Source organism: Anarhichas minor, unplaced genomic scaffold (assembly GCF_050575085.1).
Source record: "Anarhichas minor isolate MPS153535 unplaced genomic scaffold, ASM5057508v1 ptg000025l, whole genome shotgun sequence".
Taxonomy (NCBI): domain Eukaryota; kingdom Metazoa; phylum Chordata; class Actinopteri; order Perciformes; family Anarhichadidae; genus Anarhichas; species Anarhichas minor.
In genome coordinates, this window is record NW_027466471.1 from 2,672,972 (window position 1) to 2,804,032 (window position 131,061).

At 41.0% G+C, this 131,061-nt stretch overlaps 4 protein-coding genes, 1 long non-coding RNA gene and 1 pseudogene across 10 annotated transcripts; 2 read left to right on the plus strand and 4 right to left on the minus strand.

The window, feature by feature from the left end:
- Window positions 1–7,141: 7,141 nt before the first annotated feature.
- Window positions 7,142–13,703, plus strand: LOC142957666 (uncharacterized; annotated as a pseudogene).
- Window positions 13,704–15,570: 1,867 nt separating this feature from the next.
- On the plus strand, window positions 15,571–20,383 carry LOC142957325 (uncharacterized). The gene is made up of 3 exons (XR_012956101.1): window positions 15,571–18,789; window positions 18,972–19,132; window positions 20,243–20,383. It is a non-coding gene; the product is annotated as an uncharacterized LOC142957325 (long non-coding RNA).
- Window positions 20,384–21,025: 642 nt separating this feature from the next.
- Window positions 21,026–22,694, minus strand: LOC142957323 (uncharacterized). Its single transcript, XM_076099060.1, has one exon. It carries the CDS (start codon window positions 22,676–22,678, stop codon window positions 21,026–21,028), a length of 1,653 nt encoding a protein of 550 aa, XP_075955175.1. The 5' UTR covers window positions 22,679–22,694.
- A 25,471-nt stretch (window positions 22,695–48,165) lies between these two features.
- On the minus strand, window positions 48,166–91,632 carry loxl2b (lysyl oxidase-like 2b). Of its 4 annotated transcripts, none has more exons than XM_076099399.1 (14): window positions 87,475–91,632; window positions 81,173–81,532; window positions 80,089–80,264; window positions 69,935–70,146; window positions 66,667–66,883; window positions 62,934–63,117; window positions 60,269–60,420; window positions 59,360–59,527; window positions 56,363–56,528; window positions 55,418–55,658; window positions 53,414–53,529; window positions 52,031–52,167; window positions 51,814–51,925; window positions 48,166–50,445 (listed from the first exon to the last, which is right to left on the minus strand). In XM_076099399.1, the coding sequence occupies exons 2-14, from the start codon at window positions 81,519–81,521 to the stop codon at window positions 50,375–50,377; spliced, it is 2,301 nt and encodes a 766-aa protein (XP_075955514.1). In that variant the 5' UTR covers window positions 81,522–81,532; window positions 87,475–91,632; the 3' UTR covers window positions 48,166–50,374. The 4 variants fall into 4 exon arrangements, 2 of the variants coding, with proteins under 2 accessions (XP_075955514.1, XP_075955515.1); XM_076099400.1 differs by lacking the exon at window positions 87,475–91,632 and adding an exon at window positions 84,065–84,187; XR_012956142.1 differs by lacking the exons at window positions 48,166–50,445; window positions 51,814–51,925; window positions 52,031–52,167; ... (8 more) ...; window positions 80,089–80,264; window positions 81,173–81,532 and adding exons at window positions 84,901–86,740; window positions 87,317–87,361.
- Window positions 91,633–95,019: 3,387 nt separating this feature from the next.
- Window positions 95,020–98,985, minus strand: cyb561a3a (cytochrome b561 family, member A3a). Of its 3 annotated transcripts, none has more exons than XM_076099300.1 (7): window positions 98,916–98,985; window positions 98,126–98,264; window positions 96,979–97,183; window positions 95,892–96,100; window positions 95,625–95,779; window positions 95,368–95,530; window positions 95,020–95,273 (listed from the first exon to the last, which is right to left on the minus strand). In XM_076099300.1, the coding sequence occupies exons 2-7, from the start codon at window positions 98,255–98,257 to the stop codon at window positions 95,247–95,249; spliced, it is 891 nt and encodes a 296-aa protein (XP_075955415.1). In that variant the 5' UTR covers window positions 98,258–98,264; window positions 98,916–98,985; the 3' UTR covers window positions 95,020–95,246. The 3 variants fall into 3 exon arrangements, with proteins under 3 accessions (XP_075955415.1, XP_075955416.1, XP_075955417.1); XM_076099301.1 differs by having other exon boundaries at window positions 98,839–98,947; XM_076099302.1 differs by lacking the exon at window positions 98,916–98,985 and having other exon boundaries at window positions 98,032–98,168.
- A 2,590-nt stretch (window positions 98,986–101,575) lies between these two features.
- LOC142957668 (ATP-binding cassette sub-family C member 12-like) lies at window positions 101,576–119,701 on the minus strand. Its single transcript, XM_076099618.1, has 30 exons — window positions 119,633–119,701; window positions 119,245–119,393; window positions 118,966–119,112; window positions 118,574–118,721; window positions 117,928–118,164; window positions 115,393–115,566; window positions 114,940–115,087; window positions 114,336–114,484; window positions 114,089–114,196; window positions 113,410–113,604; window positions 113,250–113,321; window positions 112,893–113,017; window positions 112,698–112,770; window positions 111,843–112,046; window positions 111,353–111,487; window positions 110,968–111,064; window positions 110,378–110,428; window positions 110,016–110,108; window positions 109,695–109,901; window positions 109,025–109,224; window positions 108,465–108,691; window positions 108,158–108,295; window positions 107,302–107,491; window positions 107,108–107,197; window positions 104,927–105,116; window positions 104,319–104,478; window positions 104,118–104,196; window positions 103,422–103,535; window positions 101,859–102,023; window positions 101,576–101,777 (listed from the first exon to the last, which is right to left on the minus strand). The coding sequence occupies exons 1-30, from the start codon at window positions 119,699–119,701 to the stop codon at window positions 101,685–101,687; spliced, it is 4,227 nt and encodes a 1,408-aa protein (XP_075955733.1). The 3' UTR covers window positions 101,576–101,684.
- Between the last annotated feature and the right edge of the window lie 11,360 nt (window positions 119,702–131,061).

A 131,061-nucleotide genomic window follows, 5' to 3' on the forward strand; every position in this document is an offset into this window, starting at 1 on the left:
AGAGAGGGAGCCTTATTTTTTGTTGACTGCTATTTCACGCTATTTCATGTTATTTTTTACACGTTATTCACATTAATACTGACAAATTATTTGAGTTATGATTGTATGCTATCTAGAATCAACGTTTATTTGTTGCCCACAAATAAACACTCGAAACTCATCCACTGGATTCCGGAAGTCATTTACGTTACAGCCAGCGCGTCCGCAAGTTTAAATCTCCCTTACTTAGCCTCTCGGTGACTAATGGAAAGTTGCCGATAGTCACTTACATTGTCAACAAAAAATTATACAAGTACAACAAAGCCTACGGAGCCACTCCACTTTCGGTGTTGATGAAACAGACGCGGAGGATTGCGATCGCCGTGTTGAGCCTTCACGTTGCTCCCGACAGCGGCCGGCTACCAGACAAGATCGCGAGCCGAACGGTGGTATGTAACCTGCATTTCCTACTGTGTGTGGCTTGTTTGGAACACAGTTTGAATCGGTTACTGCCGGATGTCTAAGTGGTGTGTTGTTGCCCTTTCGGCGTGGGTTTGCCGCTGCGTGGATTAACGTACATTGTGTTGGAGCCTTGAAACAGACTGTTGTGTGCTGTGGACTCGGCGCGTTGGACATTAATACGGCGCCTTCATTCCAGTGCTACATCTGTTGAGGTTGCTGGCTTCAAATTTAATTTCTACTGTGACGGTCATTTCCTTGTTTGTTGAAATGAGTGCCTCAAGGACTAGTTCGATGGTTGGCACATCGGAAATGGAGAAACTGACGAGATCTCTTATTGAAATGGCTCTGGCAAGCAACATTGAGACAATACAGAAGAAACATGAAAAGGAAATTAACAGAATAAAAAGGCCAGATACAGGCTCTCAAGGAGCTCATGAGAGATGATGAAAATGCTTCACAAGTTAAATCACAACTTGATGTTTTGATGCAATCATTCGAAAATGTCACAGCATTGCACACATCTCTGATGCCTTTAATTCCATCCGATGAACAAGAAAAACTAAATGCATGGTTCACAAGCATCAACAAATACAACCAAGGATTTATTGAGGATGTTAAAGCGTGGTTTACAAATCCCAGCGAACATCCAAGCAATCCTCTATCAGAGCTACCTCATGACATGGAATGGCTGCAGGAAACTCTGCCAGGGAAAGAAAATGGAGCTCACAATAAGTCTCTATCTGGTCAACATGATGCTCAGGATGAAATATTGCCATGTGACAGTATTTCAAACCACAGCAGCAGGAGACGCACTTTAAATTCAAACATTTCCACAACATCATCTGCACGTCTCAGAGCAGAGGCTGAAATGGCTGCTTTGCTTGCCCGTCAAAGGTTACTTAATGAAAAGCATGCTCTCGAGGAACAGGAAGAGCAAATAAGAAAACGCAAAGAACATCTACAGTTTGAAGCAGACATTGCTGCATCTGTGGCGAAAGTCAATGTTTTAAGAGCCTCTGGATCTGGTGTGTGGAGCGCTGCTTCCCAGAGATCAAACGGCATGGAATCATATTTCGAAAAACAGGTGAAAACTGTCGAAGTGCTTAATATTGACGCAGAGACTTTCATACCACATACTACTGAAAGGACTGGAAAAGGAGAACCAGCAATTGGAAATGCTGAGTCACATTTTGAAGCGACAAGACCAAGACAAAGGGAAGCAGTTAACGCCATACATCTCCACCAGGAGGCACCAGAGCTCATAAGACAGAGCACACTTCCAATCACCACAGCTCATCCAGTATCGTATCATAGAGATGTCAATACACCCTCTTTCATGAACAGCAGTAATAATCCGAATCAATTATTGTCTATAATGGAAAAACAAAATGAAATAACTGCAATGCTGGTGCACCAACAACGTCTGTCATCGCTGCCTAAGAGGGATATCCAAACGTTTGATGGAGATCCTCTGCAGTACCATGATTTCATGCGAACATTCGAGCAAATAATTGAGGGAAGGACTGACGCACTTCCTCGAACAGTACACCAGAGGGCAACCAAAGGAGCTTGTCTGAAGCTGTCAACAGATGACTGATGGCACCGGATATGGAAAGGCCAAAGCTTTACTGCACGAACACTTTGGAAATGAGTTTATGGTAGCGTCTGCCTATTTAGACAAGGTCTCTTCATGGCAAACAATTATGTCAGAGGACGGAAAGGCTTTACAGGCATATGGTCCGTTTTTGCGTGGATGTTGCAATGCCATGGAGGAGGTTCACAGTCTGTGTGAATTAAACACACCTGCTAATATGCTCACTGTGATAAGGAGATTGCCCTACAAGCTAAGGGACAAATGGCGAACAGTGGCATGTGACATCCAGGAAAGCAATAGCCGAAGAGCTATGTTCATTGATATTGTGGGTTTTATTGAGCGTCAAGTAAAAATTTTAACAGATCCTGTATTTGGAAACATACAAGATGTTCCAAAGTTACTGGTGCACAAAGAAGACAACAGAGCAAAACCTTCACCACTCTCGAGGGCTAAAGGAAGTAGCTTTGCCACTACAGTTAAAGGAAAGACAATACTGGAAAACACTGTTATAGATGGACACTCATCTGAAAGGACTTGCCTATATTGCAAAGGTGGACACATGCTGGAGTTGTGCGCCCTATTGGAGAAGAGGGCACACAGTGAGAAGATCGATTTCCTGAAAACGAATGGAGTTTGTTTTGGCTGCTTGTGTACTGGGCACATCAGCAAGGACTGCAGGAAACGTCTGTCTTGCGAAACATGTGGTTTAAGACACCCTAGTATGCTTCACATCCATCCTGAGGAAAGAGGAGCTTGTTTGGATAAAGGCAAGAGCAACCTTGAGTGTACAGTGGACAATTCTTTGGTTGCAGTCCAAACCAGTGGTCTCACTGGGGCCGGTGAACAGAACTGTAAGGTCAAATCTACGAAAGGTCAAAGGACAGTGGAAACCTATGCCTTCTTGGACCAAGGAAGTTCAGCATCCTTCTGCACAACGGGTCTGATGGATAAACTGAATCTCTCTGGGAGAAAAACAAAGATTCTTTTGCACACCATGGGCCAAGAGAAAATTGTGGACAGTTAGATTGTATCAGATTTGGAAGTGGCTGGATTGGATAGTGGGTCGTACTGCGAAATGCCAGACATCTTTACTCAACATAGAATGCCCGTGAACAGGAGTAACATCCCGCAACACCTGCACAAATGGCCTCATTTGAAACAAATCTACCTGCCCGAAATAGATGCAGATGTGCAGCTCTTGATGGGCATGGATGTGCCCAGAGCTTTGGAACCACTCAAAGTCATCCGGAGTGTGAACAAAGGGCCATACGCCATCAAGACGATGCTTGGTTGGACAGTGAATGGATCACTTGGTGGAGAATGCTGTGATGGAGCTGTGAGTCATCCTGCAGTGACTATCAACAGGATTTCTGCTGTAACTCTCAATGAACTCTGGAAACAGCAATTCAAAAGAGACTTCCCTGAATGCAGTCAAGATGTACAGACAGGGCCGTCGAGGGAGGACTGTAAGTTCTTGGAGATGGCCAACAAGACTGTGAAACTTTTGGACTGCCACTACAGCATTGCTTTACCTCTAAAGAACAGAGAGATGAGCATGCCTAACAACTGAGACTGCAGAACAGCCTGCCCTTAACCTGAAGAGGAGGCTAATTAGGGATGTGTCATTCCACAAAGAATACAGCGCCTTGATGAACGACCTCATACCCGGTGGATATGCGGAGAGCGTCCCAGCCTCAGACCTGGAACGCAGTGACGGAAAAGCTCGGTATATTCCACACCACGGGGTATACCATCCCAAGAAAGGAAAGATCCAAGTCGTCTTTGATTGTGGAGCATCATTTCAAGGGTTGAGTACGAGTACGACAACTCCAGAACAAGACCTCGACCAGCTGTGTATGCAGGCCCATAACCACGATCTGCCTTCATCAGGAGTCGGTTGAATCCCGATTACTCTACCTTGACGATACGACTTTGATTTGACTTGACTTGACTTGACTCAAGAGTGATGGTAAAGATCACTCTCAACGCTAAGTGCTAGAAACCTCTGGCCTCGAGAAGAAAGAAGACTTTTCTGTTGTTTGCTTTTTACCATGGACTATCCTACATTGAAATGTGTATTCTCTTGCACATGTAATGCATTTGTAATTATTACTACATAGAAGGTAATAATTAGGGGCCGGAATGTAGGAGCCAGGTGTGGCCTGTGTCGTTTTGTATGCCCTTTTTTGGCACTTCCGGTGATTGAGTCAAGTGGTGCTGGGAATAGCTACAATGGGGGTTTATTAGCTGTCAGTAGAGTTAGACTAGGGGAAGGATTGGAAGGAGAGGGGGTGAGAGAGGGAGCCTTATTTTTTGTTGACTGCTATTTCATGTTATTTTTACACGTTATTCACATTAATACTGACAAATTATTTGAGTTATGATTGTATGCTATCTAGAATCAACGTTTATTTGTTGCCCACAAATAAACACTCGAACCTCATCCACTGGATTCCGGAAGTCATTTACGTTACAGCCAGCGCGTCCGCAAGTATAAATCTGCTCTACTTAGCCTCTCGGTGACTAAAGGAAAATTGCCGATAGTCATCTACAATTAGTAAACCACAGAGAAAGCTAGGAAGTGCTCCTATGTTAAGAGTTTATATTGGTTTTCTAAACGAATATTCAAGGGGAAGAATGAACTTTCACACTTTGTGTTACAGAGAATGCGACATCTATCACTAAAATGTTACGGGCAGCATCTTAATGGTGATTATGTTCCTCATGATCTTTGCACCACTTTCATGAGGTTTTTCTTCTTATGCATTTGTTTGTGTGTGTCTTTTACTGCCTATGCGTTTTATTTGACTTACAAACCCTTAAAACCCCAAATTCTGATCAGCTGACAGTGAAGTTTCAGATGAGTTTCTCCCTCCCTCTGTGGTTATTGTGTAAATAGAACCAAACCGGAGAATTAAAAAAAGTGCCATTTATATTTCTGTCCCCAATCCGTGCTTTTCAGATATGCCACGAAGAAAATGTGACAGTTTCATAAATCATCCTTGATATGATTCATTTATCAAATGTATTAATACACCAATGCACTGTATTCCACATGACCATGAGGTGAATCATCCCAGCAAATGCACACAAAGCATTACCTGATTTAAAAAAAAAAAAAAGGCGACTGTGCTTTTTTCCATTTAGTTTCACATTACAGGTGCGGTTAGGAAAATGTGTTGTCTGGATAGGAACCAAGTGATTGGAGTCGTTGTCACCGTTCTCACGTCCTATTTGATGTGTAATTGTATAAATATATAAATGAAAAATGAAAGAATGGCCTGGGTTGCAATAGAGAGATTGGAGGCTTGCTCACTGTTGCCTGCTGGTTGCTGTGTAATTCTTAAATATATGAATGAAAGATGAATCATTTTCCTTAACATGCATTTCATTTTGGATTCTCAACAATAAATTAGATTCCAGCAGCCCGCGGATAGCCTTTTGCTGCATGCATGCTTAGGCCTTCATACATATAAGGTTGCTTTTGCACACAACCCATGTAGTTTCTTTCTATCCAAGACACATGAACACGTTGTGATAGGAATCACAAGAGATCCTTCCCTCCTGCGTAAAATGCTGCAGTTACCGTTTGTCTGGTCCCGACGGAGGGCTTCACATCTCTGTGGGAAGCAGCAGCAGCGATGGAGTTAGTCCCCTCTCAGGTCCTCCTACTGTGTGGGTCAGCTCAGCTTACCCTCTGCATCACAACAGATTGCCCAAACACAGAAGTGTCTGGCCTCACTCAAACAGCAACAGCTAGTGTTCCTCCACAGAGAAAGCAGCCGTGATTTATAGGGACCGAATAAAGATGTGGGGCAGCTCACTGCCTCAGTTCTAAATAACGGTACTTATGACAGCTGTAGTTCATGTAATAAACATCCCTCCCTTCTGCCAGTGGGCTTTGAAATGAGATCTGTTTGTGGCAGATGGGGAAACAGGATTGTTCGGTATCAAGATGTTCTATCTTCCATTGTTTTTTGGATCATAGCTGGATCTTCTCTGTGTGGGTTTGGTGGATGACAATACTGCCAACACCATCTGTGTCAAACTCAAACATAAACACTGAAAAGAGGTTAAACAGTCCAACCAGAGGTTATGTACACAGTATTGTGACCCTGCAAGACAAGATGGATACATCTGCATTCATAAGTAGGTGAGGGAGAAATAAATAGCCAAAAGAGTTGGGATTGAAGATATACCTGTCAATATTATTGCCGGAGCCTGCTGGATTCTTCAGGGCATGCAACTTCTTGCTGAAAAAAAACATGAAATGAATGAAACTATTCCAGGAGTAAAATGAAAATAAATGTAAAGAGGAAGAAAAAAAAAGTAAACCAGCTTACCTCCATGTAGTTTTCCTCAAAGGTAACTTCTCTGGGAGACCAGGGGAGAGAGGGAGAACACGTCTTGTTCAGAGCATTGCTGTCCTTTCCTTCATGTGTTGCAATAAGGTTGAAGTTAAATGAGAAGACCTGAAAAAGACCAACACAAGCTTTAGTGAACCACTTGCTCGGTGTATATTCTGGCCAAACTGGCATCAAGCGGCTGCCTTCTCCTGCACCAACCAATCAGAGGCCTTCAGTCTTTACAGCCACATGTGTATCTCGTTAGCAATCAAGCACACTTTCAATCAGTTGCAGGTGATGAGGATGGGGTTGCCTTTCAGCCTTAATGGGTGAGGACACTTATAAAAGCTGTTGCAGTAGACAGCAGAAACATAGTGCCACCCCGGCCAAGATATACACAAAGCAAGTGGTTCACCTTAGCGCGTGTTGGTTGGCAGGTGTAGTTTTCTAACAGCTAGCTATAAACTCTGCCAACACATCCATTGCGATGGCTTTTGGGTTCTGCCTTGGGTAAGTATTTTTTTGTGGCAACATAGTCTATTAAGCTTTATTTTTGCATGCAGGAGACACGTGCTTTTGTCTTGCAGTGTTTCCTTACTCCTGTCTGTGTGGTCCACTGCAAAATGTTCTGGCATCCCCGAAGGTAACTGAAATATTTAGCTTGTTGATCCACAATAACTAATGGAACCTCCATATTTTGGCCATCACTTTGTTTGTGCACACAGGAGCTCTTCATATGGAGTGTCGTGATCGTTACTTCATGATAGCCGTTGATCTCTCCTTCACTGGGGACGAACCTCTCTTTGAGGCCGTTGGTAAGTCCTGCACAGCTTCATCATGCTGGGCCATCACTGTCTGAAACGGGATAACATGTGCTGTGAGGAGTTGTATCCAAACTTACTCCACATGCATCTATGAAATCAGTTTAGTCTCTTAGAAATCCATCCTTTCTATACTTCAATAAGAACATGTCTGGACATATTAAGCCGCCTTGCTCATGTAATATTTGTCTTCCAGATGGGACGGGTGTGTACGCCATCACTAGGTGGTATGCAGCTCAGTGTGGCTACAGCGTCAGACTTCTCCCTCTACTGGGCCACGTGGAGCTCCGAGCCCCTTACTTCAGCTGTCACACTGACAACAAGGTGCGTACAACTTGCATATGAAACTGTTTGTTTTTACTATTACTGTACAGACGAGATGTTTTCTACTCTTTCAGGATGATGAGGTCTTCTTGTTTAACTTCAACCTGACTGTGACGCGTGAAGGACGGGAGGACAGCTATGCCTTGACCAAGACCTGTTCTCCCTCTCTCCCCTGGTCTCCCAGAGAGATTACCTGTGAGGAAAACTACATGGAGGTAAGCTGATTTACTTTTTCTATTTTCCTCATTTAATGGTTTCAGATGTTTACTAATTATGACTTCTTCCCAGGTGTCTGTGAGGAGTCCTTTACTGTCCCGCTCGGACAGTAAAGGATGACTGGAGTGCTCTTAAACCTGTATGTTTAAAAATGTCTCATTCTGTGCAGTAAAGTGTCACCTTGTTTGTTTTTAAGACTTTAAATCCCTTCCCAGGCACATAGCTCCACCACCTCAGACTGGCAGGTGACGTTTCAGAGAAATGAGGAGCAGTTGCCGCCCATGGCCCTCTCTGATGCTCGCAAGAAGGGCTACGTGTTTGGCTTGACCGATGGCAGGCTGGTATTTCGTACTCCGTACGGGCAACCTGAATCATTCAGCACTGAGGTAAACCACTGATGCATGAATCTGTCTTGTGAAGTTGAGTTCAAGCTGGTTTTTAATGAGTCTCTCTCTCTACAGGTGAATGGCGTTCCAGTAGAGGAGGTCCATGCAATGCTGTTCTCCAGACAAAGCTGGGTTGTCCTCATGGTCAACCTGGTGACTGCTTGCTCTGTCAGTATTACAATATTTTCTGCTGTGGCTTATTCTCCCCTTGATAGATGAGCAAAGCTCTAATAAAAGTGTAACGTCCACAGATGAAGGATCTTATGATGACAGCGGCTACATGGTGTGGCAAACTCCCGAGGTACCGGAGTCTTCACGGAACACAACTCAACATTGGTCTCAATGGTGAACTTGTGGTGCAGCCAGTTGCAGAGGACAGACACTTTGTTGTGGGGAACATTAATGCCACAGTCCAGATAAGCATCCCCTTAACTGCTGAAGGAGGATACAGGCAGGTCAGAAGACACTTGGGAGTAGCTGTTGTAATGGTCAGATGTCGTCATAGTGGACAAAGGCATAATATAGAACATTAAACTCTATATAAAAATCTAACTTAAAACCAGAAGCATCAGAATTTGTGGGCATGTTTTACCTGTTCTCTAAGTATTCTCCCTGCGTCTGTTTCAGAGCTTCGTGCTTGGAGATCTCGTTGAGATTTATGTGTTTCATCTCTACTTGGAGCAAATCCTGGCGGATGAGGATCGCGTAGAAACCAGAGTACGATTCCAAAGGACTCTGTCCACTCCCCTGCTGCCACACCCCGTTTTCACTGAAAACCAAACGGTTGTTGACGAACTCTCATTCACGGTCTACCTCGGAGACGTCCCCGAAGACATGGAGTTGGTTGCCGTTCATTTGAATGGAGACGAATTTACGGTTCAATTTATGAACACGAGAAGCCACAATATCACTAAAGTTGTTCACCCCAACAACACTCTTGGTTACATTCTGAAGGTGCCTTTTGATGACTCTGTTGTCCTGCTGCAGGTAAAGGTTCTTTTGAAAGAAGAGTGACTTTAAAGTCTTGCAACTGTCATGTGAGCGCAAGACATCATTTAATTTTTTTTTTCTCCTAGTTCTCTGACGATGCAGTTCTTCACTATGAGCTGAACATCAACTACACTCTGACAATCCTGCCTGAAAACGAGCCTTTTTACCACCTGACGACAGTCGTGGCATTCATTGATGTCTGTAAGTCTCTAACCTTTATTTTTAGACTTTACCAATCCGACTTGTGCATGAAGAAAAGTAATCATTGTTTTGTGTTTGACAGCTCCTCCAGCCTTTGATGCCGTCTGTTCTAAGTCTGGCATCAGCTTCAGTCGGGACCACCGGCCTTATGACTCCCTCTGGGAGATCAGTATCGGCTCAGACCTGCTGACACCAGAGCTGGCGGCCAAACACGGCTACATCATGAGCAACGATAGCCAGAGTCTGCGGCTAATGGTGCCGCTCTTCTCTCATGGCTACAAGTACAGCGTGAGTTGACTCATTAAACATATCTTCTTGTGTCCTTTAGTTGACTTGAAAATGGTGACGAATGACTAAGTGTGGTTTTCTTTTTTCTTTTCTTTTTTTTATTAAAGGGAGTTACTTTGAAGGGCTTCTCTGGCACCTTCAAGATCCTCATGCGGGATCATGAGACATCAGAGGTCAAGAGCTCAACTTTCAAGAGTTGTCCGTTCTCTACTAATGAACTCATTTGTAAGGACATCCTGTTACTTACTTTGAGAGCAGGTGGGGGTCTCTGTATAGCTGATAAAATTCTCGAACACCTCTTTCTCTAGTGTGTTCGACTCTAGGGAGGTTGACTGCGGTGTCCGACATGTCTCTGGCCATCCCAAGCGGAGGACTTCCTGCAAGATTCAACCTGGGCGACAAATTCTGTGGAGCCAGAGAGAAGAACGGCACCAGGGCTATGTTCTTTCCCAATCAACACCTGTGGAACCACCATCGAGGTACTGCTGCTATAGATTTAAAACAAATGTTGCTATTGGACCAAACGGATGACAAATCTAAATGTCATGATGTGTCACTATTTGCATCTTTTTCTTTTCAGCTCAGCATGGGAAATGTGATTTATCAAAATGAGATTTTCTATAACGGGAGCAGTGAGGTACACTCTGACGCTGTTGAGAGGTATGTGTCGCAATACAATGTTAAATTGTAAAGAAATGCTGTACAGCACAAGAAGAGGGGTATTTTTGTTCTCTCTTACAGGGTGATGGTACAGTGCACATATCCTCTGGCTAGTCTTCATCGCCTCTTCACAACATTTAGGTTTGAGTCTGACACAGCTGGTATCAGCAGCATCATCCACACTGCACGGCCCATATCAGGTACAGTAGTTTGTTCACTTGTCGGGAAATGACAGTTATCACTCATTTTGGATTTGGCTCATTTCTCATCTTTCTGTGCTGTAGATATGCAGAGTTTCACCATCAAGCCCACTGCAGCGCTTCAAACCACACCTGCTAGTCCAGCTGTCTCACGCATGCATGCTGACCACCCCTCTCCTCGCTACATCGAAGTTCCTAGTTCTCACAAACTTGCCAGTGTGTTGAAGAGAAAGTGAGTTTAAAACCTCTATTACCGAGCTATGGTGTCACTATGTTAAAAATGTTTAATGTCTTGCCCTCTCTTCACAGGCGCACAAGGATCCAAGCAAAGTAAATCCTGCCCTAATTTGAAGGAAGTGTAATTTTTAAATGGAATTTTTTTTTTAATTTAATAAAGCTGTTTTCTTAAATTATTTGTCTGTTAAATACTTGTCCAACTTCTACAGACATGCATTTAGACACAGGAAGTTGTCAAACACCAATATGTAAATTGACAAGCTGCAAGGATTATTAGATTTGGGTGAAAGATTAAAGCTGGCTAGTGAGGTAGACCTGTTACTGCACACATATTTTTTTTTTTTTTTAAAGAAACAAAATGTTATGCTTTACCACTCTGTCATAGGGGAAATGAAGCACTACTTAACCAAATTATCACATCGCTAAAGTAACCAAAAGCCCTACAGAAATTATTACTCTGGAGTAGTTCAACATGGCGTCACCTTAAGGGTCAGCAACAACAAACTAATAACTTCACGGAAGCATTTTCAATGCAGGAAATGTCCCTTAGTGGAGTATTTCTACTGGTACTTTTCACCATCTGAATATTACTTCCTCTGTACGTGTAAGCCTAATGTATATTTGGACAATGCACTTGACTCACCAGGGACATGAGGAACAACTCGACTCTTTAGCTTCACATTTAGGAACACTTAAGCAGACAACTTAATCGTCTTCCAGATGGGTCAAGTGTGTACGCTGTCACTAAGCAGTATGCAGCTCGGTGTGGCTACAGCGTCCCTCTACCGGAGCATGTGGAGCTCCAAACCTCTTACTTCAGCTGTCCTACTGACAAGGGGCATACAAATTACTTTTTATTTTTTCTGTACAATTTGTTGCATCTGATATTTTCTACTTGGGTCTTTTTTTTAATTTTTTTTTTTTTTTTTATTCTGCTGTACATGGATGTAAAAAATAAGTCACTTGTACAGGGTTAATGTCAACCCACATTTTCCACAAACAATTATAGTTTTAATATACACTAACTTGTTGCACCAACTAAAGAATTTTGCATTGAAGATATCCAGAGTTCATGCATTACATCAAAATACACTTGAGAACATTCTCTCTGAAATTCTACTACTGATTCAGGTAAAAGGAGACGATTGGACAAGAACTTTTTTTTTTTTTTTTATTCCACAGATTCATCAAAACCTGGAGTCTAGATAACTTAATGCAACTCTACCTCAGACAGCACTGAGAGTCAGCGGTCTTGTAAATGATTTCAGATTTTGGCACAGCTTCCCCTGCAGCCACAAAAGGCTTTACAACTTTCCCATATGCATAAGTCACAACCAATAACTTGGTTTGATTACATTTCAGTCTCAAACCTTCAACCTAGCAGCTCGAGGACCCTGCAGCTGTATTCTTACAGCTTCCCAATACAGACAGTTGCTCCTTTTGCCAAAATGTTTAGAATTACAAAACTACCAGAAAAAAATTCCCATTACAGTTAAGACAAGATCCTGGATCCAACTGGATAAATGAAAGGGTTTTCTCACGCCAACCAACAGCACTACTTAAAGACCTGCACAAAGCAGAGACATTTTCCCCCATTAATAGCAAATATATCAACTTAAATTATTTTACATTTAAAATGCCTATGGCTTACATTTTAATTAGAGATGTTCCTTGCATACATGGTAGATATAATTACACCATGTCTGAATAAACTAGTTTATTCTATGCCCATTATCACAGTGTAATTTATTATTGCATAAACCAACCACCTCTTTAAAAGAAGAGTCCATACTGAGAAACAGGTTCAACCACACCTCACTAAAGGTAAGTTATTTAGTTTAGAGTTGCTCTGGGAAGTTTTCTGCCACTGTAGCAGGGTGACACCTTCTTAAAGTTAAAACAGGTTTTTGTGCACCATAGTACAGATGTGAATCTGCAATGAGCTTTGGGTTGTTTGAGCTACTCCACCTAGTTACATGCCTTTGTCCTAACATGTTAAAGTCTCAATGACAAATGCAGAGTATTTAAGGTAACCAGGTCTTCTGGTGCGTCTGGTAGTGGACTCTAGGGTGGGAGACTGTACACCTAGAGAACAAACAAACATTGTCGGCACGTATATATTGAGGTTGTGGTTCATTCAGGTCAACAGGGGAATCCCCTATAACTCTAGACTAAGAATGGGTCACAGCTAATAGTTCACTTTAACGTACTTCTTCAGAGAAAAACAAATGCGATGTTTGATTTGAGCCACAAGTGGTCAGTGCTGCCCCATTTTATGCTTCTGATGGAAGGTGCTGTAAATGGACATGGGTTGTTATTGTTTTTTCAGGGTATTTAGGGACTGTTAGTGCAGTTTACATTTTATAATAAAAAATTACACAACTAAGCACAATAGGTTTGTAAAATAAGGATTTTAATTATTATTTAACTATTCAGAGATGCGCACACGCATAAATACAACCATTTGTAGCAAACAGTAGCTGTGATTAATAGTTCTTATAATAAAAAACTATATGGGACAGAGTGATGCTGAAAAATGAATACGTGCACAAAAGAATAATGACAATGAAGAAAAAAAAGAAATACAAACAAAACTGATTAGCAAAGATTTGGTTGCTCCATAACTCCTTTATTATAGTTTAACACACAAAGCAAATAGTTTCTTGCGCTCTGTTCAAGTATGCTGTCAGTTTACACAATGTGGCTGTTCAACATGTAGCCTACTGCACCCTCAGAAAACAGAGGACCAGTTTGATAGCACCATTATGAAAGGCACAATAAAATAGGATTCACACACACACATTATTGTACGCAATGTTATTCTTTAAAACAAGGAATAAAACTAAAAAAAGACAAAAAACAACAGTAAGTAGCTAATATCTGCAACTCTGTCTGAATGGGGAGAAATGCTATTCCATGAGCTTCCTCTGAAAAGATATCTGAGCTCTTCTCTTCTTGCCACTGGGTGTGGAAGACTTAAAACATACTTTAGTTACATATAAGCTGAAATATCTTAAAGAACCATTCACTTTTTCAATGTATCGATAATATTTTTATAATTCAAAAAAGAGGAAGAAAAAAAAGCTCTTTGGAGTAAGATCAGAAATGCCTGTGAGCGGGTGTTTGATTGACAGCCGAGCTGACAGGCGTATGGACAAGATCGTCAGACAGCAGTTTGTTAGCAGTGGTACAATGTGCGACAGCTGACTAGCTAATTAGCTATCTACCCTGCAAACTGCCCATGGATGTTTACAGAGAAGTGGTACAGCAGTGGAGGCGGGGCAAGTTGCTCAGTGGGGCATCAAGCAAAAAAAAGTGTGACCTCAGAGTACACAATTCAGATAAATTGCATCCCGGATCTTGGAGCGATCTTCCACATCAATAGGCCCAAAGAGCAAGCGCACTGGCATTTCCTTTAACCCCGCCTCCCAGCCATCAGTCCAGCCTCGCTCTCGGGCTCATTCACATGAACTGAGGAAGTAGAATAAGTCTGGATTTGGCTGTTAGTACATTTTACACCTTTTAGGACCTACTGTTTTAAATAAAGGCTATTCAAGTGTTCATACTGGGAAGTGGATTTACTTCCACTGATTTACAGGCGTCTCTTTTTAAATGTAAGTCTATGGGGAAATGTCTTTTTGGGCCCAATGGCGTCACATGACAGGCCCTGAGGTTGTAATTCCAACGGTTGGCCAATAGGTAAAGTTGCTTCAAAGCCCGCCACTTTTCCTGGGGGCATGAAACTGCTCTCTAGTATATACTGTATATACTGTATATATACAGTATATATATTTAGAGAGAAAATAAATTATAAAACATTTTTATATTTGATTTCAAAACACATTGCGACATTGATGCCCACAAGGGATTGTAGTGCAATTGTGCTTTGAAATGTGACCTAATTTAGACTGTGACTAATTCAGACCACAGTCTTGTCCAAGAAGTTTTCAGAGCAATTTCAGAGAATATATGCTCCAGTTATTTAAAGAGGGCTTTGGGGCTCTTCAGCATTTGATATTTCAGCCTTGGAGGATTCATTTTTACGACTGAATTGGGCAATTAGCACTTGTGATTTTTGATGAGTGGGCTGTTTGCTTTTTGAGGAGTCGCTTGCTTGTGCCACAGCTTGATTTGCATAAACTCCTCAATGAAGATACGACACTTCAGCATAAATAACTGACATACAGAATAAATGCTCAGTCCGCCTGTGGAACATGAATCAGTGTATGTGGAGTGTGTAAAACACACTTTATGAAACACTTGAAAAGTGGAAGAACACTGCATTTTTTTTCCAAAGACAGACCACAGCTGTTGTTACCGAAAATATTATTTCGTTTGGGAGGTAAAGGAGACTGGAGGGTCGAAGAAAGCAGCTGCCTCTTGGATGACCGAGAACATAAAAAAGATAGTTTGTCCGGGGCAGGGCCTGCTGGGGGAATCCACTATGGATGGAGATGTGTAGTGTAGTGTCTGTCTCTCTGACTTTTTGTCTGACTCTCTGTCCATCTCTCTGACTTCTGTCTGAATTAGTAACCCTTCTCTCCACATCATATCATATGCTTTCTCTATGTCAAAGAAGACAGCCACAACACTTTCCTTGTTTATCTGTGCTTTCCTAATTTCATGTTCTAAACTTAAAGCTGGATCTAATGGACTTCTCCCTTTCCTGAAACCACTCTGGATATATATCCTTTACTTTCTACATCATATATTAATCTTTCATTTATCATTTTCTCCATTATTTTGCAGATATTTGATGTTAAAGCTATTGATCTATAGTTCCTGGGTTCGTACAATCTTTACCGGGTTTGCGTATCAGGACTACAATGGCCTCCTTCCAGCTTTGAGGCAATTTTCCACCCTCCCAAACTTTATTATATAATTTGCGTAATATATCCTTAGAAGATTCACTTAGATTGCTTAACATTATATAACAAATCTGATCTTTGCCTGGTGCCGCCGTTTTGGTTTTCTTGAGACATCGGCTAAGTTCTGTTTTTGTAAAAGGCTTGTTTAGCAGATCATTAGTATCTTCCTCTTGCTGTAATAAGTATTCATTCTCCACTATTGTAGTTTCCCTTCCCCTTTTACCTTCTTCACTAATATTATCTGAACTATGTATTTGAACAAAGGTTTTTGCCAACATCTTTTCTTTCTCTGCATCTCTCACTGCTGCTGTTTCACCATCATTTAGGACTGGATACCCAAACTCTTTTAATCCCATTCATTCTTTTTATCATTTTCCATACCGTATCCATTTTTGTCTCTCTTCCTATTGAGTTACAAAATTTCCTCCAAAATTCCTTCTTTGTATTTTTTATGATCCTCCTTACATTTGCTTGCAACTTTTTATATTCAATAAGGTTCTGAAAACTATGATTAATTTGTAATACTTTGAAAGCTTTATTTTGAGATTTAATAGCTTCATCACATTCCTTAGTCCATCAAGGTACCATCTTCTGCTTATGCTTACCTCCCTTCTTCTGCATGGACTGCTTTGCGGTCTCTAGAATAGCTTGACAAATAGAATCATTTACATTTTCTACATCTTCACTAATACACACTTTCTCCATTTCTTGATCACTAACCCTTCTAAATGTATCCCAGTCAGCACTGCTGAAAGACCATTTCTGTAGTCCTTCTGTCTCATATTCTTCTAAACTCTGCCCTATTTCAATCATTATTGGATAATGGTCACTTCCTACTGTTGTTCCTCTTATTAGCTCCCAGGAGCTAACACCTGCCAATGAATCAGATAGTAAAGTAAGGTCTATTGCCGACTCTGTCCCTGTTCTGATGTTAAATCTTGTTCCAGTTCCATTATTTAAGCAAACTAGGTTTTTTATCTCCATTAATTCTTCTATCACTATTCCATTGTCATCGTTACTATTACCCCATAATGTGCTATGAGCATTCAAATCTCCACAACATATCACTTTTCCTTCTAAATGTACAACTAATTCATCAATAATTTGATTTAAAGTTTCTTACATGGGTTGTAATAGTTTGCAATTGTAATCGTTCCTTCTTTGTCCAAATTTCAATCATCACATATTCCAGCTCTGTTCCTACCTCCAGAACTTTAAACTGTATTCCTTGTTTTACAAATATTATACACCCTCCTCCATTTCCCCCACTCTATCTCTGTGAATACTATCATATCCTTTAATGACAAAGTCTAATGCTGGTTTAAGCCAGGTTTCCTGAACACATATGATTTCTGGTTTCTTTTTAAGGTTTTTAATGAATCCTTTAAACTCTTGTCCACTTCTTGCGTTCCACTGTAGTATAATCATACTGTCCTATACCCTGGGCCTCCTGGCTTCCCATCTTCTCCGAGTCTTTTATTAATATGCTCCCAAGACATTTCTTTTATCCCAAAAAATCTCTCAGCTCCCCTCACTATTATTTAGATTCTCTCTCTTTTTTGTTTGACTTGGTCAGTACAATTTATTACATATGCAATAAACAGGATCAACACTGTCAGTGCTGTATTGGTTTCCTCGGACAGACTTGCCTCTACTCTCAAAACTTGTTTATCCTGTACATTATCCTTACATTCTTCCACTCTGTGATCCGCTCCACACTTGGGACATCTCTGTTTCCTTTTGCAAACTGCTGCTATATGTCTAAACCTCTGGCATTTGTAGCAGCGAAGCGGGGGAGGGACATACGGCCTCACTGGGAAGGAAGTACGGAGTCCTGAAACTCAATAAGAACAGATAGGCTATCAACCCTTTCTCCATTAACTGTTCTTAGCAACCTCTTCATTCTGCTCACTTCTCCCCCACAAACACTCTGTTTGAGTTTTTCGAGGTCCTCGTCTACAGGAATACCTGTTATCACTCCTCGTGTCAGTCGATTCTCACTCACAGATCTTTTTTCACTTATCATTTCCTTACAGACACTTTCTATAGTTTTGTTTTTTTGTTCTTCCGCTTTACATATTATCAATAAGCTTCCGTCCCTCAAGACTTTAGCCATTTCCACTTCTCCGATCTTCTTTCTCAATTCCCTAGACAGAGCTATGGGGCTCAGACCGATATGCTCATCTTCCTTTCTGAATTTAAGGATAATTTTAAATTCCTCCCTCACAATCTTGCTTCGAACTACTCTGTTTCCTTCATCAGAACTGTTTCCCTCCAAGCTTCTCTTATTATTATGACTCCCATTCAAACTTCCTTCAGCCCGCCTGTTCTCTCCCTTCTTTCGTCCTCCTCTCCCACCAGAGACTGTGTTCCAGCCATCACAAGCCACATCATCATCCTCATCCATTTCCTGATTTGCCACCCTAATCCAGTCACAAACCAGTTTATGCCAACCGCCAAATCAAAAAGCCGCTTTCAAGTCAAATTATCAAACTTTTCCCCTCCCAGCTTCAACCCGCCTAACTCGGCGTCTACAAGGTGGTTGTTCTGAGTGAGGAAGAGGAGGAGGAGGAAGAGGAGGAGTCAGGGGAGGAGTCACGGCAGTTACGTGAGTTACTTTATAAAGTATTAGTGAAAGTATGAAAATATAAATAATATATAATGTTCCTTCACCAGTGATGGAGGAAGTATTCAGGTCCTTTACTTCAGTAAATGTACAAATACCACATTATAAGTACTAGTACCACACTGTACAAATACTCTGTCACAGTACTAAAACCAATCTTTAAAAGTACTCTGTTGCAGTAAAAGTACTAAAACCACACTTTTAAAGTAGTCTGTCACAGTAAAGTACTCTGTTGCAGTAAAAGTACTAAAACCACACTTTTAAAGTACTCTGTCACAGTAAAAGTACTCTATCACAGTAAAAGTACTTTGTCACTTAAAATGTACAGTAGAAGCGTTTTGAAACAGTGAAAGGAGTTGAAGAGTCTGTGATGAACTGAACTGGGAGTTGTGGTCTGAACTGGTCCAGCTGTGGTGGACACTGGGAGTCTGGGTCCAGCTGTGGTGGACACTGGGAGTCTGGGTCCAGCTGTGGTGGACACTGGGAGTCTGGGCCTCCTGTGGTTCGATGATGAAGACGACGAAGAGCAGCTGCGACGAGCTCCACACGGAGACGAAAAGACCTGAAGGACCTGGACAACCAAACCACACAGTATGTAGCATGCTAGTTAGCTTTGCATAATTTTGTCACGCTAGTTAGCTTGGCGTGCTAGTTAGCTTAGTATGCTAGTGAGCTTAGCACCATATTAGCATGCCAGTAAGCTTAGCATGCTAGTTTTAATGTGTATTTATATAAGTTACAATAAGTTCACTTTCTTTTGCTTTGTTGTTCAGCGGAAGCTTAATTTCCCCAAGAGGCCAGTCTGAAGGCCCGGCAGACCTCGGAGCACTGACACACAGAGCCAGCTGGTCCTGAGGGTCTGGGTCCTGGAGGACTCTGCAGAAGCATCCGGCTCTCCGTACGAGGAAACTCTGCCCGCTACATCTGCTTGAAGGTGAGTCACGAGTCAGCTGGTTTACTAAAACATATGAAGATTTAGCTCTAATTAAATCGCAATAAGCAGATAAAAAATATGCAGAAATAACGACGTAATGATGTTGATTTGTTAAAAGTCTGAATTCATGTTTTATATTTTCTCTCTGGAAGATGACAAGCAAACAACTTTTAAGCTTTTTTTTCTGAATGGAGTTTGGTTTGATTAGTGCTATGCTAAGCTAACATTGTAGCAGCTAATCTCTACATAAATACAGCAGCGTTGTTGTTTATACTACATTCTACAATTAGTACACATACATATATATATATATTTACACATAGTTTCCTCTGGTCTGTGTACTAATATGAGGTAGAAAATTTGCTTTTTAGCTAACGGTGGCACATTAACATTGAGGTGGAAACTAAAATGTTGATTAATGTGCACTTTTTAATTTAATTTAATTTAAATTAATGGACATTACATTTAAATTTAATTTCATGGCCTAAATTAAATCAATTTAATGAAAATTTTATTAAGTTTTATGGAAATTTAATTACATTTAATGGACATTAAAATTTAATAAATTAAAGTTAAATAAATTAAAATTAAGACCCCGCCCCGGCAAGGAGCCGACCCACCACGTCCTCAGAGTCTGCATGCTGGAGGATTCCCAGTCCCAATTTTCTCTTTTCCCAGTCTGATTTGACCTGTCAAGTCGTGCTGAGGCATTGTGACCCCCAACAATTCTGTTCTGCAGTCTAACATGACTTCAACCTATCATTGTCTGCAGTCTAACTTAAGTCCAACCTATCCTTTCCTGCGGTCTATCGAGATCCCCTCTATCATTTCTGGGATCGGTTGAAATCTCTCTATTCTTTACTGTGATCTATCTAGACCCGCACTATCCTGTTCTGCGGTCCATCGAGACCCTACTCTATCCTTTGCTTTGGTTAACTTGACTTCTCTTAACTCTGGTTTAACGTCAACTCAAAATATCACGCTAACAAGTTCTACCCTTCAACTTTCTCTCATGACTAATTTTCTATTTTGCTTAGGAATTCTCTGCATTAGTAGGTAAGGTATTTATTTTATTTATTCATATAAAATAAATCTCTTTTGGGGGATTAGGCTTTATCTGACTTCAGCATCACTACCCCTCAGTTATCCTACTTCAGGATGGAGTCCAATCGCCAAAGACTTTGCACTATTCCTATTTCATGCATGTTTAGTAAATTATTGTTAAATTCTAATAAACTCTCTCCTGATTGAAATAAACATTTGTCTGAAATTTGTTTTATGGTTGGTTTTATCAGATCATGAAAACAAACTCTATCATCACATGTTTGATCTTTCTCTTTATTTATTTCAGGAAAAAAATGTTGAACTGTTCGCTGACCTGTAGACAAAAGTAAAAAAAGACACTTTCCCAATGATAACTATCATTTAGTAAATTATTATTAGTAACATTTCATCAGATTTCTAGGAAATACAAAAAGCTATGGGTCTGTAAAAATACAGTTTCAGTAACACACCAATAAAGAAAAAACAAACACTTTGATGTAGTTTTTTTTCATACAGAAGGTCTCCAATTCCCCCCATTACACTTTTAAAATACAATCAGTTTGAATATGTATTGATTAGACATTAAACTAAATGTTGCTTTTTAAATACACATATTTCCTCTGATGAACAGAGTCTTTGGTTCCTTTTTTTGTTTTCACCATCACAGATCTACTGTTTGTTGTCATTGCTATGAATGTCAATTAATTAATTATATAATGTTTGGAAAAAATTTCCCCTTTCTTTTCATTTACAAACAAAGAAGAAAATATAAGACGATGAAAACTGCAGTGGTTCCTACCAACATATTTAGGTAATTCATCCTTCATAAAAAAGTGAAAAGATGCATTTTTATCCTGTGTGAACTCTCATGTGTGTCTTCAGATTTCCCTGCTGTGTAAATGTTTTCGCACAAACATCACATCCAAATGCTTTCTCTCCTGTGTGAACTCTCATGTGTCTCTTCAGACTTCCCTGTACTGTAAATCTTTTTCCACAAACATCACATCCAAATGGTTTCTCTCCTGTGTGAACTCTCATGTGTTTCTTCAGACATCCCTGCTGTGTAAATCTTTTCGCACAAACATCACATCCAAATGGTTTCTCTCCTGTGTGAACTCTCAAGTGTTTCTTCAGACTTCCCTGCTCTGTAAATCTTTTCCCACAAACATCACATCCAAATGGTTTCTCTCTTGTGTGAACTCTCATGTGTTCCTTCAGATTTCCCTGCTTTGTAAATCTGTTCCCACAAACATCACATCCAAATGGTTTCTCTCGTGTGTGACCTCTCATGTGTTCCTTCAGATGTCCCTGCTCAGTAAATCTGTTCCCACAAACATCACATCCAAATGTTTTCTCTCCAGTGTGAACTCTCATGTGTGTCTTCAGAATTCCCTGCTTTGTAAACCTTTTCCCACAAACATCACATCCAAATAGTTTCTCTCCTGTGTGAACTCTCATGTGTGTCTTCAGACATCCCTTCTGTGTAAATCTTTTCCCACAAACATTACATCCAAATGGTTTCTCTCCTGTGTGAACTCTCATGTGTCTCTTCAGACTTCCCTGCTCTGTAAAATTGTTCCCACAAACATCACATACAAATGGTTTCTCCCCTGTGTGAACTCTCATGTGTTTCTTCAGACTTCCCTGCTCTGTAAAATTGTTCCCACAAACATCATATACAAATGGTTTCTCTCCTGTGTGAACTCTCATGTGTTTCTTCAGATTTCCCTTCAGTGTAAATCTTTTCCCACAAATATCACATCCAAATCGTTTCCCTCCCGTTTGGACTCTTTTCTGTGAATGAAAACCCTTGTAGAAAAATCTATTACTACACTTGAAGAAGCTTACAATGGTTTCCTTAACTTTCAGAGCATGTGTAGCAGAATCTGGTGCCCTGGTCTCCTTCCAATCACTGTCACTGTCCTCAGTTTCTGATCCAGAATCTAACAAAGGCTTTTGCCAATCATCAAAACTGACTTCCATCTCAGAGGAGTCAGAAACCATTTCATCATTAGCATTTGGTTGTGCAAGACGATCTGGATCTAGGTTCCCGGGTGGTCCTGATCCTCCACAGTCCTTTCCATCAGCAGCTGAGCTGCTGGCTGGAGGCTCTGCCTCTCTGTTATCCTCCTTTTGGCTATGATGAAGCTGTGAAGACGGAGGTATCTCATCGACATCTTCAATCTTCAAAAGTACAGTATTGACTAGGAACCTGGTGACATCTGCCTCCTCCAGCCCTTTGAGGTGCTCTGCCTCCAGACTGGTCCAGAGTTCCTCTGGTTCCTCTTTTATGCAGAGGGGCTCTTGGTGCTCCTGCTCCTCTTTTATACGGAGGGGCTCTTGGTGCTCCTGCTCCTCTTTTATGCGGAGGGGCTCTTGGTCCTCCTGCTCCTCTTTTATGCGGAGGGGCTCTTGGTCCTCCTGCTCCTCTTTTATGCAGAGGGGCTCTTGGTCCTCCTGGTCCAGGCTGGGGCTCCACTCAGGGGAGATAACTTCTTTCATCACCAACAGCAGCTGAACATCTGCAGGGAGAACATTATGGACAACTGTGAGGTGACACTGATGTCTCTGGTATCATTACATTATGTTACTGAGATCTAGTGTCACACATCATACCGATACTAAAGAAGTGTTGCAATACCCTGCCATTAAAAAACAGTTCAATACCCCATTTCATTAGTACGGTTATTTTAAGAATGGCAGTACTTTATTAAGAGCCGTATTTTGGAGTTGAGTTGATGTGCGACAGCAGATATCTGCTTACACTCGCTACAGACGTAGTGGGAGTGTTTTTCTCTCATATGTAAATACAAGTGTCCTTATCTACTGTCCACAGCTCATCTACAAATACGACAAACAGTGAAATATGGCTCTAAAGTTCAATTTGTGTCTATACTTATGAATGTAATACAATAATATCAGAGAGGCTTCGTCGGCTGAACGTAGATGTAAATTAAAGGGTGATACAGACGTCCCTCTCCCCAACAATGCTTTCCAGCTCTTCCTGGGGAACCCCAAGATGTTCCCAGGCCAGTCCAGATCAATAATCTCTCCAGCGTGTTCTTGGTACTCCGGGGCCTCTTACCAGTTGGATGTGCCCAGAAAACATCTAAAGGGAGGCGTCCAGTAAGATCCTGATCAGTTCTCCAAACCACCTCAGCTGGACCCTTGTCCACGTCAATGGCGGACCGTCAGTGCCTGCAAGTCCTTCTCTGCTGGCCTAAACAGAATCACAAAGTTATAGCTATTTTATAATTTAATAATTTTTCATAAATACACGACATGTATTATAATTTAAAAAATATTTTCCCCATTATCTTGTTTTCTTATTGCACAGCTACTGTCAGTTGCTCTGCTTCCAGCGCAGCTTGTTTAAAGTAGAGCTTTTATCCAATCAGATTTCACCTCTGTGTCTCTAGGTAAGAAGAGAGGCCCGAGGCCTACAGACTCACAAGTGCATCCATGTGCAGTTTAAGTGAATGGGGACGATATTGTTGATTGTCATAGTGTTCAACCAATCTACGGTCCGACCCTCACCTCTGGTCATGAGCTTCTGGGCGTGATCGAAAGTATGAAATCGTGGATACAAGCTGCTGCAATGAGCTTCCTTCGTAGGGTGGCTGGGATCAGCCTTAAAGATAGAATGAGGAGCTTAGACCTCTGGAGGAAGCTTGGAGTAGAGCTGCCGCTCCTTCACGTGGACCAGTGGCGGGCCGTGCATTTTATACCTGGGCCTTCACTGCTGTCCTGCAGCTGAAATACCACCTTATAACCACATGATGGCGCCACAGCTATTATTCGTTTTTAAGGCTGTAACTATGTACGTCTTCGTATTAAACCATTCGGTACGAGGCTTACAATACGTTTGAATAATGCTCGAGCATTTGGAAGATACAGAAGCTTAAATTCAGGAAAACAATGTTTTCTGCGCTCATGTAGGACAGTGGTTCTCAGATGGTCTGGCTGTGGGACCCACCATCATTCCTTAATGACAAGCCACGACCCACAGAGATCGTTTTAGGATTTTACTTTCACAACTCAAACATTGAATGTACTGCTCTGCAATGTCTTTCCTCGTCTCAGTCCCCTGTGTCATGGTGTGTGGTACATCTCACTCAGTCAGAATGCCCATATTTGATTGGCTGAGCTGCATCACGTGATGTGATTCACTACCCGACTAAGCCTCTGCTGTTAAGTTTCGTTTCACGATAGTCACGTGCTCACCCACTGACCAATCACAGCACACTCTGCACCTCGCGGCAGAGCTGCATATGGACACTGAGCTGCACTAATGCTGACGTCATTATAGGCCGGCTAGCAGGCGCTGACACGTCAAAGAATACGCCCAACATGTCAAACAGACTGGTTAAATTGAGAGTTTTGCTTTCTGGCTCAGCTCCCTCTTCACCACAACTGTACGACACAACGCCCGCACTAAACCGCTTGTCCATCTCACACTCCATTTCATCCTCACTGTGAACAAGAACCTGAGATTCCGAGATACTGCCTTCGCTTTGGGCAGCGACTCACTCCCAAAGCTGAGGGTGCAATCCATAGTCTTCCAGGAAAGGAACATGGCCTTGGAGGCTCTGACTCTTGTCCCTGAACTTTACACTCAGCTGCAAACCACCCCAGTGTGTGCTGAAGAACACGTTCTGAAGAAGCCAATAGAACCACATCATCTGCAAAGAGCTGAGACGCAATTCTGAGGTCCCCAAACCAAACAGTCTTCTCCTCCCGGTTGTGCCTTTAAATCCTGTCCGTGAAAATCACAAAGGATTGGTGACAAGGGACAACCCTGTGGCAGAATGAAGAAGAGAGACGCAATTCTTGTTGCAACCAGCCGTTTATTCTTGTGCTCACAATGACAAGTTCACAACAGATCCAAAATGTCAGAGTTTTTACGTCTGACTTTTATACCTTAGTTCTCTTCTTAATAGTACTTTAGGGTAGTATAGATTCAAATCCAGCTTAATCTCATTTGGAACTCCTCTGGAATCCCTTTAGGCTGCCCTATAGCGCCTAACTGGAGATGTTGGTCGGTGTTAAGTGAAATCTGTGCTCAAAACAATGTGCGGAAAAGCATAAAAACACAGATGGGACACATCCCAGTCCCTGAAGGGCCGTTCAAACACTTAGTCATAAACTATGTAGACATGATAGAATCAGCATATGGAAAGCGCTACATGCTAGTGGTAATTGATCAATTCAGTCCCTGGGTGGAAGCAACTCCATCAAAAAACATAGGAGCTGAAACTGTAGTCAAGTTTCTGACAAAGGAAGTCGTTCCACGATTTGGCATACCATCAGAAATAAGCTCAGATAATGGTTCAGCATTTGTGCAGAAAGTAGCCACGGGGATTTTACAACAGTTGAGGGCCGTGTACCACCCACAAGGTCAAGGTTTAGTGGAACAGAATAACGCAACGTTAAAGGCGAAGTTGAAAAAGACCTGTGCTAAGCTAAACTGGGTGGATGCTTTGCCACTCGCGCTAATGAGTTATTGCATGCAAACTCACAGGAGCATGCGCCTAACACCGCATGAAATGCTAACAGGTAGACCTGTGCTCGCACCTCAACTTAGAGGCCCCTACAAGGAACCCCCACTAGAGCAGCTGCAAATAGAGTTAAATGACTATATGAAGCAACTCACTGCCATACATAGATCCATCTACTTGCAGGAGAAGGGAAAAGAGCCAGGCTCCGACCAGAAGCCAGAGAAACCAGTGGTACCAGGCGACCAGGTGTCTGTTAAAGTCTTCCGATGAAAGTGGCACGAGCCAAGGCGGGATGGTCCCTATAGAGTGGTGCGAGCAATGCTACCAGCGGTCCAGGTTGAAAGAAGTACAACGTAGTATCACTTGAGCCATTGCACGAAAGTCCAAGACAAAACCAAGGGCAGTGCGAAGTGAGAAAAAAACAACAAACAAGGTAAGCCTGGAACATGTGTTGAAACTAATGGGCGTTCTGATATGGATGCGGTTAGTGTTGTGGCAAAATTATGAGAAGAGACAACGAACTGAAGTTGCAACCCAGCGGGAAGTGTTTTAATGAGAACAAGCCAACATGGTACAAGTTCAGCACATCCAAACAAATCCGATGTATTACTTTTCACAGCTTGCTTTTACAGTCAAACTTCACCCCCCTTAAGTCACTTTCCACCAATCAAACCAGTCCGTTGAACCAAAAACAAAGCACATCTGGTCTCTTCATTATGTCATGCTCTCATGACTTCGTTTAGGTCAAGATAACCTTTTGGCAGAACACACGATTCATGTACGGGAAATGTTTTGATACAAATTGGAGAGAGTTATTACAATTTGTCTGGCGCGCCCTAATCACTTCTTGTGAAACAGAATGTGTTCAACATAACAAGTTATATAAACTGTTTACTTGTGAAGCCAAATGTGTTCAGTTCAATCTTAAGTTATATGATTTTCTTCAACATATCCCCCATTTGGGGGTCACTTGACCCCCAACATATCTTCATATTACTTTTGTCAAATAGGTGGAACTGTAACCTAAAGTTTTGATCCCTCACAGCATTGCAACAACACAAGTGATTAAATGGATTATACAGAATAGAATCAGGGAATGATCCTGCCAAGTGATTTATGTAAATTATATGTGCTTGATTATATACCAATACAGAACATTTGAGTTAGTAAGATAATGCAAATAACGTCACTCAATAATAAGGTTCACTTTCATATAAGGGCGAAAAAACCCGCAGGTTGCATTACAGGAAAAACTCCCTTATGGTCCTTTCCCGCCGAGCGACCACCTTCTGACATGAAGTGAACCTCTTCTTGCTTACAAACATATATTAACTGATACATCACACATTTTAGTTTCTGCAAAATATTGAACAATATATCGGTATTCATTAGATGCAACGTCTATGATAAAACTATGTATTTTCGCTATAATACTTGTACACAGACTATATGAATCCTGACTATGAATTGTGACTTTGAATATATGTGAATGTAGAAATATCTGATTAAAATACATTCAATTTATAGTGAAACAGTTTGAAAAGATAATAAAACATGTGACGTGGTGTTTTTGGACGTGTATGTACTTTCAACAAAGTTCAGGCTCTTTATGCTGAGATGCCTCCTAGTCCTGTTTCCTCCTTTCCCAGACTACCTGAGTCCTCAAGGTAGTCTGGAATGGGAAACAGGTCCGGTCGTCCAACCACCATTTGAGTGAACTGGGCCTTTGTCCCTCGCTCAATCGTCATCATGTTCATCATCTGAGCCAGTTGGAGGTTTATCATGAGACCCATCTGTTTGTCCATGCTCCTCTGGCACTGCCTCCTCAGGATGGGTACGATGCAACATGCCAATAGAAAAGCTCCAATTAAAACTATTAATGCGCTAATGCCTGCTTATACCAATACGGACCCCCATTTTCCCAAAATTTGGTCTAACCAATCCCATGACCCCCCCCCTGCCAGCATTATCCTCAAGCTCTTGCCTCAAACCCCGAATTTTTCTCCATTTCAACAGTATATTCAGTCAAACATTTTCACAACACATTCAATACATGTCGGCTATGTCTGTTGTTTGTTTCCTCAACAAATGAAGAGTGGGAATGGTCATAGTTATGTTTTCACAACTTTGGTCTCGTGGTATTGGGTTTTCATACCATACCGGTCTCCTAATGAGCAAAGGAGTAATGTTAGCCTGTGGGAGCCAGGACACCACCCAGATAACTTTACAGTAACCCGTAGTATTGCCTACATCAACCCTTTTCCCATCCGTAGCAAATCCACCACTGGCAAAACATTCATACTTTTCCAATTGATCTGCTTTATAATTAGTGGGAGGCTTATTTTGCGATGTGTAAATCATAATTTCTGCACATGCGTTACACAATTGATATTCAGGATACCGATCTCAATAGTCGTGTTTCCTTTGAGATCCAGGGGTAGCTAATGTCTGCAATACTGTTAGGCTGGCACGCAGTGGCCGGACTTCGGAAGTAGGAGGACGGACACAGAGAGTACGTGTAACCCAACCAGGTGTTTATTTCACCGACGAAAAAACAAAACAAATACATGGCATAACTCTTCAGGGACCACGGGCAGCATGTGGTCCTGGCAGCGACAGACTCGATGTAATTATGGCAGCCTTATATAGTCTGAAACTAACGAGGACCTCCACATTATTGCAAGATAGGCGACTCTGCCCCTCACTCTACCCCACAATCCCCTAATCTACAACAACACATTAAAATAGATGCCTAATGTTCTAAAGGTCAATTCTCTATATGATCTCTGTTATGGTAAAACTTCGCCAGAGAGATCATATCTGGCCCAAACAGAGGATTCAATTTTCCTACCACCCCTCTAGTAATTCCCACATGGTACCTTCCCGGAACTATAAAATGGTGGTCTTGTACCCTGGGGACTCTTTTAAGACGAACACCCTGGAGAGGAGACACAGCAGAGGTAAGTGCTTGAACATGCATGTTATTTGACAGCACCATTAATATATTCAATCATTTAAGTTTCAAATAACCAAACTAATAACATGTTTGTGTCGACAGGCCCGACCTTCAATAATCACTCCTGAGACCATATCAGAACTGTACAATAAACATTCAACTCAGTGTGTGAGTCTCTCATTGTCTTGAACAGTCCACAAATGCCTGCAATGGAGAGGGTCTTTGTCACAAATACTTGAACATCATAAGTGAGGAATATTTCTGTAGGCACACCCAGCATAAGTCTCGTGAGCTAAAAAATAGCCTGAAAAATCTGCTTGCTTAGTCGCAGCATCCTCCGCAGCATTTCCTTTTGAAATGGGATCAGAAGCGTTAGTGTGAGCATCACATTCCATAACACAGACATTTTTAGGGAGCAATATGGCTTCTAGCAAGTCGGCCACGAGACGGTGGTGAGAAATGGGCTTGCCGGATGATTTCCAAAAGCTTCTGTGTTTCCACAAGGTGCCAAAGTCGTGCACTACACCAAAGGCGTAGCAAGAGTCTGTGTAGATGTTAACTATTTTGTCGGCAGCAAGCTTACAGGCTTCCGTAAGAGCCACAGGTTCTGCAGCTTGAGCAGAAAAGTGTGCTGGCAACTTTCCGCTGCACAGAGTGTCATATGATGAGACTACAGCAAACCCAACCAACCCTTCTCCCGTGTCCGGCAAGTGGGTTGCGAAACCGTCCACTAACAGTTGTAAATCAGCATTTGGTGGGCGTGTCTGTAAGGTCAGGTCTCGGTGTGCAGACCTGTTCAGGAGAAACAACAGTTATTTAGCTCTCCATCTGCTGGAGTAAAAAGAAAAAGAGTAGCAGGATTAAAATCTTTGTCATTAAAGGCATTAGTCGAGCGGTCAGTCCAGGTCAGTTTGTCATGCGCATAAAGATGTTTACCATGAATCATGGATAGAGGAATGCCTCTGTTTCTGAGTGGTTTGGGATCCACTGTCATACTATGACGTCATTCCTAAAAAGCTCATCATTTGTTTCTTAGTTTGTGGTTTAGGCACAGTTTGAATTGCCTGTATTGTCTTGGGAAGGAGGGTTTTGCCCTCTGCTGTGATCACATGTCCCAGATATGAAACTTTATCGAGAGCGAATTGCAATTTGGACAGGTTAGCCTTGTGACCATTTGCAGCCAAAGTGTGAGGTGCTCGTGGGTGCACCGACACATTAACTGCTTGTAAATCTTAGACAATCATCACTCAGGTGGTTCCCTCAAATCTCGAATTACCTTTACCGGAAAAATTTGGTGCGTGCACCGGTGAATCATCACATTAGATTATTATACAAACCTTCAATAAAGACTCAAGAACGGGTGTAATACCATTAATATCTCGATTGAGTGGATATTGCTTCTTGCATGAGCGGAAATCAGATTTTGAAATTGGGTGGATCACGATTTTGGGTGAACACTAGCACCCCTCAGCTGTCTTACATCACACATTTGAAACCATTGTGTGTGTTTTATTATCAAACATAAGTTGAGTTACTCCTTTCACTGTTGACATTGATGTACCTCTTGTTTTGTATACGTCACCCTTATTTCTGTAGAGTTTACCAGGATCCTCTGTGTTTCTGAGGTCAGTGAGTATGGGTCTGACTGTGCAGCCAGTCAGACATTCCTGGGCCTCATGCCCAGGTCACACGTGTGATCTTCCCCTTAAACAACTCGTATTGCTTGAGAGACAGAGAAACAGAGACAGCAGCTGTATTTTCTGTCCAATAAATGTTCTTTATACCATTATACGTAACTTCTCCACTTTCCTCCTTTCTTTAAATAATACTTCCTCAACTCTTTTATCTAATCCACGTAATCAACCTGCATGTGACATTCTGAACATTTTTACCTTTAATAGTGTTTGTCTTGTGGTAACTTTCTTTTCTAAAACTTTAATTTGCGTACATCGGGTATGTCTTTGTCTAGTTTGTCATAGTCTATACTACACTAAATAGTCAGAATCTAAAGTTAACTCATCCTCTGTGTTTTAATGTGTGTGCGTCGGTGGTTCCCTCACTGTGGTCCACTTGACCATGTCCCTTGGACAAAAACAAACCAAAACAAAATTCGGCAGTATATTTTCCTTTTTTATCAATTTTATCTGTCTTATTGTTCCCTGTTTTCTTATTTGTGTCTGTCTGACCTTTATTTCTTAATCTCTTTCTTTCTCCCTTAGACATTATTCCATATATTTCTGCTTCCCCTTTCTACTTTTACTTTAAACAAGTTTTGAGTTAACAACATTTTTGTAGGCTGAAGCTGCCTTTTTCAGGGAACCCATTTTATTCATTCTTTCAATTGTTTGGCAGTCTGATAATCTTTGACCCGCATATATTTTATTATTGGAGGTAAGACCTTGGCATCAAGCTGCTCAGGCTCAGACTCACTTTGACTTTTACCCATTTTCTCTCATTTGTCGTTTACAGTATCTTCAAAACACTCGTGTCAAGACTTAGTTCAACTTGAATGGATATACCAAATCTTCTTTAAATACTACATGTTAACCAGGACACATCTGTCCAACACCCTTACGAAACTTGAGTGCGAGATTACAAGTTTACCACTTGAAAGTGTCTGTTATATCACAAAATAATTTTTTCACGGGTGGAATTCTTTTTTCCAGTTCCAAGATCAGAGCGGCAATCTCGAACCCCGTCTGAGGACAGCCTCTCACCTTCTGGGAGGAATCAGCTATTATTTGTGATCTTCACTGTGCGATTCTGAGATGGTCAGCAATGCACCAAGTGTAACCAACAATCCTTCCTGTGACCCCCACAACCCCTTTCCACAACTGTCGCCGCTCTTCCTCTGATTATTTAGGAACTATGTATGATCAATGTCTGTATGTATGACAACTCTACTCCTCTCCGTACGGAGAGAGCAAGCCTGTAAGGCCCCAACATCTGGGCGTACAGCCAATCATACACTAGGGAGGTAGCGCAAGAGTTTATACTGGCTACTAAGTTGAGTTTATGCACACACATCTGGGCGTCCTGCCACCACCAAGTACACAAATTGAGTTTACGCACACACATCTGGGCGTCCTGCCACCACCAAGTACATGGAGCTCGAACTTTTCTTTTTTTCCTCTCTTTTTTCTCCTGCAGACAGAATAGGATCTGGACACAATATAGCTCGGGATATATGCAGATGGATTGAAACAAACTCTATATATATTTATTCACTTTGTCTCTTTGAACACATTAATCAAGCCAACCAAAATACATTTACTACATTTTTGGCTCCCTGTGATACATAAGAAAAGTTAATGAACAAAAACGGCAGTTCACCTCTACCATCAATTACTATTTTTTTAACAAAGAGGGAAAAATAAAAACTACTTTAAGCTTTACAATTATACAACCACTGCGACACTAGTGTTACTAACTTTATACACTCTAATTGACAAGTTGAACTATAAGGTTTGGAAGCTTTGAGCTTGTGTACTGCTGTAGAGTCTCTTTGTAACCAGAGCTACTCAATAAAATCACAATGAAACTTCTACCTTCACAACTTATTTGCGGCTTAGTTAAACTGTTGCAAAAGCGTTATCACTGGGTAAACAACCAAAAACATGCCAATAGCTCATACTCATGCAAAGCCACCCGGGTGTATGGGTCATCAATAGTTAGCGGTCTCAGTCTGTCAGTCAGTTTTTGTTCAGGTCTTTGTTTTTTATCTTCTTTTTCTAATGTCAGACTTTGACTATGTGTAAGCTTTATTTTTAATTGCTTGTACTCTTTTGTTAAAGAGAGATTCTTACTTTTGGGCTGCTTGTCACAGTTACAAATGTCCTCTTTATTTCACACGACCACTTTTCCACCAGAGGCTCATCAATCTTTACTTTGTTTTTTATAGGGAGTTTTGTCTCTTCCCTTTGTCACCCAAGGATCTCTCCTTTATAGTATTACTTTATCAGTAATGTCAATAAGTTACAGTCGTGTGCACACCTTTTCAAACTGTACTAGTCATTTTATTGTCTAGTTAGATATTACTTTTCCTGCTCATTAGATTTCTGCACAAAACTTCTGAGTCTCTTGTCAGCGTAGCTTCCTGCCTTAAACAGAAACCACTCTTAACAGATTCCCAATATTCTAGTTATTTATATGTAAATCTAAGCCAGTCCTTTTGTACTTCTCTCGAGCTCAGAGAAGGCCTCCGTAGAGTTTTTTTTTTTTAGGACCTACGTATCCCACTCCCAATGGAGTGCTTAAACCTTGCAGAAATTGCTTTATCATCAGCACACAAGTCGCTTTGTCATCATCGTACTAAAAGGTCTCTTGAGCTTGAGAAATTCACGGAGCGCTCCGCGTTTTAGTTTATGGCCACATCCAGGCGTCCGGCCACCACAGTGCCGCGCACGCCTCTTCTACAGAGAGCTCTCTTTTTACAGCTGGAGATCAAACACCAATCTGCCTCTCTCCTCCTCCGCCAAAGAGTGTGGATTCCGTTGAGGGGACCCCAGACACTCCCACCCTATCACACAAGCGAGAATCACGGTATACAGAAATAAAGCTATGGTGAGATATGAAAATCTCCTACCTGATATGTGGCCTCTAGTGTGATTGTCGGTTGGCTGAAGAAGTGGAAGATGCCTCAGCCTCGACTCGAACACACGTTGGGGCGCCAATTATGATGTGGCAAAATGATGAGAAGAGACAACGAACTGAAGTTGCAACCCAGCGGGAAGTGTTTTAATGAGAACAAGCAAACATATTACAAGTTCAACAAATCCAAATAAAATCCCCTGTATTCTTTTTCACAGATTACTTTTATAGTCAAACTTCACCCCCCTTAAATCACTTTCCACCAATCAAACCAGTCCGTTGAACCAAAAACAAAGCACATCTGGTCTCTTCATTATGTCATGCTGTCATGACTTCGTTTGGGTCAAGATAACCTTTTGGCAGAACACACGATTCATGTACGGGAAATGTTTTGATACAAATTGGAGAGATTTATCACAATTTGTCTGGCGCGCCCTAATCACTTCTTGTGAAACAGAATGTGTTCAACATAACAAGTTATATAAACTGTTTACTTGTGAAGCCAAATGTGTTCAGTTCAATCTTAAGTTATATGATGATTTTCTTCAACATTAGGAAGCGTGGGGCAGGAGAGACTGACGGTGCTGAAACCTGTGACACCACAGAGCATGCAGGTCAGCGCCCAGACGGTGACTCAGCCATCCTGGAGGAGAGCCAGAAACCATGACTCAGATGAGTACGACGCAACCACACATATTCCAACCCATGCTAGACCAGGACCTATGCCAGCATTGCCATTTAAGTTCAAACCGGCCTATCCAGGGTTCAGACAGTTGCACGCTAATACATGTAGAGAGAGACGACGAAGGAGAAAAACAGTATAAAGTAGAAGTGTCAAAACTGTGCAGGCATAGTAAAGGTAAGCAAGCGTTAAAGTGGGGATTGGACCAGTGTTTAATTACCATAACGGCAGGAGATCAGCTTGACGTTGAGGTCAGAACGAGCCGACTGTGGAACCCAAATCATGTCTATTATGTACATGTGGAAATAAAAAACATTGACACTTCACAAGGAGTCCGAATGACTTATGAACTACAACGGTAAGAGATAATAATAATGGAGCCGTTACTCCGACAACATAACTATCTCCATTTGTTAAGTGAACAAACAACAGGCACAGCCGACAGTTATTGGATGTGTGGGGAAAATGTTTTACTGAATATTCTGCCGCCAAGATGGGTTGGGCTTTGCGCATTGGTTCTGATGAGGTTACCGATAGTGGTGCTATATGAGGGGGTGAGTGATGGGAGAAGCATCCGATGGGAGGCGTAGGTAAAGAAGACAATACACGGCGGACCAACATCTCCAGTTAGACGCTATAGGGCAGCCTAGAGGGATTCCAGAGGAGTTCCAAGCACAAACTGAGATTAAGGCTGGATTTGAATCTATACTGCCCTGAACTACTATTATTTATTAGTTAGTTAATTTAAACGGTGCACTACTGTTTAGGCAAGGCAAGGCAAGTGTATTTGTATAGCACATTTCAACAACAAGGTAATTCAAAGTGCTTCACATAAAACCATTAAAAGCATCAAAGCATAAGGCAAAAGAAAAGGAGATTTAAGAACATTCATTTAGTTTAGTTAGTTAATTTAATATTATTCTATTTTATTGTATATATTGTGCATTTTTATACTTTATAAATATTATATATATATATATATATTTAACCAACAAATTTCCCCTTTTGGGATTAATAAAGTATCTGTCTATCTATCTGTCTTAATTCACTTTTCAGATGAAGGGTTCCTCTTTGGTTTTGTTTCTTGTCGGACATCATTTACAGCCGCACCGCTCCACAACCCAGAACTACATCTTCCGTTGTTGTTGTGCGTGAAATCACACCAGTGTGTGTGTGTGTGGGGGACACATTTAAAATATGTTTTACTGGATGAAGAGGAGCAGCGACTCCGAGACGCTCGACATGTCTAAAGCTGAGATTCTGAGAGGAATCGTTACCGAGAAATTTCGTCCTCCTCTCCCACCAGAGACTGTGTTCCAGCCATCACAATCCACATCATCATCCTCATCCATTTCCTGATTTGCCACCCTAATCCAGTCACAAACCAGTTTATGCCAACCGCCAAATCAAAAAGTCGCTTTCAGTCCTCTGTCGTTCGCGGGTTTGGCCTGCGATTTGAAATATAAGGGGCAGCGAAACGCAATGGATCCCCCCCCCCCACATTTTGTGGACTTGGGACTTTATTGCGCTTTTGTTTGCAATCTATTCGAGCATCACAAACATCATTCATTCATGTATTCAATTCAAAGCTTCACACACCAAAGCCATGGTGTCATTATAATCACTATGCCTATATTTTATTCTATTGCATCAGTTATTAGATGTTGACTAACTGGAGCTCTTTATTGCGTTCATTTTGAAGGAAAACAAATACCTCAAGCATTTATTTCCCCTCAAGATGAATACCGCATTAAAGAGATTTTATTTTCTTTGATTTAGTGAATGCAGTTGATATTCACTGAATGCAGGAAAAACCTGCATCCAGCTTATTGGTGCATTAGCGCCACCTTCTGCTCCGGAGAGTGGATCAGACAATAGACTGACAATATTTCACACAAAACAAACGTCAAAAAATCTCCACACATACCACATTAACCTATATTTTATCCTCCATGTTTTACACTATAGTATGTCGAGTCATAGTATAGTATGTCCAAAAAATCTAAATATAAGTCATTGTTTAGTATATTGAAAAAGTCTGAGTATAGTATGTCCAATAAGTCATAAAAAAAATCATAGTTAACAAAATCTAATTATAAGTCATAGTATGTCGAAAAAAATCATAGTATGGTTTGTCGAAAAAAGTCATTGTAGACAACACCTATAAAGTCTAAGACTCAGTACTCCAGACTGTCCTACTTTCTGTCAACGATGACATCCCTGCTGCACAGTCACTGGATTATTTACATAGTTTAAGGTGAGTATGTATTTACACAGTTATGCATTGTGTAGTGAGATTTCCATTCGTGAAGGTTTGTACTTCATTCACTCAATTAAAAATATCTGCTCAGGTGATACAACCATCCACAAAAGCGCATGTCCTCTTTGGATGTGACCTTCATTTGACCTAAATTAGAAACAAATATCCTGGTGAAGGAGGTGAGCAGCATCCTCCACCTTCTCTTTAACTACCTCCACCTGGACATGGTGCACTGCGGCCTGAAGGGGGCAGTAGATGGCAGTGGTGGAAGAAGTACTCTGGTCTATTTCTTGTATGAAAGAAGTAATGCACCAGTGTGTAGAAATACTCAAAATCTTTCTTACAAAAAAAGTACAACTGTACCAGTAATAAAATGTACTTAACGTACCAAAAGTAAAAGTACGCATTATGCTGAATGGCCCATATCAGAATATGAGTAAAACTATTACTGATGTATTTATGTGTAAAGATGGAGTTATTCCTATTTAGTCAATAACTGCACTTAAGTACAAATTCATGTTCTATATATATACTTTACTTGAGAATTTCCATTTCATGAAACTTTCTCCTCCATTACATCTGAGGTAAATATTGTACTTTATATTACATTTGTCTGACAGCTTTAGTTACAGTTTTTCATCTCGTATCTCCAGATGTGTTTATGTTGAATGTTTTTGATAAACTGAAGGATGAAATGTTCCTTTATGTGTTGATAAAATCCTCCTACTTCTTCAGATAAATAAACTCTTTAAAAAGACTCTTGGATCAGCTGGAAAATACATCGTCACAAAGCTGAAAACAGGCTTTTTGTTCTTTTCTGGAGTTACGAGGTTCTCACAGGACAGAGATGCTACAAACACGATTTTATAGAATACGATGCATTGATGTAGATTAAACTAGTTAAAAACATGCACCGACGAGGATCATTTTACTGCACAATGAATACTTTTACGACTTTAAGTACATTTTTGCTGATACATACTTTTACTTAAGGTTTGAATGGAGGACTTTTAATTGTAGTGGAGTATTTTCAGTGTGGTATTAGTACTTTTACTTGAGTAAAAGATCTGAGTACTTCTTCACTGCATAAATCCTACCATCATTTCCATCATTGTTTTTTTACAGGTGTTGATGTTGATGGTGTTGGTGTATGATCATTTAGAGACCGCAATTTGTTGAATTGTATGACGTTATACAAACAGGTGTTTCTATTATTTAGTCCACCCCATTTATATCAATGAGGGTCGGCTAAATAACAGAAGCTCTGTATAAAAAAATACAAGCCTAGGACTGCAACTTTGATCCTTGAATGGAGCATAACTCCTCAGTGTTTGTTATACATGTGGAATTTAGTTCAAAGATGAGTCTGTTCCTAGAATTACTATCATAACCAGCTGATCCACACTTGAAGACTGTTTAGTCTACACCTATAAATTCCTAGCCTCTGGCAATCACCCTTTTACCATTTCCCTGCATTTCCATCATATCCTATGAAAAACAAAACCTGTGTTCCTTCAGAAAGCTAACAGTACCCTCACATGAATGTTAGTTAGTCCTGATGGGCAGGTGGCACCTTGCATGGTAGCCCCTGCTATCAGTGTGCAGATGTGTGAATGATGACATGTAGTGTTAAAGTGCTTTGAGTGGTCGGAAGACTAGAAAAGCTCGACACAAGCACAGTCCATTTGCCATTTATCTTGACGACTGTTTGAATGAAAAGACATTAAACTTGCTATAGGGCTGAAGATGAGTCGGAGCAAATCAACACCTTTTCCTGTCTAGTTATTTCCACCCATCATAGTAAAACCAGCACTGACATTATCTCCACTGTGTAAACCCCAAAATGATTAGATGTTCTTCTGTTGATTCCTCTTCCATTAGCTGGTGTTGCCGCCCCATGTCCTGTCACTCCTGTCTCAGGTTTCTTATTACCATCCGTGTAAATCTGTGTAAAATCACGATACTCTTTCATTACATAATATTCAAATGCACTTACCAAATCAACTTCATCTTTTTCGACCTCTAACAAATACCAGTCTATGTCAGGCCACACAAGCGTCCATGGAGCCACCACCGGGTAAACTACTGAGGGGCTTATCCTCCGATCAAACACTTCAAATTCTCTTGCAATGTCATTGTCTACCCGACCAAAGTGAGCCCTCTGACTCCTCCCACTCTCCCAGACCACCTGCAACGCTCCTTTTGCAGGGTGGGAATCATTGTGTCCCTGTAAATTAGCCCAGTAGTTTGCCATCAGTTGCTTTCTCCTTAAATCCAGCGGCGTGTCTCCCATTTCTACCTGCAGGGCAGGTTCTGCTGCAACTTAGTGGGAAACCTACAAAATAAAAGCCCTCCATTTTTTTAATTCCTGCAGTCTATAAATTATTCCCATCTTAAGTTACCTTCCATCTTTTCCATATGTAATGGGTGTGGGTTGGACATGGAAAGAAGAAAACTCATTTGATTGTTTTCCAACATTTATTTACTTCTGCAGAAGAATTCAACCCATTAACTGCCTTCTGATCTTTTTCTGCACCTCTGCTCCCTCAGCATTAAGTAAAATGACAATGTGTGATTTCATTCTTGTTTTTTTACATTTAGATACATTCTTTTGATATTACAGTATGTACTATGCTCAGGATGCACATTACCAGAAAAGAGATATTAAAATTACCAGGAAAACATCTAACCTAAATCATAACAACACATTTCCTCAAAACCATTAAAAACAACATATACAGTCAGGGCCATAAGTATTTGGACTGTGACACCATTTTAGTAATTTTGCCTCTTTACACAACCCCAATGGATTTGAAACTAATCAGTCAATATGTGGTTGAAGTGTAGACTTTCAGCTTTAATTCAATGGATAAAACAAAAAAATCACAATAACCGTTTAGGAATTACAGCCATTTCCACACAGTCATCCCCATCTTCAGATGCCCAAAAGTAATTGGACAAACTAACATAATTCTGTACACCGATTTTTAAACCTAACAATGGCTTCCTTCACTTGCAGCGACACCTTTTTGGTCCACATGCTGAGAGTTCCAAGGACCAACTACCAACTGCAAATATAACATTTAGAATCCTATTGTATTGTAAAGTGGCTGTAATTCCTAAAAGGTCATTGTGATTTTTTTGTTTTATCCATTGAATTAAAGCTGAAAGTCTACACTTCAACCACACGTTGACTGGTTAGTTTCAAATCCATTGGAGTTGTGTAAAATTGTGTCATAGTCCAAATACTTATGGCCCTGACTGTACAAGAGGAAAAACAGGGACATCTGGTGGGTAAAGTGAAAAGGTGCGTAGCACTGGGTGACTAAACAGAGACAAAAGAAAATACAACATTACACAAAGGAAAACACATACTTGCAGAAGTCAATGCATAAACACTTTAATTGCTTTCTGGTATTTTTCTGCAATTCTGGATCTAAACATGCAAAATAACTTTACACAAGAAGATATTTACATCATCAAATCAGCAAAATTTGTATTTTAATGGTAAAAACAACACTATAAAGCTGGGTAACATTATAATATTAACAGAAAGCAACCTGTCTTATGTGTACACCCTTCCAATAAATCACCTTGTTACGTGTTGTGTTTTCTCTTAGAGAAGCCATTTTGTTTGTTGATTTCAGAGGTTAGTTAGGCCAAGTTCTGTTATCTTTGTTTCAATTGTTTGGCACGACCACACCTGTCCCATCCTCTCCCAAATCTTGTGTTGAGACTCGCTCATCTTTAACTGTCAGTGAGCATAATAAATATTGTTTATGGTACACGAGCTATTTGTTTTTCATTTGGGTTGTTTTGTGTTAGTCCCTAAATCCTTCCCCTGGACAACAGAGAAGGGACGTAACAACCTTAACGTGGTTTAGGGCCGTGTGTGTGACCTGTGTTCTCAGACCAAGTATTCACTCACCATCTGAAAAGAGTTGTAGCAGCTGGGCCGAAAAAAGGGAAACCGGGACCCCTTTCTGGAGCCAGACCTAGGAGTGGAGCTTGCTGGTGAAGGTCTGGTTTTCGGGACATGGGACATATGGTTCGACCAGGAACAACCCGAAAAATCTACATTGAGCCACCGCCCTATGGGCCCACCGCTCGAAGGGATATGCGGAGGGGTGATTGGGTAAAAGGGCTAAAGGGGATTATTTCCTGTGTGAGTTTTCATGTGTACCTTTAGAGCTGCATTGTGCTTTAATCACAAACTGAGCAGCTGAAAGTTTTCTCTCTTGTGTGGATTCTTATGCGTGTCTGTAAATGTGAACGCTGGTAAAAATATTTCTCATATACTGAGCAGCTGAAAGATTTCTCTCCTGTGTGGATTCTCATGTGTGTCTTTAAATGTGAACCATTGTTAAAAGATTTCTTACAAACTGAGCAGCTGAAAGGTTTCTCTCCTGTGTGGGTTCTCATGTGTCTCTTAAAATCTCTACTTGTGCCAGTTGTTTTCCCACACTCAGAGCATGTAAATAGTTTCTCACCAGCACTACATCTTGAATCACTGACAAGGACTTCATCAGGTGTCAAATAGATTAAACCTGACTGAAGTTCTCTGTTGTCCTTCCAATCATCACTGTCAGAAGAGTCTCCAGTCTTCTCATCAGTATCTGGTTCTGGATGTATATCTGGTTCTGAGTTCCTGTCTGGTTCTGGTCCTCCACAGTCCTCTCCATCAGCATCTATTTCCATCTGTTCAGTTTGTCTTTGATGAAGCTGTGAGGACTGAGCTTCCTCTTCATCATCTTCACTCTTCACAGGAGTGAATGAGAACTTGACATCAGCCTCCTCCAGACCTTGAAGCTGCTCTCCCTCCTGACTGGTCCAGAGTTCCTCCTGTTCCTCTTTAATATGTGGGGGCTCTGGGTCCTCCTGTTCCTCTTTAATGTGTGGGGACTCTGGGTCCTCCTGTTCCTCTTTAATGTGTGGGGGCTCTGGGTCCTCCTGTTCCTCTTTAATGTGTGGGGGCTCTGGGTCCTCCTGTTCCTCTTTAATGTGTGGGGGCTCTGGGTCCTCCTGGTCCAGACTAGAGCTCTACTCCTGCTGCTCAGGGTGAACCTCTTCTTTAACCACCAACAGCTGCTGGACATCTGCAGGAAAACAGTAAACACATACAGAGACATTACAAATAAATATTAGTATTGAGCAAATAGTCTCCTGTACATACACTTCTTTTCCCTGCCATTATTCCCTCTTACACTCCCTGTGCACAGCTACCAGACAGACATGCCGACACAATTTGTAAAGACAACGCACCAGCAGCAATGAGGTCATCAATAGTTTACATGGCAGAAAAGTGTGTCACTACCCAACATTGTTAAGAAGTATTCAAAGAACCGGCATCCTCCATAAAGTCCGGCTGAGATTTGATCATGTGGGCAGTTATAGTTGACTAATGTACACTGCACCCCCTTTCTAGTGTATCAATGGAAAACAGATAGTATAATATTTTAATCAACTCTTATGCGACCGTGAACATATGAATCATTTTAGAATTCAACAAGCTGCAAAATACTGCGGTCAAGTGAACCGTCATCCGCGGAACCTCGGTCACGTGAGCCGGCGCTTGAAATTTAATGCTAGTCTATTCGTGGTGCTACGGTACGGGTGCTTTGATAGACCAACATTTGATCAATAAAAGTCAAAACGTAATTTTGTACATTATATGAAATCCAACAATAATAAAATCTGAAGTTACACTGCTCTACTATCTTGAATTGAAAACGGGTTCGAAAATTATATTACTTTGATCTGTAATAAAAATATTTCCTTCTTTGGTTAGCTAAAATTTCCATTGGAGTTCTGTTCATGATGACCTCATATACTGTATGTCCATGTCAAATGTAATGTAATTTTACTTGACAGTCTGAGAAAATTAAAGGCAAAGTCAGCTCAAATGGCATTCATATTCACAATTTCCCTATATTTGAGAGGATATCAAAACAAATCCATAAGAGGTTAAATTAACCTTTCACTGGATTGTTGTTCGTGAGGACCCCTACTATGTCCATGTCTGATTTCATGAGAATTTACTGTACGATTTTTGAGAAAATTAAAGGCAAAATCAGCTGAAATGACATTCATTTTTAGAATTTCTCTATATGAATAAATTCACATCCTTAAGAGGTTACAAGAAACTTTCCTGCCAACAGAATTGCTGTCATATATTGTGCAGTTAAGCCTTGATAAAGACATGTTTGGGGTATTCAAGAGTTTCTCAACTTTTTCGAGATCTTGCATCACATTTTCAAATATGAGGAAATTATGAATATGAATGCCATTTGAGCTAACTTTGCCTTTACTTTTCTCAGACTGTACAGTAAAATTACATTACATTTGACATGGACATATATGAGGTCATCATCAACAGAACTCTAATGGAAATTTTAGCTCACCAAAGAAGGAAATGTTTTTATTATAGATCAAAGATTATTATTAGGTAATATTATAATTTTAGAACCCTTTTTCAATTAAAGATAGTACAGCAGTGTAACTTCAGATTTCATTATTGTTGGATTTCATATAATCTACAAAATGACGTTGTTTTTGACTTCTTATATCAAATTGGACAAATTATTGTTTTTTTGGGCTATCCAAGCACCCGTACCGTAGCACCACGAATAGACGAGCATTACATTTCAAGCGCCGGTGTTACGTCTCTACTGGTTTTCATACCTGCTGGTTTCTAGTGATGGGAATTCCGGCTCTTTTTAGAGAACCGGCTCTTTTGGCTCGGCTCACTAAAAAGAGCCGGCTCTTTCGGCTCCCAAATGGCTCTTAAGATTTTTGGGTGCTTAAATTAATTTATTACCAACAATAATGTAAAATTATGCGCAATATGAATTACTAATGTAAAAAAAACATGCACTATATCAAATGTTTATTATATAAATACACTTTTATTTATACACTCTACAGAGTGATAAAAAAAAAAATTAGAAAGTGCAAAAACAAATGTTTAACTATTTACAAATGAACTTAACTAACTTTTAACTATTTTGGCCAGTTCTTCATCAATTGTCTTCTGTCTTGCTGCGGTCATAGACTTTTGCAAAAATTGGCTCATAGAGCTCTGGGTTGTACTTTTAGGTGGTTGTGGTGGTGTACTGGACGATGCTGTAGACACTGCAGTTGCAGCAACAGTTGCAGTAGACATACTGGCACCTTCATTAATATCAGGTTCACTTGCTTGTCTTTTTTCTTCCAATTGCACTGATGGATGAACAGTTCTCATGTGCCTGTGCAGGTTGTTTGTGGAGCCAGCTCGATATGAGATGTTAGTCTTGCAGACTCTACATTCTGCCTTAGTTTGGTCAATGTAATTGAAATGTGTCCAGATTTTGCTGCGTTTCCTGTTGACACTCATTTTCTCAACTCTCTCCTTTTCTCTCTCCCTCCTGTTCGTGTGCTTGCTGTGTGCTGTGCTGTGTGTGTAACACCCGCCCCTCCCCCCTCTGCTCAGCGCAGGCAGAGAGAGAGAGAGAGAGAAACAAAAAACAAAAAACAAAGCGGCTCCCAATCAGGAGCCGGCTCCCGTCGTTCACGTCAAAGAGCCGGCTCTCAGAGCCGTTTCGTTCGCGACCGACACATCACTACTGGTTTCCCTTCAGTGCGGGTGTTGTGTTCACTTAACAGCAGCAGCTGTTTTCAGAATCAGATTCTGTCACCAGATTCGTAAAACATTCACAAACATATTCCTGGAGATCTCTAAAACACATCTCATATCCATTGCGGGGATTACTTATTGTATAAGTGAGCACTACATCACAGCCACGTATGAAGAAATACATTGAAGAAAATATATTTATGGAAAGATCGCAACAACCTGGATTCGGACTCTGTCGAGCAAAATAGTAATAAACCCAAAGACGGTCGTGCTACGCGATCCACCACTTGCTCTTAATGAAGTGTCAGTCATTCAGTTATTTATCCATTAAGTCATACCTCGTTAGTGTCCAGGGAACGTTTGGGTTTAGGGTGAACTGAAACCACTGGTTAGTTTGGGCATCTCTTCGAACACTTCCAAACATATGTATCAATGCTTTTTCACGAGGCTTCGGCCATACACCACCGACGCATTTTGACAAAAACAAATGTCCTTTTGTGACGATTATACAGTGACGATCGTTCTGTGAAAATACACTAAATAATTGAGAACTCTTGTCTCAGAATTCAACTTACTTTGTTGACAAATTCTTTGCCACGGTCGGTCAGGATACGTTTTGGGGCGCCATATTTATGAAAAAAAAAATCCATTACGCACAATGTCACTTCTTCAGCTCTCTTAGTTCTTAGAGGGTAGACTTCTAGCCACTTTATGAAGTAGTCCACCATCACACGGATGTATACATAACCATTGTTGGTTAATTGTTGCTTGCCAACAAGATCCATCCAGACTAGTTTGAAGTGCTCAGTCACCTTAGAATGCAAACCAAAGCTTAACACCAACAAGACATCCATACATGTTCAATTGAAAGTTTATTCACCTCTACGGGTTATACTGAATTGCCTCCTTCATAGAGGTCCTGTTTTTCTGGCAGGCATCACATTGGGCAATCTAACAAAGATAGATGTTGCTTTGCTTGAACTCAAGCAATTATTTCACTCTCTGAGGGTCCATCGTTGCGTCTTTGTTTGCTAGATGTACGAAATCATTTTCTACTAAATGTCTTATTAACCCCATTGTCCTTTTATACTGATGTTGCTAATTAACGTTAGGTGATTGCTTGATCCTGAATTTTGCACGGTGTATTTTCGTTTTTACGTCTGTGAAGCATTTTTAAACTTGCAATATGTAAATAAAGTTTATCATCATTATTTTTAATATTATTATAGTCTGAATATAATTTAGAAAACCCTGGGCGTGAACATTATACATTTGAAAAGCATTGATAAATATGTTTGGAAGTGTTCGAAGAGACGCTGAAGGTAACCAGTGGTTTCAGTTCACCCTAAACCCAAACGTTCCCTGGACACTGACGAGGTATGACTTAATGGGTAAATAACTGAATGACTGACACTTCACTAAGAGCAAGTAGTGGATCGCGTAGCGTGATCGTCTTTAGATTTATTACTGTTTTGCTTGACAGAGTTCGAATCCAGGTCACTGAGATCTTTCCATAAATATATTTTCTTCAATGTATTTCTGCATACGTGGCTGTGATGTAGTGCTCACTTATACAATCCTAATCCCCGCATTGGATATGAGATGTGTTTTAGAGATCTCCAGGAATATGTTTGTGAATGTGTGACGAATGTGTCCACAGAGGCAGAAAACAGCTGCTGCGCACGGAAGGGAAACCAGTAGGTTTGAAACCCAGTAGGGACGTAACACCGGCTGACGTGACCGAGGTTGCAAAATCCACGTGGTGTTATCAAAGAGAATAAACTTTACTTTAAGTGTCAATATTTTCTGTCACCTAGAAGCTGAGAGAACAGATCAGAAGAAGAAGAAAAAGATTCATTGAATCAACCGAGTCTCACTTCAAACTACATAGAAACGTTATCAGCCGGAGCGACAACAGTAGTCTCCGTTGTCGCTCGTTCTCCTCTTTTAAAGCAGAAAGTTCCTCCTCGTACTCTGCTATCGTCCTTTAAAACAGACCAAATATCTCTTCAGCAGCCGCAGTTAGTCGCTGGTTGACTAAACATCTCAGCATTTGGACTTTAGACATTTTCACTAAACCACAGAAACGTTTCCTCCAGACAAACTCCGGAAAATATACCGAGAAGGACTGTTGTGCGTTAGTAAAAGGTCCGAGTAGCACCAACAAGCTTGTGAACATTTAGTTCCACATGTAGATTTAAAAAGTATGTGGTAACAGTAACAGTTGTACTTGTATAATTGTCAAGTCAAACAGTGTTTTTCTTTTATGTAAATAGAAGGAATATAAATAACTGAAAAAGATCTAAGTTAATTGTAAAGAAAACAAGAAAAGCAGATTGTAAAGCAGTGGCGGGCCGTGCATTTTATACCTGGGCCTTCACTACTGTCCTGCAGCTGAAATACCACCTTATAACCACATTGTAGCGCAACAGCTGTTATTCATTTTTAAGGCTGTAACTATGTACATCTTCCTATTAAACCGTTCGGTACGAGTCGTCTGAATAATGCTGGAGCATTTAGAAAATGCAAAAGCCTAAATTCAGAAAAAACATAATGTTCTCAGCTGGTCTGGCTGTGGGATCCACAGTCATTCCATAATGACAAACCACGACCCAAAGAGATTAACATAGGATTTTACTTTCACAACTTGATCATTGATCGTACTGCTCTGCAATGTCTTTCCTCGGCTCAGGTTACTCTATCATGGTGCATCTCACTCAGTCAGAATGCATTTTGATTGGCTGAGCTGCATCACGTGATGTGATTCACTACCCATCAGCCTCTGCTGGCTGTCAAGTTTCGTTTCACGATATTCACGTGCTCGCCCACTGACCAATCACAGCACACTCTGTACCTCGCGGGAAAGCTACACACGGACACTGGCGGCATGTAATGCTGACGTCATTATAGGCCGGCGCGCAGGCTCTGATAGTCAAAGAATACGCCCAACATGTCAAACTAAAGATCTGATTGGTTGAACACTATGACAATCAACAATATCGTCCCCATTTACTTTAATCTGCACTGGATGCACCTGAGACTCTGCAGGCCTCGGGCCTCTCTTCTTACCTAGAGACACAGAGGTGAAATCTGATTGGATAAAAGCTCTACTTAAAACAAGCTGCACTGGAAGCAGAGCAACTGAGGAAGACAGTAGCTGTGCAATGAGAAAATGAAATAATGGGAAAAATATTTTTATAAATTATAATACATGTAATGTATTTAAGAAAAATTATTAAATTATAAAATAGATTTTTTATTTTTATTTTTTTTAATATATATAGCTTTGTGATTCTGTTTAGGCCAGCAGAGAAGGCCTTGCAGGCCCTGACGGCCCGCCACTGTTGTAAAGTAATTAATACGGACAATCTGACTTTTCAGAAAAGAAACAGGGCGGAACCAATCTGGCTAGAAATCTAACGTTAGATAAGCAGACACGCAGTGACACGCCGTGTCGCAGTAAATACGGTCCGGAATCGGACAAACACCGCACCAGAAGAGATCGGGTTCGTGTACGTTTTAGTCATCTGTTTTACCGTTCCCAACTCAATTCATCCGCCTACAGCTCCAGAGATCAATCTGAGGGGTCACGAGACCGGTAACATGGCAGCAAAGAAGAAAAGAGAAACAATTAATCTGGTTTGTGTCTGGCCTCACTCAAACAGCAACAGCTAGTGTTCCTCCACAGAGAAAGCAGCCGTGATTTATAGGGACTGGATAAAGATGTGGGGCAGCTCACTGCCTCAGTTCTAAATAACGGTACTTATGACAGCTGTAATTCATGTAATAAACATCCCTCCCTTCTGCCAGTGGGCTTTGAAATGAGATCTGTTTGTGGCAGATTGGGAAACAGGATTGTTCGGTATCACGATGTTCTATCTCCCATTGTTTTTTGGATCATAGCTGGATCTTCTCTCAGTGTCTGTGTGGGTTTGGTGGATTAGAAACTCTAGACTAAGAATGGGTCACAGCTAATAGTTCACTTTAACGTACTTCTTCAGAGAAAAACAAATGCGATGTTTGATTTGAGCCACAAGTGGTCAGTGCTGCCCCATTTTATGCTTCTGATGGAAGGTGCTGTAAATGGACATGGGTTGTTATTGTTTTTTCAGGGTATTTAGGGACTGTTAGTGCAGTTTACATTTTATAATTAAAAATTACACAACTAAGCACAATAGGTTTGTAAAATAAGGATTTTAATTATTACTTAACTATTCAGAGATGCGCACACGCATAAATACAACCATTTGTAGCAAACAGTAGCTGTGATTAATAGTTATTATAATAAAAAACTATATGGGACAGAGTGATGCTGAAAAATGAATACGTGCACAAAAAAATAATGACAACTTAGAAAAAAAAGGAATACAAACAAAACTGATTAGCAAAGATTTGGTTGCTCCATAACTCCTTTATTATAGTTTGACACACGAAGCAAATAGTTTCTTGCGCTCTGTTCAAGTATGCTGTCAGTTTACACAATGTGGCTGTTCAACATGTAGCCTACTGCACCCTCAGAAAACAGAGGACCAGTTTGATAGCACCATTATGAAAGGCACAATAAAATAGGATTCACACACACACATTATTGTACGCAATGTTATTCTTTAAAACAAGGAATAAAACTAAAAAAAGACAAAAAACAACAGTAAGTAGCTAATATCTGCAACTCTGTCTGAATGGGGAGAAATGCTATTCCATGAGCTTCCTCTGAAAAGATATCTGAGCTCTTCTCTTCTTGCCACTGGGTGTGGAAGACTTAAAACATACTTTAGTTACATATAAGCTGAAATATCTTAAAGAACCATTCACTTTTTCAATGTATCGATAATATTTTTATAATTCAAAAAAGAGGAAGAAAAAAAAGCTCTTTGGAGTAAGATCAGAAATGCCTGTGAGCGGGTGTTTGATTGACAGCCGAGCTGACAGGCGTATGGACAAGATCGTCAGACAGCAGTTTGTTAGCAGTGGTACAATGTGCGACAGCTGACTAGCTAATTAGCTATCTACCCTGCAAACTGCCCATGGATGTTTACAGAGAAGTGGTACAGCAGTGGAGGCGGGGCAAGTTGCTCAGTGGGGCATCAAGTAAAAAAAAGTGTGACCTCAGAGTACACAATTCAGATAAATTGCATCCCGGATCTTGGAGCGATCTTCCACATCAATAGGCCCAAAGAGCAAGCGCACTGGCGTTTCCTTTAACCCCGCCTCCCAGCCATCAGTCCAGCCTCGCTCTCGGGCTCATTCACATGAACTGAGGAACTAGAATAAGTCTGGATTTGGCTGTTAGTACATTTTACACCTTTTAGGACCTACTGTTTTAAATAAAGGCTATTCAAGTGTTCATACTGGGAAGTGGATTTACTTCCACTGATTTACAGGCGTCTCTTTTTAAATGTAAGTCTATGGGAAAATGTCTTTTTGGGCCCAATGGCGTCACATGACGGCCCCTGAGGTTGTAATTCCAACGGTTGGCCAATAGGTAAAGTTGCTTCAAAGCCCGCCACTTTTCCTGGGGGCATGAAACTGCTCTCTAGTATATACTGTATATACTGTATATATACAGTATATATATTTAGAGAGAAAATAAATTATAAAACATTTTTATATTTGATTTCAAGACACATTGCGACATTGATGCCCACAAGGGATTGTAGTGCAATTGTGCTTTGAAATGTGACCTAATTTAGACTGTGACTAATTCAGACCTCAGTCTTGTCCAAGAAGTTTTCAGAGCAATTTCAGAGAATATATGCTCCAGTTATTTAAAGAGGGCTTTGGGGCTCTTCAGCATTTGATATTTCAGCCTTGGAGGATTCATTTTTACGACTGAATTGGGCAATTAGCACTTGTAATTTGTGATGAGTGGGCTGTTTGCTTTTTGAGGAGTCGCTTGCTTGTGCCACAGCTTGATTTGCATAAACTCCTCAATGAAGATGCAACACTTCAGCATAAATAACTGACATACAGAATAAATGGTCAGTCCGCCCGTGGAACATGAATCAGTGTATGTGGAGTGTGTAAAAGGCACTTTATGAAACTCTTGAAAAGTGGAAGAATACTGCATTTTTTTCCAAAGACAGACCACAGCTGTTGTTACCGATGATTCCTCACAATCCTCAGGCGACCTGGCGCTGACATCCCACCTCTCCAGGGTGAGCTTTGAACAAAAAGTGTTGCAGCAGGGTTCTGGTAAAGTGCTGCACTTCAAAGACGACACATTCTTGATGACATTCCCCAATGCTGCACTTTGAGTGAAATACCTGCAACTTTCCAGCAGGTTTATTTCATCACTCATTCAAAAAAATAATTCACAGGGCACAAGAAGAGCTTCGTCGTTCTCTTGATCTTAACTCGGGAGGTTGGAAGTGTCCGTAAGGCTGTAGCTGCCTCTGTTTGAGGAAGGGGGGGGGGGTAAAATATTCTTTCATTTGGGAGGTAAAGGAGACTGGAGGGTCGAAGAAAGCAGCTGCCTCATGGATGTCGGAGAACATAAAAAAGATAGTTTATCCGGGGCAGGGCCTGCTGGGGGAATCCACTACGGATGGAGATGTGTAGTGGTTGCTGGGCTGCAGATGGTCCGTCTGCACTGCTTTGTCTTTACCTGTGGGTCACCTGGTTGTTGAGGAGGCCTGGGAACGTCTGTTCTGTTTCAGTGCTTAATGAGCCACCTAGCAGAGACAGAGAGAGTTACCACCTCCACTCTTAGTCCTTGTTTCACATCGGATACGAACAGTTTTAATCACCTCCAGTGATACATGTGGAGGATGTCTGCACTGCTAATTGCTTGGACTAGTCTTCAATTAGCTTAATGAGTGTATGTGATATAAATCAGAAAATCAAGTGAATTTTATACTATCTCGCATATATATATATATATATATATATATATAATACTAGAGCGTAAGTTTAATGGTGACACTCAAGGTCTACTTTATCCAGAGCTTTCAGCTGCATTTCACAGTCTTCACTCACACTAATTCAGGGTTTACTATCTCCTTTCCACCACCTCGTTTCTCTCACATGACCAAACTTTCATACAGGTCATGTGATGACAGCTGAACTGACTCCATGATAACTGAGCAAACTCCCATCTGCTGATGAAGACCATGATATGGGTTTGAGAAGCTTCAGAAAAAGCAAGTGCGTGGACCTTGAGTAAAATGTCTTTTGTCAAATTATATAATTTAAAATAACTTAGTAAAATCAATAGTGATCAGTAACACATGACGTGTGATGAAGTGATTAAATTGGACAGAATAATATTTATTCCTACTGAAAGGAATCATAGCCAAAGCCATGGCATGTATTTTGTGTTTTTAAAACTCAAATGTTATACATTTTATGAATGTAAATTAATTCCACATGACTGTAATGCACCAAAATTGCATTTAGTAACATCAAAATCAATGTAGCTACTACATGTGCTTATCACTGACATGTATGTTACATTCATGATTTAACAGTAGAATATGCATAACAGGTGCACTGTGCAATATCTGGCCACATGCTCAAAACAAATAGGGGGCAGCATTTCACCTCTACTACTGACTCCATATAATCTAAATTTAGGGGAGGACGAACACGCAAAATACGAGACATTTTGTTGTTTCTGCCACTTTGGATTTAATCCAATAACCGAACTATTGAAACGTACACACACGCTGTACTTTCCACGTGATTGACCAGCTCTCGGAGCATCTCTATTTCTAAGTCCTCTCAGGTTGGACTGAGGACAGTGACTCATCACCTCTTGGGGCACAAGTGGTGTAACAAGACGGGACGGGCCTGGGCTAGCTGGTTATCATGGTCAGTTCATTAATATCTCTGCAACACAAAACATAGATGTCTTTGACACACTGTAACCTCTTCACGTCCTGTTGATAATGTTTTGAATGTTTTAAATTTTAATTCTGGCCAGATCTTATACATTGCACCTTTAAATTCTTTGATCATCAACATTTCATAGATCCATGAAATACATCTACTATCCATAGTAGATGTTACGGATATTTATCAAAATAACTGAGAGGTCTTACCATTATGGCAGCTGTACATCCACACACGATGGCCATCATATCGACATCTGCATTTCATGATGTTGTTGGTGTAGTCTGACTCTGGTACCTCATAGTTTGGATTAATTACTATCTGTGAGAGAAAGAACATGTATGGGATTCCTGTGAGAGGCCAGTGCTGTAAATAATTTCACTCTTGATTTGGATAAAAAGATCAATGGTACATGGGAAACATTACCTGGAAAATGTAATCTCCAGGTTTGAGTTCAGTTATGTCGATCCACTGGCAGTCGATGTCGTGCCTGTAGGTATCCCAGCAGCCCACAGTGATACCCTGCTCTCCAAAGTTAGCACACTCATACCTCTTTTCAATACCTGTAACAAGACATTACAAAATGAAGAAAATGTTGGCAAATAAACCCTCTGAGAATCATTTAAAAATGCCAAAGCAGCATGGATTTATTTTTTCTGGCCACTTGTGGGCAGTAAAACAAGCAGTAAACACAGCATTGACTTATCATATTATGAAGTTGTTATAATGAAAGGGTTAGCGTACAGTTGCCCATTTAGACACCCTGCAGACACAACTCCAACATTAGCATTTATCTGTAATCGTGTTTCTGACCAACTGATGAGTTTAAGTTCAATAGTCTCTCCTTTTAGCTCTGATTTGGTCTCCACCAGCTTCTGAGAGAAATATTCATCTTTTTAGCTGTTAAATGCTCCCCTATGCTGACCCGCTAGACATAGGTAAACAAAGCAGTGCATTTAGTAGCTGTCTGTCTGCTGTTTGGTGCTGGGTTTATCTGAACTGTTTTGCTGAAAAACGAGGTTGAGGAGAGCAGTGGACCAAAGAGTGAACCAAAACAGTAAAGCTGCTCGCCGTAAAACCAAAACCATGAACGCGAAATGCTAAAAAGCTTTCTAGATCTGAGGGCAACTACAGACCAGGGTGATCGTTTTCTACAAGTGATCCCTTTCACATTACACTTAGTCATTTAATTGATTCTTAAAATTAACAGAATTATTGCCAATTGGTGCCAAATTTGAAGAACTTCCAGTCACTTTACATCACAAGAATGGGTCAGATGTTAGATCATAGCGACCTTGACCTTTGACCACTCAAATCTGATCAGTTTATCCTTGAGTCAAAGTGGACGTTTGTGCCGAATTTGAAGAAAGTTCCCTCCAGGTGTTCCTGAGATATCGCGTTCACGATAATCGGATGGACGATCCGAAAAACATGATGGTTCGAGCCACGACTGTCGTCCTCGCATGCATAAATACATAGGTGCAGCTTTGGCGGCTGTGGATCAATGTTAGACCAAGTTGTCCTCCAATCAGAAGATCGGCGGTTCGATACCCGGCTTCTCCAGTCTGTGTCGATGTGTCCTTGGGCAAGACAGGCTGTGCCATCAGTGTGTGAATGGTTAACTAGTGTTGATGGAAGGTGGCACCTTCCATCAGAGCTGAATGAATGTACCATAAATGTACCATTTACTTTAAAAGCCCATTATTGACCGTGAAAAGGGGGTTTGTCAGCCACATTTCTGAAAAATTAAAGCATATTCACATCTTGAAATAAAAATATCAAAATAGGGATGTCTCTTTTGGTCCTCACCTTCATCACACTCTGAGTCCTCCAGGCAAAAACTTGCTTTGTGTCCTTCTGCCACTTTGGTTCCATTGAGGGTGAACAGGTCATAGAGTGTAAACACCTCCATGCTGTGATAATGCCTACACACACAGACAGAAATATAGTTTTACAGACCCAGTAAGGCTCAAAATGCTACAAGTACAAGAATGGTACTTCTTGTTGTCAACAGCGGTCAAACTATCATTACCGCCTTATGGTTGTATGCCTTCACCAAACAGTCAAGTTGCAGTTTACATCCATGTCGATCCAAAATGTTATCACTTCAGAATTTTATCCTATTAGACATTTGTGTGAAATTGTCACAATTAGCATATCAAGTGAGTTGTGACCAATGTGTTATGTGAGGTCACAGCGACCTTGACCTTTGACCACCAAATTCTAATCAGTCCATCCTTCAGACCAGGTGGACGTTTGTACCAAAAAAAAAGCGTTCCTGAGATATCGTGTTCACGAGAATGTACCCGACGGTCTGACAACCTGAAATCTGTCGCCAGCACGGAGCCAAAAAAAGAAAATTACAACTTGCCATCTGCAATCCATTTCTTTTAAATGGTCTGATACGCTACGTCAAGTTCTGCCACTCAAAGGTGCCAAAGGTTTGACATGTGGAAAGCTGGTAGCTGTGTGAAGCTGCCAACAGTTCCTCCAGCCAACAGTCACCACAAAAATGTGGGACTTTTTGTACAGAAGCTATAGCTTACAGCACTCGTCCAATTACAGGGCAGCAGAACGTATGGAAGGGAAAAAAACTGCTCGAGAAACTAGATCGGGGCCGAATCATTTCTCTCTCTCTGAATGAAGTCTAATTTGAGACATCATTTCTGAATCATTCAAATGTCCTCCTCTGCTATGTGGTTTACAAATAACTTTATGCTTGTGTTTTATAATTAAGATGCAATTTATATGCTCCTGGAATATAGACTGGTTACAGTTGCTTCCACTAATTATATTGTATGATAAATGTCACATGCATTTCAGTGGGATCATTGTTCTGTAAGGAAGTAAGGATTCCACTAGTGCACTATAGGATTTTATCAAGTCACTCCAAGTATGATATAAACATTTAGTTAATATTCCACCAAACCACCAGATTTTCTTCTTGTGAGGGGAGAAAAAGATTCTGAAACAGAATTTCTTTGAGCTGGACTGCAGCTTATTGAAGAAAAGAATCTGGGAAATACACCTATTTGCTTTCTTTCTGCGAGTTGGATAAAAATATCACTATCCATCTTAAGGCTGTGTGTTAAGTACAGAGATGGAGCCAGGAGGTGATTAGCCTAGCTTAGCATAAAGACTGCAAGCTAGGGGAAATTGCTAGCCTGGCTACTTAAAAGGTTAAAGTTAAGAAATACTTCTACCGACACCTCTATAGTTCAACGATTAACATTTAGTTTCTTGTTTGTTTGATCCGTAAACTAACAGAACATTTAAAAATAACATTGGTGCTTTAGTTACATGCTGCAAATATTCCTGTTGAACAACACCCGGCACTTCTGGGTCACTGGGACCAGCTGTTGTTTGTCAAGAAAAAGTTCCAGGATGTAACTCCCTCTAAAGCTGTCATTTATGCATTTCTGTTCATGTACTGATTAAACTAACAAGGTATAACGTGTTATATCCGCCGTATTTTGTAACTTTGGAGACAGCCAGGACCTTTATGCTAAGCTATGCTAATCGCCTACCGGATCCAGCTCTGTATAGATTCATCATCCCATTCTCGGGCAGAAAACAAAGACACCTATTGCCATTACCATATTTCCCAAAATGTTGAACTATTCCTGAAGCAAAGTGAAGACTATTCGGAGGTTTAACAGAATGAAACAGACAATTTCAATACCTTGCATTAGCGAACAAGTGGTTTGTCTCTGGTGTCCAGTAAATTAGTAAAAGCGTGCTACTGTGGAATCATCATCTGATGAATTCAGGGAAGAAATCCAAGGACATAAAAGATAGTCCTTTGAAACTGACCTGTGACAGTCGTGCCACACCCAGGAATGTCTGCCAGCTTTGGGCCGGAAGTCAGAGTGGCCGTTGTTGTGGATCTGGGAGGAGAAGCGAAGCAGGCGGCGGTAGGTGTTGGCCGGCGCCTGGCTGGAGGTGGAGGAGAGACAGTTCTCCTCGTACGCACACTGCAGCATGAACATGGGCCTGTCCTCCATGTAGGTGGTCTGCTCCACCACCTGAGGGTTCAACACCAGGTCAGGAGCCGCTGTGGACGGGCGGATGAAAGAGAAACCACAGAGAAGCAGACGGAGACAAAACATAAATAGACACATTGAGAAAAAGGCAAAAAGAAACGGAAAAGCTCCGGCACGTAATGTAAATGAGTTGTTTCTGTGTCAAACTGCAGAGCCCTCTGGAGATTCCTGAGGGATATTTGAGTTTCAGTTATGCAAACATTTCTCCCAGGTAGAGCTTCTCCAGAGGCAGAAATCATTTTATTTTCTGAATTAAAACTCAATGTGAAGAGCAAAAGAGTCAAAGCTGTTTAGTGTGAGCTGACAAATTGAATGGCAAAGGCTCTAGTTGAAATATACTTCAACGTGGAAATGTCTTTTATTCTTTCTTTCTTTTCTGTACTCTTTCATTCATGACCCTACAAACTGCAGGATCATGAATAGTAAATGGACTTGTACTTGTATAGCGCTTTTCTATTCTTCCGACCACTCAAAGAGCTTCAACACTACTTGTCATCATTCACCCATTCATACACTGATGACAGGGTCTACCATGCAAGGTGCCACCTGCCCATCAGGATTCTAACTAACCATTCACACCTATTCATACACTCCACTGAGCCACAGTTGCCCCTCGAGGGGCAGGAGACAAATATGACTGATTTCTGGCCACGTTTTCTGAGTTACCTCTCAAAAGCATTCACCACCAACCATTGTATTCATTTGGGATTCTTACTCTCAGAGCAGGAAACTCCGGCGCCGTTGCGTCCGCCTCCTTTAGCGCAGCTGAGGTGAGCCCCGTGGTGCAGGCAGTGGGACAGAGACATCTCCGTACCAGAGCAGCGAACGCCACTCATTACCACAGAGTCGGCACTCACCTCTCCCGGCCAATACCAAGTCTCCTGTTGAGAGAACAGGACACATGGTTCACAGTTGACAGGGGGGGGGGCATCTATATGTCATCCACTTCTGGTACAATACACTTTGATTGATCATGTACTTGTAGAACTGGTTCAAATGAAAGCCCTTCAGCTAAATTGTAATGCAACTTTCCATCCATCACTGATCCCAGCTCAGCAAAACCTTTTTCGTTTGTTAGAAGTCAACACTAATGGAGGTTTTAACTCAGTTTGCAAAAGCCTGCAGTGAAACCTTCTTTAAGCACCATGCATATTTATTCGCTATTTCTCCAGCAGTGTTGGCAGAAATATTTCAATATAAGTAGTAATTCTTTCATCTAAAATTACACCATTATAAGTGAAAAGTCCTGCGTTTAAAATTTGACTCCAGCAAAAGAACAGAGGTATTATCGGCATAATTCATATCACAAATCACAAATTTGCCTCAGAGGGCTTTAAAACCTGTACAACATGCGACTTCCTGTGTCCGTGGACCCTCAGTAACAAAGGTAAATGTCCTCATCACACTAAACCTTGAGGGTCACTTTTGGAAGTTTATAGATTAAACTTTTGAGTTTAATCTATAGCAACACATCATTTGGGGGGGGGGGGGGGGTTAAGGGCTCTGCCATTTTAAAGGAGCCAGACACAGACTTTAAATAACATTTATTCAACCATTATTTTGACAGGGGGCCATACTGAGACCAAGGTTACTATTTACTTTTGAAGAAGACATAAATATGTATTTAAATTTACAATATTAACTGTTATGTTCCTAAAATAATAATAATCAGTTTGTTTGTTTCTCCCTGATTACATTAATGACATAACTAATAATGTTTTAAGAAGAAATAACATTTTGCTTTATTCTTGGAGTCCAAGGGCTGCCAGACAGTTGTCTCTCTATGTTCAATACGTGGATGAGTGTTCAGTAAACTACTTGAGTAAATGTAGACAGTTAATTTAGTAGTACATCACAAATCTCCAATGTCACCAGTTTGGCTCTTACTGAAGAGTAAACGATGGTCCATATTCTGCTTTAAACAAAACGAATGGAAGAAAGAAAACGTCGCGGACATGTTAATAATAACGGATTTCAAGAAACTGTTTCATTTCTGGGTCGTGACCGAAAGGACAAGGTCGCGGCTACAAGCGGCCGAAATGAGTTTCCTCCGTAGGGTGGCCGGGCTCAGCCTTAGAGATAGGGTAAGGAGCTCGGTCATCAGGAGGGAACTTGGAGTCGAGCCGCAACTCCTTCGCGTCGAAAGGAGTCAGCTGAGGTGGTTCGGGCATCTAATTAGGATGCCTCCTGGACGCCTCCCACTGGAGGTTTTCCAGGCACGTCCAACTGGGAAGAGACCCCGGGGAAGACCCAGAACACGCTGGAGAGATTACATCTCCCACCTGGCCTGGGAACGCCTCGGGATCCCCCAGAACGAGCTGGAACATGTTGCCGGTGAGAGGGAGGTCTGGGTCAGCCTGCTTGGCCTGCTGCCACCGCGACCCGACCCCGGATAAGCGGTGGAAAATGGATGGATGGATGGATGTTTCATTTCAGAAATATGAGAACAACTGAAACACATATGGCTTGATCCCTCACTGTCATGCAGTACCAGTGTATTTCCACCACTACTTTACAAAGAAGATGAGTTTTGAAATACCATAGATGCCAAAACTAACCGCAGAGCTGTCTGATACCAAGACACGCTCACTGTAGCCCCACTGAACATTCAGTGTAATGATGCCAGGGAACTATTCGGTCCTCGTTTTGAGGCAACCAATAGACATGTTCACAGTAATACCATGAATCATTGTGAAGAAAAGCCAATATTCTACATTGACCACTAGAGGGCACACCCTATCCTTTTATATCCTCACTGCATTGATATATACAGTATATATATATATAATGGTACTGTTTTGTTGTTTGTTTTTTTACAAAGTGCAACTTGAGCTGCAAAGGCCTGAGCTACGTGATGAATATAATCATTTGTGCTGCCAGAGAAAGAAATGAGCCGTAACCACCATAACAAAGTAAATGCACCCCAATTACAAGAGACAGTCCTTCTCACTTCTGCCTCAAAGGTAAACCTGACATCCTATAATCATACAGAAACCATTATTTTACAATTTCCCCTCCTAAAACTCTGCAAACACTTTCAAAGTAAGACTGACAAACGATTTTAGTGTACTTTTACAAAGCACAGAAACATTTTCACAACAGAACAAAGATCAGCCACCATAAAAATGACCATCATTAAGGTCATTTCCATTTCGTTTTCAACAGAAATGAGCTTCAAATCAGGACACAATTCAATTGCAAAAGGGCTTTGAACAGATATGTAGCTATATAAATCATGTGCAATCATTGGATTAAGTTCACAACAGTCATTGGAAAGTAAATCAATAATTGATTAGCTTTCAATAAAGACGTGTTTTAACGAAATCAACAGCTGCTCATACACTTAATATAACTAACTAAACTCAATTAACTGTCTCTATTTTCACTATTGTTAAAAGTTATTTCAGTGATTTGTGAGAAAGTGTGTAAACAGCAATACATTGATCATGACGTTGGAGATCTAGATGTAGCAAAAGAAAAGTACTAATTTGACATAATAATCAGGGTTAAACTGGAAGATCCTGTGTTCAGATTTGTGCTCTTGGTTTGATCGACTGGAAGATCATCCAACACAATATACACCATTTGTTGGTTTTATTCTTTTCAGATATTTACTTTAAGGTTGTGACATTTAAACTGAAGGGGGGAAAAATACTGTTTCTTTCAGAACAAACGCAAACAGACCGATTCTGACCCCATGGCTGCTGCGTACCTGGAAAGCGCTGCTGGCGAAGCCCAGGCCCAGCTGCCTGCAGACCACCATGGCCTCCATGGTTCCCCAGCTGTCACTGCACACCGTCCCCCACACCAGAGAACCGTTCCTCTCCACCAGCACCTCCACGCGGCCCTCATAGGGGTTACGGCCTCCGCTCAGACGCAGCTACATGGGCACAAAAAAACACAACCGAGGGGCCGACTTAGAGGCTGAACCCACACTGTTGTGTGAATAAGTGATGTTTGACTGTTGAGGAAACATTTAATGCAACCAATGATTCTACGGTTTTGGAAAGGTAATATATGCACAATCGGTATAACAAATAATACTACTACTTATGACTTGGAGCACTACGGATGAAGAAAATTACCTAAAACTAGAATTACCGCCTCTCCAGCCTCTCCAGGTAAGCCTCCGCCAACCAATCAAGTGTCCATGTCAGTCCAAAATGTCATCGCTTTATCATTTCATCCTTTTAGACATTCATGTGATAATTAGCATATGAATTCTCGAGTTTTGACCTTTGACAACCGAATTCTAATCCGTTCATCCTTGAGTCCAATTGGACGGTTGCATCAGATGTAATGAAGTTCCCGTCAGGCGTTCCTGAGGTATCGAGTTAACGACAATGGGACGGACAGACAACCGGAAAACATGACGGCGCACCGGCATGACAAATGCAGATATGCAGTGAGAAACTGTGAAATAGTTGAAGCTCAACAGTCCATTGATGATTGTGATATGTAAAAATATGATGTGCAAAATAAACTCACATATGTTAACATCTGCAAGTCATCTATATTCATAAAAGACTTGGAAAGACTAATCCAGCCTCCCGTTAACTTATAATTGGTTCAAACTAAACAATCGCGTTTCTATGTTGCTGTAGTATCTCTTGAGGCTCACCGACTGCTGGAAGCCCATAGCAGGAACATTACATCTGACGGCTGCATCCTCCTCATGGCTGCAACCGAGAGCCTCCTTGTTGAAGAAACACTCTGTGATGGACTTCTCAAATCCAGAGCACTCCACCTCGTTCATATGGACCGGGCCCATACCTGGAACACACAGACAGGAGGAACCGTTTTGAAACCGTTTCCCACTGAAACTGGGAGAGAACAACAAACGGTTATTATGGCCGAGACATGTCTGTGTTGTGTCTTGATTTCATGTCAATTCACCATTTCCATTTTTAAATAATGCGCTGGTTTAAGTTCAAAACATTTAAAGCAATAGTTCAACATTTTTATTAGCTTAGCTTAGCATAAAAGCTGGAAGCAGCAAATAGAAAATGTCCAGCCTGCTAATATTCCGTGTACAAACATGAGAGTGATGTTGCTCTCATCAAGCGTATTTCCCCAAATTCCTTTAAAAAGGTAAACTAATCAGGATAACAAAAATAGTTATGAAGTTTATAGCCAATTTTGGCAATTAAGGGAAGGGTAAAGTAAAATAGCAATAACAGTAGAATGTAAATGAAGAGAGAAGCTGATACATACTGTACATTAGAACAATAAGTCAGTTACTAAGAGAGCCCCACAAGTACTACAGCAGCAGATGAGTACACATTCAAAACAGCTCCGATAAATGCTTCATATCTACTGTGTGCTAATAAGATATTTCATGTTATTATTTCCATTTGAGTTTTGTTTTTCTCCATGGAAGGAGAGCCACTGATGAGAAATCATGATGGAAAATGATTTTGGGAAAAGGAACCCTCTGTTTCAACATTTTCCACGTCTAATGTTACTGGAATGTACTGCCTGTCCTGCATTTTTGAAAAAGGAAACACCTACATGTTTTTTTTCATAGTATATCCTGGAGCTAAAGCTAAGGCTTTAAAACACTGTATAGCACAGGGTGGATATCTGCTGAGTGTGTAATTTAGAAGTGTGTCAGTGGCACATTGTTATTGGGTGGGGGGGGGGGGGGGGGGGGGGGCTGGTCCCAACTTCCAAACCTGCTGTAAAACTCTCCATGCAGCCGGTGTTAGCACCCTGCAGGTGCCGTCTGGAAAGAGACCATAAAGTGAGACTGCTCGAGTGAAGGCCTCCATTAGGAGGGAGGAAACACGAGTGGTATACTTAATCACTGCTGAAACGTACAAGACCCAAAATGTGAAAAAACAGACTTATCCTAGTTTCTTATCATATTATTCTTTTTTAATTTATCTACAAGCACAGATTTCATACTGAAGCAGGGTGGAAAAGGGAGGGATCTATATGTAGTCACAGTATACGTCTCTGTTAGCTTACAATGTAGTGCTAAAGCTGCAAAAACATTATTTCATTATAAGATTTATTTGACTCCGAATCCGGCCCGCCACGTCATTTTATGTGGCCCGCGAATCCGCCAGTAAAATTTTTTTTTACAGTAAAAAAAAAAAGTATAGCAGTCATAGAAGCAGCTCTTTGGCTAGTTGCTGTACACTTGACATGGAAATGTATTGTGAGTACATTGAAGACTACTTTAAACGTGGCTTTACAACACATGAAGTACTTCACGTGGGATTGTGCAAACGCACCCTTGAAAGGATTTTAAGCTTTGAACAAAGTTATTGTAATAACTTGTGTTTGATATTTGTCTTTGCTATTTTCTTTAGTTTGATCTTTGATAGAGTAATGTGGGTTTCTTAACCCTAAATTAAAAGGATTTAAGTTATAATAACAGAAATGTGCTTAAATATATTTTTACATTTATATAACTGCATGTACAATATTTTTACCCTTGAATAAACAATAATCAAATGCAGAGACAGTTATTTACCAATATGTTAGGAGTAGTTACATTTACACAGTCTTACGTTTACAACTGGCCCTTTGAGGGAAACCGTGATGCTGATGTGGCCCAGAGTGAAAATGAGTTAAAGTTCTGGTACAGACACTGTTCACCATAGGGTCTGTTCACAGTCCAGCTGAGCTATAGGCTCGCCTTATCACTTATTTTCCTCGCCGAGTTAATTCCAAGTTGAATACACGTGAATCTCAATATATCCTTCCAGAAAGATATCTGAGTTCATAGCAGCTCAGAGACGGATTCTCGTCCTCACAGACCTGCTCAATGTAACTAATCCTGTTCCAGCGAGCTCAATCACTTTCGCCATCAGGTCTGTGAGTTCATGATACTCTGCTCAGCAGCATGCAGGGGTGATAGGAGGAGGATCGCTTAAAGGATAGAATTACTGCCTGAAATGTTTGGGATATGTGGGGTTTGCCACACAGTCATAACCTTCCATTCCGTGCCATGAAGGAAATATACGTGCACAGTTGTTCCAACAATAAAGACAGTCATTCTGAGCTCATTGGCATGGGACGGTTTAGGGCGACTGTGTACTTATTCCAGGCTGTTGCTGCTCACAATCTACTTTTTTATGCTTTTCCCTTTATGCAGCAGTCTAGCTTACATTAGGCATATTCTAATGCTGTAGTTTCAGTCAAAAAGCCCCTTTCCATTTCTCCTTTCCTTATGTTTTGCCCGTAAATCTGAATGTGCAGCAAGGAGAGGCTGGAAAATGAGTCTTTTCATGAACTTTTTCAGCACAAATAACAGTAAGAATGTAAAACCGGTATACCTTGTCCCAGGCGACCTCCGGACAGAGACTCTATGGCCGTACCGAAGCCCAGCTCTCGACACACCACGGTGGCAGACTGCAAGTTCCAGTTATCATCACATATGGTGCCCCACTCTCCATTTTTCAACACCTCCACTCGACCCTCACCTACGATGGCCCCACCACGAAGACGAACCAACGGTTGCTGAAGAAGAAAAACACAGAACATCACTGTAAAAGCTGAAATGTTCAAATTGTAAAACCACATATATATTTTTTTTATTCTGGTTCTTTCAAAGAGATCAGCCTCAAGTGGAAGTTTGGAACCTCAACTTGCTGAGGCAGCAGACTGGGTGGCTTCATGTTTATAGAACGTGCTATAAATGCGGTTCTCCCATTAACTGTTTAGACAAACTGGAAGTGTTTAGTTTTACAAGTAAACACATTAGTCCGAGTTTAATCTGACACAAAGTAAAGTCTGAATGTTTTCGCGTCGAAAGGAGTCAGCTGAGGTGGTTCGGGCATCTAATTAGGATGCCTCCTGGACGCCTCCCACTGGAGGTTTTCCAGGCACGTCCAACTAGGAAGAGACCCCGGGGAAGACCCAGAACACGCTGGAGGGATTACATCTCCCAGCTGGCCTGGGAACGCCTCGGGATCCCCCAGAATGAGCTGGAACATGTTGCCGGTGAGAGGGAAGTCTGGGTCAGCCTGCTTGGCCTGTTGCCACCGCGACCCGACCCCGGATAAGCGGAGGAAAATGGATGGATGGATGGATGGTGTGCGCTCTGTAATAAAATCCTCCACCTACTGGCATTAACAATCAAATCAATGTAAAGAATTCATCATCCTTAAATGTGCTACATTAATCCAATAAATATCAATTGTCATGTTTTGACCAAAAATGTCCAAATATGTCTGATTCCAACTTTTCAAATTTGATGTTAGTCTGGCTTTCATAAAACAATCATTATTATTGAATGTAACATATTGTTGTGGAAAACAAGGAAGACAAATCACCGTTGTAATGAGCATCTTTTACTACTTTATTACTTAAAGTTTCACATATTTTGCATTTCCTTGGCAACCAGCTCAAGTCCTGAAGTTATTAAGTCCATTTTGAACAAATCGTCCATCCTCGCATCTCCTCTCGTCCTGACTGGTGCGATATTCCTGATTAAATCAAAGTCTTAACCCTGTTGCTGGCTTTGCTAAATCTCTGGCTTTATGTTAAGGATTCTTGTTTAGGATTGAAATCAAAATCCTTCTAATTAAGTCTTCCACCTATCCCAGTCGGGATGGGAACCAGTTCCACATTCTCTGATCCATCGGAATTGATCGCAGAGTCGATAATGGCATAGGTATCAATAAAACCATATCAATTCCCAACCCAATCCATAAAGTGAGACGCTGAGCACCAAGAGGCCCAATAGGTGTACCAGGACCTCAGGTCTTCTGGTTGTGCACTGGTCAAAGTTTGTGGTAGCTGAGCTTTTAATGTGTTCGCATCCGTTTTACAAATGCAATTCATAAGCAGTGTTCACATTGCAAATTACATTTTTCTCAAAAGCCTTTTTATGCTTCCTTGCCGCAATTAAAAGAATTATGGACAGGTCAACAGATTCTGAAAATAATCTTTAGTTGTCCCACAAATAAATGTTTATAAACTTAATGAACACGAAAGGAAAATACATAAAAAACATTATATATGAAGACTCAGCAAAGTAAATGTAATGCAAGAATTAAGAAGAACTAAGAAACAGGAGATGAGGGAATGATTAAAAGACAAATAGATATGATACAATGTGACTTATATACCCTGGTCCACATATCATGCCTACTAACACATTCCAGCTACAAAATCATCTGAACCTTCAATCATTTCACATATTAGAATACAGTTTTTATTTCATTCCTGGAGTGATGTTTGATTTATGTTTCTGTTTATGACTTCAAACACATATCGACTAAAATAGTTCTATTTGTTAAAATATATCTTTTTTATATGATTCCTGAAGCAATATTTCACAAAAGAATCGATGTCATCATTGAGGCCGGGGTATTTCCTTGCTTTCAGTTGTATAATTGCCGCACGTTGGAGAAGTCCTTTTAGGTAAATATCTGGTTTTAGAATAAAATTCCGTTTCGTCAGACCTGTTGACTGTGTTGGAAGATTTCGAATGTGACGTCAGGCACGCCGCTCCCAGCCCGGCACTCAGCTGTGGAACGTGACAGAGAGCAGGCAAGCTCAAACCTCACATTGGAATGTGGATGGAGTCACACACACAGAAATCTTGTCAACTTAGAAGGTTCTTATTTGAAAGTTGCTGCGATTGTTTACAGACTAAGTGAGTTTTACATCCACTGAAACCGTAAGAAAAAAGAACGCCTATTTTTTATCTGCAAAGGGCACGAGTAAGAAAGAAATCCCTCTTTTACCCACTGGGGAGGTCAAAGGTCAGAATCAGGAAGACAACAGCACCTGTGGAACCAGTAGGATGTCAAGTGAAGACTTACTAACAGTATGTGCCAATGAAAAGTTTCTTTAACACAAAATCAAAACCTATACAGCTTTGGGTTTGTGTTTGATGTCATGATGGCACAGACATCAGTCCACTCAAGTGTGATGGGGTTCCAAACTTTCTGGGGCTATTGTCATGTTGCAGCAGCTAAAAAGAACTATCAAAAGTGCTGCCAAAAAGTCGGAAGCACAATATTTGTTTCAAATATCAAGCTTCCTCTTATCTTGTAATGAGGTTTTCTTGTCCGCAACATCACCAACCTCCCGAGACCAAACTGTTACCTAATGCACACCTGATGAACAGCTGCAAATTAAATTATGAGGAAGAAAGGCTGAAAATATTATCATAAGATAATGTCTGACAAAGGCATCTGACTGAAAAGCCGTGCCTCTAATAAACTCAGTGCACAAACGTGTGTGGTTGTCCACACACTCCTGGCCACATAGTGTATTAATTTAAATGTAAAAATAGCAGACACTGGCAACTGGCACAGCACCTATACAAATAACTGAATTCATGAACCCAATCTGAGCTATAAACTATGTTTTGGAGGGCTTGATTGCACCATATCTTGATTTTCCAGATTTTTTTTTTTGGTGAGGAAATCAAAAAGCAGCAGCTTTTTAAGTGTAAATGTGTAAAAACTGCAGTAATGATGCGGCTTTTCTGACTCCGGACACTAGTTTCATGCTCATTAACATTTGAGAAGAGTAAAAGTTAGCTCACACTGGCGTTGCTTTCTGGAGAAACATGTTTTTCCTTGCCCTGTGCCAAGAATTTCACTACATCGTGTCATCTTTGAAACCCCAAGATGACGATAATTCATTTTGATGGGAACGAATTGTCCACATCAGCTCCAGCTGCAGCACACGAAGTGACCGGGAATAGCAAAGGCCAGCGTTGGCCTTTACATAGTCAGTGAACTGAGCTGAACCAGTGCAGCTATTTCTAAAAACAGCTTTGTTTACCACTTCAGTTTGTTGACACTGTCCATAGACATCACTCATTTCATTTGCCACTGACAGAAGACAGTAAGAACTTACTGTGACAGTGGCTCATTATACATGGACAAATATCTTTTCATAAATGAGTGTACTGAAAGTTCAAATATTTTTTATGTCTGAGCAAGAACTGGAAAAGCAAGTAGATCTTTAAGACTGTGGACTTGCTTGTGTAAAACAACAACATCTCAATAGCGTGGTATTTTAGATGAACGTAAGAATGGACCTTACCTCTTGTCTGAAGGCCTTCCTGAATCCCGTCATGGGCGTCGGGGCAAAGTCTTTGCCGGGCACGCAGCTCACCACCACAGGCAACCCTTCAGGACAGGTCTCATTGGACTTCATTGATGTAACCTGGCCCAGTTTACAGCTGGACAAATGGGCTTCATTGCCAGTGCAGTTCACAGCGTAGTCCCAGTACGTGGGCTTTCTCCGGCGAGCAAACATCCTGGACAGACGGAGAAGGAAAGGAGGTTAAACAAATCTTTCAGCGTTTTTTATTTTCAACTGGGTATATCAAACACATAAACAGGTATTTTTATTTTAATGAGACAACTACCATTAGAAACAGCTAGAAATTAAAGCTGCACTCATCAATATTTTTCATATGACAATGGGCTAATGACCATAATGTAATGTGTGAGATGTTGCTAGTAGTAATAAATCCACGGAAAAATGATCACTCGACTCTGAGTCTTTAAGTATCTATAAGTTCAACTCATCCTCGCTTTCAGCTGCAGCAGGCAGCTCCTTTGGCAAAAAAAAGCTGATTCACAAGATAGCTGCTAGCTTGTGAACAAAGGACAGCGTTGCTTAAGAGCCAGATATTACCTTCAGGCGTTGGTGGAGACCAAAAACTGAGCGAAAAGAGAGTGAATATTGCACTTTTGTCTGCGAGATGTGTAAATAATCAACTGTTTTGCTAACACGTTAGCATAGTGATTCGTAAGGTACCTTGTCAATGAAGTGTGTGATGTTTACCTATTCATGCAGTTCTGCGACCAAGTGGCAAAATACACATGATGGTTTATGTCGGCACTCTTTTCTCAATTCACCTGCAGTTGAAATTCTAGTCTACTGTTCGGAACATTGAGTTAAATTATGAAACTCATCACAATGCTTTCTCTTGACGCCACAAAACTAGACAAGGGCAATGCTATTAGCACATTGTATAATTAACACCAAATGTGAAAGGTTAGTTAACAGCTGGAGAGTTCACACTCTTCCATATGAACTTGAACAATCTGGGGTTAATGACACTCTTTCAGGCCTGGTGGGGTGCTAATCTCTTCCTCCCCACTTATTAGTGAGCCAAAATGATGTATTTAATGAGGATCATTGGCAGAGCGGCACGTCCTATCCTTGTATCTTATGTCTGAGGTGTGCATGAAAAAAAATTGATTAAAATAGGCCGAGCTGCATTTGTTTTTCATGTGGGAGCTGGCCACATGAAGCTACAGACTGTAAGCTATCCAAAACTAATGCTCTCAAATGCAATTCAACCACAGCTGTGATGCATATCAGTGCTGTTCAAATTGAGCGATGATTGAATAAACTTTTGGTCCTGAGGCTGTGAAAGTTGACTTCTCACCAAAATCTCAACCCAAGCTTAAAATATTTTTCCACATTCATAGTCAAAGTTTTTCAATACTTTGATAAATGTAACTAACTGTATAGCTGCAGTTAATGGTAATGCACAACAATGTGGGCCTTTAAATGCAGAATAACTCCATTGATATTAAATATCAATATATTTGTAAAGTTTACTCAACCATGAAAACGGTTGTTTAATGACTTCTGTGGCTCTGAAAGAGCTCGAGTGACACCACCTGAGTCAGCTCGGCTTGGGGCTTGAGACTGAAAATCTATAACAGAAAGTCTCGGCATGGATTGTGAAAGATAGGAATATTTACCAGGCAGGGTAAAGTTTGTCAAATGACTCCATACCATTGCATATGGGAAGTGTAGCAGTGTTTTGGAGCTTTACCCATATTAAGTGCAAGGGTAAAACAGCGGTATCTAATTTTCAGTAATACGTTGTGCAAGGGATTACAACTTGAAATACAGCAATCGAATGAATATGAATTCCAGCAGTGATTCATTATGTTAACGTGTTGGAGGTTGTCTTACTGGGAATTTTATCGCACACTAAAAGGCTGGCCGATGCTTTGCAGACGCTGATACCTAGCAGGCTAAATATCTGGGTCTGTCGGGGGAGCTAAAACCAATGAGGAGCACAAGACACGGGTTGAAGGGGGAGGGGCTTGTAACTGGGTGCAATGGGTTGCATTTGCACCACAGTTGTTGTTGTTGCATCAAAAGGAAAATAGTTGAGTAGTAAAGACGTGTGGAAAAAGGCTATTTTGTGAACACGTGTGCCAGCGGTAATATCAACAAGCATGAAACTGATCATTTACAATTTAGAAAACTCTACAGCGCACACACATTACAAGGGCCCACTTCTTGTTCACGTCTTTATTTAGACATTTGAATTTAAATCTGGCATTCTCAAAGTGACCCTGGATAAAGCCACACAGGAGCATCGGCACAGGAACCGAATCAGGATGACGTTACTGCTGTTTCAAGCGACTGAAAAAGCAGATGTTTCACGGGGCTGAAGCGGGAGTAGGCTGACACGTAGATGGGAAAATAGGGAGCTGCTGTGCTCTGCTGTGGTTACCTAACGCGGAGGAAACTTCCAGCAGTAAATTCAAGGATAACTTGAGTGTTGGGTGTGTTATGGTAAGCCGTGATTAACCTGTGGCCGCTTGGCTGCAAGCTTCCTCGTGTAAGCAAGATTTAGATCCCTAGGTAGTCGCTCACACATCACTACAGCTTCGTGGAATGCACTAATGTTGAATATGCAAGAGTCAGGTTGAGTTTCAATGTGCTGTATTAAGGCTTGTGATGTAACATTTGATCCACACATTGGAACATGTAGAAATTGGAGTTACTTCAATGTGTTCTAACTCTTTAACAATGACTTCTGGTGGTAGTGTTCTTGAATGACAACAATTGGACAATGTTTCATCATTAGTTTTTACAAATTGATCACACTGTTGGACTGCTAGAAGGTATGGAGACTGATCCCTAGGACAGGCTGTTAACTAAGGGTGGATTGCGAAATGTACAAAGCAGGTACCCACCCCAGGTTCCCCAGACATCCGACCCCAAATGCACGCAAAAGTCCTAAATCAGTGATACTAAACCTACGTCCCACGGACAAAATCTGGTTCGCAATAGGGTGCAGAATGTCCAAATTGGTAATGAAAATATTTTTTGTTTTACTATTAATGTAAGTAAGGTGTCAGAGTGAATAAAAAAAGAATTAATAGACAGTTTATGAAAGAAAAATATATATTTTATTAATATTATTAATGTATGTTTATTATCTGGCCCCTGGCTGTTACTTTGCAACAGTGGCCCTCAAAAGTTGAGTATCCCTGCCCCTAAATCCTCCTCTGCTCCAGGGCCACACCTACAGTAGTGGAGTACTCACTTGTAAACTCTGGCGTTGTACTTCCTCTCCCCGGGGAAGCCAAACATGCCGCAGATGACTCTGCTGTTATGCTGCGTCCACTCTGTGTTACAGATCTGCTTCCATTTACCGCCATCCTTGACCTCCACGTAGCCTTCTGTCACAGGGATCCGCTTACGGTAGGACGACAGGATGGCTCGTATGCGCGCGTCCTCCACTTGAATATCAAGGTTCTGTGGACAAAAATAAAATGAGCAAGAAACTTGCTTTAATCACAGACATAAACATATAAAACCCTTTTTTTCTAACGACAAATTATTTCTGTTGTTCTTACTGACATGTTATTTGTCAAAGTATGTACAGTGTTTATGTGTAATCCAATAACAAACACGCTTTGGTCCATTTCTGTATAATACATGTTCATTTATGTCAATTTAAGAGCCACGAAGTGTTATGTGTTTTCATTTTCTGGCTAGACAGACCTCTGTGATCTGATGTGATACAAACAGGCTATACATCTGTCTAGAAACAGCATTTCCTGACTCTGAACCCCAGGTCCACACTGCAACCACAGCCGCTCAGCCCCGTGAGCGCTGCTTGCAAATCTTCTCCAGATTGCTCAAACATTTTTACGGCGGAGAAAAAAATGAACAAACTCAGCATTGTGAGTATACACGTGCAGTAGGAGGCAGTTAAAGTGACTGCCTTTTCTTTCCAACGCACTACCTCTACACCATCACCAACCCCAGACTTGAGTAGAAGAGGCAACGGACCGTCCCATACTACTACGCAAGAACACCAGTTGGTTTGTGTCGGTGTCGTATCCACAGTTTATTATCAACCCAACTATGCAGTTACCCTCAGTTCTATTGGCCGTTTCAGCATCTTTCAACTCAAGTGTTTTTTTTCGTTCACTCTTACTCCTGTTATGATTCCTATTTCCTGCAGCAAAACACAACAAGTGTTTGTAGAAAATTTCATGTTTCTGTGGGAGATTTTGAAGATATTGGAAGCTAAAAACGGCTTCCCGCCTCAGACCCTTTTTTGGTGGGTGAAAATGTCGACATTCTTCAAGACATTTTACAGAACTTAATTCCATGGCCTCATATAGCATACACATACGGTTTGAACACAATCGAAAATGTAAACAAAAACCTCTATCTGATTTGATATTGTACTACGCATCAGTCTCCTCGAGACACATGGATCATTTTTGTGTCTATGTTTTGATTAGGAACATTGATCAACTCAACAGTTTTCCATCTTTGTTTGTAACTTTGAAGAATGGTGTGTGTTTATCAGTGTAAGCGTAGAAGACGGTCCTCTGAGCATCGAAGCAAGATTCGCTCAGTGGCCTGTTAGCTCGCAGGCAGTGTGAGGCTGCCAAAAATCAGCTCAGAGCCTTTCCTCTCAGACTATTTGCAGGGATTAGATAAACATTTCCCCCTCCAACAGACCAAACCCACATTCTTGTGCTACGTGACGGCAGAGGGGAGGGAGCTCAGTCTGGCAGCAGGGGGGAGTACGTTGCTTTGCTCAACAGACGGGCCAGTTAATACTCCTCTCATATACAGCCAAGAAGAACCTAGACATCAAATAATGACAAAGTAGGGTTTCCTAAATTGGCATTTGCCTCCGGGGAAGGGCAGAGGCCACCAGAGCGAAAGGTACAAACCATTAGTCTTGCTACCCTCTACTTTTTTCTCCCAAAGATAACCACATTAATCATTCTGGTCAGAGGCAACGAGGTCTGGACTGCAGAGGGTATGAAACTGGATAGAGGCTGAAATCATGGAACATGATAATGACTGGAAATGTGGTGATGGTGACCTTGTCTAGGTTTACTGGATGTACAGTACACGACTCAGTGGCAGACGAACGTTTTGAGTTGGGTCAGTAAGGAAATCCAGACTTACTGAAGATCCAACCAAACAGGACAATGGGGTACTGACGCAGATTGCTATGGGCATGCTGGTCCTTAAACATCGAGATTGAATATCTGTAAACAGAGAAACAAAATACCCTCTCCCTCAAACGGATTGACTCTAAATCTTGATGAGATAAACAAAATCCATGCCAAACCCTTGTCTGTGCATATAACAGAACTTATATAAGAGTCTGAAAAACAGCTACTTTTCTAATTTATTTCGAGATCCAACTTGTCCCTTTCCCTCCCCTGACTTTTCAGAGATGAGATATTCACATGGACAAAAACGGCCCTTTGACTGCAGAAAAAAAAAGAGATTTCTAACATGTGTGCCTTGTTTCGGCACACTCCGGATAGGGGGCCCTTCCTGAGTCTTTGCTTGTCCAGGAGGAAAAGTGGCAGAGATGGAAAAGCCATTAGTGGGATGAGTTGGACCGGAGTGGTTAAGGGGCCTTAATCTCAAACTCAGTTTCCTTTTTACAGAGGCTAATTTGAGGTTGAGATACATATTTTTCTATTACCAATGCTTTAAGCCTAAATTCCTCGATTTGGAAGACTAATTACACCACTACACTCATGGTCATGTAATTAGAGGCGACAGGTCAGTTGGGGCCAAGTGGGGCAAAGCCCAACCTGCTGCAGGGAAGCAGAAAAGGTGTGGTTTCAGTAGCACTTGCAAATTAATACAATTCTGGATTAATGCAAGACATAAAAAGATCTTTGGTTGCTGCTGTTATTTATCATTACTCTAGTGGCTGGATAGAGTTTTAAAATGGTGTTGGCTCGAGATACCGCTGTGGGGATGTGTGGCCCATTCTCACAATGTCAAGTGCCCCAAGTGTGGGAAAACAACAATATGCATGCCCAAAGCCTTTGGCAATGAGAACGGATAGTACATATTTGATACCAAGTGGGCTGACGCCTGTTGCCCCGCAGCAATTTGATTGGCTATTTGCTAAGTCCTTGAGCTGTCGTCATTGGCTTGTAGTTAGCTGAAGTTAGTATTTCTTTAACAGAAAATAGTTACTGCACCGTGGTCTCCATTGACAATGTGGATTATCTTCTACAGCACATTGTTTCTTTGACTATTCATGTTTCCTCTCAGTTGGAATTATAAAAGGGTTTGTTTTACACCTTAAAAGAAACCCTTTTCCATTATACTCATACTGTTGTTAGAGGTCTCTGACAAAGGGGGCTGAAAAGTCTCTGAAAAAGGGGGGATGGCCAAAGACCAAAGGCCCAATAACAATAATAATAAGTCCCAGTCATTTGTTTCTCACTCCCAACAAGTCACTTGGGATAAAAACCACGACATAATTCACAAAAAGAATATTCAAATACCCTGCATAGTTATGGACTATTGTTTCAGTTACTTTATATTGCCCACAGTCATCTGTGACTACTAGAAGAAGAGTAAACCCAGTATGCCATAGTTTTTAGTGAGATAGTACGCGTTTCCTCTACAGTCCACGGCGGAGTCAAGACTGTGTTTGCCAGAACAAATAAAGTGCATGGAACATATGGTTCCAATAGAGGTCCTGAACAAGTCTCTCTGCCAGCAGAAATCACCTCACATCCACAGCAAAATACCACGACGCTGGGTTCACATGCAGTGTGATATTTAGTTGCACGTCTCTTTCTGAGAGTTCTAATGAGCCGCAGCCTTTTTCAGGCACGTCTGCTGTCCCTATCTGGACTTCAAGAAGGGAAAACAGACCAGCTGCAACGCAAATTGAGGATAACGTGTTTTCGGAGATAGTGTTTAGAGAATGCAGGATGTCCGTAGTGTGCAGTTCCTCCTTTAAAATCCATTAAAAGAGCTTTTGTCAACAAACTGAAAGCAGATGTTTCACAAAGTCATTAAAAACCCCGAACTGGAACGTAAATTACAAGGACAATGATTGAATGGAAATAAACTACTTTCATGTGGCATTGAAGCTGAAGTGACAAAAAAACTTGTGGAAATCAAATACACACTTGGGAGTGGATTCAGGGATCTGGCTGGCGGTACTGCTAGTCTCATTTTGTATTTCAAAGTAAACATTCTTAGCACTTTTGTCTGTTGACAAAGTAAATCATTATTAGAGCCGACAAAGATGACAGGGTGACAAACCTATTAAATACACAACAGCAGTTTAGACTCATTGGTCATTTGCTCCTCTGTACTGTATGTAAAGTTATAGCAGGTGAGATATGCGGAAGGTTTTCAGTTGGTCCATACAGAGCAGAAACACAAAACCCTTGTGCACACACAGTTGGCACTGATGTATAAGAACAACATGACATTCACACTGTTGGTTTTAGCTTGTTAGCATGCTAACACTTGCTAATTAGAAGTTTTGCAGGTACTTTGTTGTAAACCAGGGTATTGGACAAATCTAAGTCTTACGCAAAACAATTACGCAAAATGAAAAGTGGAAAAATTAAAACAGGGGCACATACACGTCTTTTCCAAATGTCATGGCAATCCATTTAACGGTCGACGAAACATTACAGTCAAACTTACAAATGTCAATTTCATGCTGACAAAAGAGGAAAATTCAAGTCTTTAGGGAACATGACTGTCTGTACAAAAAAATCTATGCAATGAATTCAAAAGTGTATGAAATATTTCAGTATGGACCAACTGACATTACCACTACTAGAGCCTCACTAGCAGCTAAAAAAACCTCTCTCAATGTCCACTTACTAACTTTTTGCACATAGCGTATAACCATACAACACAACCTTCTTCGGATGGAGTTTGCTAAGTTCTCTGGTTGGTCTGGTCTTTATAATGACCATGTGATGTTTGAAAGCTCCACAAAAAGCTTGTGAGTTGTCCTTGAGTTGGGATTGTTTTGTCAAAATCCTATTTCTAAGGTCAAGAATAAACTTTGATGCTTAGTTTTAAAATTGAGTTGAACCGTAAACACTGGCCAGATAACAAGTGTTATTTTCTGTCAGCACATGTGACACATGTTACACATTGTGACAGAGAGAAGAAAGGAACAGCTGTGGAGAAGAGCCAAAGAAAGAACTAGCAGACGACATAGCTTCAACAACACAGCCGATTAAATGAGACGAATCCCTTCTGCACATGGCTAGAAAAACATTAACAGACAGAATAATTAAAGGCATACTTCCTATGACATTGATGCCTGTTTGTCTTAAACATAAAATAATGACATTGTCTGTGAAAGCAATTGCTCTGCCCGGAGAGAGATCCTCCACTCACACTAAAGTCAGACGGAGCACTTCATTTTAGAGTCTCCAGAGGCTAAACATCCGCCCGTGTTGCACTGTGGGAATGTGATGCCTGGGGGCAAAAGCTTTTACATAGCTGCAGAAGCATCAACAGCTATGTGCGAAACAATTAAACAGTTAAAACCATTGTAAGGTTGTGACACAAAGGGAAGACGTGTATTAATCCACGTTCATAGCACGGATGTGATGACGGGCTGACAAGGCAATTTACGGCGCCCTACCGCAACATCGTTGGAGATTTACAGGGAGGAAAGTGAAAGATTTGACCTTAAGGCCTCGGAGGGAAAAAATGACCAAAGAGGGGAAAATGGGAGCTGTAAACTCTGCTTGGGGTGACTTCATGGCTGCTTGTATAAGTATAAGTAGATAAGTAGATTTACTTATGAGAGGGCGAGCAGCAGAGAGAGAGGAAGGAGGGAGCATGAGAGAAGAAAAGGAGAAAAAAAGTGAAGATGAAAAATGCAAAAAGAGAGGAGAGTTCCAGATCTAGTCTAGAAGTGGGGACTCTATGTATCTATCAACCTCGCAAATGATTGTAATGAACCGGTCTTTGTGCCATCTTACAAATGTGGACGAAATGTTTGCAGTATTGATGCAATGACCCAGAAATGAAGGAAATACATTAATAAAATAAATAACATTGTATTTACAACTCTGGCCACAAATAACAATATAAAAATCAAAAAGCGGAATCAATAGAGTGCAGATCTCAGCCAGGTGAGTCTCTCCCTTCCAAAACACTTGAATCTCACCAAATTGCTACTCTTGGCAGCCAAGAAACAATAATGGGGATTTATTCATCTTGTTTCAGGCCTATAACTTAAGTGGATCATAACATATCGGGTATGGAATTAATCTGGTCGTCCGGGTTCAAAATGAGACCAAACTTTTCCATCAATGTCAGTCTTTGAACCACTACAAAGGCAGAAAATGTGGCCTGCAACAGACTAGGCAGGTCATGTTTTCAGGAAATGCCTTTTGCTAGTGAAGCAGTTGTTGATCACTTGCGTCCGCAGTCGATGACGGTATAAAACAATAAAATTGGAAATTTAAAAATTGAATCAACGCATCCTAGAGAGGTCCTTGAGCATATTCATAAATGTGCACAAAATATATTAGGCTGATAGGTCAAGTAGTGTGCAAGATAAGCTGTGGACAGAGACACACACACAACCGAACGCATTATCTTACGCCTTGCGAGGGACGAATACAAAATTAAATAAGCAGCTTTAGCTCTAATAATATGGCTGTAATATATTAGTGCACAGTAATAACTGAAGGTTACTCTCATATGAAAGGCTGTAACTATTGACAATTTTTTTTCCTTTTGAAATAATCCTGCAATTTCTTTCTCGATCTTTTTGATCATTAAAAAGTGGAAACATGTTAATGATGCTATGCTACGCAAGGTCCTACAGCCCGAGGTAAAGGCATCAAAATCGTTTGTTTTGTCCAATAAAAAAACATAAAGGTATTCAGTTCATTACGATATAAGACAAAGACAAGAATATCGATGCCGATTGGGACGCCAGAGCCAGGTAACGCTCGTTTGCTAACGATTATTTGATTATAAAAGCAGTTGATGAATAATCATGTCAGCTGGACAATAAGAGGACACTGTTAAAAAATAGAAGTTTTCCCCAGTGAAAGTCAAACTAATGTGTGAAAGTTACTAATAAACAGTATTTCACAGTGCAGATGTCTTTATAAAGTGAGAAGACTGTGTGAGAGCCCAACATTATGTCCCATTTTCAAAAGCTTTTGATGATTTATAATTGAGGACGTTTGCACCAAAAAAAGCTAGAAAGATTACAATACTGAGCCCTAATTACAACTCTCCAGCCTTTCTCCACGGCCGACAGACAGTTATATAATGCTCCCTTGTGCAGTCAGTCTCCACACCAGTTAACATTTCCACATAAAGTCAAATGACTACGAATCTTCCTCTTTCACAGGCCGCTCCGCAGACATTTCTAACTGCTGTTTTTGTCCCTTTCTGAGTAGTGGACTTGAATAAATCAGGTTGAGAAATCTGACTGCATCGCTTTTCACATAATTTGGATAAATGCGGTGGCCTGTGGGACCAGCGAGGACACGGGCACTGCCAAACATCACATTTCACGAGCCCTGAGTTTCTTCATGTTGAAATTGGTTTGAAGTGGAATGTAATGGAATGTAATGCATGTGCACGATAACAGGTCGGACCTCTGTAGCCATTTCTGCGTAAACCGAAATGTTGAGGCGAGGCGGCAGACTTCCTCGAGCCCTTACAGGAACACACAAATAAACAGCGGAGAGATGTGACTGTCAGTATTCCAGAGACGCAGCACTGAACGCTGTTTGCTGTGCAGCCGACTGAGACGCGATGCTGAATATGCAGTCGCTGGAGTCCATGCAAAACACATGAACCCCTTTAAACACAACCGAACGAATTCATGGAACGAGATGTTTGTTTCCTGAAAGTTTACAAGTCGGTAAAAAAAAAACTCGACATTTCAACAATGTGAGAAGACAAAGCAGTCACAGAGAGGAATCTGAACACACATGTCAAAGGTCAGCAACACGTGCCTGCAAGAGGTTCATGTTTCACCTCCCTCTTAGCTCACCCTCCGGGTATTTCCTCTGTGGTGGACTGGCTGGCTGTTGTACTGAGGTCGCCATCACCTGAGAGGGCAGCGGTGCCTCTACGTGCAGACTCCTAACCACACTGAAAGTCCTAATCATGCCATACCGCAACATGTCGTCATGGCTGCTATTACGCGCCGGAATGAGTGGGGGTGAGTCACTACTACTTCCATTTGATAAGGCCAGACTTCTCTCAGTGAATGGAAAATGTTTTTTTTCAGCTACTATTCTCGCTCGACTCTAGACGTCTAGACCTCTCCAGTCGAGCTCCCTGGAGAATCATAATCTTTACCATTTGTCTCTGTAAACCTGTGTGCAGGAAGCCGGCTGGAGGTATCCCCTCCCACAATGCAGTTTTAGAGGGCGGCTCCACTGATTTTACACATCATTTACAGGCAGGGGTTGAATTTGCATTTGCTGTAATTTAAAATTTTTAATAAATTTGCAAAAAAAGGGATAAAAAGGATGCCGAAATAACTACATAATAATACTGATTTGTAAAAAAAATCTGAATCTTTGATAGTTCCGGCTGCAAGACGACAAGCAAACAACTTTTAAAATGCTTGTTTTCGGAACGAAGTTTGGATGATTACTGCAAGGCTTCGACTAACGTTGTGTCTGCTCAATCAGCACTCGGAATAGCCATGAGTACTGCAGCGACGTTATTCTTCATACCATAGATACACGTATGGCGAACCACAGATGATGGTACATTTTGGGGCCTGTACAAATATAAGGTAGAGCTCTGGGTGCTCTCAGACAGCTTGTTTTCACCATATCTGACTCAACAAAGCCAGGACGTCAGCGACGACAGCAGCAGCATCTCGATGCCCAGTCGTGTGCCAGACAACAACGAGCAACGAGCTTAAACTCACTATAAATCTCGGTGAAGTAGAGAGACGCTGCAGATTCATGTGATGTCACTATGAAAAACCCACATTGTTTTCTCATTGTCATTTGATACCTTGTTATTGTGAAAGAACGATTATAGCTGACAAGCTCCGGGACTCAATTGCTAGTTTTTCAATTCAAGCCAACCAGAACAACGTCTAAATCCAGACAGTTGCTTTTGAACAAAAAAAAAACTCTGCTAAGATGTCAGCGCATGCTTTGAGTGCCTTATGAAAAATGCTTTATTATTTTTTAAAGAAGTAGAGGAGTGGGTCAGAGAGAGAGAGAGAGAGTTACCTCTGGTTTGCAGTTTGCTCATAACGTTGGAATGTGGATCCATGAGCCCTGCACAGCGAGCAGAGCGATAGCGCTCTGCTTTTGGTGGCAATTAGGACGGAGCTTATTGGCCGGCCCGGAGAGCGATGCTCACCGGACCCTTTGGAAGGGTCCGGACGGACGACTCTGACAGTTATGAGTGCAACACCTAACAATTACCAGTTTAACTTCACTTTCGTTGACACACTGTCACTGCAGGCCATTCAGAAAGGTTATTAAACCAGAGTCACTTTGGGTGATTGGCTTTAAGTGTACGGAGCTGTTTCCAGCCAACACCTAGGTAATGTATTACTTAAAGGGGGTTTAGTCATTGTACAATTGTATACCGTTTACTGAAAACTCTGGAGGACATTTGTCAAGTCTGAAAGAAAATCCTGAGTGATGTCATCAGGGTCATCTTGAGTCTAGGGATTGTCATAGAAAGTGTAACAAAGTGGGGGTCTGGTTGACCACGCTAGAAAAGTCCCTGTTAAGTTGTAACGTGGGAAACGTAGCATCCAGCGGTTTTGGAACGTGACCTATACCAGTCTCTAAAGGTGAGGACATTCTGTTTTAATCTGTCTGTCACAACCAATATGACACGGAGAGCACAATTCTACAATAAATTATAAAGATGATGAGATGCATGATGAATGCAGTAAATGTTCATTCATTTGGGCTTCAACAGCAAAATAAGTTTGTAAATCAATCACTGATAACAGCCTGTGAGAGGAAACTTTTTGATAAATAGTGCAGTAAAATGGTGCTCTCCAGCTGTGCCACTGCTTCCTGTTGTACACCAGGTGCTCAATATATAATGTGCATTGTGACTTCTTCCATAACGGCCCTGCCTGAATACAGCCATAACTAAGATTGATGTACAGTAACAGACTCCCTCTGAAAGACAAAACGCCATTACCAAAACAGATAGAAGAAGGCAGTTATGTTGCGCATTCCAAGTATGAACAGGGTTTATGAGACTTCAGGTGTTCATATATATTGTAATATATGAAATGTATGATTTACATTCCACGTAAATAAAGCTTAAGGTGTCAGCAAACACATGTCCTTTGGGCAGACAGTAAATGTAAATGAAAAACAACAGAAGTTTTACAAAAGGTTCACGAAGCCTCGAAGCGAAAGAAGTGATTGATGGAGTGAGTGAGTTTACCTCGACATGGTTGGGGAGGGTGTTAACAAATTTAAAACCCGGTATTCTCTTGTCGCTGCACACCACGCCCACGTCTTCACTGTGTTTGCAGTCTGAAACGCCGATTCCATTGGAAGGACACAGCGCCAAGGTCTTTTCTTTGCCTGTGCAGTGGAGATTGTCGAACCAGATGGGTCCTGAAGAGACAAAAGAGAAATCGGTCGGTGGTTTCATGGGGAGGAATTTCATCCCTTTGGTAGTGGAAACGATGGAGAAATGGATTTCTTTTGAAGGCAAACCGGGTTTCTACAAAAGTGGTGAGGCATTTACTGTGAAGCAGTCTCCATTGTATAGCAGTACAAATGAGTCCTACATTGAAAGATGATGCATATGGGTTCCTTCAATATACTGCATGTTCAGTCAGTGTTGGCCTTGTATTAAAAATGTAATGGTATCCATTTTTATTGTGAGGAATATGACGATATTTGTTAGAGAACGTAACATGTTGCAGTCCACTCCCCTCAAATAGGGCAGCTTGGTCAGAGGTTACGCATCAAACTATGATGCTCTATGAGGCCAGTGTCATGGCGGGAGAAAAGCAGGAAGTCAAGTGAAACCAAAAAGTCAGTGTGGACTTATTTTAAGTTGACGATACGTGACGTTTTCACGTCGCTTACAAAAGACACAACACAAGCAGACTTTAACCCGGGAGACAGGTGTCCGTGTCCCGTGTGAAACCTAAAGTCAACATGGACATATTTAGAGTTACGCACATTACAGAACTTGATTATGTTGTTTAGGTAACAGAGCTTACGCAACATAGCCTACTTACCTACGTAACAAACATGTTTGAACCCAAACTACTATCTTTTCATAAACCTAACCAAGTTTTCTTTAGAAAGACATGCATGCATCTTAAGAGGGGGAAATTGACACAAACAAAACTGACGGTAGACGGGTACGTGGACCGTCATAGTTTGAAGCGTAGAGTCACTGACCAAGCTGCCGAGTTTGAAGATTGTGGAGGTAGAACATGTTGCACACTGAATGTTTCCAACCCAACAAGAGGACAAACATTGACAAAACAGTGTGTTCCTTTACCTACCTTGTCCTTTCCCATATTTTGAAGATGGTGACCATGAGGTGGCTTCCAGGTAGCCCAGCTCCCTGCACACCACCTGAGCGGCGTGGATAGTGAAGTCGTCATCACAGACAGTGCCCCATTCGGCGTTGTAGAAAACCTCCACGCGACCCTCGTTGTGTTTCCTCTTGTCCCCCGCCAAGCGGAGCTGGATCCTGGGCGTGTCCGGCGTCAGCTGGGGGGCGCTGTACTGCTCCTGTTCCGGGTCAGGGAAGCCCGGCGGGTAGCCGAGGTGTTCGTACTGGGCGAGAGCCAGCTGTAGTAGCACTAACAGAACGACAGTGCAGCAGGGCGGACACCGGGTGGTCGGCATTTTGACCGGAACTGATGAAAAGAGAAAAGCATTCATTAAATTCAGATGGTTCTTCACAATAGTTTATTAGAGAGGAATCAGACTGAAGAATAAGTATGGGAAGGGACATCTCGCCATGTTGTTGTTCCACATGGAATATTAAAGCTGCACTAAACCATGTTTTCATACTGACAACAGATTAAATGTCGATGTGTAGGATGAAAGAGGTCACTTGTAGCGACAACCCCCCTTAAAGAATCATCACCCGACTCTGCTGTTCCCGTTTTAGCGTCTATCAGCTCATTGCGCTGGTTTTGGCCTGTAAATGTTTTTTTGGTTCCCTCTCTCCGCAGGCAGCTGTTTTTAATGAAAAGGCTCTGATAAACCTACTGTATGCTTCTCGCCCTGCGCCAAACAGACGACGAAGTTAGCAACTAGCATTTAGAATCAAGATATTTGCCGTAGAAGTTGGTGGAGACCACAGAGCTAAAAGGAGAGTGAATATATGAAGTAATTAAACAACTCCAAGTTGCTAATGTTGCTCTGCTAGTTGTGTAAAAATCCATTACTTTGCTAACATGTTTGGACAGCTTCACACATATGTCAATGTTGCATTTTTAGCTGAAGCCACTGCCACCACGTGGTGAAAAGGTGTTTATAGCAGCTTTAAAGTAATTATCTTTACTTTTATTATTGTTTTGGAGACTGAATAAATAAGATTACTTCTTTTGCAGTCAATTAAGGGCACTGTCCACAAATTAACGGTATTCTTTTTTAATACTTTTTCAAAAAAACATAAAAATTCTAAAGGTATTACGTTCATATGCAGCACAGGATTTTTCACATGACAGAGGACACCTTCGTCTTTACAACAGCAAATAGAAACATTTTCAAAACTTGCTATGGCTTGAATTACTATTGTGATGTGTCAATAGATGGAATAAAGTGGCTAAATATTAATGCTACGATGTGGAAAAAGCTGCACAACTATTCAAATGACCGAATGAATGTGTCTCAAGAGCTAATCATTCGTTAGTTGTCTCTGCGATAACCTCAGAAAATTAGTCCAAGAAGAGCTGGACTCAAGCCTGAAACAGAGCTGCAGGGTGACGTAATGACAAACTCCCACAGAAAAACACATGATTTATGGCTACAGGCCACCGCGTCTAAGAGTAAATCACAATTCAAAGCCAGACTGACTGACACAACCACGAGCCCATGGTCGGACAAAACGTGACTCGGAACACAACTGAAGCCATCCACAGACTCATCAACAGCTGTGTTTCCACGACCACTACATGTTTAACATCACAAGCTCCAAATCTTGCGCTTTTGTGTCAAAACATCTGGCAAGGAAACAGATGATCCTTCAACTGCAGGGTTTCTACTTTCCTCATAGTAACGTGGCAGTGCTTACACAAGCTGGAAACAGCACACACACACACACACACACACATTACAGAATGAACAGATGGAACTGAGCCCACAGCCTCTGGGTCCACTTACAATGTGTCGGTCCTAACAGTGATATTTTCATTAGAGGAAACATGGGCAGTATACATATAAACTGAGGTTCATTCAGGCGATGCTTACAGAACCAAACTTTCTGATTGTAAAAAAGAAAAAGATCCCTTTCATAATTTTTCTTGTGTGAAACAAGTTGACATAAAGAAAGCATGAGGATTGGACAAAGCTGCAGCCGCTGAGCAACATCGAATCTAAACAGAGAAAACGTACCCAGGATGTTCTGGCTCCCCTTTTCACATTCTGCACAAAACACAATCTCAAGATCTTCCCGGAACCAGAGAACCTGGAAATCTGAAACCTCTACTGCCTTTCTCTTAAGAAACACTGACCAGATGTTTTTTGAAGAAGTTGTGCTCATGAGGATATTTTGCAACAAATGCTTTCAAAATGACTTGATGTCAGAGGCATCGTGCTGTGAGGAAGGCCAGAATGGCTTTTGGGTCGTATGCACAAACGGCTTTCACCTTCATGGAAGTCAGTTAACATGTCAAAACGTCAGTTTATAAGAATCTGAAGCGCTTCACTGCAAGTAGACACAAAGAGCAGGGCTGGGATTTTAAGACAGACATTTTTAAAAACATTTTAAAAGAAACAAAGAAAACGGCCTGATTCATAAAAAGTTCCAGAGGCTCAGGTGACATCTTCAGAAGTTGTCTGAGCTTCCAATTCATTTTCTGACAATCGACTAATTGGTTAATTGACTAAAAGCTACTGTAAGTATCTGTGTACTGTGATCAAACGTAATGCACTGTGAACTACCCACATGTCTAAAATTATGTAAAAAAAACTTAAATAAAACAGTCTGTGTCTGTAATTGTAGCTCAGATCTACCGAGGACAGACTTTAGAAAGACAGGGCAAAACTTTAAAGCATGATATATATAACCACTAACAGTCACACACGATGCAAACGGCAGCATCATCGCAGGACAACATGATAACTGACCATCAGACATTCTTTAAAAACAAAGGCTTTAAGCTCTGAGTGGTACATTGTTGAGGTAACTCTCACGTGCTTTTAGCTCTAGTTGAACTTACTTTCCGTGTCCCTCCTCGGGCTGCGATTTTTTTTGCAGGCTGCAGAACAAAAACCTGAAGTCAGCTGCTTCTCCCCTTCTCTCTAAACTTTCACTCTTTCTCCTGCAAAAGCTGCAGCTGCGGGACTGGAGGGGCGGTGGCCCCGCCCACTGACGCCCACCTTAACGATGACCTCACCGCAGATGGCCCGGGACGTGGAAATATAACGGATCCGACCGTGAACACACTCTCTGATGATATTATTATGAGCTGATTTATTGAGGGGCGACCGTGCTGCCTTCAAAGACTATCGTAAACATTGGTAACAACGCCGAGGCGATTGTTGAACTACCATGAAGAAATGGGGAGATGGGAGAGCATCTATTTAATGGAAAAGTACTGGGCAGAATATAATATGTAAGCATATGCATGATAAACCGACCCAGTTTGGGGTCGTCATTAGTTGTCCCTTTAGCTTACACAAAAATGGTGGAACTACAAAAATAATACTATTCATGTATTCGCTTGTAATGACTTTTATTTTACACTTCAGAAACGTTACAATCTTTATATTTTCAATTTTTATATTTTTTTATATTTTAAGTTGTAGTGTATATACTAGTCATTGTATTTGAAGGGGTCGCAATATTATGGTATTGACGATAACCATGATGTTTTAAAAAAGTGAAATATTGATATCATGGTAACAATACACATATGACAGTGTAAATAGGCCTATTCCAGAGGCTCTTGAATCCCACTTTTGTACAGTAATGAACAGACTCCGCCTCCCTACACGTGTATTTTGAGTGTAAGTGTAAGAGACAAAACATACAATAAACAAAGTTAAAGATGAATTTGATTGATGTTATTATTTTATTTATTTGATCAAATTTGATATAACTATTGCCATAATATCGCAAATCATTCATATTGAGGCCATGATAATCATGTAGTGAAAATCTGATGTAATATTTTGCCCGGGCGTTAGTTTTCTATGATGTGATGATATCGTTACCGTGAAATCGTTTGCCCCGCGATAATCGTGTGTATATTGTGACAGCCCGGAGCCGCTCTGACGACCATCAACGCATGCAAACGCTTCAGTGAACTGAAGCAAAGAATCCTTACAGCCAACATTAACCTGAAGGCTAAAGAAACTAGCGTTAACGTTACATACACACTGACACAATCTAGTTGGGTTTCCACTGCAGCGAGCTGCTGTTTTGAGCAGAGAAGCCCCGATGAACCCCACTGTAGGTTACAGTAACGGCCCAGCAACAGCAAGCACGACAGGCAAAGTTAGCAGCTAGCATGGTGGACAAAACAAGCTAAAGAGCCACATATCTAAAGGAAATAGTGGCAACCAAAATGAGGTTTTATCAGGTTGTCAAGAATACAACTCCAAATGAATGCTAATAGTGCGCCGTATGGATGTGTAGAGCAGCTTGTTTCTGCTGCGCAACAGGTTGAAATATTAGTCTAGTGTGCTGAGGTTTAGCTGGACAAGTTTCAGGCCTCAAATTAAACACAAGAACAAACTAAACTAAACTATTTAATTATTGGTTACATTTCGGGTTCATCAGTCTACAATACAGGGGGGCGTGCAAGGAAAACAAAGTAGGAGTATGATTTGTGCTCTTTAAACTGTTGCACTGCATTGCTAAACTCACAATAAAACACTGAATGTGCTCCGTTGGATTTTCAAGTGCTTTTGGCTGGAACCAAACGGCTGGAAGATAATAAACCAATTATTGTGTGTTCTTATTTTGGCTTCTGCCTCGTTTAAGAAATTAACGTCACAGAGCTCTGCTGTACTTGAAAATGTCTCTCAGGCTTAATTATGAAAATGTGCTGTTATAAGTATTGTACATGTGGTGCAATACATTAGTAAATAGTAACATTATTAACAAATTGTCTCCAATTACATCACATCTCTGCAGGTATTCTTTATTATATATACCACCCTCTCATGCATTTGACCGCAACTATATTTCCGCAAGTACATGAAGGCAACTTTGACCTGTCACATGTTGGAGAATATTTGCCCGCTCATCTGTTCTTCATTTGGCACACGTTGACACAATTTGTTTGTGACGTATAATTCAACACACATCAGAGTGCAGCATAAATCCTGAAAGTGTTGAAACGCTTCCCTGGACAGAACTCTACTCTGCTGCCACCTTGTGGGACATTGTTTCTTCCAGTAATGTTGCAAACTTTGTGGCTGACAAGTATAACAAAACGTCAGCTGATGTTCCACATCATGTATAATCTGATTCGTTCATGTCTCATAATGATCATCATTATGTTCTCTTCCAAGATTTGATTTGATACGACACGGTTGGATTCTGTGTTCTTGCCATATTTGTGGCCTCCAAAACGCTCATGTGAAGTGTCTTGAACTCACATTTCTCACGTTTTGGTTTTGTTGTGTGGCTTCTCGAACACTTATCGAGTCTTTCACGAGGTATAGGTTCGACCATCTATAGTTGTCGTTGCAGTGCTGGTGGCATCTGCTGGTCATGTGCTCCTCCACTTTACTGCACTGCTGCTGCCGGTTCTTTCGTTACTGAGACAACGACGACACATGGAGCAGTGACTCGATCATGATCAATGGCCCGTGAACTCACTTCATCTTCCCCTCTTTCATTTCTGCACAGCTGAGTTGTCGCACAACCCAGAGTGCGGCTTTGACTGTCAAGGGGAACAAGTGAGACAAATACGAATCACATCTTTGCCTTTCAATTTCACAGCTATTATAATCAGGATTACTAGCAATGTCACTTAAAGGCTTGTTGTCCTGATTCCATGTATGTATATTTATACACATCTCTAAAGCTCACAAATGAACACATTTCATTACATTTGTTCAATTTATACAAAAAACACAGTTTAAAAAGACAAGTTGTGGTTTTAATTTATCTGATACTTTAGATCAGCATCTGCTCTAATAAGGAAATGTTGGCATGCTAATAACACACTAAACTAATGCTATGTTCACACTATGAGCAACAAAAGCAACAAAAGGGCCAAGTGTGGCCAGATACGCTGTCGGCGAGTCGCCGTTGAAGTCTTGCGCAAGCGCTTGGTGACGTAGTTATGTCGTGAAATACACTAACAACATTTCTCTTGGATGAACAGGGCTAAACAAAAACATATGTTTGGTTGACGCTTTATCGCTTCATTGGAGCACTGTTGAGACCTGGTCAACATTGATTGTTGAGCAATAAGTGTATCCACACTGGTCATAAAAGAGTCCACGCTTCTTACTGATGTTCACGTTTATTATTGTCCTCTCATGGAACACCGTGAAAACTAGAAGACACAAAATAGCTTCATGTACAAACAACAAAGAAACAAATACTCTGTCTCTCATCACCTACAACAAGTATAACAGTACTTTAATCAGTTAACTTAATGAGCTTTACCGTGTTCGCCTGGTAGACCAGCAGGAGAATAACATGACGGGAAAGAAAAGGTTCGCTGGTTTCACCCGCCATTTGTCGTCTTTCTGAGCTCCGTTTAACTTCCGGGTTAATGGTCATGTTACAACAACAAAAGCTCGTCTATCATCATCAGTGAAACAAGGGCAAAACGATAATGAGTTTAACACAAGGTACCCAAAATTACAGTTAACATAACATGTATTATAATTGCAGAAATAAACTAATAATAATACAAATCGCAGAAGTCAACTTCCGGTGTTGTCATGGCAACATTTATACGCCGATCAGCGTCAGCCACACTTCCACCAAATTACCTTTGATTAATTAACATCCAAATATATGACAGTAATGTTTAACACAGTGTACACTTTTTTATCAAATAAATCAACGGTAATTTCCAAGCACTTTGTTAAGGTCACTCAAAGAACATCTGAAAATTTAGCAACGTAGTTGAATAACAATTTATTAACTCTATACCACAACACAGTATAATGTTATTAATAAAGAACACTGTTCTCCACAGCCATAGGGTAAATAGTAACTTACTTTACTAAGCTAGAGAGTAGATAACTGATCACTGACTGATTAAACCAGAAGCTCTGTAGTTCCGTTGTTTGTAACTACTTCCCTTTGCCATAGAAACTTTGGCCCTGTGAGCCAGTTTGAATTGATCAGCTCTGCTAGCTTGAGGCATGATCAGCAGGGTTCTCCCCTGTGTCAACGTAGTACCAATGTCCTGGGTTGGTGGTTTCCCGAATTCTCTGGACACGGTTTGCGATGAAGACATGGAACCTTCGAGCTTCGTTGTTGATATGCCCTAGGTCTACTTGTGAATCTGTCCAAAAGTACTCTCCATCAACGCTGAGCTCTAGCTCTCCCTTTAGCATATTGGTCAGAGCAGCAGAGATCACTGCTGCAGTTAGCTCTAGTCTTGGTATGGTGACTATTTTTGTGGGTGCAACTCTTGCTTTGCCCATGATCAAGGTGCAGCGCACCTTATCTTCACTTACCAATCTTATATGTGAACACTGACCATAGCCTTGACTGCTAGCATCTGAAAAGTGATGCAGTTCAACTTTCAGGACCTTTCCAAAGTTTTCAGGAGTAAAGCATCTTGGGATCTGAATATTTTCAAGGTTTCCCAAGTCCTTCACCCAACTCTCCCACCTTGGCTTCAATTCACTAGGCAGTGGTTCATCCCAACTGATGCCCTTCTGACACATCTGTTGTAGTACCCTCTTTCCTTGAAGGATGAATGGAGGCAGAAATCCTTCTATGTCCCACCTTACTTCCAACACTCTTTGCACTGGAAGATCGTCGTAGTTGAGATCCACATTCTTCACTTCAACAGCACGCTCAGTGACACAGATGGACTCCATTACCTCTCGGCTGTTGGAAATGAACTTGTGAAGGTGTAACTTCCCTTTAGCACAGACCACTTTGGTTTCTTTCACCAGTTTGACTGCTATGTCAACGGATTCCAAGCTTATGAGGCCATCGTCTACATAGAAATGCTTTCTGATAAAGCTAGCTGCTGATGGAAACTCTTGCTCGTTTTGGCTGGCCAGATGCTTTATGCCATTATTGGCGCAGCTTGGAGATGATGATGCTCTGAAGAGGTGAACTTTCATACGATACTCTCTAGGTTCCGAGTTGGTATCTCCATTTTCCCACCACAGGAACCGCAGATAATCTCGGTCTTCCTTGCTAACGTGGAACCTGTGGAACATTTTTTCCACATCACACGTGACTGCAATGGGATGTTTACGGAACCGGCAGAGCACTCCAGTCATTCCATTTGTAAGATCCGGTCCTGTTAGCAGATGGTCATTCAAGGCAGTGCCTTCACACTTTGCAGAGCAGTCAAAAACTACCCTAATCTTCTCAGGTTTGTCTGCTCTCTCTGCATCGCCATCCTTGAAGACACCTTCCATAAATCTCAAATCGTCATTCCTGAATTTAGGATCTCTGTCAAGTTTCCTTTTACGGTGCTTCAGCCGGACTAGGGCAAGCTTCTTGTTGTCAGGGAGGTGAGGACGTGCTCTGAAGGGAAGGGGCATCTCAAAGTGCCCGCACTCGTTCTGCTGGATTCTTCCCTTTAAAACTTGCCGAAACTGAATATCTTCTTGAGATATGCTTTTTTCTCCTGCTCTGGTGTCCGCAAAATCGGACTTGAGCACTCGAATAACAGCAGCTGGCGTCACAGGTGGAAGCTCCCGGACAGATATACGATGACACAGAGCAGTCACATCTATGGAGTTCGGGCGTTGTGGTGCGCTTCCTACGATGCTCCAACCTAGGTCAGTCTTAATGGCGTAAGGGTCATCGTCGCCTCCAGTGATAACCCTTCGTGGCGCCAGTGCTCTGGAGCAGTCATAACCAATCAAAAGTCCTACTCCACAATCCATTAGCGGGGGCATTTCTTGAGCTATGACTTCAAGGTGTTTCCACTTATTGGCGGTTTTGCAGGTCGGAATGTGCGTACGTTCCAGCGGAATGAAATCCCTTGTATAGGCAGGCGGTAAATCAATCAAGCTATCTGAGGAAAACCCTCGGACTTTAAGTCCACTAACTCTCTGACTGTTCACAATTGAATCTTTTCCCATCATAGTGGAAAGCTTTAGTTTTACTGGTTCCATCACTGCCTGCAGTCTTTCACATACCTCCTGGTCAACAAATGTGTGAGTGCTCTGAGTGTCCAATAGGGCATACACCAGGGTTTCTGAATCGGGGGTGTTAGGTGCTGAGATCCATACTGGAACGATCATTGACGTGCTCCCACCTCCACCTCCAGCCACGCAGCATGATAGTGAGGATGTATTTACTTTAGCTTGCAGGACACCTTGAGGAAAAGATTTGTTTGCTGCGGGATGATCTTCATGCAGTGGAGTAGGATGGTGCCTTTTGCATATTCCACAAATGGCTATGTTCTTACAGTCTTTGGAGTAGTGTCCTTTCCTCAGGCATGCAAAACACAGCTTAGTATCGTGAATGAACCTTCTCTTTTCTTCCACAGACATTTCCATCAGCATTTGACATTTGTGTATGGAGTGATTTTCTCCACAACACATACACTTGCCTGGGTTTGAGTTGTCAGCCACTGAGTTCCATTTATTTGGCTTGAGCTCTTCTACATTATTGGATTCGATTATGATACTTGATGCATCCGAGTCCTTCACATTTGTGGCAAAGGCGTTTGCCTTTGAGCGGTTTGTTTCTCTAAATGGCTTTTCTTCAGAGGGCTTTAACGCATGCAGCGATGATACCGGATTGCACGCTATGCGTGCTTCCCTTGAGATGAACAAAGCAAACTCTCTAAAGTTTGGATAGTCCTTGGATTGATCCAGCTGTTCCGTGACATAACGATTCCACCTGGACGTTACCCAATCAGGGAGTTTGAGCAACATCTTCTGATTCTCTTCACAGTCGTTCAGTACCTGGAGACCCTTGACATGGGGCATAGCGTTGCTACATGTTTGCAGGAAATCGCTGAATTCTCTTAGCTTAACATACTCTTTCCCACTTATCTTTGGCCACTTGTTAAGTTTATCTCTGAAGGCCCGTTGCACTACAAAGGAATGACCGTATCTGGCATTCAGCCTATCCCATGCTTGTTGATAGGCCTCATCGTCCTTTCTGTAGAAGCTGCCTTCAAGAGCTGACCTTGCCTCCCCACCGATGTACTTTTGTAAGTAGAACAACCTATCGGCAGGATTTGAGCATCGTCTCTCTATAAGAGCCTTGAAGCTTGTGCTCCATTCTGTAAAGTTCAGTGGATCTCCAGAGAATACAGAAGGTTCTGGAACTGGAAGTCGAGAGAGGGCCATTGACTCCTGTAGTGTCTGCACTAAGGATGCTTCATTTTTTGTAAGTTGCCCTCCCTGACATCCTGCATAGGGAGCATGTGGAGTTGTATCGTTCACTTGACTGTACACAGGGCTGCCTACAGGACTGTATTTCTCACTTTTTTCCTTTGACTCCTCCTCAGTATACACTCTAAGCTTCGCTTCAATGACCTCAATGTCTCTTTGATTTTTAAGCCTTTTCAGTTGCTGACGTTGTGCTTCAATGACAGCTTCCATTTCAATTTCAGCTCTTTTTGCAGCCAACTGTGCAGCTGTATCTGTTCTCTTAGCCGAAATACTTGGTGACTCTGAGAGATGATTGGAACGGTGGCTGAGTACAGTAACTCTGGAAGCTGTGGACCCATATATGGACCTAGCGTGTTCACTGTCGAGCAGCATCCGTAACCTTGATTTTTCCACCTCAGGATCAAATTCTTCTCTTTCTTCAATCATGCGTACTTTCATTAGTCCCAATAAATCTGCTGATACAGCTGAGCATGCATCAATTTGTCTCCGAATTTCTTGGCTTGGTACTGTTTGGAGTCGTGTGTTGTCGTATAACTGCTTCAATTCAGACTCAAGCTTCTCAACCACATCCATCATGTCATACAAGACACTCTCAGGGCACTTGTGTTTTAATTTATTACGGACGTCCCTAACATGGATTTTCCATTTCTCATATGCTGACTTGAACTTCTTATTCCCTTGAGCTGATTCTTGCTCTTCTGACAGGAAATCAACCTGCTCGGCTAACAAATCACTATTAACTGACATTTTATAACTTTACAGGAGCAACAATTATCAACTGCATTAACAGCATTGCCTGAGTAAGAATGACAGTTAATATAAGGACAGTTATGTTTTGTATCACTCTTTTCTCTACAGTCCTGAGCACCTGTACATTCTTATTACAATCATCAATCTCTTAATAACTTTGTAGTGGAACTGTCCATCAATTTCCAGAGGTGGAATTTACGTATTGCACAGTCTGACCTGAAGATGCACTCTGAAACCTGTAGTCCGCTGCAGGAGATGAAGCAGAACTGCACGCTGGTTCACTGCAGGGAATGGAGCACCTCGGTAGGATGGAATTAGGCTACGTTTTCACTGTATCCACACTGGTCATAAAAGAGTCCACGCTTCTTACTGATGTTCACGTTTATTATTGTCCTCTCATGGAACACCGTGAAAACTAGAAGACACAAAATAGCTTCATGTACAAACAACAAAGAAACAAATACTCTGTCTCTCATCACCTACAACAAGTATAACAGTACTTTAATCAGTTAACTTAATGAGCTTTACCGTGTTCGCCTGGTAGACCAGCAGGAGAATAACATGACGGGAAAGAAAAGGTTCGCTGGTTTCACCCGCCATTTGTCGTCTTTCTGAGCTCCGTTTAACTTCCGGGTTAATGGTCATGTTACAACAACAAAAGCTCGTCTATCATCATCAGTGAAACAAGGGCAAAACGATAATGAGTTTAACACAAGGTACCCAAAATTACAGTAAACATAACATGTATTATAATTGCAGAAATAAACTAATAATAATACAAATCGCGGAAGTCAACTTCCGGTGTTGTCATGGCAACATTTATACGCCGATCAGCGTCAGCTACAATAAGCCCGTCACACAGTCTAAGTGTTGGGCGTCAGTTTGTAGCTTCATGTCTCCGGCCTTAAAACAATAACTTGTAGCCTGTTGCTGTGTCGCTCATAGTGTGAACTCAGCATGAAATGGTGAATATGGAAAATAATAAACCTGCTGAACTTCAGCATTGTGCGCTTGTTAGCATGCTGACGTTCGCATTAGCGCAAAGCAAGACTGTAAGTACAGAATTGATACCATGTGTTAATAAATGAGATTTAGTGGTGCTATGAAGGCTCATTATCTTTTCATCTTTGGACAGAAACCAGGGTTAGCTTGAGATTTACCGTGCAGACACAAGAGTGGCATCGGGGTCATCACTATGTGTCCAGGGTCATATGTTATCATATAATCATACACTGTAATAGAACAGTAAGGGCTATTTCCTCAGTTCAAGGGAGATGTACGTTTCAAATGCAGTTTGAATGGTAAAAATCCGTCGCAAATTTGAGATTACAGGTTTAAGCATTAACACATCACTAGGGCTTTTGTTAACTTATTGAGCTAGGTAAATATACACTGAACATTTGACCTAGAGAAAAAACACTGCCGACAACATCAAATCCCTTGAAAAGTATCCTAAATGTGTCATATTAAGCTGGGGAACCCCCAAGCAGCATAGAACCCTGGGAACACAGATACGCTCCTGTGTTATAAATGTTCTCGTCTAACTCTGCAAAAAAGCATGCGCATTTCACAAAATCTCAATCTATTCCTTCAATGAAGACATTTGTAGAATCAACACATAGGTTATAAGTCACCCTCAGTCCTGCAATGTTACAACCGAGCACCAGACCTCCCCACCGCTTCCCATTAGAATGGGAGCTCTGAGTCTTCACTCAATGGTGTCCTGCTGTCACTCTGTCTTATGCGTCAGTGGGACGTCTGATGTGTTTCGCCGGTTTCACTCACACAACTCTACGTTGAGCCCTGTGCCGTACACATTCACCGCGGACTTCCCTCGGGGGGTTTCTCTACTTCTGTCTTTTGTGGTTTTGGCAAATAAAGTACTTCAGCAGGTATTTGATATTAAGGTCAACTGTTACAGCAACGTTTGGCCAGCCTCTCTGTGGTGGACCAGAATGTCTGGGAAGAGTATCAGCCAAATCACAGCTATGGCTAACTGTTATGTATGTCTCGTTCCCTTTTTAACTTCAGCTAAAAGTTAAAAACGTGTCATTGAGGGAAAACACTACAAGACGTCTTGAGAGGATGAGATCAGCGGTATCATTGTTTACAGTCTCAACAGAAGTCTGCATGGAAGAGTTGAGTTGAAGCACAAAGATGGAAACCCTTACATAAAATGACAACATACATTTTAAATTTCCGGATTTGTGTAAGACTTCACAATGTTATTGCAAACTCGGACAAATAATTTATATTTACAAAAAAATAGCACATCATCATTCAGTATTCATTTAGTTTAAACCTGGTATTTTGCACAGTTACAGATAAAGATCAGGCTACACTGATATTATTAGTATTATACTATTAGTAGAATTAGATTCCAGTGGTGCTTGCGAAGGGTTGTGTCTGACTCGTGTGATCCAAAAAGTGAAATGTAATAATTTCCTAAATTCACAACATGTTTTTATCCAGCAAAATATTCTGCTTCAATCCATATTTGTTGGCGTTCGCCTTTCAAAAACAACATTTTTACTGCCACCAAAAAATGCAGCATATGAAGGGAGTGTGCCATCTCAGTGCGATTTGTCAGCAGCGACATGGTTGCAGATTGCAACCAACTGAATATCGTTATAACGCTAACGTTGCTTTATGCTCCATCAGACATCAGTTCAACCAAATTTCCTTTCTAAATTATTGAAATGATTAAACTCTCTTTTTTACATCCTGTGATGTTGTAATAAAAAAAAAAAAAAAATTCTGTGATTAAATTGAATTTGATGACAATTAAATCTAAGCATTTATGGGTTTTTTTTAAGTTGGAGTGCAATTGTGGCAAACATTTTTCAGTTTCATACCCTCAAGGTTCTCTCAGCTGGCTAGCAAGAGATTTAACAGTGCACGAGGAGACTGTTTTGGCAAAGCACACTTTATTTTACTCTTTGGAGAAAAAACAATTTCATATATAATTTCAAATAAATATTTACACCCAAAACAAACACAGATAATTATCAGTGTTCAGCTGCTTGTACATTCAAAGTAGATCTTCTGGATTGTTAAAAGGGAATTGTGACCTGTGATGGTTAAACTGATTTTGCATGGACGGGTTTGCGGTGAGCATTTCTAAAATTCACTTCACTCATTTTCTTCTTGAAGCAGTGGCTGTGGAGAGAGGAGATATGGACGATTATGAAATACTTCATTCAAATAAATCCTCTAATCTCTTTTATTGCGTATCAACTGCTGATATTCTCACCGTGTAAGCCAGATCCTCGGGCCTAGATTCTGGTCGCTGCCATTCATGGTTGGACAAAATCTTAAGGACCACCAGGCCGAAGGCTACGATCAGAACTCCTAATACATTTGCAAACACGGCCTCCGGTGGAAGGTCAGCATAAGCCTGATTTGCACTGCCTTGGCTGTGGAAAAATACATACAAGAGGGCAATTTTATCATTATATCTTAAGGGAAAATATTGATTTAAAAAAAGTAACTCCAAAATATGGCACTCACAGAACAAAGAAGAGTTTCTCATTGATTCCGGAGATGCAGGCGGCGATGCTGAGCCACAGGATGCTGCCTCCCATCCACACATGGACGGGCTTCAGGAGAGCACGCAGTGACATGGGGGAGCAGGGCAGGAGGAAGCCCGCCATACCCACCACCCACTGGACCGAAAGGGACAGACGTCCACAGATACAGTGAACAAAAACAAAGACCACGCCCACCGTAATCAACTTGACAAATGCAACGATTTCAGTTTCTGCGTGTCAAGTCTACCTGTATAGCGAAAAGAGCTGTGGCAGCGATTCCAATCCAGCTGTGCAGAGAGTAGAGGTTGGGGATCTTTTTGGCATTGTGGAAGTCGAACACAGCACAGAGCCCCACGACGGACAGGATCAAGGCGAGGAGCATCACTGTGGCGTGCAACAGTTTCCAGGGGAGTTTATTCTGACCCCAGGTCAGGGGGACGCGGTACAACACAGCTCCTGTAGGGAGGAGGCAACGACAGACAACATGCTGAAGTCATTCGTACACTCCAGTTAATGTCTATTGGTTATAAAGGTATTTAGGTTCACGTGCTTTTGGCCTGAAGACAAATCTTTTGATCGTCTGTATTACAAATTGGAGGCATGGAGTTTGAAACACATGGGCATTGTTGCATTATGGAAGATGTAGGAGCTGGTGTTTTTAGGAGATTAACTCATACCAGGTACTGAACGTTGATGATAACAATATTTAATATTGTATGAAGCAATGTCTGTAGTGTCATTTGTGTGTTTATGAACAAAACAAACTGCAAACAGAACTGGTGGACTCAGACATGTCCAACATGATGACGTGTGTGTAATGTCAGTAAATAAGTATTTACTGACATTTATATCACTTCTGCCTCAGTTTTTGACATACCTTCGACACCATTTAATGTCCAGAGGCGCTGCCCTACGTGTGCACTGTACAGTCACCCTGATACAAATATAATGTGATTTCACTGAGCAAAAGTGTGAACTGTCTACCGTGTATTGCTCACAGAACTCAAGACAGAAACAAACAGTAGCCATCACTAGAATACAATGTACCTTGGTGGAGATTCATTGCTGAAAGGCGTCTTCTTTCATTCCATCAAATTAAACAGTAGATGAAACAAAAACAGTGACTTCAATCACTGAGGTGTGGCACTTAAAGCAGAAGAGCCCACATGTATGAGACTGAAATGATGCATTTAATTATACGCTAGGTGTCTTTGAAGCCTGTAGTGTGTAATTATCTTGATAAAGGCAGACTGTCACACAAGGTACAATAGAAGTGAGAAACAGAAATAAAACAGTTTCATCCAAAACGTAAAACAAAAAAACACGGTACCCACCGTTGCCGTACAGCGCAATCAGGCCCGTTACCATCAGGACCGGGTGCCAGTTGAACTGCAGCGCCGAGCCGTCCCAGGCAAAGCCGCCCCGCCACTGGCTGTTCCACAAACACACGCACACCACACAGGCCAGGCTCAGGCCCAGGCACAGCAGGTAGCATATGTAGAAGCTCACGATGGACCACATCCTGCTGAGACCTGTCGGCTGAACCAAGAAGAAGAAGTAACATCAGAACAGATAGGGTGGCGCTGCACTGAAGCGGTTTACACAGTCAGAGTGACATCGCCCAGGAAAGCACTGATTTGGTCATTTGCAGGTCAAAGGATTCCTGAATGTCTCCATTTAAAGAGTTAGTTTGGATGTTTTGAAGAAGGGCTGCAGATGGATATTACAGTTTCAGCTCCCCGAAGGGAAATGCCTGTCTGACGGCAAGGTAAAGCGGTGAAAACATTCTAAATATAGCGCACACGTAAACTGATATTGTTTCTTCACCAAGCTGGGGGCTTGCTGACCAGATAAGTAGCCTTCCTCATGCAACAGATCCAAACTATCCCTTTAAGACTGAGCTTTCTTTTTCTTTACTCAAGACATCAAGGTCACATGTAGTCATTGTTACAACAGCAATTTCAGTACATGACAGATTCCTTCATCACATTTACACATTGTCATTGTAAGGCTGTTGAAACAATGGAAATATGTGTGAACAACACTTTTCAATCAAATCCAACGCTAACCCTCCTTGCTCACTCTTTAAACAGCTGCAATGGACACATGCAGCAGCTAACTGCCATCATTGAACGTTCACTAAGTTAAAAGAATGGCAGAAATAAGAAACAATATAAAAATCCTGTGAAAATGTACTTAAATTACTTTTAACAATCTCAACTTATCCATTGGAAACACGCTAAACTGCAATAAAAGTGGTTTAAAATTGTTGAAAGTTTCTTATTTCCTTTGACCGACACTATTTATATCACACCAAACCAACACTTGTATCATAAGACAGACATGTCATTGTCATAAGAAATATGCAGTCGTGCTGGACTTCTTACCTGGTCCACCGCTGCTCTGACACTGACAACACTTCCTACTCTACTGAACAGAAGTTATTGGCTTTCATCTGGTTACTGTTTAACAGATACTCACAGCTCCAGCTGCTCTCACTTCGTGTTTCTCTGGTTCTACTGAATGCTCACTTCCACATTCAGCTGTGTTGCTGAGGGGGAAGCAGTCAGAGGTGGAGGAACAGCTGGGAGATGAGGGGCCAGCCTGCTGCATCTGCTGCCTATAAATAAGATGGAGAGTGGAAGTGGGATCCATTCATCAGTTTGGGTGTAGTCATTAGAAGCATCCGGCAAACAAACAACAACAAACACATTATCTGCTCCAGCCAAACAAACTGACATTATGAAAGGTTTGTTAAGTTTAAATTGGAGTGAACACTTTTTTGCGGACTTTCCAAAAGTGACAAAGTGACCAAGTTAGTGCAGCAAAAACCTCAGTGGAAAAAAACAATCGCTTTCTGGCAAAGGGAGACGTCTCGTGACTCAAAGGGCAGGTTACACCCTCAGCGTGACATTGGTGTATTCTTCACGTATCCAGCGAACTATTTCAACGTCAGCAATTTACATTCTGACAACGTTTCTGAAGTACAGCGTATTAAACAGTGTCATTGCTACAGTATACGTTAACGTGACGGTAATTCACGATGCGGCGATATTTTTAATTAGCATGTTTTTTTAAACAGTCTGGTGTACGTACGTACGTACACGTCCCAAGTTGCGTAGCTAACGCTGCTGCTAGCATGTACACAAACAGTCGGAATAATTCACGGGTTCAAAAAGCGTATATTCATGTACCTCGTTTACACACACTCCATATGTATAAAGCTATGCAAGTCAGGTTTAAGAAATTCATTTCAGGAAGAGATGTTTACCTTAGCCATTTCCTTATTGACAGCGCAAGGCCTTATGGGAAATGTGGTTTTATTTGTCACCAGCACACCCGTCGCCCCCGACGCTATCTAATCGTGATGATTCTACGTTTGAACGGAACAATGTAAGGCAAGGCAAGTTTATTTGTATAGCACATTTCAACAACAAGGTAATTCAAAGTGCTTCACGTAAAACCATTACAAGCATCAAAACATAAGGCAAAATAAAAGGAGATTTAAAAACAACTAGAAAATGCATTTCCTGCTGAAAATGCATTGGAATGCTGAAAGCTGAAATTAATTGCATAAACATTGCTGAAAGTACAGAAATGGGAGACTACCTGTTTGAAAAATGTTGAAGCCTGAAAGCATTTAAACTGCACTGCTGAAAACCCTTCTAGTTGAAATGTCTCAAGTGTCTGTAGCTGCAAGTATGAGAAGAAGACTTTGAAAGTTAAAGTAGTTTAACAGGATTTGAAGATTTCCTCCATAGAGATCCCGTTCAAAAGAAAATTGCAAAAAGCTTAATAATTCAAAAAGTTGAAAGATTACAAATATGAAGTCATATCACCCCTCTCCTGAAAGAGCTGAACATTTTGATATTGAACGGTTTCTGTAGCTTAAAAAAATGTCAGTGTAGCGCACTGAAATATGTCATTTCATATTTCTTGCTAATTTACTATCAGGGTGTCTATGTAAAATCATCATTTGCTTTAAATATGTGTTTAAGTTCATTCATATTTGTATTACTTCAGTAGGTAATGTTATTAACTACTGAACGGTATGCTTGCTAACTGTAAAGGGAAGAAAGTTGGTGTACTGACCCTTTAGAAGAAAGCGCTGTCGCTTTAAGAGAGTTTAGAGAGAACGTGATGTATGCAGGCTGAAGGAAAAGATGTGCTTGTGCTTAACCGTGGGGTTTGAAAATAAAAGTTGCAAAACGAAGATGGACGTGTTGTTGGACAGTTCATTTTAAGGGTGCAACATCAGTGGTAGTGATATTTGTTGTAGTTGTAGTTGTAGTAGAAGTATTATTAGAAGTATTAGTAGCATTAGAATAAGTACTAGTTGTAGCAGTAGTGATATTTGTAGTAGCAGTAGCAGTATTAGTAGTAATTAGAAGAAGTAGTAGTCGTAGTATTTAATATAACAGTAGTAGTAGAAGAAGTAGTAAAGTCAGTGAGAGAGAGAGAGAGACTGATCTCTCTGGCAAACTTTCTCATTTAGAGATTATCCTATGTTTTATCTTTTACAGCTTACATAACTATTGTCCTGCTCTGCGATGTCTTTCCTCGTTTCTCCCTCTTGTGTCGCGGTGTGTGTAAATACCCATATTTGATTGGCTGAGCTGCATCACGTATATCTCTAAATCATGTGTGTGTGTTTATCAACATCACTAATGAGCTCATATAAACACCTGTGTGCTTGGGTGCATGTTGGTGATTGGAGCACCTGTGTGTTAGAGGCTAATTAAGAGAGATTCGAGTGAAGTGATTTTCAACAAAACTACCTGTCAAACAGCCCTTTATACCAAAACCATGAGACTAATCAATAAAATATGGATACTGTGAGAGAGATAAGACTCTGGCAAACACATGTTTTTGTTTGTGGTGTTAAAAATATGAGCTCCAGCGCAATATGCAAAACTGGTACCGTCTGCTTTCTTTGAGAAATGAGTGGTCAGATTTAACATGGAGTCTAATGGAGCAGTTGGTTGGAGTTCATGTCGCTCTGCGGCTCCTTGAGCCAAATGTGTAACTCTGTGGGATTCCAGTCATTTGTCTACGACAAGGACAAGATTAGCTACTTTTAAATCCGAAAATTCTGCATGAAGAGTGAAGATCCTCCCACAGGGTGCTAGCAGAGTGAAGGCTGTCCTTCCATGTCCTCAGCAGTACAGTTAAACAGGGAATTTGATTCAATCCCAGTTTTGATGTGTTTTACGATGCAGAGAACACACCTGCCTGCAACAAGGATCGCACACAACTGTAAAAGACAGAAGCAGAAGTGTCTTGAAACCAATTTGAAGCTATTTTACACAAGTATTCTTATACATTCTCCCTATATTGGATTTCTATACAATAAGAAAGAGGCTTACTTGTGAAATGATTTTAAGTGAGGCATCCTTTTGAATTTTCATGTGTAAAGATTATATATTTTCATCTGTATATTGTGCATCCTCTTCATTTATATTGTGAGTGGTTTGCGTGAGAATGGAGAAATATAGGAGGGATTGTAAAAGCAGGCTGAGGACGGGCCTCGTCATTAAAACATAGTAACCGCAGATGAAAGAAATGTCATGCCTTAACTGCATCTCACAGAAAAGACAACACTGTTCCTCATAAGACACTGCTTAGATTTTGATGCCCATGTGTGTGAAATTCTTTTAAAAGACTTTATTAAAAATTGCATAGTGCATATTCACCCAGCAGATTGAAACTTCACACAGAAGCTTTGCAAAGTGGCAGTGAAAAAAGTGAATAATGTTTTAAAAATACATTTAAATCCGCTCCTATAAAAAAAAAAAAGAAAAGAAGATTGTCCATGCATTTGCTTCAGCAGACAGCGGAGATAAATACATCCATATTTACACAGTGTGTAAGGTGAAAAACAAAAATCGTGTCTTTCTCCATGAATGTTGGACCCCTTCTCTGCTGCTCAGTCACATAAAGTCAGACTGGTCCAGATTACATGTGACAGGACTGATGAAAGTGGGAAATGAATATAATATATAGTTTTTAGTGTGTAGTGGTGCCACAGGGCCTCTGTGGTTCAGGTGTTCACAGTGTTAGCAGCTGCGAGGAGTGAGGAGAACAGAGAGTCTGGTCTTTGCTTCAGCACATCTGGATGGTCAAACTCAGCCACCTGTCGGACAAATCACTTACTGTTAGTCTAGGTTTAGAAGCACATAAACTTTATCTTTATCTTTTTTTTAATCTTTCAAACCTCTCCGTTGTCCATGACCAGAATACGATCTGCGTGCATCACTGTGTTGATACGATGGGCGATGGTGAGCATGGTGCAATCCTGAAAGGCTTCTTTGATGGTGGTCTGGATCAAGGCGTCTGTCTCTGCATCGATGGACGCTGTTGCCTCATCCAAAATAATGATCTGTTGGAGCAGGGGAAGGACCCAAACGCAGTCGCAGATGAGGCAATGGGAACAATTCAATGATTTTATTGAAATGGCTTTCAGAGTCCAAATAAAGCAGGTGGTCTGGCAGACAGGTACACCATGGACAACAAGGAAGGAATGAAAGACGAAACGACAACCAATAATGAGAAGACAGGACTATTGGTACATCTTAAGTGTCTTATTTGTCTTTTCTGCAATCCTCGCTTCAACCGAGGAGCGAGGATGGTTATCTGAGGAGCCATGAGCGAGGAAGAGCAGCCTTCACAGAAGTGTTTTAAGGGCCGACACGCCCCCTTATTGTTCATCAGTTATTTTATTGGACGCTTCAACCAATCGGACTGATCTGATATTTCTTAACATTACTGACATTTCATAGCCAAGTGAAATCACAGATTAAACTCAAGTCATATATTTGATTTGGTTCATTTTTCACCATCTGGTTAAAATATATGTTAATTGTAGGTCTAAACAACAAAAGCACCACAAGCAACTTTTTTTCATTTTGTTTAGAAAGATTTGTCTTTTTATGATCCGTTATTTCCCTCAATAACTTTTATGATGATACAATTGAAGTCAGAGAGAGCAGGAGAGACCTTCCGTCAGCAAGGAAAACTTTTTACATCTTTTGTTTTCATTTCATTCAGTTGTGTAAGGCTGATATTACTGATTGTCAGGTTTAATAAGTTACATATTTTTTAATTTCCCTGAAACATTTGGCCCAATAAATTCTTTCCAGTGTTCAAGAGACACCATAATCATATTTTGGGTTATTTGATAATCGCTTCACGATCAGAATATCAATGAATACAGACGCAAATAATGAATAAATAGACAAATGCATTCTGCCTGTAGAAAACGATTCTGCGCTTATAAGCAGGACACAGAAGACATAAAAAAAATACAGAATGCAGTTATTCAAACAGGCAACAGGCTACAGAGAGGAAACACTGCTGCTCTGGCAGTGATGATAGCTGTGTGTGTTATTTATGCCTCTCGTTCAAGGGGGTTGTTGGAGTTTGATTTATCATAATAGCACCATCAACTATATCCATTTGTTTCAATATATCTAAATGTTTGAAACTCAGATACATGACATCTGCATATTGAGAACTAGTGTGAATATAGTGTGGTCTGAATAGGTCAACATACAAAAAAACAAACATAGGTTTGCCTTAGTACAGTGATCCTGTGTGCAGACACAAACTCCATCAGAAGTCTCTACAGCTGTTAAAGCCCGCTGACAGCTGATCAGCTAATCGGGACAAAACCATGACAGATATGTGGCAGTAGTAATCCAGTGGCCGTTCAGCGGCTGAAAAGTTGGGAAGTGTGTAAATAGCAAGAAATCAGAATAACAGAAATTAATGTACAAACCTTGGAGTTGCGTAGCAGTGCTCTAGCCATACATATGAGTTGTCTCTCTCCTACAGAGAAGTTCTCTCCATTCTCCAGCACTGTTGCCTGTAGTTTCCCCTCCAGTCTGGAGATCTAAGGAAACAAAACAATACTCATAGAACCACTTATACGTCTGCTTCTACCAACTCTAAGAGTAACCTATACTGACTATGATCAAATGATGATATAAAAACCCCAAGTTTGTAAAATAGTCAAAGCTAACAACTAAAAATTGCTACTTACACATTACTGCATCGGCAATAATAATCAAATGATATCATGGTGCAACACTCACGGTGCATTTTCCTACTGTGCACTTTTACTTTGATACATTAAGTACACAAAGCTCATAACACTTCAGTACTTAAACTCAAGTAAGATCTTACATACAGTGACTTTACTTGTGAGTATTTTCACAGTGTGGTATTGCTACTTTTACTTAAGTAAAGAATTGAATACTTTTCCACCAATGCTACGGTTCATAATACATTTGAAAGTAAAGGTTCAATAACATCAATACACCACTGAGACAGGTACTATCTGGTCAGATAACATTTCACTTCAAGATATGCGCGAAGAAATCGCTGCACGCTAGCTAAAAAGATTTAGTCTGGATAACTGATTACACTCTCTAATGAAACTGTTAATGTGCTTCATATTGTCCAGCGAACATACAGAGTCCTTCATGTAGGTCTTCTCCAGCGCCGCCCAGATCTCCTCATCATTGAAGTTATTGAAGGGGTCTAAGTTGTACCTGGAGGAAAGGACATGCACTATCACAGTTGGCGAGCCAGTGACTAACCCACCACAGTGAGAGCAGTGTGTACCTGTGTGTAAACAGAAAGCTCTATGGAGTTAGGGGTTAGCTTAGGTTACCTGACCGTTCCAATGAATAGCACAGGATCCTGGGGAATGATAGACAATTTGCTGCGCAGATCCTGCAGACCAATGGCCGTAATGTCCACGCCATCTATCAGGATGGTCCCTGATGCTGGCTCCACCAGCCTGAACAAAGCCACGCCTAGAGAGGACTTCCCTACAGAAACAAAGAACAGTAACCCTAATGGTTTACAGAGGCAGGTCCCCTTAGGACCCTACAGCCATGTCTCTACAAGTCAACACTCTAATCCAAGTAAGTTCTTTCATTTACACGTCTAAATCCAAAGATGCTATTAAACTGGGCGATCAACATTTGCATTGTAGAAGATATATTATGATCAATATAGACTATAAGTTTTGTGATTTATTGTATTGCATACATGTTGCTTATTATATGATATGACGTATTGAAATAGGTAAAATTGTGTGCATTTAGGACTGTTCAAAATTAAAATCTGATAATTAGTGATAGTTTCCTTCAATCAATCAAATCATTTGAATATGTCTGAGTCATCTTGACATTTTCTGAATTGTCCATTTACACCAAACTCAACCTGCATGAAAAACAAAGTTATGAGTAAAAACTGCTGGAGTCAAGGTTTTACCAGAGCCTGTCCTTCCCACAATGCCCAGCTTCTCTCCAGCTCGGATGAAGAAATCGAGTCCGTTCAGGACAATGGGTGTATTTTCTCGGTACCTCATCTTATAGTCCTGGAAGGTGATGGTTCCGCTCTTCGGCCAATCCTCTGTGACTTGGGCCTCCTTTATTTGCCTGGGGGCATCAGACGTACAACCCTGTACACAATAAACAACAATTACTTTGAGGGAGGGGAAAGGTAGTGTGTCAGAGAAAAATTTACTTCATAGAAGAGAAACTATTAGCTTTAGAAACTGTTGTCCTCGAGTAGTTTAATGGACAGTTTCAAGAAGACCAGTAAAAAAATGGATGGATTGTTGGTAGGTGTCACGCAGCCTGTGTATACAGCAGTGGTGGGCCGTCAGGGCCTTCTCTGCTGGCCTAAACAGAATCACAAAGTTATAGCTATTTTATAATTTAATAATTTTTCTTAAATACACTAAATGTATTGTAATTAATAAAAATATTTTTCCCATTATCTTATTTTCTCATTGCACAGCTACTGTCTTCCTCAGTTGCTCTGCTTCCATTGCAGCTTGTTTTAAGTAGAGCTTTTATCCAATCAGATTTCACCTCTGTGTCTCTAGGTAAGAAGAGAGGCCCAGGCCTGCAGACTCACAAGTGAATCCATGTGCAGTTTAAGTGAATGGGGACGATATTGTTGATTGTCAGAGTGTTCAACCAATCAGATCTTTAGTTTGACATGTTGGGCGTATTCTTTGACACGCCAGAGCCTTCTAGCTGGCCTATAACTACGTCAGCATTACATGCAGCTCAGTTTCCAGGTGCAGCTCTGCAGTGAGGTGCAGCGTGTGCTGTGATTGGTCAGTGGGCGAGCGCGTGACTATCGTGAAACAAAAGTTAAAGTAGCCAGCAAAGCTTAGTCGGAGTAGTGAGAGTTCAAATTGAAAGATATGGAACAAATGATGACTTTTTTTGCATTTTGCTTGGTGTAGATTTTTATATTTTTTACCTAGCTTTGTTTTTTTAACACTCAATGGCTGAACGGATTTATTAGGAGATGTTTCAGCTGCAGGACAGCAATGAAGGCCCAGGTATAAAATGCACGGCACGTCACTGGTATGTGTATCATTCAGCGTCGGAAATACATGAGGGCAAAGGGCAAAACTGCCCCTAAGAAATAGTTTTGCAAAAAATGCCCCCGAACTTTCTAAACAAATAAAAAAATGGAGCGCTTCTTAATCAGACCTGTGACTGCGAGACTGCGGTCAACTCAGCAGACACTTAAATTTTAGTGCACCTATATGCTGAAATCCACGGTAAACGCATTCAAATGGCACAGATCGGGAGCGAGCGAAGGACTTTGAAAGTTAACGGAAAGATTATCGTGAGACAACATCCGGTTTCTTCAGACGAACATCCGGTTTTCAGAATAAGATGCCAACAAAGTATACATATTGCATAATGGAAATTAGATTAAATGAATTATATTCACATCAAGTATAAAACATGCTACCTGCATCTCGTGAGTTAAAGGGAAAATACACCTAAATTGTGCATAAAGTGTCTTTATTCTTGCTGGAAATGAATAATACCTGACTGACAGTCAATTAAGATATTTTACTAAGTAAAAACTGTGAACTAAATTTGTACCTTCAAATGGCACATTTTTAAAATTTTTAAGGTGCTATAAAAATGTTTTTCTCAAAAATTCCACACTGACTAATGCATAAGTTCAGGACAAAAATTGGTAATATCACAATATTTGAGGTGCTACAAAAATATTTTTTCTCAATAATTCCATACAATGACTGATTTATATGTAATCAAGGCATCATTGACTTAATTGTTAATAGTTGTTTAAAACATTTAATAATAATAAATAACCACAAAGAAATAAGAATAAAATTGAATATGATTGTCTGATTCAAGTTTGTTTTTGTTAAAAAAATCTAAGAAAACACTTTGGATCTGTAGACTACTGCTAATAGTCTTATTATTGCCATTTTATGACAATTGCTCATATACTGTAAGCCTAAATAAGTACATTTATTATTTTGAAAAAAAGTTTCAAAAAGTCCCCCAATTTTTTGAAAATGTCCCTGGATTTCAGTCAGGGACAAAACATATGTAACTTTCCTACCCTGGTATCATTATTTTTCAGAGGCAGAGAAGTTTAGAGTCTGACCGTGATGTATTCCTGAAGCCGCTCCACCGAGTTGAATCTAGCCTCCACCTCCGTCGCCAGCCTCGCTGTATACTGAAGAATGCCTGTCAGCTGGACAACACATCAACATCTTTAAATGCACACGTTGCAGTTGCTTTCAGTGTATTTTTACAAAAATAAACCAAAGATTCATTCATTTTCTGTTACAAATTCACCTGTATGGTGTAGAACAAGGCCAAGCCTTTCAAAGACGGACTGATGAAGTCATTACTGCTGAGCACTACGAACAGAGATACTAACAAGATCATGGTTGAAGCCATGGAGTCCAGGCAGAAGGAGAGCCAACGTGTTGCAGAGTAAAACAATAAATAGTGGTTGGAGTTGATGTCATTCAGTGACTTGTACCTACAATGTGATAAAGAACATGCAGGTTTGTGAACATGCATACTGTACCGCCTCACCCCCAATGATCCGTAACGCAGCATTTAAAACGCAGACCAGGTTTAGAGACTCTGACTGAAACATCACCTGCTACTTTTGCACTGCATCTAACGATAAAGCAAGGAAACTCTATGAGTGAGTGTCCTTTGCTTATCGAGAACTGTTGATACTTCAAACTACTTCAAACTTGGCGGTTGTACTGCTGGGGACCCAAGGGAATGCAGTGTGAATTGTGGTGCGATTTGATCAGTAGGTGGCACTACAACAACAAACTTTGCGTTTTGGCCCGAAACTTTGGAGATGTAAGTGAAAAAATTCCCAATGTTTTGTTTGTTGTTCTGTCATAGTTCTGCTATTTTCTTCACTTTACTGAAAGCCAACAATGACCTCATAGGGTAACTTAAAATCAGGTTATAATGCATTATAACAGTTTTTACAACGCGTTACTCGAACTCTCTAATGTATTAGAACTATGGGAATTCTAATACACTATGATTTAAAATTGTGCATCAAAAGAATTACATCAGGATACATTTTAAGTTGTGTCCAAATTGTCACCCCGACAACGCTGCAAACAGCAATATGAGGAGCCACGCAGTTGAGTCATGTCGAGGAACTTTGCTATCTTACAGTCTTATGTGTCTGTCTCTTATGTTGTAGGCATGGATGGTGCTGAGGCCCTGTAGGGTCGAGGTGGTGAGAGAGATGCAGGGAGAACGACTGACGTTCTCCATCCTCTTCATCTGACGGATACTCCTCTGGAAGATACTGTCGATGAATCACAACTGATATATTTAGTTTGCCTTTAAAGAACTCTTGTACTGAACCTGCTTTTAAGACGTGCAACAATTTAAATGATTGTGAATTGCTACCATCCTATTTTCCAAAAGTACCCATACAAATCATTTTTTTCATGTTTAAACTGGTATCAACTCACAAAAGAATGAGGCCGAACAAAGCTCCTATGAAAACCACAGCTGCCAGCATCGGGGGGAAGACTGCCGAGATGGTGACGATGGTGAAGGTGACCAGCAGAGTATACTGGAAGAAAGTGTCTATGTTGAGGGGAAGCATCGTGTCCACCTCCTCTTGATCTTTGGAGAAGCGATTGAGAATGCGTCCTGTTGGCGTCGTGTCAAAGAAACTCATGGGACTGGAGAAGATCTGTGAAAGGAAAACAAAAAAAACGTCATCATAAACGTATATTTATAGGGAGTAGTTAATTTGAGGGTGATGAGGGAGGATGGCATTGCCTTTGTTCATAAAATGACCAAAATGCATCCCCTTGTTAAGCTCCCATCCCTCCTCTCCATCCCCTAGTAGCAGAGTGAGGGCAGGGCCAGAGGGGTTGTTTAATTGAATATGTTAGTCTAGTCTGTCTCACTAATTGATCTGACTGAGGTTTTGGGCAAGTTTGGGCAAGAATCCATGGCCCAGACGATGGTTATGAAATATCCAATATCCATTCTGCTCTCTGGATCGTGCATCCAACAGTACCTTCTTGAACATGGTGTCGTGGAGTTTGGTGGCCGCATTCAAGGTCACCCAAGTTAAGGAGAAGCATTTGATGACGGCAAGTGTCACCATGACGACCACCATCACAGCATAAATAATTTGGTAGAAGCGCAGGTGAGGGTTTTGTGAGACGTCTCCTTGGTTTGAGGTTGTGTTATTGGATGACTTAAAAAAACAGAAAATATATGATGTTAGTGGAAACCAGGTCCAGAGAGACAATTTATCAACGCAACATATTTTTTTTGAATATTTTTCATACTATTGTGAATACAATCGTCAACAATTGGTGCAGATATGTGGAAATAAAATATTTCATCACATATTTAGCACAGTTTACTACAGTTATACAGTTAAGTTCCATCTGTTCAATATAAGCACACCGCCTCTATCGCTGCCAATATAGACAAAGCCAGTTTGGTTCAGCCGTAAACACAGACAGTGAAGTTATGTGAGGTAAAAGAATTTGCAGAGCACATGCAGCAATACCAACATCTGTGCACATCTGACCAACTATGTGAAAAAAAGTGTGTAGCTGTTGGATTGTCGGTTTTGGAAAAGGTAAAACAGACACTCTTTGAAGAGACCTATTCACAACCCTCAGACTTTCCATAAAACATGCCCATTGGAGCATGGAATAATCTTTATTGTTTCCAGCTGTGGGAAGTCACACACTTACTGAAAACACATTCAAATGAAACCAGGGGTGTGTGTATGTATGTATGTATGTATGTGAGAGAGAGAGATATGGTTCTCACCCCGTCACCCTGCCCCAGCCAGAAGCTGAGCCACCAGTTGCTGAAGGCTGTGGATCCAATCATCAGGAAGTAGTTGAGGATGGTAAGGAAGCTTACTGTGTAGCCTGCAGCACAGTCACATCAAACATCATCAACCAGGTTGTCCATGTGTAAATTGTGTATTATTGCATATATCATGACAATGCATTTGTGTGTGTGTGTGTTTTTGGTGTTCAAACCTCCAGCTGCCTTGCAGTATTGCTGGTAGACTCTCCAAGAGACGACACCTTCTGTGGTGGACTCCTGACTGACCAGCTGATCATCGACAGGTGCTTAAGAGGAAGAAAAGTGAAAACCACTGAAGGAAGGGGAGAGATGTGATGATTGTTGAAATATGGGAATAAATGGGGAAAAACAAGAACGATCTTGAGAGAGAAGCTGTGCCGGCCCTTCTGGCCACTTAACGCACACATCCTTTGTCTTTCACGTTCCCACATTAAAATGGAACCAAATGAGTCCGACATGCTTGCAGAGACTGGATGTGTTAGATCTGAACTTCACTGACGTCAGAGTTATTATTGAATACGTTTTCCAGACTTACATCTTTGGTTAGTTGTCATTCCATCGTCCATTTCAAGCGACATATCAAATGCTGAAAGAGAACACAGATGTGGAAGGGAGATATCAATAAAATGACAGAAGAAATATCTGTCATCTTTATGCTGTAGACCGTAATAAGGACACACATGCCTAAATAAAACAATGATACGAGTATATTAACAGTCAGGATTGTAGATTTGTTGCCCTGTCTTCTATTGTTTTACAGAGCTTTGACAAAGTTCACTGTCCTTTCTTTTGTCGACCAAGGTCCCTTTGTTACCTCGATGGACAGCTGGCTACCTTTTACCTCCTCCTTGTTATGTATTGACACGAATGGCACTTTGGTCCACAAAGAATTGTGCTAAAAGTAAAGCAGAATTGTATAGAATATCCCCAACTGCTGATGCTCTCTAAATTGCTTTCAGACAGTAACGTGCAACACTTCCAGGTTGTCTTTGTACTAAACTCTATGATAATCTCCAGCCTTGTTTTCGTTAAAATTTAACTTAAGTGATGAATTGCGGCATCTAAAATGATCCCATATCAACTATTTTAGATGAAAAAAACAAACATGTTTTCTTGATTCCATACCTGGGTTCACTAACCCACTGTCAGTGCTTTCTCTTAGCTCAATGTCCCTCAGCTGGGCAGCGTCTTGGGGAGACACTTCCTCCTCCTCATTCGGAGTCTGAATGACAAAGCAAAAGCGCAGTGATATTGCCGAGTCTGGACAAGTTGACGACAACTCACTTCCACCCTAAAGTAAATGATGAATCGTTAACTAGTCGAAGACATGGTTCTGCCTCCTATAAACCTCCGACACATTTGGTTTACAGCTTACGTGCATCGGTTTAATGTTTTTAAGCTAAAACCCAATAAAGAACCGGTGTAAGGTTTCGCAGCTATTAAAACATGGAGGAAAGACAAAAAAAGCTATAGTACATTAGAGTTTTGTACTGTAGATTTCCGTGTTTACCTCGGGCTGTTCCATCTGGTATTTGCTGATGAGCTGAGCATAGCGTGCATTGGCTTTCATTAGGTCCTGGTGGTTTCCAGCCTCCTGCACCTCGCCATCATCCAAAAGCATAATGTCATCACAGAACTCCAGATACTGACAGACACAAGTGAGGACAACCATGTCAACAAAACATCTCAGCACTGTGGCCCGAGTTCTACCCAACGTAGTCTAAACAGCACGTGTTTACATACAGTATATGACACTTGGCAGACGCTCTTATCTTGTGGTGTACAATTCACGATACTGTACTAATGGCTGCAATCAGAAATCAGAAACCACTTACTGGTGTTTGATTTGCTGTTACTTTGGGGTTCACCACAATAGGATGGATCTTCAAATCATTTTTTTATGTGTTTTAAACAAGTATGCAAATTTAATTGAGAAATGTAATTCTTAATATTAAGCTATTTAGGATTGACTATCTGCTAAAGAATAAAGCTGTGTCTACCTGGAGCTGGTGTGTAATCAGTATGATGGATTTTCCATGGAGCTCTTTCTTAATGCATTCCTCGAAGATGTGTTTCCCCACATGGGCATCGACAGCAGATAGTGGATCGTCAAGGAGGAAGATGTCCTTATTGGAGTAGACAGCTCTGGCTAGACTGATCCTCTGCTTCTGCCCCCCTGACAGATTCAGCCCTCGCTCGCCAATCTGCCAACAAAACAGCAGAAAGCTGATAAGATCACCGACAACACGTCACGATATGGTACATTACAAAATCTGCTTTTCTAATCACTAAAACTAATCACAGCTTAAGATTAAGTCAGAAACATCCGTCAGACTTGGAACTGATCCCAAATTGTGTCGCAAATTTGGATATGCTAAACTCAAACCTAAATGAATAGGTCTAGTATTCAACTTGTAATTGTTTAGTTCTGACTCAGACTTGAACATACCATTTATTTACATCATGCAATACTTTTTTTTGTAAAATGACTGTACTTTGCACAGTAGATGATTGTTCCTGTCTCACTGAACATCTGGTTTTATTTTCGGTTTCATGAATGAATTGCAATAGTAGACAGTGAAAAATAACATTTGACAGTTTGTAGTCATTTTTTGGGAAATTCAATGCTGTACAAAACAATTGTTCAAAGAAAGAAAAGTGAAGTGAATTATTGATCGATACCAACTAATGTTTACCTCATTCCATCTTTTGTTAATGCTAATGTCCACAAGGAGTTTCCTACCCCTCTTCAGAGGGTGTTAGTGTTAAAAGTTCCACTCAGCTTGTAAGAAATCATTCAAAAGCAAAACAAACATTCAGCTCGGGGAGTTTTGAGTACAGCAGAAAGCCCTCACCTCAGTTTGATCACCATATGGGAGGATATCCAGGTCAGCTCTGAGACTGCAGCCATCCACAACTCTGTTGTATCTGTGGAGGAAGACAATCAGTTACCTTAATGTCAAGAGACAGCGGCGTATAGTGTATTCAACTGAGCCATTTTAAAGATGAGATTTGAATATTTAATTCAGTTAACTTAAATGATTACATACTTGAACTGGTCAAGAGGTTCTCTCATCAGGATGTTTTCTTGAACAGTCCCATGAAATATCCAGGCCTGCTGGGAAACGTAGGCAAACGTCCCATCAGCTGTGAGGGAGCCCTGCTGAAGGTGCATCTAAAATATAAAAGTGAGCAGACCACCATGAGGAAACCTGTTCGTTACATGGCATCAGTTAGATCTGGTTTATCGAAATGTAAATAAGGACCATCATTTTTACATAACTGTAACAGAGTGGTAATAAAATGGTAAAAATCAACAGCCGATAGAAACGTCAAACATTATGTCAGGAACTTGCAGGGATTGTAAAAGAGAATAAAGAACAAAAAAGACAAAAGGAGGCGCCAACCTGTTCCAAAATGCTGGAAATCAGTGACGTCTTTCCACTCCCCACATTCCCACAGATTCCAAGCAGGTTGCCCTTCAGGAGATAACACAGAGAGAGTTTGGGTTTAACCTTTAACCCTATCTAGATCACCTTATTTATTCTCACCAGTCGTAAAACACACCTTAGGCAGTGTGAAGGAGATGTTTTTCAGGGTTGACAAGGTTTCAGTCTCCCCATTAACTGAGATGATGGGTAGAGAGTCTGGCTGGTTGGCTCGTTTGTTCCAGGAAAGTGTTGCATTTTTCATCACTACGGCTGAATCACTGTCTTCTCTCTGGATCAGGTAGGGCTCTGGATTCTGGATCAGCAATATTTTCTGAAATAGCCAAACATTGCATTTATAAGCGCTTTTTTTTAACTGTAAAAATTTGATTTTAAGTGTGAACTTGTTCCACAACAGCAACAAACACAATGAAAGCTGGCAATAAAGTTGTAGCAAAGAAGATAGCTCCAATAACAATGAAAATGGAAAAACAATGTGGTAACAATACAAATTTTCATATTTTAGAGATTAAAGGCAAGTGTGAAGTTTGCACTGCAGGTTGGTGTGCATGTTAAAACTCCATACAAGCTGTTAATGTTTGAAATGAATAATGATAAAATAAAAACTATATCATGTTAGTCTTCAGATTATGAGCTTTGGTGGGGAGGCCATATTTACAAATCATTATCTATCATCACTAGAAGGCACAACCTTGCAGTTCGTATGGTTGGATGACATCACAGCAAGATGACTTTATGCAAGATCAGAGTAATAATGAATACCGTTGCCAGCTGAGCAGGACAAAAAGAGAGTTTACCCTCAGTCCTTTTAGTGAAACAGCAGCCTCAGCCAGGGTCTTCGCAGACATAGGCATAAGAGTCATGCAGAACCTCAAGGAGTTGAAGATGGCGATGGTGGTGAAGGCCTGTCCATTAAAAAGAATGATGATCACACTATACAACACTGACATTTATTTTCAGTACATCAGTACAGTATCAACCATGTAAATCACACATATGGGCATGATGGCAATGGTTGTTGTACTGCACTGCTGCAGTACTCACATCAGTTGTGTTGAGCTTCAAGCTCAACGAAGTGTGTACAATGAAGGTGAGAATGGTGGCCAGGGTGGGGATGATGCCGACGATGCTGATATTGGCGTTCTGGACGTAACTGACCTTCTGCAGTTCTTTCATCTCATTTTTCCGGAAGCCTAAGAGAGATAGCATCACATGTTTGGGGAACAATTTCAGTTGTTTTTAAACTTTACTTCTACTTATATTAGCTGACACCAAAAGGTGGAGGCAAGGGCATATGGGAGCTCAATCCTAGATTCCTGTTTTGCATATATAAGCAGCTCGTTCTATATCAGTGGAAGGTGGAGTGTATGTAGCCTCATTTTCAGCCTCTGGTGCCTCTGGCAGCATGGCTATGTGATTTGTTTTTATCAAAAACGAATACAAAACAAGATCCAGATTGCTGTAAAAAGGTGCACATAATTTCCCTTGAACTTTGCCGTTTTGCTCCATGGAAAGTAGCACACGCGACTTTCAAGATTGGGTTTGTGTTTATACAAAAGGACTGTATAAATGATTAACATGATATTTGATATTCAAGAAAGGTTAAAAACATGTTTGACCGGATGACAAAGTCTCTCTAACTTCATACCTGTGATCTTCTTTTCAAAGGAATCTTCCCAAGCGTACATCTTGATGAGCTTGATACTGTTGATAATCTCATTCATTGTGCAAACACGGCTGTCGTTTATCAGTACAGTATTCAATCTGAGTGTTTTAAGTAGTTTGCCAATGCCATACTGAAAGCAGAAAAAATATGAATCTTTGTGTCAATTGTAAACAAGCCACAAAAGAGCAAATACAGAGACGCTAGTGTTGTCCACGTTGATGGCTAAATTAGTTAAAATGAATTAGTTAGAAAGCTTTAAATATTTGCCAACTACTAGATAAAATGCATTTTTGTTTATAACCTTTGATTATTGCAGTACCTCTTTTTAGCTCTGATTGTGATGTGGCTCGATTAAATCTGAATCCATTTATTTTACACTGCTCATGACAAAAATGTCGAATTAATAACCGTTTGTGTGGTTTCCAATGTACAGACCTGTACTGGGATGAAGATGAGGTAGGTGCAGACTCCAGTCAGTGCGGTGTAGCCCAGAATGTAGCAGGCATAGACAATACACACAATAAAGAGCATTGGGATGGGCACTATGAAGCTCCCCATCACTACTGCCTCGAATAATGTGTGGCCAACGTTGGTCAAAACACCCATCATCTGGACGGGAGAGAAGGGGAGAGAGACTGTAATCTACATTTGCCAAGATCGCTTTGCCAAGGCAAGTTGCTTGAACTAATGGTGAGAACTGTAAGAAGATTGTAGAAAAGTATGAAAGCATAAAAGTATAACTATTACAACATATAACCGGTTTTATTTCATGATAGAAACTGCATAGACTGCATATATAAAATAGAAACTCAAGCCTTGTATGATCCTTACATCCTGTGTTTGCCCTTAAAACAGGATGACACGTGTGTGAGTGACGCATGAAACCAGGGGAGGTACTAGTCTCAGACCAGCATAAAAGCAGCAGCATAACTGAGGGAACTCAGTCTTCACCCCGAGAGGTGACTGGAAGACACTTCTGCTATCAGAAGAAGAGCCGGTTCCAGCATAGAGACCGGATCACACTTCTATTAGAAGAACACTAGGCTTAAAGGTCTTACACCCTTAGGGGTGGCTGGAAGACGCTTCTGCTATCAGAAGCCGGCATGGAAAAAAAATGAAAAACACAGAGAGAGCTGACAGAGAGCCGGTTAACAGCAGGATTGTCCGCATTACCTTTTGTAGCACTGAGACCATTTCATTGAATTCAAATTGTTGTACGTGACTTTAATAAAACCACAGCCTTACCATTTGTAAGTGACTAGGATCCAAACTAAGTACTCTGATTCTTTAGAATAATTTAACCCTCTTCCCCTGTCCATGAAAAGTATGATACACAGGTGACCCTATGAACTTAAGGTAAGTTCCCTGGGTGAAGACTTGGCAGTGTTAGTCAAAAATGGTGAGAAACTTAAAATAGGCAATAGTAAAGTATAGACGATCGATATAACTATTCATACTGGGTTTTAGGGTTGCATCCTACTGAGAGCGCCTAGGGTGTAGCCGTACAAAATTCTCAGAAAGACAATAATTCCGAAATCCTAACGATTCAGCTACGGGGTGAGATAAAAGGCCGAAGGTATTTTTCTGACACCTCTGTGGGACACTAAAACCCACTAAGGTTGGTCGGATTACCGACGGAGTTACCACCGTGTTAGGTGCGAGCCTGCCCTGCTTTCCCGCTCATGCTACAGAACATACAGTATATTGCCAGGGGCCATTCCAGGTTCCAGGGGACTGGGTAATAGGCTTCACAAAGTAGAGCAAAGTCAATTCAGCTGGTTTAATCTTGTTTAAAGACAAAGTGAAACCAATCACACATTTGTTTCATCATGACCATGTATGCAGCCTTTCAGTATTTCACACTAAAAGTCCCACTAGCCATATTTTCTTTTTACACACGACCATGTTTCAACAGGTTAATCAAAAATATCCAGCAAGTTTGGTGATGTTTGGACTAACTATCTTCGATATATGACCAAATTTGTCCCATGCACATGTTAAAAACTAGTCTCGCCCTCTATTGAGTGATTTTGAAACATTTTCACACACGTGGTTTAACATTGTCATGAAACATAGCCTGCACGTTTTGTATTGATTAGACAAACAGTTTCTGATTTATAGACCAATTTGGGTTGTGCCACACTCATCTATTGTATTTGAAGCGCTACCTAGTGGTCGATTCGACTGAAACTTATTTCAGGTACTGTTGTAGATACACCCTGCAAGATGATTGGCCAAACAATTGTTGAGTTAGGTATATAAATGTGGTGAGGCAGGACCCCTGGAAGTTCATTGGTCAATACCTTGAAAGCTTTATAATATATCAACAAGGTTTTGATCATTTTGTTTAGCTTGGTCCAATATTGATTCACAGGCAATTTGGTAGCAATCAGATCTACATTTAAGGAGGAGATGACAAAAATGTATGTTTCAAAAATTCCAAATGGAGAAAAATGTAGTGGGCGAACTTATATGGTCAGAGTGTGTCAAATTTCAAATCAATCTGACTTGATGGCGAAAGTTCGCAGCCTTTTTTGTGTGTTGGCACATTACTGCGCCACCATGTGGCCGAAGTCAGATTTCTTTGGCCAAGTTTCTATTTCTTGCCATTTCCAGCTCACAGGGAATCCCTTTGGAGCTAGAACCCTAAAAATGCAATAATATCGACTAAAATGTTAGATGAAAAGAAATATATATACTGTATATATATTCAAGAAGGGCATTCTTTGTCTTTAAACTTGACAGATCGTCCACATTAAAAATACATATTAAAAAAAACTTTTTGACCTGACTGACCCCAGTTTAAATGTTAAACTCCACAAATCTAAAACAGACATAAGGTATATTGAAAATATATATTTTTTTACACTACTTTCTACAGTTCACCAAGAGTAAGAAGATCTCTCAAACGATGGGCAAAGAGATTTTGGTGTATGAGATCGCTTTCCTAGAGAAATGCAGGAACCCTACCTCTCCCATTGAAATGCCGCTGTGAACCCGCAGAGAGATGACTTTCTGAAAGGCCACTGAAGAGAAGGCTCCCTTCAGTCTGACTGCAGTGCGCAGGTTCAACGCCCACATCAAGGATAACAGGAAGGCTTTGGAGAACTCAGTGGCGAACAAAGCGAAGGCCAGACCAACACCGTAGGATACTGTGGACTTCCCTGGGTCCTCATTATAGTTCAGGATCTCATAGATCAGAACAGCCTGAGAGGACAGAGATGTTTGTAACACACAAAAGAGCATTAAATATTAAACAACCTTTACATTTGTGTCATAAAACCTTTGTGATGTCGCCCATAAAGCCTTTAATTGCATTTCTTGACCATTTTTCTGCATAATGAGAAGTTCTACTTTTCATACTTTAAGTAAATTTAGCTGATTATATCTGGTATTTTAACCAAGTAAAGTTTTGAACGCAGTTATTTTACTTTTAGTGGAGTATTTTACAGTGGTATACTTGCACTTTTACTTAAGAAAAATATCTGAATACTTCTTCCACCACATTTACAGTGAATGTGATATTAGGAAAAACTTCAGAAAAGGCTCCTGGATCTGGTATCCAATAGAGGAGGCACTGGTACTGGTACTGATATTTAGCTTCAAATGTAATTACCGGGCCCAGAAACGCTGCCACCATGGCAAGGACACCAACAGTGACAGAGAGAATCAGCCTGGTTCTTTGAAAGCGAAGGATTACTCGGACCAGAGAGGCCTTCTCCAGGCCCACCTTTGCGACCTCTTCCTCCCAAAGTCTGTGGAGTCTGTGCACAACACACAATATTCACCATATTAAATTATGAATCAAGTAAAACAGTGACACACACACACACACACACACACACACACTTTCCTAGCATTGTCCTGAGTAATTTACAGGTACGAATATCAGGCTTGTAATGTCTATGAACATCTGTAAATAACTATAAATATACTGTCCTGTATTCATTGCATCAAATGACAGTAGAGAAATGTGGGGGAGCCCACGGATCAACAAGAGTGTCAAACCTTTCTCCGCTGATGTCGGCTACATCAAAAGGAGACAGGTTGAGAGAGCTCATGTCCAGCTTATTCTTGAACAAGGCCCACATCATGGGGATCATCCAGGTAAAAGTTGCAAAGGACAGGAAACCTGCATTGTCCAGAGGGTGAGACCTAGACATGGAAACATCACCCAATATGCAATGGGGGCCAGTACAGTCTGCTAACATGTCACCTTACATTTATTTATCAAATGAAATATAGCAGTATCAAAACAAGACAAAAGATGTCATCAATGGCACTGACTGAGATGAGGACCAGCGGAAGGGTTTGAGGGTCTGAAGGCTCTGGCTGTATTTTCCAAACAGGGTAGGGTAGGATTTTTCTCTGTTGTCTAAATCAGTATGTTCTGAACTGGAGGCCACAGACCCAGTTGTCTGTTGGAAAATATCTTCCTGCAGAAGAGTCAAAAACACAAAGAGACAGAGTGAAAGAATCAGACAGAAAGAGAGTAAGAGACAGATGGTGAGGATAAGGAGAGAGAGACAGAGCCTTTTGTCAATATTCCAACTAAAGTATTCTCAAAAAGTGGATTAAGCAAATTCGCATTAAAAAAACAGAATGCAGGAGAAACAATAGAAGAGGAAATTATCTCAGGCAGTGAATGCCACATGTAAAGAGGCTGGGAGCGTACCGTTTGTTCCAATTCTATGAAAGAGACTCCTCGACTGTCGTTCCTTTCCATTGAAAAGTCTTCCATCATTTTGTCCTGTACCGAGGGAAAGAAACATGCAGCGTCACTATTGTACTTGCCAACAAGACATTTTAAGTACAAACATTGCTTGAAGCCTACTAACCAAATACTTTTAACAGCATCAATATGGAGGGCATAACCATTTCTCATTCTGCTGTGCAACAGTCTAACGCAGTGGTGGGCCGTCAGGGCCAGCAAAGCCTTACCTGCTGGCCTAGATAGAATCACAAAGTTATAGCTATTCTACAATTTTATTATTTTTCATAAATGCACTACATGTATTCTAAATATTTGTTCTCATTAGTTTATTATCTCACTGCAGCGCTGCAGTGCTGGAAGCAGCGCTGCTTCCAGCACAGCTTGTATGAAGTAGAGCTTTTATCCAATCAGATTTCGACCCTATGCTCTCTAGGTAAACAAAATCTGCTCAGAGGCCTTCAAACTTACAAGTGAATCCCTTTGCAGTTTAAGTAAATGGTGACGATATTGTTGATTGTCATAGTCTTCAACCAATCAGATTTTTAGTTTGACATGTTGGGCGTATTCTTTGACATATAAGAGCCTTCTAGCTGGCCTAGCAGAGTACGTCAGCATTAACGTGCGGCTTAATTGGTCAGTGGGCTAGCCTGACATGTTGGGTGGTGACAATCCCAATATCTACTGCCTCTGTCGAGCGGACATTTTCAGCCCTCAAACGCATTAAAACATATTCAAGAAATACAACTGGGGAGGCTCAACTGTCATCACTGGCGTCCATGAATCGAGAAGGACCTCTTGCTGGAACTGAACCGCACCGATGTTCTTTACTCATTTCTAGCTAGATGCTTCATGTATTATAACTGATGACAAGTCACAAGGCATTACAACTGTGACCAAAATACTTTACTTGGTCAAATGTCAAAAATGTACCCGCATTGCAAGAAAGGTTATAAAGTCCAATTAAAAGCAAGAAGCAAGATTGTAATGATTTCGATAAGGCTCAGGCAGAGGCATGCAGAATGTCAAACTGCATTATCATCCTCGACCCCACCCTCTCTTTCCTACCCCACGCCAACCACATCACCAAGACTGCCTTCTTTCACCTGAGGAACATTGCACGCCTCCGACCTTCCCTGTCCTCTGCCACCACCGAAATTCTCATCCATGCCCTCATAACCTCCAGACTCGACTACTGCAACAGCATCCTCTATGGTTCTCCCAACAAAATCCTCAATAAACTCCAATATGTTTAGAACTCTGCCGCTCGACCGCTCACTTCCACCCGCCGCTATGAACACATCACCCCGGTCCTTCGCAACCTCCACTGGCTCCCGGTCAAATACAGAATAGACTTCAACATACTACTCACCACCTACAAAGCCCTAAACAACCTGGCCCCTCCCTACCTTTCAGACCTCCTCCCCCTCCACGCCCCAACCCGTTGCCTCAGGTCCACCGGTGCAAACACCAAGCGCCGGACCTGGGGTGACAGGGCCTTCTCAGCTGCTGCACCTCCCCTCTGGAACGCCCTCCCCATCCACATCCGTGAGGTTCCCTCCCTATCATCATTCAAACAAGCCCTCAAAACCCACCTCTTCAACCTCGCCTTCACCCTACCCTCCCATTCCATTCCGCACAGCTTCTCCAGTTATTCTTTTTTTTAACCAAAATGTTCTGTTTGTTTTGTTTGCTCCTCTGTCTTTATTTGTTTTGTTTGTTTGTTCTGTTTGTCTTTGCCCTGTAAAGCGTCTTTGGGTATTTAGAAAAGCGCTATCGAAATTCGATGTATTATTATTATTATTAAACTTGTAAATATACATTTGTATACATTTTATATGTATACCACCCATATTGTGTTGATACATTCTCCCTATATTTAAACTTTGCACTTTCATTTCTTACATTCCCATTTGTTACTTGCGTGACTTGAAATTTCAACACCTGAAAATACAATGTGTCAATGAATTACAGAAATCCTATGTGCCTGTGGCGGCCACTGCCTCACAATTAAAGTTACCTGTCTGCTGAGTTCCTCTTCCTGGTCTGACAAAAGATTGGGCTGAGGGTGGAGCCTGATTTTATACAGCTGAGCCAAGGACAATACCAAGAGGTCTGACAGCATAGGGGGGATCTGGACGGTTTTGTGTTTACCTTGTAGTTCTTGTCTGTGTTGTCCTCCCCTGTATGCTTTTGTTGGTTTGGTCAGCCAGTATATAGGTTTCCCTCAGTTTCATTCTAGAGGTTTGAGCACTGCCAGGCACCAGAAATGGTACAACATGTTATCACTGCCTGTATTAGACACAGCGCAGGAAGGAGGGGCATGCTGGGAGAAATGCAAAGACTAGGGATGAGAGGAAGAGAGTTGAATAATATAATTGAGTGGGGATCTAGTAATCTGGGAAGAAGGTGCTTTACAAACTTTTTGCGAGCAACGGGTCTGATGGGAAAAGTTTAGTAGTTGGGAACATAGGAACTGACCGGAAGATGGCAGTAATGCAACAAAAAGGATGCAAGCTGCCGTTAAACACAACAGAAGAAGAAGATTCTAGAGGTTTTTGTTAATGGAGTAATCGCCTTGTTTTGTTAACCTTATTCTTTAATAGTTTTGTTTTGTTGACTTCTTTTTTAGGAGCCCTATAACTCTGTTAATTAATTTCTTTGTAGCTGATTGTTATTGAATACTTTTTGGGAAAATAAACCCACTTTTGAATTTAATTAAAGCCTGTTTCCTTGTGCCTTGACTGCTTGGTCCACGACATTTGGTCGCAGTGGTGGGATCATCCAGGTGAAGGCACAGGGTTTTGTTTTTTCATCTTTTTGAATCTTTTCCTCCTTTGATCTTCAAGTCATGCAACGATGTGGGAAAATTAGGAAAGGAGCACGAGGTGATGTTCAAAACCGTCCGAATGTATCGGAGGCACGGACTAATGATGAGGAGGGAAATGGAGCCTCTGGAGGGGTGGACAGCACTGAGGACAAAGATAACAATATTAGACCTGGCTTCCCTTTTTCGGTACCAGGTAGAGCAGCAGGAGGCCAGAGACAGAACGAGTAAAATGCCCGACAAGAACATCGCTTTAGAGCACTCCAACACCAGTTCCGGCTTCTTCAGGAGGAAGTGGAAGTCCGCACCTCTCCAGTCCCTGAGCTTCTGCCAGATGGGCCTGAACCACCTGATCCTGAGCTTCCGGATGTTAACATCCCTCTCCAAGTTGCTCCCAGAAACGAGACTATCAACCAGTCCTATGCCAGTTCTATTTCCTTGTGCCTTGACTGCCTCTCACCTCCATTCACACTGTGTCAAAGTTCCAACAGCCAAATTAAATGAGGGTGTAAACGCACACCTATGGCGTATTTCTGATGAGTCACATCAGTGTGTGTGTGTGTTATAATTATGAGGGCGGTAGACTTAAAACCACCAACTGCTAAACAAACACAAAACCACTCACAGCAAAACCAACAGGGAACTGTTGGTTGACACAACGTTTTGTTGTCCGTCTTCAAAACAAACCCTTTATATAAACTAGTATCAATTTGTAAAGAGGACTTTTTGCAACCTCAAGCATGAAATACCATTTAAACATAGAGTAGTCCTCTCAGACATCTGACTGGACACAATCAAGCTTTTGTGGCAGGCAATTCTGAAACTTTTGTGCATGTAAATAAAAAAACTGATTAAAATAAGCTAAACTGGAATTAAACTCAAACATCAGGTGCCATCTTATATAGCTAGCCAACCTAAATATAATTGAACTGAAATACCAAAACAACAAAGTAAAGAAGCAAAACTATTTTAAATGTATTTAATCTGAGTTGAGTGAAACTGTAAAGAAGTCAAATGAAACAGTACCGCTGTGTGGAGGACAAGGATGACTCGCTGCAGTTTGTTGACACTGACTAAAACTCACACTGGAGCAACATTTTACTCTCCAGTACATAAGTCACTTTGACAGAGATTAGACAATCTGCTTTCTTATAAACAAAATTTTTGAAGAAAGCAGAATAATAGCTGTTTAACAAAGTGGCCTTTCAAGACAAACAACCACCTGCCTCAAGTCAATGTTAGTTGAATTATTTATTATTCATCAATGGATATAAACGTTTCAAATTTGAGATCTTTTTGCATTTGTCAATGCTGAGAATTACTTGCGTGACTTTGCCTGGGCACTACAGAATGTTAATGGAAAGCCTGCATTATATGCAGGGGGCATGGCGTTGGCATGGCGTTTGAAAGATGTTGGTGTTTACCGGGCACAGGTCTAGAGAACAATTCTGTCTCGTTGCATTGTGGGAAGTGTATTTTTGGAGATTGATCCATATTAAGGACTATAATTCAAGGTCTGTACCTGCTGCATCAGTTTTGGCTTTTTCAAATCCGTCTTCGTGCCCCAGCTCTATGGAAGTACAACACCAAATTGCTGAAATTCCCTTTAGATGCAGTCAATTATAACACAAGTTCAAATGTTTGGCCATCATGCTTAGTTCAAATTTGCACCAATAGTGCCCTGATATCTGCTCTACAGCTCAAAGTAACATAAAAAGTACAATATGTATTTATTATAAAGCTAGAGCGTATCGATTTGAAAAACATAGTTGTTATAGGTGGTAAATTTCACACAGACATCTTATTAAAAGAAAGGTACCGTTACTTAAGGGAATAGATGATGTTCATATTCAGGCATCACATTGATGAAGAAACTTGGTACAAAAACAATGAAGGTGGTGCAGTAAAGCAAATTGTGTGAAGTGAGTCGTCTACTGCTTTTTAAAATGTTTATAAGTAACAAATTATGCAAAATGATTTTATCGCTTTTATACTTTAGGAGATATATTGGAAATTAAAACTGTAGCTCCATTTAACCTTATAGAGCTCAAGATTTCAAAATATGATTTTTAACAGCCTCTTACACACCAACCTATGATGTATAATAATTTATTTGTTTTGATCCACTCCACTCAGCCACAGGTGAGTGGAGTGGAGGATACTGGCCTTCTGACTTCCCCCATTTGGAAATGCTCTCTGTAAGAGCCATATGAGACTTAGTAAGATGTTGTGTAACAAATATGTGGAAATGCTCCTTTAGTTGCGTTACTGACTACGTCACAGCCTTAACAGCATTCCAACAATTAAGAACATTCATTGAAACATTAAAAACAGTCATTAAAATACTAAAAGGCAGTGTAAACTCCTGACTGTACGCAGTGACGCTTTGCCCTCCAGTTCCTCTGATGCTGTTTCCTTCACCTCGGAACAATCAGCTTTCATGATTAAATAAGATGATACAACTTTATTGATCAACAAGGAAACATAATTTCATTGACGCACTGAAAGCAATAAGACTCAGCAGGGAACAAATGAAAATGTAATTTAATTACGCACACGCTATATTAAAAAAATATATATCATAACTAAAGAATACAACAATGAAGCTTTAACATTTATGGTCAATAAACAAGGCTGAAGTTGTACAAACATGAATTACTACTACTGATGAAATAACTCAAATTACTGCTTTGCCTCGAAGGCTGTGTGAGTTGTGTATGAGTGATGCCAGTGACTGTATGAATCCAAAAGGCCTCCCTGTAGGAGGAGGGCTATGGCTGCATGATGACCTGTACAGATCTGTTGTCTTCCAGCTCCACCTGGAGGCAGTATGAGTCCGTTTCTGACTTGTTCCTCTGTGTTGTTGTCTGCTTCATGCATTTCAATGCTATTGTATACTGCTATTATATAGGTACTTTGAAGTATTTTTGGTCCTAATAGTATATTTAAGTTTAAAGGACTTATAAGTAAGTAATATGACAGGTAATATAGGCAGTAAAACAAATTTCATAATAATGCATGCATATAAATGTAGGTTCTACACATGCATATATTTATTTATGTTTACATTTATACTTTATACTTTAATTAGAATTATTGATTATGAAAATCTGCTATTTGTTTTACTGACTACTATCGTTAATAGTACTTAACAATGTATTTTATAGTCAATAATCATATTTCTTCACTGTACATTTTGAAACATAAATGGCACATATAGTTCAGTTCTGTCTTTACTGAAATTTGGCTCGCAGAACTGCAAAAACAGACACACTAAAGCAAACTCATTCATCAGCAAAACATGTAAAAAAGAAAGAAAAAGAAATAGGACAGAATCAAATAAAAGAATCAGTTTGAAAGAGTAGCACACTATGGCAATAAAAACAACGAGACATGCACAATAAGTCAAACGTACCGAATACGCATACTTGGTAATTCCTGTCCTCAGACTGCTTCACAGTCACTAAATAATGCACACACCATGCATATTCCCAGGTTTGTGCTGCAGGTGCTTTTTTTCAGATTTGCCCTGTTGTGCATGCAGTAACTGCAGCAGATGGTAGAATCTCTCCTTCACTTTTTGAACTTCCTTGTTCTTTATGTAATACATTTTTTTTTTGTCTCTATGTATATGTATTTTCTGAAATTTCACAAATATATTTTTCTAATATCTTTCCAATCATCTTCAGGAACCTGTGCCGTATCGCATATTTAATGCCAGTGGTGCTTTTTGTCCCTCGATACCCTGAAGAAGACTGTCATGGTGAAACGTTGGTATACCGTTGAGTCATTTGCTTGAGCGTCGAAGCTTCCAGGTTGTGAGCTTTATGCTTGCATCGTCAACCACATTTCGATTACAACCTCAAACACGTGACCTGGTTGAGTTATTCGATTATTTGGCGGGAACACATGCAGCAGTTCTCAGAAAAAGCCCAAACACTTCAGGGGAGCTTCTTCCCCCCTGAGTGTGAGGGGCCTCAGCAGCACAGTGTCCTCGGGATGTGGAGGGTTGGGTAGAGGTGGCAGACTCGGCTGTGTGACAAGGTGGGACAGATCCAGGCTTTTGTCAGGGGGCATCTGAGTAAATGTGCTACATTTCCTTTCCTCCCTCTTGGATTCGGGCATGGCACGGACTTTGCCTGGTCCTCACTGTTTTCTGAAGCCAGAGACGCAGAGCTTGAGCACAGGCTTGGTGTCAAGTCTCCAGTCTCTGGAAAGCTTTTTAAACAACTCGTATGAGTTTTAGAACCCACAAAATCTATGATAAATGATATGATGAGCAGTGAACAGTTTAAAACCATGCTAGTGGCTCTGGTAGGCTGTTCTTGGGCACCGCGCTTGAGCTAAATGCAAACGTCAGCATGCTAACATGCTCACAATGACAATGTTATCATGCTCATGTTTAGCAGGTATAATGGTTACCATGTTCACCATATAGTTTAGCAATAATGTAAGCTTTTGCTCATTAAAACTAAACACAAAGTGCAGCTGAGAGAGGCTGATGGGTCATAAACCAAATAGACGTTCACTCAAAAACACAAGTCATCCTCATGGTGGCGCTGGAGGGAAAGTCAGGGGATAGCCAAACTCATTATTGCAAAGACTAATACTGTACGTGTCGCCATTTTGTTTGTTTGCAGCTTTCAACTTCACCCACTTCCACTCATTTTATATCAGTGAGGGCAGATATATAGATATAATATAATCACAGTACAATTCATTCAACATATTTATATAAAAAAAAAATATTTTTTCATTGTCCTTGAATGCATGCTATGTCAACTGATGACTTGCACGCCAGCTGACTCGTCAGAAAACTCACCGTCCTGACAGACGAAGTGTAGGAAGAACAATTCCCCGCTGGGATTCCCACCGAAACTGACATTTGGGTTATTACACTGTGGACAAGTGGAATGAACCATTCTGTCCTGCACCCAAACTCACGACTCAAACCTGTGATGTGATACTGATCTGTAGTGTGGAGCCACTCTGTTGGCGGCGAATAGAGGGCTGACTTTGTGAATAAGAGATGATGTCTTCTTATTGTGAAAAAGTCATCCTGAATCCTGTCACAGTGACCTTTTTCTACATTTTACAAGTTATTCTCCGCAGAGTCGTACATCAGTATCACAAATTCAGATTAAGGGACGGGGGCAAATTTCCCCTCGTTTTCCAGCAAAGGAGCCAGTATCATACATTTTACACACTCTCTCTTGCAGCTTCATATTTTAGAGCTGAATTTCACGTCCATTGTCCTTCACGTCCTGTGAAGAAACCCCGGAGGCCAAAAAAAAAGTAAGAATGAATCCCTTTTTATTCCCTCCTCAACGCTGATTAACAGAGTTCCGAGCATAACGACCGGCAAGCTGTTTTATCGCCTTCTTACTTCGCCTGAATGGAGCGATCACCATGGCCTTCATCAAAATCAGGCCCTATTCACTCACAATTGTACATAAGAAGTACCCAGCATCCTGTTGGAGGAGCACTTACGGGCATATGACGGGAATTGTGTTGGATCGTTTTGGAGGAAGTCTAATTTATCATTCTTACATGAATTTAGGCACAATGGTGATGAAAATGTGATTTCAAATGGAAGGGATGTGAACTGAACAGTGCTTTATTATAGGTATTGTGTTGTGGCAGTGGGGACAAAAAAAATAACCCAGTGAGCGCTCTCTTTAAAGGGAACCGCTATCACCACTGGATGTCAATGTGATCCCAGAGGGCCTTCTGGTTCACCATCACACACACACTCACACACACTGGAAGTTTTGAGTCTCTGCCCTCAGCTCCATGAAATCCTTGGCAGCTGTGGTGGGCCGATTGAGCTGTTACCACAGAATGGAAATGGACTCTCTGGAGTGGCAGCTGGGCTTCTTGGGGTCTTACCAATAATCACAGGAAACTGCGGTCAAAATGCAAAAATAGGGACAAACGATGCTAAAGGAGTCAAACGGTGTGGAGGGTGTTTCAGTGAAGGAGAGTCAGATTCCTGTTGAAGGCTTGATAACATCAGATTTTAGAGCTTTTTAGTTCTGTTTTGCTCTCCACCACCTTTTTTCCTCAGGCTAGGAGACTCCACCTTCCACTTATAAAGTAGTTTTGTTTATTTCATTCATTGTCTCTTTCCGAATGTAAGTCTATGGTAAAAAGTATTTTTGGGCGCCATGGCATCACATGACGGAGCCAGACGTTGTAATTCCACAGTTTGGCCACTGTGTAAGATTGTCTTCAAGGTGCTCTTTCTGGTGACTTAGGTAAAATACACTAAAAAGCTCTGTAGAGCTGAATAGTGGATTTGTCACTACCAGCGACCCTTTCCTAATCTACACTATAGCTGCAGCAGCCTACATCCTGCTCTACAATGTATGCAGCAATCTGCTATTATCAACATTTTTATATTAACAATGAAGCAATTTGGTTACATTACATTACATCACAGTCATTTAGCAGATGCTTTTATCCAAAGTGACTTACAATTCAGATTCTATCACAATTCTACACCGTAGGCACAGCTACAGAGCAAATGGTTAAAGGCATATGTATACTTGAAATCTGGTAATGTTTGAATTATTTCAATATGGCAACTCATATTTTACATGAAAAGCAGAGAAAAGTACTTTCCCAAAATTTGCTTACAAATTTCCAAAAGCACAATTATAACTTCTTATTGTGACAACTCAACGCTTGTATTGCAGTGACGTGATTCAGTTCCTTTAATTGAACAGAATTACATCTGTGAAAAACATGCCGGAATCGAAGTGGGACTCAGTCAGCACCATCCTGGTTTCTTGCTGCACGTCTCTGCTTTATTTTCCTGGACAAATGTTTTTTTTCTGAGAGATGACGGGTCAGCAGGTGTTTCATCCCTCTCAATTTTGCACCTGAGCTCTGCAGCCAACATGCACATCTCATTTCCATTTGTTGGGCCCTCTTTGTCTCTGAGAGTATATCACAGTGTGTGCATGGTCTGTAGCAGAGGTCAGTGTTTTCAAACAGGGGTTTAGCTGCAAAGCTGACTTACCAATGAGATAAGCTGATAGAGAAACACTGGTATTTGTGTCATTCAGCTGCCTTTGGCCACAATACTGTTGAGTAATGACAGGCTATGGAACATCAAATTCTAAGGGTTTCTATTCATCAAAAGGCTCCATTATGATTGTTGATGTGGAACAAGACAACTCTTTGACGGTGCCTTTATATTAATGGTGATCTGACAAACACTGTTTTGACAGTGAATTGGTTTGAGCTGAACATGATCATTTTCAGTAATCACACACCATCTTAAAATACTCCAGGCTGAGGTTCTGATGCTTCAAAGCACTTCAGCATCATTGAATCAAGATGCTTCCCATACATGCAGCCAGCTAAATGCTAACAATTCTTACTGAAGTCATCTGTTTGACATGTGTATTGTGTTGCAGTAAATTGAGTACTCCTAACTTAATTGACAGGTTTTTAAGTGGAGGGATTTCAAAACCACACCGTTATTTCAGAAAACGCAGTGATTAAAGTGCTTTTTGCCATGACAAGGACATGCCAAGGACATGCCAAGGACATATAATGTGTCAATAAAATGTGCTCAAGAGAAGATGCATTGCCTCCACACGGCTCTCAACATGGCAAAGGCTGAGATGGCGGCTAGCAGCTAACAGTGCTAACAGCGTTAACAGTGTAAACAACAACATCAGTGCTGACAGAGCAGGAGGCGGGGCGTCGCCATCTTGGTTTTTGGTTGTTGCCATCTTGTTTTTTTGCAACTGGAACTGACAAGACAGGGTGGCGCTAAATACAACCGAACGATGATGTCGACCAAAATATTATAATGGACTTTAATGAACTGAAAACACGCTTTGAAAGGGTTAAAGTTCTAAGATAAAAACCAACACATTCTCACACCCAACTCGTCAAATACGCCCGCTTGGTCAGTGCCCCTTGGCATCAGACATCGACGCACCAGTTACCGCTCTAGCGTTACTTTTCAAATAGTCGGAACAGCGGGTCAATATACGCTTGTTACATGCATAGTGTCCTTTCAAAGTAAACTTCTTGGTCTTCACAGAAAGTTAGTTTAGGTTTAGGAAAAGAGTATGGTTGAGTGTGCAGCTCTATGCCTAACGCTTTACACATAGACTGTAAGAAGATGACGTCGTCATCGTGACGTCACCCATTGGTTTGTGGACTGCCGTTATGAAGCCTAGAGTCCGGTGATTTTGCCGTTGGCATCTTGGAGGTTGAGTGTAAACTCTGAGTTAGTTAACCCTGAGATGAGGGATCTCAGAAATCTTGAGTTACCGCTTTTATGTCTTGTTTTTTGCCCGCACGTTCAAATATTGTTAAGAGTGAAGTCACCCTCAGCTCAGTTAAAAATCTCTGCATTTCCATTTTGCGAGTTTTTTTTAATATAAAAACATAACTCAGCACTTAGCTAATGTCAGCCATCACTGGAACAGCTGGAACATAATGCCTATAATATTAGAGATTATGTGGTAATATTTTTCACTGAGTGGGATCGTGGTGCAGCTGCAGAATGTCGTTTGAAAGTGAATTATTTAAAAGGCTGCGT

Coding starts and splice junctions, on each gene's coding strand:
- LOC142957323 (XM_076099060.1), bottom strand. CDS start 22,678: ATGAAAGAAGTTATCTCCCCTGAGTGGAGCCCCAGCCTGGACCAGGAG.
- loxl2b (XM_076099399.1), bottom strand. CDS start 81,521: ATGCCGACCACCCGGTGTCCGCCCTGCTGCACTGTCGTTCTGTTAGTG. Junction 53,530..55,417: donor GTGTGGCACGACTGTCACAG/GTCAGTTTCAAA, acceptor CTGTGTGTGTAG/GCATTATCACAGCATGGAGG. Junction 52,168..53,413: donor GGACTCAGAGTGTGATGAAG/GTGAGGACCAAA, acceptor GTCTTGTTACAG/GTATTGAAAAGAGGTATGAG.
- cyb561a3a (XM_076099300.1), bottom strand. CDS start 98,257: ATGCAGCAGGCTGGCCCCTCATCTCCCAGCTGTTCCTCCACCTCTGAC. Junction 97,184..98,125: donor AAGTGAGAGCAGCTGGAGCT/GTGAGTATCTGT, acceptor TTCTTGGTTCAG/CCGACAGGTCTCAGCAGGAT. Junction 95,274..95,367: donor CCGAGGATCTGGCTTACACG/GTGAGAATATCA, acceptor CTCTCTCCACAG/CCACTGCTTCAAGAAGAAAA.
- LOC142957668 (XM_076099618.1), bottom strand. CDS start 119,701: ATGATGGAAGACTTTTCAATGGAAAGGAACGACAGTCGAGGAGTCTCT. Junction 115,088..115,392: donor TCATCTTCATCCCAGTACAG/GTCTGTACATTG, acceptor TTCTGCTTTCAG/TATGGCATTGGCAAACTACT. Junction 113,322..113,409: donor TCTCCTTCACACTGCCTAAG/GTGTGTTTTACG, acceptor TATCTCCTGAAG/GGCAACCTGCTTGGAATCTG.